Source organism: Chiloscyllium punctatum, chromosome 20, assembly GCF_047496795.1.
Source record: "Chiloscyllium punctatum isolate Juve2018m chromosome 20, sChiPun1.3, whole genome shotgun sequence".
In the NCBI taxonomy this organism is placed as follows: Eukaryota; Metazoa; Chordata; class Chondrichthyes; order Orectolobiformes; family Hemiscylliidae; genus Chiloscyllium; species Chiloscyllium punctatum.
The window spans coordinates 8159922-8298868 of NC_092758.1; the positions used below are offsets into that span (position 1 = coordinate 8159922).

The following is a 138947-nucleotide window of genomic DNA, read 5'->3' on the forward strand; positions in this document are numbered from 1 at the left end:
AAAATTAGCCTTTCTCCAATTTAGAACTTCAACTTTTAGATCTGGTCTATCCTTTTCCATCGCTATTTTAAACTAATAAAATTATGGTCGCTGCCCCCAAAGTACTCGCCCACTGCCACCTCAGTCACCTGCCCTGCCTTATTTCCCAAGAGTAGTTCGAGTTTTGCACCTTCTCCAGGAAGTACATCCACATATTGAATTCGACACTTTTCTTGTATATACTTAATAAATTCTTCTCCATCTAAGCCCTTAACACTATGGCAGTAGCAATTTATGTTTGGAAAGTTAAAATCCCCTACTATAACCACACTATTATTCGTACAGATAATTGCAATATCCTTACACATCTGTTTTTCAACTTCCCTCTGACTATTAGGGGTTTTATAATACAATTCCAAAAAGGTGATCATCCCTTTCTTATTTCTCAGTTCAACCCAAATAAGTTCCCTAGATGCATTTCCGCGAATATCTTCTCTCAGTACAGCTGTAATGCTATCCCTTATCACAAATGTCACAACCCTTCCTCACTTGCCTCGCTTTATGTCCGTCCTGTAGCATTTGTATGTTGGAACATTAAGCTGACAGTACTTTCCAATCCTGAACCATATTTCTGTAATTGCTATGATATCCCAGTCTCAAGTTCTTAACCATGCCATGAGTGCATCTGCCTTCCCTGTTAGGCCTCTTGCATTAAAATAAATGCAATTTAATTATCAATTTTACCTTGTTCTCTGTTTTGTCCCTGCCAGCCCTGACTGTTTGACTCGCTTCTTTTCTCAACTGTACCAGTTTCAGATTGATCTCTTTCCTCACCTTAATATTTTAAATCCTCCTGAGCAGCTATGGCAAATCTTCCTGCCAGTATATTTGTCCCCTTTCAATTCAGGTGCATTCCATTCTTCTCGTACAGGTCGCTTCTACCCCAGACGTTTTTCGAATAATCCAAAAATGTGTCTTTCTCCCATGCACCAGCTCCTCAGCAATCCATTCATCTGCTCTATTCTCCTATTCCTACCCTCAGTAGCTCGCAACACCAGGAGAAATCCAGTGTTACTACTCTTGCGGATCTCCTTTTTTAAAAAATTCCTGCCTAACTCTCTACGTTCTCCGGTCAGAATCTCTTCCTTTTGCCTTCCCATGTCATCGGTTCCAATTGTACAATGACCTCCCCGTTGAGAACATTCTGCACCCTATCTGAGACATTCTTGATCCTGACATTAGGGAGGCAATCGACCAATCTGTTTTTTCACTGCTGGCCACAGAAACGTCTAACTGTGCCTCAAACGAGAGAGTCCCCTAATCCAGTTGATCTTTTTGAACCTCAACGACTCCTCATTGCAATAGAGCCAGTCTCGATACCAGAAACTTGACTGTTCGTGCTCCATTCCCCTGAGAATCCATCACCCCCTACATTTTCCAAAACAGCATACTCGTTTGAAATGGTGACAGCCACAGAATACTCCTGCACGACCTGACTGCCTCTCTTACCTTTCCTTAAACAATCTGTGTGACTGTATCTGCAACATTTCTCCCTTCCGAAAGCTGCCATTCATCACATCCCCCGCTCTTGTAAATTCCTCTTTCCTTCTAACTGTCTCTCCAACTAATCATTCGATCTTACAAGATACGCAAAAACGTCATTTATTGCAGATATAATCTTCAGTCACACGTAAACTCTTCCTAAACTCCCACATCTGACAAGAAGAGCATATCACTCTACTAAAGGCTATTTTTGCTTCTTCTCGTCTACAGACCCAGAAAATAGCACAGTCTTATTCCTCGACAACATACTGCTCCAGGTTAACTTAATACTTGTCGCATATATTTTAAGTTTAATCCAGAGACTTATCTCAAATAAACATACAATCAAGAAAAAAAACGAATCAACTCACAGCCGCCGATGTTCTGTAGGCCACAATGAAAAATATTCACTTGTCTGTTTCTGTGCTGTGACCTCTCCCAAACAGGTTCCTCCAAGATGAGTTGTGAATTTCGCTATTTTTTATTTTTCCCAGATGCGCTCCGATGTCCAGCGAAACATGAATTCAAGCAGCAAAGGCAGTAACTGCGCAGGTTCACTGCTGTGTCAGTTGGCAGTGTTGGCTTCTTTTCTCTCTCTCTCTCCTGCACTGACCTCAGCATGTCCTGCCTTTGTCTGTCCTTCTCCCTTTTAAAAGTGCCGTTGCTTTGACGTATTTTTTTCCGCAAAGTTCCAAAGCAACGCAACAGCACATAAAACAGCAATTCCTGCTCCTGCAATTTGAGGGAATCACCTCTAACAACTAAAATACCTCAAAAAAGGAGCAGCCTGTTACAGCCAGAATTTTTTTCCGCCCTCCATCTTGGATTACCATCCTATTGAACTTGACTCAATTAACCAGTGAAAATTGGATGGAGTGCATGGTACAGTGGATCATTTGAGCTGTTTGCCTTCCTATCTGAACAAAGGTCGATGAATTAAAGTATGAGCACTAATTTGGTAATGTGGGACAACAGCAGTAAATATTTAAAACAGCACAATATGTTGCTTCACAATCTGTAGGCCTTTTAAATTACTCACGTCCATACATTACCATTAATTCAGATTAGAAAACCTGAATTAATATGCTCTCTGTGTAAATCCACCAGTTGCATTAGCAGACTTCGAACGAGCTATAAGCACGGTGAAGCTAAAACTTGAAGCTTTTGCGATTTGGCAAGAAAGTTTCGATCTTCAGCCAAATTGCGCCCCCACGCCCCCCGCACTGAAATAAATCGTGCCAAATGCAACCCTAGATAGTGGTGGTCAATTAATCCAACAGCACCACATGCACTCATCACTCTGCCCATTATCGTTATGGGTGATTTTGGGGCCTGAGTCGACACAGATCGACTACAGTGATTCTTGTTTGCAACTTCAATTACTCATCAGAAATTCGTCTTAGATCCCTATACAGCTTCTTCCAAGCCCACTTCAACCTCCATCATATAGGACAGGACATCAGATATTTGGGGACACCACGGCCTGCATCTTTTTCTCCAAGGCTCTCATCTTCCTGATTTGGAAATACGTCGCCAATCGCAGTCGCTGGGTCAAAATCATGAAATTCTGTTCTTGATGATATTGTGGGCCTACCTACAGTGCATAGACTGCAGCAGTTCAAGAAGGTAGTTCACCACCGCCTTCTCAAGGGCAACTAGGGACGAGCAATAAGTGTCTCCCAAATGAGCAAAACTCGTGTTTGGCTCTAACGATATTGAGAAACTTTGAAAAATGAAGGTGCGATATTTAAGTAAAATATTTCTTTTCCTTTCGTTTATTTTTCATTCTCCATGATGAGCAGCGTGAAAGCCATTCAGTAAGTAATTAAAGTTTGCTCATTTATCTTGCTGAAATCACTACTACTGCCCAGGGCAATATTTTACACATTGCATTCTCTCTTTGTGACACTACGTAATAAAACTGCACACTGGACACGCGACCGATTTTGCACCAGACAAAACTCTCAGCCTGCGTGGAAGACATCTATATTTCGTTTAAATAATAAGCACACTGGCCTGAATTTCCTTAGATCGTCTACACTGCTAACATCTATGTAAAAAATTGTCTCGATGGGCTCTGTTCAAACAAGCAGCACAACCCAGCCAACTCCCACACTGTTGGTCTACCTATAATTGAGGATCAGGGTAATGGAATCTGTCATCAGTCGTAGTACTAACCAACAGTTGCTCATTAGCAAATCTATGCGTGATACTCAGTGAGGATTCTGCAAGCATCACTCGCTCTGCAAATCTTTACAAATGATGTTTAAATCTGACGTAGCATCGTCATTCAAAATGTGAGATAAATAAACTGCCCTGATTGATAGCAATGCTGCATTTTCCGAATATAAAACTATGAAGCTCAATGGAAATTGAAAACAGTCGCGATTAGGCAAAAGAGATCCTCAAGTGAAATTCATTGAAAGCTGGAACAAAGTTAAATGAAATGCGTTAAATATTTTCACCCCGGAAAAAACCGGCAAGAGGCCATCAGTATAATCGTCAATACTGGCCTTCAGCTACTTCATCAATGGCCCTACCTCCGTGGTGAAGTAAATCGTGGAAACGTTTTTTTTTCAAATTCCTCGGTGCACAGCTTTATTCCTGAGATGTCGACGACAGAAGCAACACAGAACATGTGTAAGGACAATTGGGTAGCATCGAGACTTTCGTCTAACAAGCTTAAGGTTGTGTACCGTGAAATTTGAAAATAAAAGTTCCACGATTTATCTCAAATTAGGCTTTTGAAGTGCAGTGTACTTCAGTTCCTGACTGTCTAAATGTGTGTGCCACCAAGCAGTCAAAATCATGAGCTGAAAGTCTGAATTCATTATTATTGACTATTAGATGAAAACAGTCTGTACTGTGTTAAATATCCGAGTCTTATTATAAAGTGTCGCTATGTTTTTTCAGACTCTCTGTGAGCAATGAAACAGTTCTTCCATTTTCAATTCGTTTAACAGAAGAGCAAAATAGTTGCCTGCTGAAAAAATCAATAAGCCGGCAGGAAGACATTGGTAGATACAATTAACATTTCTCCAAAACGGTGGTTGGTCTGCATTACAGATAAGGGACACTGTGGTTGTAAACTCTAAAATAATGCTTCTTGTGGTGCGGACATGAACCATTCACCTTCTCAAAATTAATTTCCAAACTATTTTACTAATAATTGTACATTAGCCGGAAAATACTAACAACGTCCAAAGCACTTCATAACATTAAACATTAATTAAAGCAGAGAAGAAGAAATTGTGATTTCATAATACATTCTTCTGATTCAGGGTCCCTAAAAGAGTTTTTCGGCTGACACCGAATCCTTCAAATGAAAATAACATTTTGTCAAATTTTGACATCAATTGCTTGCGAAGTTAACTTTCGACGGTAATCTCACAACATTTAAAACAGTACTTGGATGAACATTTGAAGTATCATAACATTCAAAGTTCAGGGTCTATTGCTGGAAAGTGGACCGAGTGTAGATTTAGCATATTTTTTGGCGGGATAGATTCGATGGCTGAATGGCCTCTTCTGTATATCCGGTTCTATGATTCTACCATCCTACAAACAGCTACGGGGCAAGAGAAAGTTAATCAGCGTTTTACTGAGGTCGGGATGAATAGTAACAAGGACACTCAATTAATCTTTGAAACAGTGTCATAGGAAAGGTTTGATATATATGAGATCATAAATATGATTTCCTTTTGAACGAATGCCAAGTATTTTTGTGACCCAGAGCTGCGCATCACGAACAGTATAGCTCGCAATTTCAATTAAACGCGACATACAGCTTGCATTTTATGTTTAGAATCTTTGGATTGTGATTTGAATCTTCTAAATTAGAGGCTAGCGCAAATATTCCTCCAAGATATGAAAGTGGGTAATTGTGAACTATCGCTGGATATGCTGTGTGGGGGAGCAAAGGCCAACACGTGAGTCCATCAAAGGATAACCAGCCATGCAGTGCATTGAGCGTGTTGCGCACAACGGACAGACGTTGGAGGGATAATCTGGTAAGAATCCTGTGAAATTAACCACAGTTGACACTTTAACATATCGTTCTCTGATCACTGTTTCACAGAGCACTCTCAAGTCCAAAATTAATGCCTTCTTTCCTGCAATTCGTTGAAATGAAGGTGCCCTCCGGTCTTCAAAGAGAAGAGAAATACAAGCTGTTCAAAGTAAATGGTTTTCGATACCGTTAGAACATTGGCCTTCTGAAACTTTTAAACAGCAGTTATCAAAACAGAAACATTAAAAGGATGGGTGGGGGAAGGGAACAAAAATTTAAATAACTTTCAGGTAAAGAAATACTTTCAAAGCAGAAAAAAATTAGATTATTCAACAAGGATAACTATTATAGAACCTCAGGCATGATGGCAACAGGAATGAGAAACTTGTGCAACAAGCTTTCCAATATTAATATGAAAATCCTGTCTGTATACCAGTGACTCTGACTCTATACTTGAAAACATAATACGTAACTATTCATCAAGAATTACCTGCCACAGAAAGAATAGTTTGTTGTCGTAGTTAGTTTCTTGCGTTGCTGTCACGAACACTCCGATCGTTGAAAGGCAACGTAGAATGACAAGGTTTTAAAAACAGAAAGTCACTCTTCGATGATTCCGGTGACAAGCACACACTGTAATGATAACTTCCGGTCTGAACTGCCCCGCTATAATTCAAAGGATCCCTTCCTGTTGGTGTCCGATTAATGCCATCATTCGAATTTCTCCCATTACAACAGACTGCAGAGCTAAAAGGTTCAGCAGTATTTCTATCTTGTCTGCACTTCAGGGTGAGCAAAAATAATATCATTATGAGAAACAAAAATGACGTAGATCCGAAAATTATGATTAGATAACTATTTATACCTGAAAAAAATTCCGAGTGTCTGGGTTCATCGCGTTGTTCAAATGATTTCTCAGTAACATTGGACATTACGTTAAAGGATATTGTGGCGCTGCTGGAAAGGCTCGGCTGTCCATTGTCCTTCACGCAGAGGACTACGCGCACGGCAAAGATATCTTGATCACTGAATGCTCGCGTTGCTCTAATTTCTCCCGAGAGATGTCCAACAGTAATGAGACTAGGATCAGTTGTTTCCAAAAACTCGTAGGAAAGCCTTGCGTTCTGGCCAGAGTCTTCATCCGTGGCAATTACCTTGGTGACCAGATATCCAGGATGTGTTGAATGGGGTATTACCTCCACTGTTGCTGAGTTGTTCCATGTTAGAGGTGAAACAATAATGGGTGCATTGTCATTTTGATCCAAAATAATAACGTTCACGAAGGCAGTGCTGCTCAATGGAGGCGACCCAGCATCCTGAGCTTGAACTTTCACCTGGAAACGTTTCTGTTGCTCGTAGTCGAAGGAACGCAGAGCGTAAATGTTCCCATCTTTGGAGTTTATCGTAAAGTACGCAGAGGAGGCTATTTCCTCTTGCTGTCGATTGTCGACAAAGGAATAAGAAATTTCCGCATTCTGATTCAAATCAGCATCATTTGCACTAACAGTAAATATAGAAGCACCGGGTACGTTATTCTCCATCAGATACACGTTATATGTCGACTGTGTAAATCTTGGTGAATTATCATTGACATCAATTACTGAAACCACAATGAATGTACTTGCTGAAAGAGGAGGAAATCCACCGTCCCAGGCTGAAATGGAGATGTTGTACAGTGGGGTAATCTCATGATCCAGAAAGCCATTGGTAATCAACTTGTAGTTGCCCTTCAAAGATTTTTCAATCTTGAAGGGAATATTCTCTGGGATCTGGCAATGAACTTCCCCATATTCGCCAGAATCGCGATCCGTGACGCTGATCAGTGCTATACTAATTCCCGAAGAAGCATCTTCCCGCACAGCACCGGACACCATCGTAACTTGCAAAACAGGACGATTATCGTTCGTGTCAACTACATCGATGACAACGTTTGCAAGAGTTGACAATCCAGGTGGAGCGGAGTTCATTGCTTGGACGTCAAATTCATAAACATTTGTTTCTTCAAAATCTAGTACACCTCGAACTCTGATTGCTCCAGACACAGGATCCAATTTGAACAAATCACGAATATTCTGGGAAACGTCATTGGTGAAATAATATGCTACCTCCGCGTTTGTCCCTTCATCAATATCAGTAGCATGAACTCTTAGCACCAAAGAGCTACTCGCGATGTTTTCTAGCGCTGACGTCCTGTAGGTTTCATGATCGAAGACGGGTGCGTTATCATTTGTGTCAATGACGTTAATGATGATCCGCGCTGTGCCAGATCTCTGCGGAATCCCACCATCGATGGCTGTCAATACTAGAGTAAACATTGACTGTTGTTCACGGTCCAAATACCTCTTTAATACCAGTTCGGCATGTTTACTGCCTCCTCTTCTTGTCTGCACTTTAATAATGAAGTGCTCGTTCGGATTGATCTGGTACGTGTTGATTGTGTTTGTACCCACGTCCAGATCACGCGCGCTCTCGAGAGGGAAGCGAGCGCCCGGCGCAATTAACTCATTGATTTGCAAATCGAATTCCTTCCTCGAAAAGACGGGTGAATTATCATTTACGTCTAGTATCTCCACTTCAACGGGATACACTTCCAAAGGATTATCGAGCGTGATTTGGAAAGAGAGAGAACATACAGCGATTTTGCTACAAAGCTGTTCTCTGTCGATTCCTTCATTAACAAACAGGAAACCATTTTCTACATTTACCTCCATGTATTTCTTCGAGTAATCAGAAATCAGAATAAAGTTGCGACTCGCTATTTCCCAAACCTTTAATCCTAGATCTTCAGCGACGTTGCCAACATATGTTCCACGTTCCACTTCCTCGGGAATCGAGTAGCGAAGTTGTTCGGACACCAGGTCAGAAATGCATAGCAAAAAAATGGTGGACACTCGGCTCATCAGAATAGTGGCCATTGTCATACTGATGCGTCAATTCTAACAGAAAAAAAAACTAGCTCTGTATCAACATCCTAGTTTTGAATTGAGCAACAATAAGGATATCACTTGGAGAGCTTTTCTGACCGTGACCGCACACGATCAACGCAGACACCAACTGCTCGTAAGGTTCTGTTTGTCTCGGAGGAGGCGGTCGATCTCTTCCAACGTCTCGAAAGCTTATTGGTCGACAGCGACACGAAGAGTTTCGCCCAATAACTACAACTATTCTTAAAGCTAGACCTTCAGAGATCTTGTCAAATTATGGGTGTACAATTAAAAATATCCAGACAAATAGCATTTCACAAATGGCATTTTCAATGTGCTGTATCGGATTCCCAAGTCATTTGATAATCACATCATTCTCGTCATCAACGGTTGTTCATGTTTAGTTGTTATATTGTCATTCCACGGTTTAATTTTAATAAATCGTAGATTACGAAATTTACAAGTATTTCTTGGTTTTAAATACGAGTTAATGATTCTAAAAGTGTTTAGATATCGCTAGTACTTGAAAAATCTAACAATATTTCCGAGACGCTAATTTTCTTTTGTTAAATAGCACTGACAGTCATCGCTACGTTGGTAACAGGTTTTCTTCTCTCCCTCAGGAGGCGTCACAAATCAGTTTATTTGGTTCTTTTCACCTACGCTACCTCATTTTGAATGTTACTGGAATACACTTCTGGTGAACCTTTTACCACTCGTCCAGAATCAAACAGCGGCACCCTGACCGTTTCTAAGAAAGTATATGCCCAATAATTAGGTGCGCATCTCCAAAATTTAAATATTCTGCTTGCATTCTGTTGAAACCAAGAAAATGCCTGTATGTCTATATTACGAGAAACTAATTAACCCATACGGTTACATGGTAGGAATGAGATAGACAAATATGTGCCCTTTCATGTTCTTTGATAAACATGACAAACTGAACATCATCACATCGACCAAAATCGTTGGTGTTTGCAGCCTTTTGGTGAGTTACTTTTTGAAGCATCTCAAATCTCACTGTTCAGTCATTAGACACTGCAAAAATTGCCCCGATATCTAGATCGACACCAAACTGAATAGCTCAAAGATTGAAGTATCGCCGAATTCGATTGTTCTATACCTCAATCTGCTTTTGAAAATAATTTACTTGATTAAGGAAAATTATGCTTTAACATCGCAGAAGTAAATGCGATTTATGAAACATGCTCATGAAGCCGCAGATGTTGAAGTGCGGCGTGGGTACTATTTATATTCGTGAGGTTAAGAATGAAAAGATGAGTTGGACGGAAACAGAGAAAAAGAGTTAGAATGTGAGGATCTCGGGCCATCATCATAAAAACGCACAAGGGGAAGTAATAGCTTTTGAAACGAAAACAAATCTGTTAAAATGAGTGACGAATCCTAAATGGTTTAAATGTTAGGTTTTGTCTAAGAGTTCGAAGGAAGAAAGTAGACCGACATATGGATGTAACATCGCAACGATCGGCCTCGATGATGGACAACGTGGACACCAAAGATGAGGCCACTGGTAGCAGATTACAATAGAAGATTTTCCAAAAGAGAACGCAGTCCATGGAACTCACAGCAGGCGCAATGCTACATTTTCAGTGATCGGACCTAGAAACATGGAAGCAGGAGTAGGTCATTCAGCCTGCCAGGCTGTCATGTTATTTAACGCGATTATTACTAATCTAACACTTTAATGTCTTTCATCATTTATCCTCACAAATCTCTACCCCGTTGGTAGCTAGAAAACTATCAAAGTATGTTTTAAGCATAGTTAAACCATCCTTTAAGATTGTGCTTCTACAGCACTTTGTATTGGGATTTCCAAGGGTGTGCAACTATTTAATCAAAAAAATCTCGTCCTCGTCCAACGTGGGCATTCCTTATATTAATTGTCCCTGGTAGCACTAGGATCCCCAACCAAGGGAATCATCCCTTCTGCATCTGAAATGTATTGACTTTAATATTTAACTTTTAACTTTGTTCCATATTTCTTTTGACCTTATTCTTAACTTTTTGTATCAAAATACTAGTACTAAGACGGACCATTGCGTGTGGCAACAATGAAAACATTTCAGTATACTCGGATGCATTTGTTTTTGTGTGCACGTGACAATAAAATCCAAACAAAATCTAAATCTGTTTTGTCCTTCCCTTTAATTATGCTGCAAGTTTCAATGAGATCACTTCTTCTAAACCCTAGAAAATACACCTTCAGTTTGCCCAATGTTCTTCACAGGACAGTCAGGCCATCAGAGGAACAAGTCTGATGAACCTGTGCTGGACTCCCTCTGTTTCAATAATAACGTTCTTCAGGTACTGTGTAAAATACTCCCTCTGCCGTGGAAGCTATCTTCTACAAAATTGACCCAGTACTCGATTATCTATAAACACTAATCCTCTTGAATTGAAGATTAATATTCGTTTAGCCTTCGTAGCAGCTTGCTGCACCTGTATATTAGACTTCAGTGACACATTGATGAGGATACCCACATCTCTTTATACATTGACACGTTGCAACTTCATGCCATTGCAGTAATAATATCACAGACTTTAAATTACATCCCCATTCAACTAGTTATGGAGATAAGATGTTTATTGAATTAAAATACCACCCACAGTCGCAATGGGACTCCAAGCCATCTCTTAAGAAAGATCTAGGAAGCATTGATTGTGTTAGGACCGGCATCTTGCGATCTTTCAACAAGTAAATTGAATGACTAGACTACAACTGAAATCTTCATTTGGAAATCGTCTACATATAATATTCGCACTGCAGCAAGGAATTTTTTCTAATAATTATCCACTTGTATTTGCAAAGAAAGAGAACGGATACAGCGCTGCATAACTCTGTCCTCTGGTCGCCCTGTCTGAATGCAAGAGCAAGGTAACTATGTTTGAGCTGATTGCAACGTGAGTTTGATCACGGCAGATGCATTGTGCAATTCTGGTTGCAACGTACGAAGGATATGATTAAATAAGGGAGCGTGTTGTCTTGACTGCAGCAATTCAGCTACGAAAAGCGAAGAAGTAAACTGTGATTGATTCACTTACCGCAGAGAAGGATGAGGGGTATTGAGATTGAGGCGTACCATGTTCCGAGGGACAATAAAAGCCAAGGTAGAGAGAAACATTTCCCCTATTTAGAGGGGTCCTTAATCAAAACGACGTAATATTAACATAAGGATCAGGATATTTAGAACTGATTTAAGGACTTTTCTTCTTCAACGAGGGAGTTGTGGACATCTTGACTTCACTGTCTTAAACGGTGGTGAAAACAGGAAACCTCAAAATACAACTATTTAGATAAACACGTGGACATCGTTACATGCAAGGCTGTGGGCGAGATTTTGGTGAATTTGAATGTCTGATGCCCGAAACAGACACTCTGCCTCTCTTTCCTACTGCAGCAACTTTAGGACTCTAGGATCAATCTTTTTTTTGTTGCTTTGCTGGACGAGGACTTCATCAGCTTGGTCAGCAGTTATGGCCCATCCATACATGCAGCAGATGTGATCAGTAGTTTGCCACCCCTGTAAGGAATGGGTTTGTACATCAACCTACCATCAGGCCAGCTCTCGACTTCACGTCAACTTTAAATTCAAAACTCACCTCCCGCTGTGGGATTCGAACCCACGTGCCCAGAGCATTAGATTTCTGACTGCTATGACCTCCACACAAATGTCTTCCCATTGCGACTCTCAGCGGTTAATTAACAAATATAACTCAAATTTCCAAATTAACCTCAATGTACTAACGTCTTTCATCAAACACCAGCCGAGATGTCTGCGTGGATAATTCCCACATACTTGGCCTCAAATACTCAGCGATATTCTCAACAAAGGGCTTGTGTTCCTTCTGTTCGGGAACCGATCAAAGGGCAAGCCCCGTAAAGAGGTCCGACACGGGCCGCTCATTATTGCCATTGTTCTCACTTAGATGTTGCTGTAAAATAGATCGGCAAACCGATGACCTTATCTTGTCTCTTACAGGATAATGGTACGGATGCATGTCATTACTTTAATATGGAAGAGAGGAAGTAAACGAAACAGAGACCAGAGGAAATTGGCAGTTCATGGCTGCACGGCACATACACAGGCCCTGTTGGTCTTGTCGCTTTTTCGCTGTGGTCCTTTAGCTGGAGAATGAGGCATTGCAGATGCAGGGCAGCGTTTCAGCTTCTTATTGGTAGACAGCGACACGAACAGCCTCAAACAATAATTGCAGCAATTGTCCTGAATGAAATATTGTTTCAGGATTTATTGCAACTGCATGAAATGAAAGAACGGTGCATGTGCAAATCCGGAAACCTTTAGAAACACAAGTCAAAGCATTGTATTTTTTCGTATTCTATATAACATAGGTATAACGTTCCCTAGTAGCAGAAAGGCTGATTCTCCTTGAAATTGTAATTCCAATTAATAAGCAAAGCAAAACAAAGAACTGTGCATGCTAGAGGACTGAAACAAAAAAAAATCATAAAGTTTAGCAGACCTGGTAACATTTTTGAAGACAAAACAATTAATGGGGCATGTTCAGAAGAATGTTGAGTGTTTTCTCTCACGAGGCTGCCAGACCTACTGCGTTTCTCTAACATTTGCTGTTTTATTCCAACTAATCCATGATCGTCCAGGACATAAATGCCTACTGTAATCATGACAATATTCCCAGTAATATACAGCATATTGTGATTCAGTTTCTCTTAGTCATAGAGCCATAGAGATGTACAGCATGGAAACAGACCTTTTGGTCCAACTTGTCCATGCCGACCAGATATCCCAACCCAATCTAGGCCCACCTGCCAGTACCTGACCCATATCCCGCCAAACGTTTCCTGTTCATATAGCCATACAGATGTCTTTTAAATGTTGCAATCGTGCTAGCAGCCACAACTTCCTCTGGCAGCTCATTCCATACAGGTACCACCCTCTGCATGAAAACGTTACCCCTTAGGTCTCTTTTATATCTTTCCCCTTTCACCCTAAACCTATGTCCTCTAGTTCTAGAATTCCCCCACCCCAGGGAAAAGACTTTGTTTTATTATCCTATCCATGCCCCTCATGATTTTGTAAACCACCATGAGGTCACCACTCAGCCTCCAACACTCCAGGGAAAACAGCCCCAGCCTATTCAACCTCTCCATGTAGCTCAAATCCTCCAACCCTGCCAACATTCTTGCAAATATTTTCTGAATTCTTTCAAGTTTCACAACACTTTTCCAATAGGAAGGAGACCGGAATTGCACACAATAATCCAACAGTAACCTAACCAAAGTCCTGTACAGGCGCAACATGACCTCCCAACTACTGTACTCAATACTCTGACCAATAAAGGAAAGCATATCGAATGCCTTCTTCATTATCCTATCTGCCTGTGACTCCACTTTCAAGACGCAATGAGCCAGCACTCCAAGGTCTCTTTGCTCAGCAACACTCCCTAGGACCTTACCATTAAGTGTATAAGTCCTGCTAAGATTTGATTTCCCAAAACGCAGCACCTCACATTTATCTAAATTAAGCTTAATCTGCCATTTCTCAGCCCATTAGGTCATCTGATCAAGATCCCGTTGTAACCTGAGGTAGCCTTCTTTGCTGTCTACTACATCTCCAATTTTTCTGTCATCAACAAACTTACTAACTGTACCTCTGATGGTCACATCCAAATCATTTATATGTGATGAAAATTAATGGACCCAACAACAATCCTTGAGGCACTGCACTGGTCACAGACCTTCAGTCTGGAAAACAACTACCTTTTAGCCAGTTCTGTATCCAAATGGCTACTTCTCCCTGTATTCCATGAGATTTAACCTTGTACTCCACTCTCCCATGGAGAACTTTGTTGAACGTCTTACTGAAATCTATATAGATCACATCTCCTACTCTGCCCCCGTCAATCCTCCTTGTAACTTCGTCAAAAAAACCTCAATCATGTTTGTGAGATATGATTTCCAACGCACAAAGCCATGTTGACTATCCCTAATCGGTCCTTGCCTTTCCAAATACATGTACAGCCTATCCCTCAGGATTGCACCCAACACCTTGCCCACTACCAACATCAGCTCAATGGTCTATAGTTCCCTGACTTGTCCTTACCACCTTTCTTAAACAGTTGCACCACGTTTGCCAACCTCCAGTCTTTTGGCACCTAAACTGTGACTATTGATTATACAAATATCTCAGTAAGAGGCCCAGCAATCACTTCCCTAGCTTCCCACAGAGCTCTAGGTTACACCTCATCAGGTCCTGGGATTTATCCACTTTTATGCATTTCAAGAAATTCAGCATCTCCTCCTCTGTAATATGGATATGTTCCAAGATATCACCATCTATTTCCTTGCATTCTATACTTTTCACGTCCTTTTCCACAGTAAACACTGATGCAAAATATTCATTCACTATCACCCCCATCTCCTGTGGTTCCACACAAAGGCTGCCTTGCTGATCTTTGAGGGGCCCCATTCGCTCAGTTGTTGCCCTTTTGTCCTTAATATATTTGTTAAACTGTTTGGTTTCTCTTTAAAACTACTACCAAAGCTATCTCATATCCCCTTTTTGCACTGCTGATTTCCCTCTTCAGTATACTCCAACTGCCTTTATACTCTTCTAAGTATTCATTTGATCTGTCTTGCCTATACCTGAAATATGCTCCCTTCTTTTTCTTAACCAAACCATCAATTTCTTTTGTCATCCACCATTCCTTACACCTACCAGCCTTTCCTTTCACCCTGATAGGAATATACTGTCACTGGACTCTAATTATCTCATTTCTGAAGGCTTCCCATTTCACAGCCGGCCGTTTACCTCGATCATCTGCCTGTAATCATCTTTTGAAAGTTCTTGCCAAATATTGTCAAAATTAGCCTTTCTCCAATTTAGAACTTCAACTTTTAGATCTGGTCTATCCTTTTCCATCGCTATTTTAAACTAATAAAATTATGGTCGCTGCCCCCAAAGTACTCGCCCACTGCCACCTCAGTCACCTGCACTGCCTTATTTCCCAAGAGTAGTTCGAGTTTTGCACCTTCTCCAGGAAGTACATCCACATATTGAATTCGACACTTTTCTTGTATATACTTAATAAATTCTTCTCCATCTAAGCCCTTAACACTATGACAGGAGCAATTTATGTTTGGAAAGTTAAAATCCCCTACTATAACCACACTATTATTCGTACAGATAATTGCAATATCCTTACACATCTGTTTTTCAATTTCCCTCTGACTATTAGGGGTTTTATAATACAATTCCAAAAAGGTGATCATCACTTTCTTATTTCTCAGTTCAACCCAAATAAGTTCCCTAGATGCATTTCCGCGAATATCTTCCCTCAGTACAGCTGTAATGCTATCCCTTATCACAAATGCCACAACCCTTCCTCACTTGCCTCGCTTTATGTCCGTCCTGTAGCATTTGTATCCTGGAACATTAAGCTGACAGTACTTTCCATCCCTGAACCATATTTCTGTAATTGCTATGATATCCCAGTCCCAAGTTCTTAACCATGCCATGAGTGCATCTGCCTTCCCTGTTAGGCCTCTTGCATTAAAATAAATGCAATTTAATGATCAATTTTACCTTGTTCTCTGTTTTGTCCCTGCCAGCCCTGACTGTTTGACTCGCTTCTTTTCTCAACTGTACCAGTTTCAGATTGATCTCTTTCCTCACTATCTCCCTTGGCCCCACTCCCCACCTTAATATTTTAAATCCTCCTGAGCAGCTATGGCAAATCTCCCTGCCAGTATATTTGTCCCCTTTCAATTCAGGTGCATTCCATTCTTCTCGTACAGGTCGCTTCTACCCCAGAAGTTTTTCCAATGACCAAAAAATGTGTCTTTCTCCCATGCACCAGCTCCTCAGCAATCCATTCATCTGCTCTATTCTCCTATTCCTACCCTCAGTAGCTCGCAACACCAGGAGAAATCCAGTGTTACTACTCTTGCGGATCTCCTTTTTAAAAAAATTCCTGCCTAACTCTCTACGTTCTCCGGTCAGAATCTCTTCCTTTTGCCTTCCCATGTCATCGGTTCCAATTGTACAATGACCTCCCCGTTGAGAACATTCTGCACCCTATCTGAGACATTCTTGATCCTGACATTAGGGAGGCAATCGACCAATCTGTTTTTTCACTGCTGGCCACAGAAACGTCGAACTGTGCCTCAAACGAGAGAGTCCCCTAATCCAGTTGATCTTTTTGAACCTCAACGACTCCTCATTGCAATAGAGCCAGTCTCGATACCAGAAACTTGGCTGTTCGTGCTCCATTCCCCTGAGAATCCATCACCCCCTACATTTTCCAAAACAGCATACTCGTTTGAAATGGTGACAGCCACAGAATACTCCTGCACGACCTGACTGCCTCTCTTACCTTTCCTTAAACAATCTGTGTGACTGTATCTGCAACGTTTCTCCCTTCCGAAAACTGCCATTCATCACATCCCCCTGCTCTTGAAAATTCCTCATTCCTTCTAACTGTCTCTCCAACTAATCATTCGATCTTACAAGATACGCAAAAACGTCATTTATTGCAGATATAATCTTCAGTCACACGTAAACTCTTCCTAAACTCCCACATCTGACAAGAAGAGCTTATCACTCTACTAAAGGCTATTTTTGCTTCTTCTAGTCTACAGACCCAGAAAATAGCATAGTCTTATTCCTCGACAACATACTGCTCCAGGTTAACTTAATACTTGTCGCATATATTTTAAGTTTAATCCAGAGACTTATCTCAAAAAAACATACAATCAAGAAAAAAAACGAATCAACTCACAGCCGCCGATGTTCTGTAGGCCACAGTGAAAAATATTCACTTGTCTGTTTCTGTGCTGTGACCTCTCCCAAACAGGTTCCTCCAAGATGAGTTGTGAATTTCGCTATTTTTTATTTTTCCCAGATGCGCTCCGATGTCCAGCGAAACATGAATTCAAGCAGCAAAGGCAGTAACTGCGCAGGTTCACTGCTGTGTCAGTTGGCAGTGTTGGCTTCTTTTCTCTCTCTCTCTCCTGCACTGACCTCACCATGTCCTGCCTTTGTCTGTCCTTCTCCCTTTTAAAAGTGCCGTTGCTTTGACGTATTTTTTTCCGCAAAGTTCCAAAGCAACGCAACAGCACATAAAACAGCAATTCCTGCTCCTGCAATTTGAGGGAATCACCTCTAACAACTAAAATACCTCAAAAAAGGAGCAGCCTGTTACAGCCTGAATTTTTTTCCGCCCTCCATCTTGGATTACCATCCTATTGAACTTGACTTAATTAACCAGTGAAAATTGGATGGAGTGCATGGTACAGTGGATCATTTGAGCTGTTTGCCTTCCTATCTGAACAAAGGTCGATGAATTAAAGTATGAGTACTAATTTGGTAATGTGGGACAACAGCAGTAAATATTTAAAACAGCACAATATGTTGCTTCACAGTCTGTAGGCCTTTTAAATTACTCACGTCCATACATTACCATTAATTCAGATTAGAAAACCTGAATTAATATGCTCTCTGTGTAAATCCACCAGTTGCATTAGCAGACTTCGAACGAGCTATAAGCACGGTGAAGCTAAAACTTGAAGCTTTTGCGATTTGGCAAGAAAGTTTAGATCTTCAGCCAAATTGCGCCCCCACGCCCCCCGCACTGAAATAAATCGTGCCAAATGCAACCCTAGATAGTGGTGGTCAATTAATCCAACAGCACCACATGCACTCATCACTCTGCCCATTATCGTTATGGGTGATTTTGGGGCCTGAGTCGACACAGATCGACTACAGTGCTTCTTGTTTGCAACTTCAATCACTCATCAGAAATTCGTCTTAGATCCCTATACAGCTTCTTCCAAGCCCACTTCAACCTCCATCATATAGGACAGGACATCAGATATGTGGGGACACCACGGCCTGCATCTTTTTCTCCAAGGCTCTCATCTTCCTGATTTGGAAATAAGTCGCCAATCGCAGTCGCTGGGTCAAAATCATGAAATTCTGTTCTTGATGATATTGTGGGCCTACCTACAGTGCATAGACTGCAGCAGTTCAAGAAGGTAGTTCACCACCGCCTTCTCAAGGGCAACTGGGGACGAGCAATAAGTGTCTCCCAAATGAGCAAAACTCGTGTTTGGCTCTAACGATATTGAGAAACTTTGAAAAATGAAGGTGCGATATTTAAGTAAAATATTTATTTTCCTTTCGTTTATTTTTCATTCTCCATGATGAGCAGCGTGAAAGCCATTCAGTAAGTAATTAAAGTTTGCTCATTTATCTTGCTGAAATCACTACTACTGCCCAGGGCAATATTTTACACATTGCATTCTCTCTTTGTGACACTACGTAATAAAACTGCACACTGGACACGCGACCGGTTTTGCACCAGACAAAACTCTCAGCCTGCGTGGAAGACATCTATATTTTGTTTAAATAATAAGCACACTGGCCTGAATTTCCTTAGATCGTCTACACTGCTAACATCTATGTAAAAAATTGTCTCGATGGGCTCTGTTCAAACAAGCAGCACAACCCAGCCAACTCCCACACTGTTGGTCTACCTATAACTGAGGATCAGGGTAATGGAAACTGTCATCAGTCGTAGTACTAACCAACAGTTGCTCATTAGCAAATCTATGCGTGGTACTCAGTGAGGATTCTGCAAGCATCACTCCCTCTGCAAATCTTTACAAATGATGTTTAAATCTGACGTAGCATCGTCATTCAAAATGTGAGATAAATAAACTGCCCTGATTGATAGCAATGCTGCATTTTCCGAATATAAAACTATGAAGCTCAATGGAAATTGAAAACAGTCGCGATTAGGCAAAAGAGATCCTCAAGTGAAATTCATTGAAAGCTGGAACAAAGTTAAATGAAATGCGTTAAACATTTTCACCCCGGAAAAAACCGGCAAGAGGCCATCAGTATAATCGTCAATACTGGCCTTCAGCTACTTCATCAATGGCCCTACCTCCGTGGTGAAGTAAATCGTGGAAACGTTTTTTTTTCAAATTCCTCGGTGCACAGCTTTATTCCTGAGATGTCGACGACAGAAGCAACACAGCACATGTGTAAGGACAATTGGGTAGCAACGAGACTTTCGTCTAACAAGCTTAAGGTTGTGTACCGTGAAATTTGAAAACAAAAGTTCCACGATTTATCTCAAATTAGGCTTTTGAAGTGCAGTGTACTTCAGTTCCTGACTGTCTAAATGTGTGTGCCACCAAGCAGTCAAAATCATGAGCTGAAAGTCTGAATTCATTATTATTGACTATTAGATGAAAACAGTCTGTACTGTGTTAAATATCCGAGTCTTATTACAAAGTGTCGCTATGTTTTTTCAGACTCTCTGTGAGCAATGAAACAGTTCTTCCATTTTCAGTTCGTTTAACAGAAGAGCAAAATAGTTGCCTGCTGAAAAAATCAATAAGCCGGCAGGAAGACATTGGTAGATACAATTAACATCTCTCCAAAACGGTGGTTGGTCTGCATTACAGATAAGGGACACTGTGGTTGTAAACTCTAAAATAATGCTTCTTGTGGTGCGGACATGAACCATTCACCTTCTCAAAATTAATTTCCAAACTATTTTACTAATAATTGAACATTAGCCGGAAAATACTAACAACGTCCAAAGCACTTCATAACATTGAACATTAATTAAAGCAGAGAAGAAGAAATTGTGATTTCACAATACATTCCTCTGATTCAGGGTCCCTAAAAGAGTTTTTCGGCTCACGCCGAATCTTTCAAATGAAAATAACATTTTGTCAAATTTTGACATCAATTGCTTGCGAGGTTAACTTTCGACGGTAATCTCACAACATTTAAAACAGTACTTGGATGAACATTTGAAGTATCATAACATTCAAAGTTCAGGGTCTATTGCTGGAAAGTGGACCGAGTGTAGATTTAGCATATTTTTTGGCGGGATAGATTCGATGGCTGAATGGCCTCTTCTGTATATCCGGTTCTATGATTCTACCATCCTACAAACAGCTACGGGGCAAGAGAAAGTTAATCAGCGTTTTACTGAGGTCGGGATGAATAGTGACAAGGACACTCAACTAATCTTTGAAACAGTGTCATAGGAAAGGTTTGATATATATGAGATCATAAATATGATTTCCTTTTGAATGAATGCCAAGTATTTTTGTGACCCAGAGCTGCGCATCACGAACAGTATAGCTCGCAATTTCAATTAAACGCGACATACAGCTTGCATTTTATGTTTAGAATCTTTGGATTGTGATTTGAATCTTCTAAATTAGAGGCTATTCAAATATTCCTCCAAGATACGAAAGTGGCTAATTGTGAACTATCGCCGAATATGCTGTGTGGGGGAGCATGAGTCCATCAAAGGATAACCAGCCATGCAGTGCATTGAGCGTGTTGCGCACAACGGACAGACGTTGGAGGGATAATCTGGTAAGAATCCTGTGAAATTAACCACAGTTGACACTTTAACATATCGTTCTCTGATCATTGTTTCACAGAGCACTCTCAAGTCCAAAATTAATGCCTTCTTTCCTGCAATTCGTTGAAATGAAGGTGCCCTCCGGTCTTCAAAGAGAAGAGAAATACAAGCTGTTCAAAGTAAATGGTTTTCGATACCGTTAGAACATTGGCCTTCTGAAACTTTTAAACATCAGTTATCAAAACAGAAACATTAAAAGGATGGTTGGGGGAAGGGAACAAAAATTTAAATAACTTTCAGGTAAAGAAATATTTTCAAAGCAGAAAAAAATTAGATTATTCAACAAGGATAACTATTATAGAACCTCAGGCATGATGGCAACAGGAATGAGAAACTTGTGCAATAAGCTTTCCAATATTAATATGAAAATCCTGTCTGTATACCAGTGACTCTGACTCTATACTTGAAAACATAATACGTAACTATTCATCAAGAATTACCTGCCACAGAAAGAATAGTTTGTTGTCGTAGTTAGTTTCTTGCGTTGCTGTCACGAACACTCCGATCGTTGAAAGGCAACGTAGAATGACAAGGTTTTAAAAACAGAAAGTCACTCTTCGATGATTCCGGTGACAAGCACACACTGTAATGATAACTTCCGGTCTGAACTGCCCCGCTATAATTCAAAGGATCCCTTCCTGTTGGTGTCCGATTGATGCCATCATTCGAATTTCTCCCATTACAACAACAGACTGCAGAGCTATAAAGTTCAGCAGTATTTCTATCTTGTCTGCACTTCAGGGTGAGCAAAAATAATATCATTATGAGAAACAAAAATGTCGTTGATCCGAAAATTATGATTAGATAACTATTTATACCTGAAAAAAATTCCGAGTGTCTGGGTTCATCACGTTGTTCAAATGATTTCTCAGTAACATTGGACATTACGATAAAGGATATTGTGGCGCTGCTGGAAAGGCTCGGCTGTCCATTGTCCTTCACGCAGAGGACCACGCGCACGGCAAAGACATCTCGATCACTAAATGCTCGCGTTGCTCTAATTTCTCCGGAGAGATGTCCAACAGTAAGGAGACTAGGATCAGTGGTTTCCAATAACTCGTAGGAAAGCCTTGCGTTCTGACCAGAGTCTTCATCCGTGGCAATTACCTTGGTGACCAGATATCCTGGATGTGTTGAATGGGGTATTACCTCCACTGTTGCTGAGTTGTTCCATGTTAGAGGTGAAACAATAATGGGTATATTGTCATTTTGATCCAAAACAATAACATTCACAAAGGCAGTGCTGCTCAATGGAGGCGACCCGGCATCCTGAGCTTGAACTTTCACCTGGAAACGTTTCTGTTGCTCGTAGTCGAAGGAGCGAAGCGCGTATATGTTCCCATTTTTGGAGTTAATCGTAAAGTACGCAGAGGAAGGTATTTCGTCTTTCTGTCGATTGTCGACAATGGAATAAGAGACTTCCGCATTCTGATTCAAATCAGCATCATTTGCACTAACAGTAAATATAGAAGCACCGGGTACGTTATTCTCCATCAGATACACGTTATATGTCGACTGTGTAAATCTTGGTGAATTATCATTGACATCAATTACTGAAACCACAATGAATGTACTTGCTGAAAGAGGAGGAAATCCACCGTCCCAGGCTGAAATGGAGATGTTGTACAGTGGGGTAATCTCATGATCCAGAAAGCCATTGGTAATCAACTTGTAGAGGCCCTTCAAAGATTTTTCAATCTTGAAGGGAATATTCTCTGGGATCTGACAATGAACTTCCCCATATTCGCCAGAATCGCGATCCGTGACGCTGATCAGTGCTATACTAATTCCCGAAGAAGCATCTTCCCGCACAGCACTGGACACCATCGTTACTTGCAACACAGGTCTATTATCATTAGTGTCAATGACATCAATGACAACATTTGCAAGAGTTGACAATCCAGGTGGAGCGGAGTTCATTGCTTGGACGTCAAATTCATAAACATTTGTTTCTTCAAAATCTAGTACACCTCGAACTCTGATTTCTCCAGACACAGGATCCAATTTGAACGAATCACGAAGATTCTGGGAAACGTGATGAGTGAAAGAATATGTTATCTCCGCGTTTGTCCCTTCATCAATATCAGCAGCATGAACTCTTAGCACTAAAGTGCCATTCGCAATGTTTTCTACCGCTGACGCCCTGTAGGTTTCATGATCGAATACGGGAGTGTTGTCATTTGCGTCAATGACATTAATGATGATCCGCGCTGTACCGGATCTCTGCGGAATCCCACCATCGATGGCTGTCAATACCAGGGTAAACATTGACTGTTGTTCACGGTCCAAAGACTTCTTTAGTACCAGCTCGACATTTTTATTCCCCCCTCTTCTTGTCTGCATTTTAATACCAAAGTGCTCGTTCGGACTGATCTGGTAAGTGTTGATTGTATTTGTACCCACGTCCAGATCACGCGCGCTCTCGAGAGGGAAGCGAGCGCCCGGCGCATTTAACTCATTGATTTGCAAATCGAATTCCTTCCTCGAAAAGATGGGTGAATTATCATTTACGTCTAGTATCTCCACTTCAACGGGATACATTTCCAAAGGATCATGGAGCGTGATTTGGAAAGAGAGAGAACATGCAGCGGTTTTGCTACAAAGCTGTTCTCTGTCGATTCTTTCATTAACAAACAGGAAACCATCTTCTACATTTACCTCCATGTATTTCTTCGAGTAATCAGAAATCAGCAGCAATTTGCGAGTCGGTAACTCCCAAACCTTTAATCCTAGATCTTCAGCGGCGTTGCCAACAAAGGTTCCACGTTCCACTTCCTCGGGAATCGAGTAGCGAAGTTGTTCGGAAACCAGGTCAGAAATGCATAGCAAAAAAATGGTGGACACTCGGCTCATCAGAATAGCCGCCATTGTCATATTGTTGTGTCAATTCTGACAGAAAAAAATAACTAGCTCTATATCAATATCCTATTTTTGAACTGAGCAACGTTAAGGATATCACCTGGAGAGCTTTTCTGACCGTGTCCGTACACGAGAAACGCAGACACCGACTGCGCGTCAGGTTCTGTTTGTCTCGGAGGAGGCGGTCGATCTCTTCCAACGTCTCGATTTCTTATTGGTCGACAGCGACACGAGGAGTTTCGCCCAATAACTGCAACTATTCTTAAAGCTAGACCTTCCAGCGATCTTGTCAATTTTTGGGTGTGCAATTAAAAATATCCAGAACATCCTTTGATATTCTTTGATAAAGATAACAAACTGAACATCATCACATCGGCCCAAATCCTTGGTGTTTGCAGGCTTTTAGTGAGTGACTTTCTGAAGCATCTCAAATCGGACTATACAGCTATTAAACACTGCGAAAATGGCCCGATATCTAGACCAACACCATCTGAATAGCTCCAAGATTGAAGCACCACTGAACTCGAATGTTCTATACCGCAATCTACTATTGGAAATAATTTACTTGATTAAGGAAAATCATGTTTTAACATCGCATAAGTAAACGCAAATTATGAATCATGCTCATGAAGCCGCAGATGTTGAAGTGCGGCTTGGGTGAAGTTTATATTCGTAAGGTTAAGAATGAACAGATGAGTTGAACGGAAACAGGAAAAGAGTAAGAATGCGAGAATCTCGGCCCGTCATCATAAAAACGCACAAGGGGAAGTAATAGCTTTTGAAACGAAAACGAATCCGATAAAGTGAGTGACGAATCCTCAATGGTTTAAATGTTAGGTTTTGTCTAAGAATTCGAAGGAAGAGACGTAGATCGACATATCGATGTAAAATCGCAACGATCGGCATCGATGGTGGACAAACGTGGACAGCAAAGATGAGGCCACTGGTAGCAGATTACAGTAGAAGATTTCCCAAAAGAGAACGCAGTCCATGGAACGCACAGCACGCGCAATGTTGTATTTTCAGTGATCGGACTGAGAAACATGGGAGCAGCAGTAGGCCATTCAGCCTTTCATATTATTTAACGCGATCATTACTAATCTAATACTTTAATGTCTTTCATTATCTATCCCCACTAATCTCTACCCCGTTGTTGCTAGAAAAGTTTCAACAGATGTTTTCAACATAGTTAAACCATACTTGAATATTGAGTTTCTACAGCACTCTGTGTTGGGATTTCCAAGGGTTTACAAATATTTAATCAAAAAATCTCCTCACCGTAGTACAACGTGGGCATTCCTTATTTTTAAGTGTCCCTGGTGGGACTAGGATCCCCACCCAAGGGAATCATTTCTCCTCCATCTGTGATGTAGTGACTTTAATATTTAACTTTTAACTTTGTTCGTTATATCTTTCTACATTGTATTTAACTTTTTGTATCGAGATACTTCTACCTAAGATGGACCATTGTGTGTGGCGACATTGAAAACTTTTCAATATATTCGGTTATATTTGTATTTATGTGCACGTGACAATAAAATCTAAACAAAACCTAAATCTATTTTGTCCTTCCCCTTAATTATGCTGCAGGTTTCAATGAGATCACTTCTTCTAAACCCTAGAGAATACACCTTCAATTTGCCCAATGTTCTTCATAGGACAGTCACTCCATCAGAGGATCAAGTCTGGTGAACCTGTTCTGGGCTCCCTCTGTGTCAACGATAACGTTCTTCAGGAACTATGTAAAATACTGCCTCTACCGTGGAAGCTATCTTCTACAAAATTGAACCAGCACTCGATTATCTATAAACACAAATCCTCTTGAATTCAAGATTAATATACGGTTAGCCTTCCTAGCAGCTTCTGCACCTGTATGTTAGATTTCAGTGACACAATGATGAGGATACCCAGATCTCTTTATACATCGACACTTTGTAACTTCATGCCATTGAAGTAATAATATCGCAGAATTAATTACATCCCCATTCGACTAGTTGTTGAGATCAGATTTTTATCGAATTTTAATACCACCACAGTCGCAATGGGACTCCAAACCATCTCTTAGGAAAGACCTAAGAAGTATTGATTATGTTAGGACTGGCATCTGGTCTTGCGCTCTTTCAATAGCTTAATTGAATGGCTCGGCTGCAACTGAAGTCTTCATTTGGAAATTGTCTACATATAATATTAGCCCTGCAGCAAGGGGTATTTTGAAATAATTACCCAATTGTATTAGCAAACACAGAGAACGGTTCCAACGGCGCGTAACTCTTTCCCCTGGTCACTCTGCCTGAATGCAAGAGCAACGTAACTATGTTTGAGCTGGCTGCAACGTAAGTTTGGTCACGGCAGGAGCACTGTGTGCAATTCTGGTCGGCAACACATAAGAAAGATTTGATTATACAAGGTGGAGTGAAAAAAAAACATTCGCCAGAATGTTGGCTTGACAGAAGAGATTCAGCTACGAAAAAAAGACGAGATAAACTGTGATTGATTCCGGGTACAACGTTCTGAGGGACAATAAAAGCCAAGGTAGAGAGAAACGTTTCCCCTACTTAGAGGGTTCAATAATCAAAACGACGTAATATTAACATAAGGATCAGGACATTTAGAACTGATATAAGGATTTTTCTTCTTCAACGAGGGAGTTGTGGACATCTTGACTTCACTGTCTTAAACGGTGGTGAAAACAGGAAACCTCAAAAGACAACTATTTAGATGAACACGTGGACGTCGTAACATCCAAGGCTATGGGCGAAATATTGGAGAATTTGAATGTCTGATGCCCGAAACAGACACTTTGTCTCTCTTGGAGAAAGTGAGGACTGCAGATGCTGGAGATCAGAGTTGAAAATGTGTTGCTGGAAAAGCACAGCATGTCAGGCAGCATCCAAGGATCAGGAGAATCGACGTTTCGGGCATGAGCCCTTCTTCAGGAATCATCTCTGTCACTCTTTCCTACCGCAGCAACTTTAGGACTCTAGCCTCAATCCGTTTTATTTGTTTTTGTTGCTTTGCTGGACGAGGACTTCATCAGCTTGGTCAGCATTTATGGTCCATCCACATAAATTGCTAACCATATTGCTAACCACATTGCTGTACATCTGGAGTCACATGCAGCAGCCATGATCAGTAGTTTGCCTCCCCTCTAAGGAATGGGTTTGTACACCAACCTAACATCAGGCAGCTCTCGACTTCACGTCAACTTTAAATTCAAAACTCACCTCCCGCTGTGGGATTCGAACCCACGTCCCCAGAGCATTGGGTTTGCGGACTGCGATTACCTCCACACAAATGTCTCCCCATTACGACTCTCAGCGGTTAATTAGCAAACACAACTCAGATTTCCAAAATTAACCTCAATGTATTGACTTATTTCATCAAAGGCCAGCCGAGATGTCCGCGTGGATAATTCCCACATATTTGGTCTCAAATACTCGGCGATATTCTCAACAAAGGGCTTGTATTCCTGCTGCTCGGGAACCGATCAAAGACCTCGTAAAGAGGTCCGACACAAGCCCACTCATTATTGCCATTGCTCCCAGGTGGATGTTGCTGTAAAATAGATCGACAAGTCGATTACCTTATCTTGTCTCTTACAGGACAATGTTACGGATGCATGTCAATACTTTAGTATGTAAAAGAGGAAGTAAACGAAACACAGCCCGGAGGAGATTGGCAGTTCATGGTTGCACGACACATAGGCGGACACTGTTGGTCTTGTCGCTTCTTCGCCGTGATCCTTTAGCTGGAGAAAAAGGCACTGTAGACGCAGGGCAGCGTTTCAGTTTCTTATTGGTAGACAGCGACACGAACAGCCTCAAACAATAACTGCAGCATTTGTCCTGAACGGTATGTTGTTTCAGGATTTATTGCAATTGCACAAAATGAAAGGACGGTGCATGTGCAATTCAAAAATCTTTTACAAACACAAGTAATGGCCCTTTTATTTAGTATTCTTTGTAAAATCGGAATAACGTTCTTTAGCAGCAGAAAGGCTGATTCTCCTTAGAATCGTATATCCAATTAATACGCAAAGCAGAACAAAGAACTGTGGATGCTGGAGACCTGAAACAAAAAAAAAACCTTAAAAATTCCGCAGACCTGGTAGCATTTGTGGAGAGAAAACAATTAATGCTTCGAGTTCAGAAAAAGTGTTGAGTGTTTTTTTCTGCACAGAGGCTGCCAGACCTGCTGCATTTCTCCAACATTTGCTGTTTTGTTCCAAATAATTCATGATAGCCCAGGACTCAAATGCCTACTGTAACCTGACGCTATTCCCAGTAACATACAGCATATTGTGATTCGGTTTCAATTGTTGGTCACTGATACAATTTGCAGATCACCCGAACGATCATGCTGACGGGCTGAATAATTATTTTGCTGTTGGGTTACGTCAGGAATGCATTTGCCAATATATTTAAAGAATTAACATATTTGCATAAAAATTAACGTGAGGGTAGACACCAAGTGTAAAATGTTATCTGCAACTCTGCTCTCTAAATACTCCTAGGCAATAGATCCATGCCATATCACTGAGTCAAAATTAAAATTCGAGATCTGGAGCTCCTGATATGAAATAAAACAGAACATGATGAAAACACACAACAGCCCTAACAACGGTTGTGGGGAAGGGGTCGGGGATATCCATCGGGTTAATATTTCGTGTCGTGAACTTGCATGGGAACCTGTTGTGTTCAGAAACACAATTCGAAACATCAACTTTCTTACTCTCATTTCAAATACCGCCATTCCTTTTGAGTGAATCCAACGCATTATTTTTCATTCTGCATAACTTACTGGCGTGCTGATGGAACTGACTATGGAGCATTCTTTAGTTTAATAAGCACAGGTGAGCAGCACAATATCAAAATTTAACATGCAATTTTATAAAACCAGCAATTTGCATTTACTTTTTCCTAGTTACGGTAGACAATCATGGCATGCATCTCACAAGGACAATTATCAAAAGCAAGCATAAAAACAAACCACCAACTAATCACGTCAGTACATAATATACCAAATTGCCAAAAGCGTGCAAAAAAGTCAAGTTTTAAGATTTACCCCAAATGATTCTGAAATATTAAGCAAGCGAGGTCCAAGGCACGTGCAATAAGTCATCCACTGATGGAGCAATTAAAATCCAGGATGAATAACTCACCGTAATTGGAGCAGTGTAGACACTGCGAAAGGCTATGGTCCTAGAAGTGTTTATGAATATAGAGGGATACAAGGCTTTTGAAACATTTGAAGAAGCATAGAAAATTTTTACATCGACGTACTGGTCCACTGAGTGCCATTTATATTAGCAAGCACAGGTCTGATGAGTGAACAAATCTTGATATTCGTTTGAGATATGCATGGCTGTAAGCATATCGAAAACGAGATTTGCGACAATGGCAGGAATGTATTGAAATAGACATTTCCAGACAGGGGGGTGGGGGGGGGGAGCGGGGGGCGGGGGACGGGGGCAGTGGACGGGATAAAAACATTGACTTTGCACTCTTTTATGAGATGTTGGCATCTCAGGCAAGGCCAACACTTTTGCTCACTTTTCGTACTCTTGAGAAGCTGATGCTAAATTGCATTTTTGAAAAGTGGCAGTCCATCATTTTTAGTAGACCCGCAGTGCTTTTAGCAATGGATTTCCGGGATATTAACATAGGAACTGTGAAGAACTAGCACTCAAATTCCAAATCAGGATTGTGTGTGGCTTAGTGAATAAATTGCAGATGGTGGTTTAACCATTTATTTGCTGCCCTTATTTTCTGACTCGTTGAGGTCACATGTTTGGAAGATTTTGGTAAGGAAATCCTAACAAAGAGTTACATTACGTCTTGTAGGTACTACAACAGCTAAATTCGAAGGGGCGAGATATAGACATATCTGGTACACATAAAAGATTTAACAAGGAACTTTTTTTCTCTAACCGATAGATATCTGTTCAGTGATGTCTAAGAGGAACAATCTCAGCTTCTGCATACTCATTGTATGGCTGAAGACCCTCTGGTATCACTAAAACACTAGGTCTAAAAACCTGGTGTTATCAGGTCTAAAAACATGATAATAAGCGACGTTAAATCCTAGTTTGATAGATTATATTATCAGTCAAAATTCTAGTGAATATTAGAGGCAGACTTGTGAGCTACTCTCCCATGTTATAAAATGCTTTCATATGGGAAGCTATCGATGAAACCATATGTTGAAGCAAAACTGACAACAGATTGAACTGTATAGTTTTGGCGACGCTTACAGTTATGGAACCATTGCCCTAAATAATATGAACGTAATTTATTAGATTCTGGATTGTGGAAAATGGTTGAAGTTCTTCGATCTTAAAAGTCAATGTTGGAGAAATTGGAAAATTAACGTGTAAACCTTTTACTGCTATCATAGCTTTCGGTTCAATGTGCATACTGCCCAGTCAACCTTTAAGGTTGGGGATCAATCCAGTTTCAATGCAAAATGTAGGACATACCATGAATAGCAGCAAACATACCCAAAAGTGAAGTGTCAACATCGAACATAGAACATAGAACAATACAGCGTAGTACAGGCCCTTCGGTTCTTGATGTTGCGTCAACCTGAGGAATCAATCAGAAGCCCATCTAACTTACACTATTCCATTATCATCCATATGTTTATCCAATAACGATGTAAATGCCCTGAAAGTTGGTGAGTTGCAGGCAGGACATTCCATGCCCTTACTACTCTCTGAGTAAAGAACTTGCCTCTGACATCTGACACCCCTCAATTTACACCTATGTCCCCTCGTGCTTGCCATCACCATTCGAGGAAAAGGGCTCTCATTGTTTACTCTATCTAATCCTACAAACTTGGTGAGGCAACAAAATGATGAAGCAACAACGCTTGTTACCAAACAGCAAGCTGCAGCAGTTCAGGTTAAGAAAGTCCAGAAGATCTGAATCAGAACGAAACCGTCTGTGGTCTTCCCACTTGAAATTCTGAATGGAGGTATACGATGACGAACCGTTTCAAGGCAGAGGAGGTTCCACAAATATCATTATGTCAATGCTCATTGATAATAGGAGACGCAGGATATCACTGCAAAAGAGGAGTCTGAAGCTTTACAACAATTTTCCTCCAGAAGTGCCGAATGTATGATTCAGCTCAACCACCTGCAGATATCCAAACAGTCACAGATGTCAGGCTACAGCCATTTCAATTCACTTCACGTAGTACTAAGAAACTTATGGAGGCACTGAACATTGCGAAGGCATTGTACCCTGACAACATTCCAGCAAAAATACTGATGAATTCTGCTCCAGAACATGCTGCTGCTTACCAAGCTGCTGCAGGACAGCTGCAACAGTGACAATTGCAAGACCATGTGTAAAATGATCTGAATGTGTCCTGTGCGCATATAGCAATCATTGCCAAATCAATCGACTCGCAATCATTTCACTTGTAACTATTTCAGCGCATCTTTATTGCATCTGGGTCAAAATCTTGGAACTTCCTCCCTAAACGCATTGTTGGTGAAACAATGTCCAATGATTGCTGCGATTCAAGCAGGCATCTCGCCATCATCTTCTCAAGAACAACTAGGATTGGCAACACAACCTGTGAAGTTCACGTCTCTTGAATGATTTCATCGTGGAGATTCAACATCCTGGGTTTTAACGTAGACCTGGTGATGTTTTGTTCGCTCATGTCCAAAGGAATTCAGCTGGAAAATGTTCTCGTTGCTGCACGTAGACCCAGACCACGTGCACTTGCATCTGATTATCACTTCACCTTTCTTCTGATGATCAGAATTTAAAGCGTTAACATCATCGATGAAAAAAAGGCTCGTCTGTTCCCAATAATAGTATAGAAGAGTTGTGTGAAGCACGGTGTGATGTCATTTTTATTCGTTAAAAAAATTAACTGGCGTTGAACTTTGACAACAGGGCTGACCCGCTGTCTGGTAAGATATTTTGCACGTCTTGTCAAACAAAGTTGTCTACTTCTGCACACGAAGTTAATAGATTTCGATTTCACCACATGTTGACCGCATGATAATTAATTTAAGAATCTAGCTAGAAGACTACAGATACTTGTTGAGGCGCTGGTCACTAAGAAAGCAGGCATTCTGAGAGAGAACGACCCTTCACAGGTAAACAACATACCTGAAGAATTTCGGCTGTCCACGAGATTCAGAAGGTGTGCCCATATTGAATATTTACGTTTCTCGTTTTAATATAAATTAATAAAATAATTGTTGAAAAACTGTGGTCAATGTAGTCGACTTCAGAATGTTCGACCGATCTAAGAGAAACATGAAAGTACACCTTGATCACTGGCAACATCCGAAATGAATTTGATCAATTCGTGATTTCCTTCAATAACACAGCTCTCAATATAGTGATCTGCTGACTTCCCTCTCCTGGGTTGCATGATCTTTGTTATGACGGAAATGTGGAGGAACATGATAGCTATTCGCGTGAAAGCTGGAGGTGTAGCTGTTGAATGCAGAAGACGCGGGTTTTATCTTCATGTTGTCATACGCTCTAAATCACCAATGGCCTATGCAAACCGGTTCAAAATAATACGAGAGCGATTTGCGCGGATTAGAAGCTCTAATTGGTCACTTAGGTCTCGAGCGTGCAGTTATATTAGATTAAATTCAAAATACTGCATGTTGGAATTGTGAAATAAGAGCAGAAAGTAATGGGGAAATTCGCAAAACCCAGCAGCAGTTGCAGAGAGAGAAACAGAGTTAACGTTTCGTGTTTCATATGATTCTTCATCAGAACTATCTATCAGTAATAGCTGATCTCAATGTAATCTCAAATCCAGATTTCTGCTTACACCTGTTACGTTTCAGTTCCGGAATTAACAATAATTCATGCTGTCTGAAACAGATTCAAGCTCTCTGATTCCACGATCTTTTGAGAGAGTTCGAAAGGTTTACAGTACCCACAGAAAAAGCATTTTGCTTCATTTCTATTTTAAATAAACGATCCCCAATATTAAAATTGTGACCACCCCCCCCCCCACCCTGCCTCAATCTAGAGTCTCCCATAAAATGAATCTGCTCTCCATATTTACCAAGCCAAGATCACCTATGATCTTACGTGTTTGAAGCAAATCACGACTTACACTTCCAGATCAAAAGGGGACAGCTCTAGTTGTCGAAACGTGCCTCACAAGACAAAACCACACACATTAAAGGTATTAATTTCGCTAACTTTTTTATGAACCTCCTCCAACATATTTAAATTATTCCTTATATAAAGTGACCAGTACTGTGTAAGGCATTCTAGATGCAGTTCCAGAACGCTGTATACATGAAGCATACCTTCCTTACTTTTGTGTTTAACCCACAACTGCACGATAATTTTCAATTTCCTGTTTGTTTTCCATGACTTGCTGCAAATGAATATTTGCATGTGAAACATTTTGCACTCCATTCGCAGGGACACGCAGAACTTTCTCCACCTACACAAGATACAAAGACATGCATTCATTAAGGGAGTCGAAGGTTAAGGGGATAACGCAGGAAAATGTAGTTAAGGATTATGAAAAAACCCATGATCTCATCAAATCATGGCGTTTACTCATTGGCCTAAATGGTCTAATTCTGACGCTACTTCTTGCGCTCTTATCTTAGAACTCTTCAATCTCTCACGAGAAGCTTGGGAAGTGATTGCTGGGCCCCTTGCTTGGATATTTGTATCATCGATAGTCACAGGTGAGGTGCCAGAAGACTGAAGGCTGGCTGACGTCGTACCATTACTTAAGAAAGGTGGTAAGGTCAAGCCAGGGAACTATACATGAGTGAACCTGACGTCAGTGGCGGGCAAGTTGTTGGAGGGAATCCCAGATTTGGAAAGGCAAGGACTGATTACGGATAGTCAACATGGCTTTGTGCATGGGAAATCATGTGTCACTGACTTGAAAAAGTAACAAAGTAAAAAAGAGTAACAGGGAGAACGAGCTATTTCGATACAGAACTGGCTAAAAGGTAGAAGACAGAGGGTGGTGGTGGAGGGTTGTTTTTCAGACTCGAGGCCTCTGATTAGTCGAGTGCCACAAGGATCAGTGCTGGGTCCACTACCTTTCGTCATTTATATAAATAAATTAAATATGAACATAGGAGGTATTGTTAGTAAGTTTGCTGATGACACCAAATTTGAAGGAGTAGTGGACAGCAAAGAAGGTTACCTCAGATCATAACGGGCTGTTGATCAGATGGGCTAATGGGCTGAGGAATGGCAGATGGAGTTTAATTTAGATAAATGCGAGGTGCTGCATTTTGGGAAAGCAAATCTTAGCAAGACTTATACACTTAATGGTAAGGTTCTAGGAAGTGTTGCTGAACAGAGAGACCTTGGAGTGCAGGTTCATAGCTCCTTGAAAGTAGAGTCGCATGTCGATAGGATAGTGAAAAAGGCGTTTGGTATGCTTTCCTTTATTGATCAGAGCATTGAGTATAGGAGTTGGGAGGCCATGTTGCGGCTGTACAGGAAGTGGGAATATTGCGTGCAACTCTGGTCTCCTTGCTATCGGAAAGATGTTGTGAAACTTGAAAGGATTCAGACAAGATTTACATGATGTTGCCAGGATTGGAGGATTTGAGCTACAAGGAGAGGGTGAATAGGTTGGGGCTGTTTTCCCTGGAAGGCTAAGGGGTGACCTCATATAGGTTTATAAAATCATGAGGGGCATGGGTTGAATAAATAGGCAAAGTCTTTTCCCTGGGATGGGGGCATCCAGAACTAGATGGCATAAGTTTAGATTGAGAGGGGAAAGATAACAAGGGACCTAAGGGGCATTTTTCTTTCAGGCAGAGGGTGGTGTGTGTATGGAATGAGCTGCCAGAGGAAGTGGTGGAGACTGGTACAATTACCAACATTTCGAAGGCATCTGGATGGGTATATGAATAGGAAGCGTTTAGAGGAATTGATGGCAAATGGGACTAGATTAGGATACCTGGTCAGCATGGACGATGGGGACTGAAGAGTCTGTTTCTGTGCTGTCCATCTTTATGACTCCGTGACTCTATTTGCCTACTTCTTCTATATTCTTCATGTTAAAATAGACAATTTTACACTTCCCTCATTATATCAACTTATTGTCCCTTTGTTACATCTTTGCCTACTCGTTAACATATTTTTATAATGTCGTTGTGTCTTCCATAAATTATTTTCAGAGTTACCATTGACAATTTCTATCTAAAAATGTCAGTCCACTCAACTTTCCAGTTCTTGCAGGTGTTACGGATGGTCTGGCACAGGTGCTCTACTGAACCATTCCTCTTGGTGATACCTACAAAGTGTTGCTAGGTACTCACGTTGCATGCTTTTCAAGGGGATGCTATCTCGTATTCCTCCCATGCATCCTCACATACGAGGTGGGGTTTTCTGCCTCACAGGATCCTCACTTCAGTTGCTCATGAAAATGATTATAATTATCATCCAAAATAATCTGCTCCCCAATGTTGAACCTCTGTCTAGAAAAGTTAAAATCAACGTAATTTATAGGAGTGTATGACAATTGGGCTATTAGTAGATTATCAGACAATTCAAAATGTATGGATGAGTAATATATTTTATAAGTTGTGGCGCATTTCTTTTTCTTACGCACCTTAAGATAACATTTATGCCTCAACATATCTATCATGTATTTGTGCATGCCTCCGTTATTCAAACATTTATCAGTTTCTATGTCTTCTTTTGAGTTACAACTTTAAAATGTTACAATTTTCTTCTCACTATCGTGCCCAAATTTCTGTCTTAAGTGCTGTATGAATGTGCATTACAAAGTTGTAAAGACCTCAATAAAATATTCTTTTCCATTGTTCCATTGCTTCTCTTCTATCTAAATTAGCAGTAGGAACATAATTCATGCTAATAGCCAGATTTACTGACAATGAGAAAAAAAATCCAAAACATGAATGTCAATAGCTGTATCTCCAAAATAGCAAGCACAATGACCTAAGACACAATAAATTTGATTGCAAACAGGACTGAGCGTTACAAATTTTATAGTTGAGTTGTCAATGTTCAGAATAATTATAGACTCGGGTTGGAGCCTGTGATGAAACAGATTTATTTGGGTATGTTTATCATTGGAAATATATAATTTTGAATTAGCTTTTGCTGCATTAATTTCTAATCTATTGCTGACCTCGAATGGATTTTCTACATTAATGTTTATGATTGATCACAACCTGCTAATCCAATATTGTAAAGGCCATGGCACTTTTTTTCTTAAGCTGATGTGTTATTGGAGTATTTTAAAATGCTTTATTTCACAATGTCTGCAAAAAGCATTTTACACTTAAGAGTTTTGGATGAAAACAAAACACTCATTATAGATTAAAAATATCCTCATGTTCTATGGTGGCCTGCCCGGGAAATGCCTTGTTTTAAACGTTGACTTAACAAAATGACTAGATCTTTACAGAATAGTCGAAGTGCGAAATGAAATTACGTCCATTTGATCTTTGTTTTATGTTCACTTTATGATTTTCAAAATCTACGTACGTCATCAAGGATTAAAATCTGAGAATATTACGCAAAAATGCTTATTTTAAAATGTCTAAGTACTTCACATATTCTTATCTAAAATCTATGACTTTAAGGGATCAAAATGACCAGAAATATTTTAGACCCATCATTGCCGATATTTCTAGTTACTGGAAGAATATTGATTCCAAATATTTAGTAACTTTGACAAGATAAAAATTGCAACAGTTTGGCAGAGAGTTACTTGCTCTAGCATTTATACAACATGCTCTACTGAAGCCATTCAAAGCATCTGTATCAAACAAATAGATATGTTGATTAATATTTGTACATTTATGAATGTTGTTTATGTGCATAGGTGCATTTACAACTAATAGACAATAGGTAAATTCCACTCAACAGTAAAATTTTGTCAATCATTTCCAAGGAGAAAATTATTATTTTCCTACACTGCTTCCATGAACATTGATATCATTAAGAGGTAACGTTACTTCGCAAGGCTTCAAGAATAAGAAATCACTTTTGGATGATTTTGAAGATAAACAGAGAGTGTACTGATTTCCTTCAGGAATGGGGAGCGTCAGAGGACCACGAGGATAACTATTCATTTCTTTCGGAAAAGCTCTTCGATTAAAAGCAGCATTCGACTCCCTCTGGCTGCAGCAACAATAATTTGTGGACTCGTAGTAATCTGAACTTCTGGCTTGTTTACACTTCAGTGCCACCAGGAAAATTATGATTACAAGGAACATAAAGGATGTGGAACCAAATATGATGATCAAATAAACATTCAGATCCGAAAATTGTTCTGGATTTCTGGGTTGGTGACTATGCACAGAGAGTTTATCTGTACCATTGGGCATGATTGAAAAGTAGACTGTCGCCGTGCTGGAGAGACTGGGCTGTCCATTATCCTTCACCAGGATCACTACTCTTTGCATGGTGGAGTCGTATTGCTTATAACCTCGAACTGCCTTTATTTCTCCAGTGAACAGGCCGATACTGAGGAGACTGGGATCAGTGGCTTCAATAATTTTGAAGGAAAGCCGCATGTTCTGTCCTGAATCCGCGTCGGTAGCGATTACCTTGGTGAGCAAATTCCCCGGATATAACGATTGGCTCAGAATCTTCACAGCCGATGAAATATTCCACGCTGAAGGCGAAACAATAATAGGAGCATTGTCATTTTGGTCCAGAATAATAACATTCACAATGGCAGTACTGCTCAATGGGGGATTTCCAGCGTCGCGAGCTTGAACTTTGAACTCAAAGTTCTTCAACTTTTCATAGTCGAATGACAGTAGAGCATTAATATTTCCACTCTTTGAGTTAATTGTAATATAAGGAGCGGGAGATCCACCTTTCATTTGCTTTTTCAAGATAAGATAAGACACTTCCCCATTTTGATCCAAATCTGCATCCGAAGCAGTGACGGCAAATATAGAAGCACCAGGATTATTGTTTTCCATTACGAACACGTTATATGAAGATTGTGTAAATCTTGGAGCGTTGTCGTTTACATCAGAAACTGACACAATTAGAAGTTTCTTTGTAGCTAGAGGCGGAGATCCTCTGTCACGAGCCAAAATTGATATATTGTACATTGGTGTTGTTTCCCGATCCAAAGTACGACTAGTGACCAATTTATAATTGTTGCTCATAGTCGTCTGCAATTGAAATGGTACATCCATGTCAACATCACATTGAGTTTGTCCATTTTCACTGGAGTCAGCATCCCTTACACTGATTGTAGCTATCCTGGTCCCAGGTAGAGCATCTTCTGATACTGTACTGGATAATGACGTCACCTCAATCTCGGGGGCATTGTCATTCGTATCAATTAATTTGACGATAACTTTGGCACGTCCGAGCATTGGATAGGAACCTTTATCCACAGTTTCTACATCAAGTTCATAAATAGCCAATTCTTCAAAATCTAGTGCTCCTTCAACTCTGATTTCTCCAGTTATCGGGTCTAATTTGAAAACCTCACGAGCCTTTTGCGAAGCGTGACTTGTGAAAGAATATGTTAGCTCAGCATTTGTGCCTTCATCTGAATCAACAGCATTGAGTTCCACAACTAAAGTACCTTTAGGAGTGTTTTCTTCAACATTGACTCTGTATGTTTCGTGATCAAACACAGGTGCGTTGTCATTGATGTCCATAACATAAATTCGAATCCGAGTAGTACCGGATCTCTGGGGCACCCCACCGTCAATGGCAGTAAGCACAAGATCAAAGGTTGACTGTTCTTCACGATCCAAAGGCTTTTCTAGCAGCAATTCGGCACTTGTACTCGCATCATTTCTGGTCTGAAATTTGAGGCTGAAATGCTCGTTTACGCTGATCTGGTAAATGCTGACTGCATTTCTGCCTACGTCCGCGTCGTGAGCGCTCTCAAGAGGGAATCGCATTCCTGGCGCAATCGCCTCAATAATCTGTAAAACATATTCATCCTTTGGAAAACGCGGTGCGTTATCATTTATATCTAGTATTTCCACTGAAACGCGATGCATATCCGAAGGATTTTCCAGCACTATTTGGAAGGATAGGAAGCAGGTAGAGCTTTTTTTGCAGAGCTGTTCTCTGTCTATTCTTGCATTAACAAACAAAATTCCATTTTTCAGATTTACCTCCATGTATTGCTTTCTGCTGTCAGAGACGATACGAAATTTGCGGGCCGACAATTCCCGAACGTTTAGACTCAAATCCTCAGCGATATTCCCAACAAAGGCCCCATATTCCAATTCCTCGGGAATCGAGTAGCGAATTTGCCCCAAAACCAGTTCCAGCACGGTTTGCAGAAAAATGAAAGACGCTCCGATGCCGAATATGTTCGCCATTGCTCTTTCTGATTTTTAAATCACTAATCGTTACCTCTGACGCCTCTGACAAAAAGGGCAATCTCGACTAATTTCTAACACCAACGCCCAAGATAGAAATTCAAGCTCTTCGTAACACGTCCTTTCAGCATTAATGGAGCGACAGTCTGTTTCGAACATTACCAATCTTCTTCTTCAATCCCTGCGAGAGGAGGTGGGTAGATCTCGACCGCTGTTTCAGCTCCTTATTGGCGGACAGCGACACAAAGTGTCGCAACCAATAACTGCAACAAACGACCTTAAAGCTGTACTCCTTCCAAAAACTATATACATTTAGAAGTGTGCAATCAAAATCTAACAAGCAGGTACAATAACTTGTGTGTATTGTGAAATCACACGTTCGTCTAACTTAAGGTATGACATGCATTAAAATATATTACATTTCCTGGAATACGTTCGTGATATCACTAATTGCCAGTTTTACGTTGCCACATTTTCACGTGTTAAATTTTGCTGATCGAGCATTTTCATTTTTATTTTGACATAAATAAGTTTATATAGTTTTCTTTTGTGCAATGAACGTTTAATACACAGTTTATTTGGTTAATGTAAGATAAATAAGTGGAGGTAGATCCTGCCCATTGACAAATAATTAAAGATTCAATCATCAAACTTCATGTTCAGACTTTGAACTTTGCTTATCTTTAGGGTGTGTGCTTAGTAATTGGCATTTAGGTTGAGGCCATTAAATCAATCCTTTATATACTGTTTTTAATTAGCTAATCTATTTTTTCTAAGCAACCTGCAGACAGATGATAGTCCATCCCTTTGCAGCATGTTGGGCTTGAACCTGTGCATCCCGGTTCACAGGTAGGGATTCTACAACTGTACTACAAGAGGTCCTCACAAATAGTTGTGTTTGTTTTTTAAATTTAGGCTTTTTCTTCCCTAACCAAACAGTTTCACATATTATTGCAGACCTCTCGAGCAAGTGGGACTTGAAGCCGGATGTCTTGGTCTAGGTGTAGGGATACCATCAATGCGCCACAAAATGGACCAAATCAGTGGTTATTTAGAATGTCTTACTGTGACATATTCAGCTGCACTTGGACTTAAATTGCATATCAATTAATTCTGCAACGTATAAGCTGATATATTTCGAACAATGTCCAGTTTTGTTTCAACTTATTACTCAATGTCAGCGTGTTGACCTGAAATGTTCACTCTGACTCTGCAGCCACAGATACTGAGCATTTTCAGTATTTTCTGGACTTATCATTAAATTGTCTTGTCGCACCAATATAATGAGGCTTCCCGTAATGTTTCCTAGAAAAAGAATACTTGACAATATTTGGACTGGTGAAACAGCTATGATTATGGCAAAATACGTTGTAGACTATATACCTGCCAAACATCGACGTGTTTCAAAAACGTGGAATGTAAATCTTATCATCGTTAATGACTTACACAATGCAAATATTGAAATAGTGCTGTAGTGCTGGAGACACCAGGTTGATTCTTGCCAGGGTAACAACAGAATGATTCCAGAATAACGAGGTAACGCTTTAACTATTGAGTACCTAATTAAAGCGAAAACATATAAAGCAAGCATTACACTGCTAATCTGTCGACAACTTGCAAAGTAACATTGTAGCATGCACACATTAACACTCCATAGTATCTTGTACTGTATTTATGAATAAGAATATTTCCTCTCAAGCCATTGAAATCTATGTTTGTGTCAGAAGATTTCTGCTGGATAGGAGAAGCCCATGACATGAAAATGCTTGCTGTCTAGTAATCATAATCGGATAATGTAAATTGAGTTGTGTTTTTCAGATCCTCTCGTTAGCCTCATATCTTTATGCTGCACAACCTACTCATCATTTCGGTGAAATACTTGACTCATGTTGTTTCTTAATTAAGTGAAATGTACAAACTGACTGTCAATAAATTTATCTTCTGACAATACTTTTTGTGCCAAAACAAATTTTATCAATTGGGATAATATGCAGTTTCGATAATTTAATATTCTAAACCTTCATTATGATTTTTGTTTTCAGTACAAATATATTGGCAGGAATCCATTGAACTTCCAAGCCAGAATAAGAATAGCTGAAAATGAAATGAGCACTTCTTTTAACGGATAAGAGTTGTGAATATGTCGTTATTTTATTAGTTTTTACAAAGTAAAAATATACATAGTGATCATCCGTTCTCACTTGCATGATGATACCAATTAATATGATGTCTTCTGTACATTGAAAGCTTCGTATCGGGCTAGATGATATAGCATTTCTAGCTGCTGGCAAATGTAATCATTTGTAATTGGTCTTCAAATGTCTCTTCTGCTAATTTCTAACATGTTCATGCCAATAACCGAAAAATTGCCTGCTGCCTGCTTAGGTCTATCGTCGTTTCTCTTAGAAAGGTGTCTGAAGAACTCTGGAACACAGAGCATAGAACATTGCAGCGTAGAAATGACCCATCGTCCCTCGATCTTGCGTGGGCCTGGGAACTGTCGGCGCAACTCTACTAACTGATTACCAAGGCAAATTAATCAGCTTAGCTACTGTTGCTAAGCTGATTAATCGAATCTGTAAGTAAAACAAAACCCTTCCATGTTAATTGGCCTGCTTCACTCGCAAGTCCCTATTAAATGTTACAGAGTTACAGAGTTGTTAATGCTACGGGGTCTATGAACCAGTGCAAAATGTTACATATAACCTTTCTTATTTCTCATTTCCAGAAAAAATAATTTGACATCTTAATTTCAAGTACTGAGATAATCACGCTGCTGTGTATTGGTGACATTCCAACTAATAGAAATACACTTCAGTCCTTACCTATCTGTCTGTACTTCTTAAATGTATTGTAACCTTGAATACCCAGGTCCTAATGTTTCTATCTCGCAGCTCTATCTGTCTGATGGTTCTAAGATCACACTTACTTATTTCCTGTTGCACTGTCAATGTATCGGTTTTGTTAAAAGTTTATCATTATTATCATTATTATTAACTCACTTATTCATTCACAATGGTTCACAATCATGGGTTAGCCCATCATTTATTGCTCTTTTTGAATTTCCTCGCAGACAGTTAAGAGTCTGGCGTCATATGGAGGCCAGAGCAGATGAAATGAGTATGGCAAGTTTCCTTCCATGCAGTGTATAAATGAACCGAAAGAGATTTAAAACAAGTAAGAGTGGCGAAATGATCACCATTACAACAGCTTTGTATCCCAGATGTGCACTTTTATTGAATTTGCATTTCCACATCTGCCATGGTGGATTTCAAACTCACATCTGAAATAATGGAACAAAACAAAGAACTGCAAATGCTGGAAATCCAACATAAGAGCAGAAAATGCAGGAGAAACTCAACAGGTCTGGCAGGGTCTGTTAAGAGAAAACAGACTTAAAATTTCGGATCCAGTACCCTCCTTGAGAAATGCAAGATGGCGACAAGATGACAAAATTTGTATTTGTGTATTAAAAACAAACAAAACATTTAAGAAGCGCAGAAAGCCAGGACGAAATACAAGTGCAACTTTGTTAATTAGACTGACATCAATATATGAAGACACAATGACCTCGGTATTAGAAATCAGGAAGAAGAATTAGTTTATCTAGAAATGAGAACGTTCTAAAGATGTATCAGTGGACCCCAAAGTGTTAACTTTGCTTTCTTTTCACAGATGTTGCAGTCTTGCTGAGATTTTCCAGTAATTCCTATTGTTGTTCCAAAAAATATTAGCCTGGGCTGCTTGAATTATTTGAGTCCAGTAATATTAATACTGAGCTTCCGACTCTCCAGGAATATGCCAAATCCATTCAAATACTGGGACCTTGATTTGTTACTTTAAACGTTCCTAATCTCCATTAGTTTTGTGTCCCATTTTCTGCCTATCACTCCTTTTGATCAACTTCACTCTCATTGCTACTTTGCTTTTTTGCCTTATCTTCTTGATTTTGTCTACGAAATATTCTCACAGCTCAAGCCATCTTCCATCCTAGTTATGCAGCTCACTAGAAAATTAACCCAAGCACTGTTCAGGCGAATATTAGCCTGAAGATATTGAACTCACTTTTCAGTATTGTGAGAGTGATCCATGTTCAAAAACTATTTCACCAACACAAATACTTGGGCCAACTTTCCTCAGGTTTTGGGTCATGTTTTCCCGATGTCACTATGCTTGCAGCTCACGTAATAATGCAGAAATGATTACCTTTGATGTTCATTTATTTCGTTAACGACTATCTGTTCATATAGACCCAGCAAAGGCTTTTGAATTGAACAAAAGTGGTATTGATTTAGCTGATTAGGATTTATCAGAAGCAATTACTATGTTTATTCATTTGTTTTCAACAACAGATTTTTCTTTCGATTCTGTCCAGGTCTGGACAGCTCGTGGTAGGCTGCTAAAAGTTTAAAGAATTATAACTCACATGTCTGAAAAAGAAATAGAAGAAACACTTGGTCTGTCTCAAAAATATTTGCGAAGACAGTGGTGCAGCCTGCCAACTTTATAGAACATAGAACATAGAACAATACAGCACAGAACAGGCCCTTCAGCCCACGATGTTGTGCCGAACTTCTAACCTAGATTAAGCACCCATCCATGTACCTATCCAAATGCCGCTTAAAGGTCGCCAATGATTCTGACTCCACCACTCCCACGGGCAGCGCATTCCATACCCCCACTACTCTCTGGGTAAAGAACCCACCCTTGACATCTCCCCTATACCTTCCATCCTTCACCTTAAATTTATGTCCCCTTGTAACACTCTGTTGTACCCGGGGGAAAAGTTTCTGACTGTCTACTCTATCTATTCCTCTGATCATCTTATAAACCTCTATCAAGTCACCCCCTCATCCTTCGCCGTTCCAACGAGAAAAGGCCGAGAACTCTCAACCTATCCTCGTACGACCTACTCTCCATTCCAGGCAACATCCTGGTAAATCTTCTCTGCACCCTCTCCAAAGCTTCCACATCTTTCCTAAAGTGAGGCGACCAGAACTGCACATAGTACTCCAACTGTGGCCTAACCAAAGTCCTGTACAGCTGCAACATCACTTCACGACTCTTGAATTCAATCCCTCTGCTAATGAACGATAATATTCCATAGGCCTTCTTACAAACTCTATCCACCTGAGTGGCAACCTTCAATGATCTATGTACATAGACCCCAAGATCCCTCTGTTCCTCCACCTGACTAAGAACCCTACCATTAACCTTGTATTCCGCATTCTTATTTGTTCTTCCAAAATGGACAACCTCACACTTGGCAGGGTTGAACTCCATCTGCCACTCCTCAGCCCAGCTCTGCATCATATCTCAGTCCCTCTGCAGCCGACAACAGCCCTCCTCACTGTCCACAACTCCACCTATCTTCGTATCATCTGCAAATTTACTGACCCACCCTTCGACTCCCTCATCTAAGTCATTAATAAAAATTACAAACAGCAGAGGACCCAGAACTGAACCCTGCGGAACTCCACTTGTAACTGGGCTCCAGGCTGAATATTTACCATCTACCACCACTCTCTGCCTTCGACCGGTTAGCCAGTTTTCTATCCAATTGGCCAAATTTCCCTCTATCCCATGCCTCCTGACTTTCCGCATAAGCCTACCATGGGGAACCTTATCAAATGCCTTACTAAAATCCATGTACACTACATCCACTGCTCTACCCTCATCCACATGCTTGGTCACCTCCTCGAAGAATTCAATAAGACTTGTAAGGCAAGACCTACCCTTCACAAATCCGTGCTGGCTGTCCCGAATCAAGCAGTGTCTTTCCAGATACTCGTAAATCCTATCCCTCAGTACCCTTTCCATTACTTTGCCTACCACAGAAGTAAGACTAACTGGCCTGTAATTCCCGGGGTTATCCCTATTCCCTTTTTTGAACAGGGGCACAACATTCGCTACTCTCCAGTCCCCTGGTACCACCCCCGTTGCCAGTGAAGACGAGAAGATCATTGCCAACGGTACTGCAATTTCCTCTCTTGCTTCCCACATAATCCTAGGATATATCCCGTCAGGCCCGGGGGACTTGTCTATCCTCAAGTTGTTCAAAATGTCCAACACATCTTCCTTCCTAACAGGTATCTCTTCTAGCTTAACAGTCCGTTTCACACTCTCCTCTTCAACAACACGGTCCCTCTCGTTCGTAAATACTAAAGAGAAGTACTTGAAATGAAATGCCTTGGCATGTAGGCATGAATTACTTCATTCCATCAATAGCAAGCACCAAAATATAAAAATTAGAAATGTTATGTGGAAGGTATTTCATTTTTATAAAAACTGGGATTTCAGGGAACCAGCCGCTATTACAACAGAAGAATTAGAAGTCTACAGTCTATTTCATGGCCCTGTGGTCCCTAAATCAGCTTTAAAGTGAGCAATCTGCTATTGAAGTCAAGGTAGGAATACAATTTTACTAAATGTGGTAATTAAGGAACAGAATGAGGTTAAGACCGAGTTAATCTATGTTGTTTTAATTACATATATATTGAGGGATGAAAGGTAATGCAGATATTCTATTTTCTTTGAAAGAATGTTGAGGGAATATTTTGGAACACCTGACAGGGTAGGCAGGAATTCAGTTTAAAACATCATTCCTAAAACTACACTTCCAACAGTTTTGCATTCTTTCTGCACTGAACGGTCATGCCAGCCAAGATGTTATGCTCAGGTTTATGAATGCAATATGAATCGACATCAGGTTTCTTAGCTGAGGCAGCAATGCAGAGACTTAGACAAACAGCTCTGCCAACTATCCAACCCAAACATTAGGTCCGCAACGTGGATGACATCTTTATCATCACTAAATGAAACAAATTAGATGAAACTTTCAAGACCATCAATAATACCCTTACTGACATAAAATTTACTACAGAGGATGAAAACAACAACAAACTGCCATTCCTAGACGTTACAGTAGATCAAACAGCTAATGGGGAAGTTCAAACCAGTGTCTTCTGGGAAACAACGCATACAGCCTAAATATGGAACTACTGAATCAATCATCCCAACATCTGCAAACAAAGCTGCATTAGAAAAGTATTTCAACGAGCCACCACACACTGCAGCACAGAAGAACTATGCAGAGCAGAGAGAAAAAAAAATCACCTACACAGTGTATTCAAAAAGAACGGGTAACCAATGAACACAGTCCGCCGACCTCCCACCAAAAAACTCAAACAAGCAGGCAAAACACGTCCAGAAACCCTAGCCAATCTCCTCTACATCAAAGACATCTCACAAATGAATACCAGACAACTCAGACCCCTTGACATCATGGTAGCTTACAAACCACCAAAACAGCAGCCAATGATCTTGAAAGACCCCATACAGACGACAAGCAAAACTCATGTCATTTAAAAAATACCTTGCAAGAACTGTAAAACACTACATTGGACAAACAGGCAGAAAACCTGCCACCAGGATGGCACGAACATCAACTCGTCACAAAATGACATGACCCACTCTAACTAGTATCCTTACATATGGATGAGGAAGGAAATCACTTTGACTGGGACAACACATCCATCCCAGCACAAGGCAAACAGAGATAGGCACGAAAATTACTATGAAGCATGGCATTCCAACTGGAACGCAGAAGCTCACTGAAGATGTTACCTAATATTGTGACAAAACATCTGGAAACGAACCTTCCAGCTCAGCGAGCAAACCTACACCCATGAATCAACAATTTTCAAACTTTTCCGCTAAGATTTCACTGCGTGGTTTTGAAGAATTTCGGAACGTACTGCATATGGAGCACAGACGCATCAAACTCCATTGCATTGACCTTTTTTGACTTCATTTATTAATTCACGGAATGTGGCTGTTAATGGTTAAGTCACGATTTACTACCCCACACAATCGCTGAGAAAGTAGTGTACAGATCCATCGTTGAACTGTTGCAGTTGATGAAGTAGATGTAGAATCGAATCGAATAACAATTTATCGTCATGGGAATTTTTCAAAAAGGACTACAGTGAAAAGTTTTATAAGTTGCCATATCACCAACCGAAATTAATGTCAGAAGTCATAAACAAGTATAAAAGAAAAGTTCATCACTGTTCAATAAACGGTTCGTGGCTAGGCTGGAAAGCCAAGCCAAAGCTGTCACACTTGGCTGGGCCAAGAACGCCACGCTTGGACGACGCAGCCTTGCCATTCCGAGACAAGACTTCAATGCTTGGACCAGACCTCCACGCTGGGACTTCTTGCCAGCTGCTGGAATACCTGGAAGCCACGGAAAAAGATATCTATGTCGGGACAAGACCGTCATGCAAGGCTGAGACTATCCCTCTTGTTTACCACCACCTCACGTGGTGACCACGAAACCAGAAGACAGGTCTGCCAAGTGCCTTATCTTTGCCACGTGTTTGCTGGGCCTGTGTCAAGTCATTAAAAGAAGATAAGGTACCATAATAAATGGAAGCATTAAATAAATAAGTAATTTTATGGAGTAGAGCATCTCTGGGCTCCTGGACTGAGGAGACAGTACGTCGCGCTGCTACTCTGCTGTCATTGGAGATGTACATCCACAGTGTTGTGAATAAGGGAATTTCAGGTGTTGTGGCACAGAGACAATGAAGAACTGGATATGAGGTTCATGTTAGGATGTTATCTGGCTTCGAGTTAATCCTTTTCATGATGCTTGCCCTATGGATCTGCCCTCCTTCCATTTCTGAGTCGTAGGAATGATGCGGTGGAATGTGTTGTCGAAGAAGGCATTTTTCATCAGTGCGCTGCATTCTGTAGATGTAAACACTGAATTTCAGAGCTGAACGGGGAATTATGCCATTTTACACCCAGGCTGCACTTGAACAATTGTGACAACAAGTTGTTATCATAGTATTAAAACTATTGAGGAGCAACGAGAAACTGCACGATGATTTTAGTCATACCTGGAACAAATAAACAAGCTTGTAGTTGTTGCACGGTTGTGGTAGCTCACTTCTAGCACAACAATTCAGTAACTCTTCACTGTGCTGTCCTGGAACCAACCATCTTCAGCTTCTTCATCAATCACCTTCCCTCCATCTTAAGATCAGAATTGTGAATGCTCTTTGATGATTACACAATCATTAGTGCCTTCGCAATGTCTCAGATAGTGAAGTAGTCCATGCCCAAATACAATAAGAGGTGGAGAATTTGGGGACTGACATGTCGGCTGACACTGTACTAACAATGACACCAGAGTTGGAAACGAGGAGTAGGAATAACTTACTAGAAATTTTATCCTGATTTTTCTGCCATTAATTATGATAATGACTGATCATGCAACACAATACTCTGTTCCTGTTTTTTTCACCTATATGCTTGGATCCTTAAGCCCCAAGTGTTAAATCCAAATCCTTCTTGACAACCTTCAGCAAGACCGAACCTCGTAATCAGCTTTACAGTCCACTAGGCCCCGAATGCCAACTTACTGGCCGTATCATTGACCAGAATCAAAACAAAACAAGTCACATAAATATGGTGGCTACAAGGGTCCTCTCTAATTCATCGCAGGGCAAATACATCAAAATTACTGCAGCAATTGACAAATGTAGCTTAGAACCTCCTTCTCAAGTGTAATCAGATGTGAGCAATCAATGTTGACTTTCCAGTGACGGCCGTGTTGCATGAAAGTATGAAAAGCCTGCTGGCAGAATACTCTCAACGGGGAGTGAAGGTGGAAACTAGGGTGGGAATCAATTATGCTGCTTTAGGAATATTGTTGGAGCTGCACCTATGCACCAGTGTAGACAGTACTTCATCATGTTCCTGACTTGTGCATTGTGGATGTCGGATGGGCTCTGGGGAGAGGATGAAGAGAATTGCTTGCTGCAGTATTCAGAGGTCCTGATGTGTTCTTGAAACCAGTCTTTTTATGGCTTGATCAATTCCGTTTCAAATCAATACTAAGATGCAGGTTATTGATTGTGGAGTTATTCAGTGATGCAATGCCACTCAAGTTTATATGGTTAAGTATTCTCTTGTTGGAAAAGTTGTTGACCGGAGTATGTGTTGTGTAATCATGCTTGCTTCTTATCAGGTTAAGACTTGATGTTGTCCAAATCCTTCTGCGGATGGGCATGGACCACTTCGGTGCCAGGTATACTTCAGAAATGTGCTGAAATTTGCACAAACATTAGCAAACGTACCCACTTCTGGCTTTATCAAAGGGGGAGATATGTTCATGAAGCAAATGAAGATCTCTGAGCCGAGGACATTATTTTGAGGAACCACCACGGCGATTGTCTGGGACTGATATTACGAAAATAATGAATTATTGGGTTCTGGCTGTATAAGTAGCATGTTTAAGCACTACTTACGACCCCTGATGTTGGAGAAAAGAATAGATTTTTCCTTCTTCGTAGGTTTACAATATAATGGTGAAATGTTTCATAATGCCAGCTAAAGGCTCGACGTTATAACAATTGAACATCTTCGGTGAGGGTGCAGCTATTTGTGGCTAAGCAAATCTATCAGACGTTCGAAGAACGAATGGATGAAAAGACAGCAAAATGCACAACAGCTGACAATTTTACGCAAATTGCATGAAAATAAAAAACAATATTTCCAACTAGTAACCATCACTGTTTCACAGACTTGAACCCAGGCTTCGACACAAAACTTATATATTAATCGTTTAATGTGAAATTTTAGTTTTTTGAGATAAATAGGGACTGTTCAAATAAATGAGTTTAGACTACTGAAATACTCCAGGGCGGAATTCAGAACATCTCACAATTACTTGATTTCATTACATTATTTAACTGCATGTACGTGAATATATAGATATTCTTTGTTTCAAACCATAAATAATAAAAGTTCAAATTCAAAATTGAATTTTAACATTCATGTTAAGAATATGGCTCTAAATTTTGAACTTTTACACAAGCATAAATGTAATTGAATACATCTGGAGCGGCCAAATGGTACGGGTAATAGGAGTAGATTAATGTTTGCAGTACCAACTAAATAATGTGTGAGCAGGACGTTTAACTTACAAGTGAGCACAGAGTAAGTAATTGTGCGCCAGCAAATATTACCTGTCACGCAGAGCATCTAATTGTCTGCAAAGATTAGTTCGTTGCATTGTTGTCATGAACACCCATTTCATTGAAAGGCAACGTAGGATGACAGGGTTTCAAAAAGAGAAAGTCACTCTTCGATGATTCTGGTGACAAACACACACTGTAATGATAAGTTTCAGTCTGAACTGCCCCGCTGTAACTCAAAGGATGGCGTCCTGTTGGTCGATTCAAGCCATCATCTGAATTACCCTGACCATAACAACACACTGTGGGGCTGTAATCTTCAGCAATATTTCTATCTTGTCTACACTTCAGGATGAGCAAACAAACAATGAGCATGAGAAATAAAAAGGAAATTGATCCTAATATAATGATTAGGTAGCTGTTTACATCAGAAAAATATTCCAGGCGTCTGGGCTTATCAATTTGTTCAAACGATTTCTCAGTTACGTTGGTAATTACGGTAAAGTAGATTGCAACTGTAGTGGAAAGACTTGGCTGTCCATTATCCTTCACACGGAGGACCAATCTTTCTGTACTGATATCTTGATCACTAAATGCTCGTGTTGTTCTGATTTCTCCAGAGAGATGTCCCACAGTAAAAAGGCCAGGTAGGAAAGCCTTGCATTCTGGCCAGAATCTTCGTCAGACGCAAGTACCTTGGTGACCAGGTACCCTGGATATGTTGCTTTGGGCAGGATCTCCACTGTTGCTGATGTGTTCCAAGTTAAAGGTGAAACAATAATGGGTGCATTGTCATTTTGATCCAGGATAATAACGTTTACAAGGGCAGTGCTGCTCAATGGAGGTGATCCAGCATCCTGAGCTTGAATTGCCACATGGAAATGTTTCTGTTGCTCATAGTCGAAGGAGCGCAGTGCGTAAATGTTCCCGGTTTTGGAGTTAATCGTGATGTACACGGAAGAAGGTATTTCGTGCTTTTGATCGTCTAGAATGGAATAAGATATTTCCGCATTCTGATTCAAATCAGCATCATTTGCACTAACAGCAAATATAGAAGCACCGGGAGTATTATTTTCCATCAGATACACGTTATATGACGATTGTGTAAATATTGGTGCATTGTCATTTACATCAGTAACTGAAACCACAATGGATTTACTAATTGAAAGAGGAGGAAATCCACCATCCCAGGCTGAAACGGAGATATTGTACAGTGGGGTAATCTCATGATCCAGAAAGCCATTGGTAATCAATTTGTAGCTGCCCTTCAGATATTTTTCGATCTTGAACGGAATACTGTCAGGAATCTGACACTGAACTTCCCCATATTCTCCAGAATCGCGATCCGTTACGCTGATCAGAGCTATACTAACCCCCGAAGCAGCATCTTCCTGCACAGCACTGGATAGTACTGTTACTTGCAAGTTAGGGCAATTATCGTTAGTGTCAATGACATCGATAGTAACAGTTGCATGGGCTGACAATTCAGGTGGAGCGGAATTCACCGCCAGGATGTCAAATTCATAAACATTTGTTTCTTCAAAATCTATTACTCCTTGAACTCTAATCTCTCCAGTCACAGGGTCCAATTTGAACAAGTCGCGAATATTTTGGTTAACGTGATGTGTGAAAGAATATGTTACCTCCGCGTTTGTTCCTTCATCTATATCAGTAGCATGAACCCTTAGCACCAAAGAGCCATTCGCGATGTTTTCTAGCGCTGACGCCCTGTAGGTTTCATGATCGAATACGGGGGCGTTATCATTTGCGTCAATGACATTAATGTTGATCCGCGCTGTGCCAGATCTCTGCGGAATCCCACCATCGATAGCCGTCAATACCAGAGTAAATATTGATTGTTGTTCACGGTCCAAAGACCTCTTTAATACCAGTTCGGCATTTTTACTGCCACCTCTTCTTGTCTGCATTTTAATACCGAAGTGCTCGTTCGGACTGATCTGGTATATGTTGATTGTATTTGTACCCACATCCAGATCACGCGCGCTCTCGAGAAGGAAACGTGCCCCCAGTGCGTTTAATTCACTGATTTGCAAATTGAATTCCTTTTTGGAAAAGACGGGTGAATTATCATTTACGTCTAGTATCTCCACTTCAACGGGATACACTTCCAAAGCATCAGCGAGCGTGATTTGGAAAAAGAGAGAACATGCAGCGGTTTTGCTACAAAGCTGTTCTCTGTCGATTCTTTCATTAACAAACAAGAAACCATTTTCTACATTTATCTCTATGAATTGCTTCGGGTAATCAGAAATCAGCAGCAATTTGCGACTCGATAATTCCCAAACCTTTAATCCTAGATCTTCAGCGACGTTGCCAACAAAGGTTCCACGTTCCATTTCCTCGGGAATTGAGTAGCGAAGCTTTTCGGAAACCAGGTCAGAAATGCAGAGCGAAAAAATGATGGAAACCTGGCTAATCAGTGGAGTCGCCATTGTAATATTGATACGTCGCTTCTGACAGAAATAAAAGCTAGCTGCGTATTAAAATCTTATTTTATGAAGTTAGTAACTGCAGGGATATCACCGGGGAAGCTTTATTGCCGTGACTGCAGACGAGAAACGCACCAACCGACTGTCCCTTTCGTTCTGTTTGTCCAACGGAGGAGGCGGTCGATCTCTCACAACGTCTCGAATTCTTATTGGTAGACAGCGACACGAAGAGTTTCCCCCAATAACTGCAACCATTCTTAAAGCTAAACCGTTGGGAGATCTTGTCAAATTACAAGTGTACAATTAAAAATGTCCGGACAAAAACGATTTTACGATTCGGTTTTATTTACACTGTGGTGCATTGGAATCATGAGCTGTCTCATAGTTACATCATTCTAGCCACTAATCATTGGCCATGTTTAGTCCATATAATGTCATTCCACGATTTAATTTAAATTGGTAATTTATAAAACTGCCAGGCCTTAAATACAATATAGTGATTCTAAAAGGTTCCAGATAACCCTAGGACTTGAAAAGGCCAACATTATTTCCGAAATGCTGTTCCTGTCATTTATTTTTCAATGACAATAACAGTCTCTCAACTGGTAACATTTTTTCTCTCTCTCGCTTAACAGTCGAAGTCAGTTTTGTTTAAGCATGCACACCTACTTTTTGAATGCCCATTTGAATATATTTCTGGTAAACATATCACCCCTCTTCCAGGAGCAAACAACACCATCCTGACCATCTCCAAGAAACTGTATACCCAATACATAAGTGTGCTGCACTTAACATTTGAAATTTCTACTGCCATTTTGTGAAGACCAAAACATTAACTTCACGTCTGTATTCTGAGAAAGTAAGGAAGTCCAGTGGTAAAATATAAAGAATATGGTCGACAGATTCGACAATTATTGCGAACTGAAACTCATCATATCTGCCAAAATCATTGGTGTTTAGGGTGTAGGTTTGCTCGCTGAGCTGTAGGTTTGATATCCAGACGTTTCATTACCTGGCTAGGTAACATCAGTAGTGGCGACCTCCAAGTGAAGCGAAGCTGTTGTCTCCTGCTTTCTATTTATATGTTTGTCTTGGATGGGATTCCTGGAGTTTGTGGTGATGTCATTTCCTGTTCGTTGTCTGAGGGGTTGATAGATGGTGTCTAGATTAATGTGTGTGCTTATGGCGTTGTGGTTGGAGTGCCACACAAACCCACCAACACTCTCAAACAAAAACTAACAAACTTAGAAGACCCAGTACAACCCATGGACAAAACCAACGTCATCTACAAAATTCCATGCAAGGACTGCCACAAACACTACGTAGAACAAACAGGAAGAAAGTTAGCCACCAGGATACACGAACACCAGCTAGCCACAAAAGGACACGACCCTCTCTCCCTCGTAGCCCTACACACGGATGAGAAAAAACACCACTTCGACTGGGACAACACATCTATCCTGGGACGGGCTAAGCAAAGATATGCCAGAGAATTCCTAGAGGCCTGGCACTCCAACCACAACGCCGTAAACAAATACATATACCTAGGTACCATCTATCAACCCCTCAGAAAACGAAAAGGAAATGACATCATCACAAACCCCAGGAACCCCATCCAGGACAAACATATAAATAGAAAACAGGAGACAACAGCTTCGCTTCACTTGGAGGTCGCCATTGATGATGTTACCTAGCCAGGTAATGAAACGTCTGGATATCAAACCTACAGCGCAGCGAGCAAACCAACACCCGAAACCTCAGCCTGAGCTACAAACCTTGCATCATTGGTGTTTGCAGCCTTTTTAGTGAGTTACCTTTTGAATGCATCTGAAATCGGACTGAACAATCATTGAACACTGCCATTGTGGCCCCGATATTTAGCCCGATACCAAACTGAATAGCTGCAAGACTGAACCACGACTGCACTCGAATGCTGTGCACCTCAAACTGTTTTTGTAAATAATTCACGTGATTAAGAATAATCAAACTTAAACATTGCAGAGATAAATGCGAGCTATGAATCATGCTCATGAAGAGAGTGAAAGAAAAATCACAGATGTTGAAGTGCGGCACGATTGACTGTTAATATTCGCGAGGTTACGGATGGGCAGATGAATGGAAAGATATAAAAAGAGTTACATGCGAGAAGTTTGTGGCGTAGTCGTCATAAAAATGCTTGTAGCAGAATAATAACTGTTGGAACGAAAGCAAAATCTTATTAAAATGGATGAAGAATCATAAGTGTTCAGATTTTATCTGAGAATTGGAAGGACGAGAGGTAAATCGATATATCGAGGAAAAATCGCAACGTTCCACCTTGATGGTAGACAACGTGGACAACAATGATGAGATCACTGCGAGCAGATAGCAACAGGCAGCCCCTCAAAAGAGAACGCAGTCGGGAACGCACAGCACTCGCAATGTTGTATTTGGAATGCTTGGAGCGTAGAAACATAGGAGCAAGCGTCCGCCATTCAGCCTGCCATGCCTGTCATGTTATTTAACGCGTTCATTACTAAATAACGTCTTTCGTTCATTTATCCCCATAAACCTCTATCCCTTTGGTAAATAGAATTCTTTTCGAAATATAGTTTAAACGTAGTTGAAACATATTTAAAGATTTAGCTTCCACAGCGCTCTGTGTAGGAAATTGCAACGGTTCACTGTTTAATGAAAAAAGCTCCTCATCTTCGTCCTACATAAGCTATCCTTCTTTTTCCAATTGTGCGTAATGGTACGAGGATCCTCATGCAGGCGAATCATCTCTGCTACATCAATGATGTAGTGACTGTAATATTTTACTTCGAACTTAGCGCTTTATTTCTTTCAACCTCGTTCTTAAGTTTTTGTACCTAAGTACTTGTACTTAAGATGGCGCCACTGTGTGTGACCACATTGAAAACTTTTCACAGCACTGGGGCACTTTAGTACTTGAGTACTCGTGACAGTAAAGTTTAAATGTAAATCTATCTTATCCATACTTTTAATTGTATTGTGAGTTTCAATAAAATCACTTCTTTGAAACACCAGAAAATACAATCCCAACTTGACGAATGTTCTTAATAGGACAGTCCCACCACCACAACAAGAAGTCTGGTGAACCTTTCTTATACTCTCCCTGTCTTAATAATAACAAATAATCTTGCATTAAAGATTAATATTCTTGGCAATTTGCTAGACCTGCATGTTAGACTTCCAAGACAAATTGATGAGGATACCCATATGACTTTATGCATTGACACTTTGCAACTTATTGATATTTAAGAAACAGCATCACAAATTTTAAATTACATTCTTAATCGACTAGTTCTTGAGACCAGATTTTTATTGCATTTAAATGCCACCAATAGTCGCAATGGTACTCTAACCCATCTCTTAAGAAAGATCCAAGAAGTGTCGATTGCGTTTGGACTGACATCTGATCTTGCATTCTTTCAATAGGGAAATGCGCTTCTGTGAAAATGAATGACTGAAAGCAGCCGAAATTCTCTATTTGGAAATCGTATACGTGTAATATTCCCAGTGCAGCAAAGTGTATTTTCAAATATTTATCCATTTGTATTAGCCAAGAAAGAGAATGGATACAGTACCTCTCTGTCTAACTGTAGTCCTCTGATTGCTCTGCCTGACCACAAGGACAAGCTGCTATGTCTGAGCAGATTGTTACGTGAGTTAGGTCACAGCGGGAGCACTGCCTGCAGTTCTGTTCGCCACAACGTAGAAAGATGTCTTGCACAAGAGAGAGTGAAGAAATGATTCACAGGATGTTGGATTGGCTGAAGTGACTCAACTACGAAAAGAGATGAGATAAGCTGAGATGGTTTTCCCAAGAGGAGAAAGATGAGGGGCAATGTGATGAAAGGGCACAAAGTTCTAAGGAACAATGATAGGAGAGGTAGGAGAAAATCGTTCTCTTGATTAGGTGGGTCAATAATCAGGCTGAGCACAATATTAAGGAAAGAAGCAGGAGATTAAAATGGATATAAAGACTTTTGTTCTTCACCTACGTGTTGTAGACATCTCGAATTCACTGCCTGAAAGGTTTGTAAAAGCAGGAAATCTCAAGATGTAACTACTGTTTTCGAATGAACACATGGAACGTCATAACATGCAAGTCTGCAGGCTGACTGGTGGAAATTTGAATGTCTGATGCCCGACACAGACACGTTGAGTCTCTTTCCTGCTGCAAAAACTCTAGGCAGTTATTCACTGCCAATCAGGTTTTCTTTTCCTGTTGCTGCACGAGGACGTCTTCGGCATAGCTAGCATTTATGGTTCATCCTGTTCATTCGCTAACCACATTGTTGGAAGAATGGAGTCACATGCAGCAGCTGTGACCACCGGTTTACCTCCCCTAAATGAGTTTGTACATCAACATGCAATTAGGCCAGCTATCGTCCTTACATAACTTTTACGTTTAATTTCATATCTCATCACCCATCGTGCGTTTCGAACACAGTTCGACAGAACATTGATTTTGGTACTGCGAGGCCAATAGCGTTATCAGTACACAAACATCTCCCCGTTGTGACTCTCAGAGGCTTATTAATAGATCCAAGGGGTTACCATCAACTAGAAGAGTGGTATGGTGGCTCGGTGCTTAGCACTGCTGTCTTAGAACAGCAGGTCTTTGGGTTCAATCCCAGTTTCCGGTGATTGTCTGTGTGGAGGTTGCACATTCTCCCCGTGTCTGTGTTGATTTCTTCTCGAAATTAAACACCATCCATTAACTTGCTTTGTCAATGACCCGCCGATATTTCCGCTTGAATAATTCGCATGCATTTACTCTCAAATACTCAAGGATATTCTCAACAAAGGCCTTGTGTTCCTGCTGCTTGGGAACCGGATAGAGAGTTTGCCTCGAAACAGGTTTGACACATAAGGCAGGTGAATAAAGAACGCTCGCTCTTTATTGCTGTCGTTCTCAGATTGATGTTGCTGTAAAACGGCAAATCGGTTAGCTGATCTTGCTCTTTCGGGACAACCGTACTTTTATATATCATTGCACTAACACCGAAAGGAGGAAGGCAGAGAAAGTAAAAACACAGACCTGAGGAATTTTGTTGATTATGGCTGCACAGCAAACAGGTATATAGTTGTTCTCTTCGCTCCTGCTCTGTGATTCTTTGGCTGGAGTGTGAGGCACTGCAGATCCAAGGCAGCAGTTCTGCTTCTTATTGGTAGACAGCGACACGAGCAGCCTCAAACAATAACTGCAGCAACTGTCGTTGATGTTGAACGATCTCAAGATTTATTGCAACAGCATGAAACGAAAGGATAGTGCGTGCATAATTTTAAAAACTCTTTACAAACACAATTAATCGTACATTTGTAATATTATTTGCAAAATTGGTTTAACGTACTTTAGCAGCAGAAAGATTCATTCTCCTTGCAATAACATTTCCAATTACTCAGCAAAACTAAACACAGAACTGTCGATGCTGGAGCTCTGAAACAAGAAAAGAATAGAAATTACTGCAGAACTTCAGCAGGTCTGTAGCATCCGTGGAGAGAAAACAGTTAATGCTTGGAGTTCAGTGACACTTCTTCATAAAATCGTTTACTCTTTCCTTTGCACAGCTGCTGCCAGACTTGCTGGCTTTCTCGATCGATCATACATTCAGGAATTTTAATTGACAATTAACAATGTTCAGCAGATCAACTCTTGAGATACTCAACATATTCATGTTCAAATACATTACCATCACTTAATCCCCGCAATCAACATCCAAGGGTTTACCATCAACTAGAAGAGTGATATGGTGGCTCGGTGCTTAGCACTGCTGTCTCAGAACAGCAGGGATTTGGGTTCAATCCCAGTTTCCGGTGATTGTCTGTGTGGAGGTTGCACATTCTCCCCGTGTCTGTGTTGATTTCTTCTGGATGCTCTGGTTTCCTTCTACAGCCCAAAGATGTGAAGCTAGGTGGATTGGGCATGCTGAATTGACCATAGTGTCCAGAAATGTGCAGGCTAGGTGGAGTAGCAATTGGAAATGCAGGGTGACGGAGATGGGACGATGTTTCGAGGGTCAGTGCGGACTTAATCGCCAGAGGGCCTGCTTCCAAACTATGGGGAATCCATTCTATGCTCCAAGCTGAATTGTCCACATAAATATGGTGTCTATAACAACAATTCAAGGATAAACAATCTTGCATCAAGTAATTCAACTCCTGATTCCCCTGCTCATCTCAGTTTCTACAAGACACACTTCAGGGCGCTGTCTTGTCTAGATGAATGCAGTTGCAGCAAAAATCAAGCATCTTCAGAATATTTCAATCAAAAGAGCCTGCGTGATTGGTATCACATTCAAAAACATTTACTCCTCCACAAGACGATCTATAACAGCAATTTAAACCATTTAGAAAGCACACTGTAGAAATACATCAACATACCATTTAGCAGCCCCTTCCAAACACAGGAAAATTACAACCTGAGCAAAGAAAAGCACAGCCGATACATCAGAACACCAGTAATTGCAAGTTCCCCTCCAAGACTTGCAGCATCCTTACTTGTAATTATATCAGCGCATCTTTACTGCACCTGGATCAAACTCCTAGAATGTACTCTATAAACGCATTGTAGGTGTGCCTATGCCAAATGACTGCAGCGATTCAAGCAGGCATCTCGCTATCATCCTCTCATGAACAATTAGGAATGGACAATAAATTCCAGCCCAGCCTGCCAAGTTCACATCTCTTAAATGGTTTTAAGAGATTGCCACTGTAGTACTGCTCATCATGGGCATCCAACATCCTGGGTTTTAACGTTGATCTTGAGGTATTATATTGGTTGATGTCCAAAGGATTTCAGATGGAAAGTGTTTTCGTTGTTATGCATAACTATACCGTTTAAAGGCCCAGATTGCCTTGCATCTGATTATCACTTCATCGGTCTTGTGCAAATCAGAATCTAAAGCGCTGCCACAAAAGATTAAAACTAAACGAGGATTGTTCTCAACAATAGTATGTATTAGTTGTGTGAATCACGGTGCGATGTCATTTATATGCAATAGAGAAACACAGCTAGTGTTGAGTTTTGACAACAGAGAAGACTCATCGGTTTGTGATATGTGTTGCGCACCTTCTCAGTCCGGGTTGTCCACTGTTTATACATCAAATTCAGGAATGCTGGAATCGTAGAAATGTTGTATGTGGTACAACTAATTAAAAACGTCCAGCTGTAGTTTGAGGCACTTCGCCTTTTTTGTTGGTCAATAACAAGCAGAGATTCCACCAGAGGATGGTGCTTTCATTCACAGGAAAACAATAGATGCAGGGTTGTTTCTGCTGTCCATCATAGTCAAAACCATGCCCATATTGCATCTTTGCATACCTTGTTTTAATGTTAGTTATTAAAATAATTATCGAAAAACCGTGTGACATACATGAAAGTCAATACAACCAATTTCAGTACATTTGGTCAACCTAAGAGAAACATAAAGATACACTATGATCACCAGCAACATCCGAAATGAGTGTGATAAATTTCGTGATTTCCATCTTTAGAACTCCTCTCAATATAGTGGTGTGATGATTTGCCTCTCCTGGATTGCGCACTGCTGTATGTGACGGAAAAGTTGTGGGCCATGGTACCTAGTAACACGAAGGCTGGAGAGCAGCTGTTGAAAGGGGAAGAAACGGGTTTTTTTCGCCATGTTGTTATGTATTCCTACTTACAATTGGGCTACACAAACAGGGTCAAAATGATTTGAGAACGATTTTAAAATACACACATGTGCACGAGTTAGAAGGTGAAGTAGGTTACTCAGCCCCTCCAGCATGCCGTGTCACTTAGTTACAATCAAAATACTACAATTGCTGGTGTTTTGAAATAAGAGTAGGAAATACTGGAGAAATTCACAAAGCCCGGTAACATCTAAAGAGTGAGCAAAAGACAGTCAACATTTCAAGTCTCATATGATTCTCTGTCGGAACTGTTTCAGTCATGGCTAATCTGAATGTCATCTCAAATCCATATTTCTTCTTAAGTTTGATAACTTTACAGGCAGTCGATCAACAATATTTGATGTATTTGCGCCTGAAACATATTCAAACATTCTGCTTTCGAGACCATTTCGAGGAGAGAGATCCAAAGGTTTGCTACACTCCAAGGAAAGTACTTGCTTCTTCTCTGTTTCAAATCAGTGATCCGTGATTTTAATACTGTGACACTTCAAACTGAAGTCTCCCATAAGATTAAACATGCTCTCCATATTTACCTTGCCACAATCCCTCAGGATGTGAAATGTTTGAAGCAAATCACCTGTCACACTTCCAGATCCAGATGGTACAATTCTAGCCCATCTAAACTTTACATGTAAGGCACCCCACACCATTCAGGTTTTAAATTTTTTAATGCACCTTTTCCAACATATTTAAATCCTTCCTTACATAAAGTAACCTTTACTGTGCAATGCATTTCAGAGACCACCATACAACCCTGTATAATTGAAACGTAACTTCCCTACTTTTCTGTTCAACGTACCACTCCACGATAATTTCTAATATCTTATTTGCTTCCTGATGACAAACTGTAAGTAATTTACAATCCATTCACAGGGACATCCAGATCTCTCCACATTTGCATGAAATAGAAAAAATCCCAATCATTAAGCGAATCAAGGGCTAAGGGGTTAAGCAGGAAAGTGGAGTTGGGGATTATTAAATCAGCCATGATCTCTTAAAATGGTGGAGTTTATTCGATCCGTCAAATGACATAATTATGATTCTACTTTTTGCTCTCTTGTTGAGAGATTATGGACTTCTAGGATTTGCCTATTTCTTTTATAGTCTTTCTGCAAAAATGGACAATTTCACATTTCACTCATTATATCTACTTATTGTCGCTTTGGTACATATTTCCATACTTATTTTACCCATCTATAGGTTTTTGTAATCTCCCTATGTCTTCCACAGCGATTTCCTAATTATTTTTGTGTTGTTCGTAAACTTGACAACTATACATTCTATCTCTCAATTCGTGTAATTTACGTAAATTGTTAACAACTAAGGCCCAGCACCAGTACCTGTGGAGCAGTATTTGTTCAGGCATTCCTGTCGGGAAAAACAAACACATTTCTAACTATTTTCTGTTTCCTTTTATACTTTGAACTTTCCTTTCTTGTCAATATGATACGTTGTACACAATGAGTTATTATTGTATTCAGTAACCTTTAATATGTCGCCTTTTCAAATGTTATCTGGAAATCTGCGTCCTGTGTATTTGATGGCTCTTCTTTATCCATAGAACATGTTTCCTCCTAAAAGAACTGCAAAGCGTTGGTTAAACATAATTTCTCATTAAGAAAGCCACGTTGTCTCTACCAGATGAACTTGGACTATTCCAATTACTAAGTTATACATTCTTTAGTCATTATTTGTAACAATTTGGACATGAAAGGCCTGTAGTTTGTGCTTGTCTGTCTGTGTCATTTTTTAATGAAGAAACCACATTCCTTGTTTTGAAATGTAACAGGAACGTCTGATAATCAAGACAATTTTGGAAAATTGAATGAAATGTGTGAAATTAGTTTTGGAAAATGCATCACCATCTTTTAAGAACTTAGAGTAATGTTTATCAGGATGGGGATACTTTTCTATTCATAGCTGAATGTTTTCGGGAGATCATGTTTTTTTCAGAATTCCTCCTTCCCTTCCATTTCCGGAGTTATCATCACTCATGGAATGTTACCTGTGTCCTCTATTTTGAAAACTAATGCAAAATACTCAGTGAATTTGCCTATCATTTCTTAACTTTCCTTTATTAATCCTTCAAACTCACTTTCTACAAGATTAACGCACACTTTGCCACGTATTCCTAAACGATTAATAGGAATTATTACTATTTCTGTATAGTTGTCTCTCACACTCTGATTTCCCCTAAATTAGGTTTTTGGTGGTTATTTTCCGCGTTAAGATCCATCCAGCATTCTAGCCTGCTTCCAGTGCTTATACAATTGTATGCTGCTTCATTTAGTGTGAGATTACCTCTTCTAGTAAATCAATCCATAATTTTTTTATACTTGTTGGAGTGTGTCTATTGTGCGTGTTGCAAAAAAGTAACATTAAATGTCTGCTGCTGCATCTGTATCCACATGTCCTTTAACAACTTGTTAATACATATTATCGAGTTCTGCTTTCATGACCCTCTTATTGCCCAAAATAAAATTTTAAGAAATAGTTTCAAATCCATTCCTCGTTTCCTCAAACTGAATTTAACTTCCAGTCACTCTATTATTGCTACGTTTTAAGGCATCTTCACATTAAAATCATTATTTAATTATTCCTTATTCCCTAGAATAAACCTAGATCTAATATGTTTTTTTTTTAGATTAGATTAGATTACTTACAGTGTGGAAACAGGCCCTTCTGCCCAACAAGTCCACACCGCCCCACCGAAGCGCAACCCACCCATACCCCTACATCTACATTTACCCCTTACCTAACACTATGGGCAATTTAGCATGGCCAATTCACCTGGCCTGCACATCTTTGGACTGTGGGAGGAAACCGGAGCACCCGGAGGAAACCCACGCAGACACGGGGAGAACGTGCAAACTCCACACAGTCAGTCGCCTGAGGCGGGAATTGAACCCGGGTCTCAGGCGCTGTGAGGCAGCAGTGCTAACCACTGTGCCACCGTGCCGCCCACCAATGTTGTCCACAATGGCACAGAATGTACTGAAAATGTGTGCCAAATATATTTTTGATCTCCTCATCTAGGCTACCTTTGCCCAGCTGACTTTTCCATTCAATATGAAAATTAAAGTATCCATTGATTTTTGCACTTCCGTTCTGACAAGCTAACACTCTTTCTTCCTTTATGCTCCACCAAGCAGTTTGTTTCCTTCTGGGAGTCTCTATACCACTTCCAAAATAACTTTGACTTTATCATTCCTTGTTTCAATACAAATTGTTAATGCATCTCAGTTTTCTGAACTTATGTCACCGCTGTATCTTATGCTGTATCTTTGTTTTAACCGACAAAGTCACCCCTTCACATTCTCCTTACGCGTTTAAATGATCTTTACCAAAGCGACTCGGGTCTCAAGTCTTATCAGTTGCCTTCAATGGTACCAAATGGCACTTTTTTTTACATTATTTTTATTGTTTGAAGCATTGCATGTAATGAGATGCTGAGAAGTTAGTTATATCCTTTTGCCCCTTTTGTAAATTCGAGTTTTATCTATTGGTTGATCCTTACATTCATTTTCTCTGTCTGTCTGTCTGTCTGTCTGTCTCTCTCTCTGTCTCTCTCCCTGCCTTTCACAATCTGTATCTGACTTCCTGTCCTTCCATTTGACCTTGACTTTGTTTTTGATTTACAACATCATTTCATATTTGATCCTTTGACGTCATTTATTTCAATGTTTAATTTAAAATCCCATCCACCTTTCTAGTCATATGGACAGCACAGGAAATGTACAGGAGAGTACAGATCCCAAATTTCCACAGCATTTACAAATGAAAGCTCCTTCCAAGCAACAAGTAGATATCTTAAACGGCCGCACTAGAGTGACAACACAACGCCTGGAATTGCACACTTTAGCTCTGCACTAAGCGGAAATGTTCACATTCTGCAATTCTGTAACACATTAACTTCCCTTCCACTTCTATTTTTTTTTAAATTGCATAATTATTCACTAATTTACTCACAAAATAGCTCGGTACCGACTTTGCAGCAGACCAAGGCCAATTCCCATCATTTACAATGCATCTTCGTCTATCGAAACGTCTCAGGGTTCTCAACTTGACAGTTGCTTCGGATGCTGCCGACTTCGTCACAAATTCTCTCCTCGCCCACTCCTCTTTGTGATATGTACCCCCCATTGCTAGGAGCTTACTTTGAATGTTCCTCAAGCGGATGCTAACTTCCTATCTTGTGTTCCTCACATGCTTGCTACACGGGGTGAAGCTTTCTAGGTGAGGACAGCAGATGCTAGGGTTCAGAGTCGAGAGTATAGTGCTGGAAGAGCACAGCAGGTCACGCAGCATCGGAGGAACAGGAGAATCGAAGTTTCGGGCACAAACGCTTCACCAGAAAAGCAGGAGAATTGACGGTTCGGGCATAAGCCCTTCATCAGGATGCCTTTCTGAAAGTAGTTCTCCTCCTATCTCTACATGATTCCTGATGAAGGGCTTATGCCCGAAACTTCGATTCTCCTGCTCCTCCGATAGGTGAAGCTGTCTGCCTATCGCAAAATCTTCGCCTCAGTTGCTCATGAGCGTGAGGGTAATTTTCTATCTCGGTGTCCTCCACCAACCTGCTCTTCTTGCCAATGGCGAAGCATTGTGCATAAAGTTCAAATCAACATAATTTAAATGAGTGCATTGTCATCCTGCTATTAGACGATTATTATACAATTATTAAAAATTAAAAATGTATGGAAGAGTAATATATTTGGTTAGTTACAGCGCATTTTATTTTGCTCACCTTAAGATTACATTCATTTTTCAATGTACGCATCAAATATGTGTACTTGCCTCCAATATGCCTCACCAGTTTCTATGTCTTCTTTTGAGTTATAACACTCAATGGTTACAATTTGCCTGCACTCCATGGCATCCATATTTCTATCTAAGGTATTGTATGAGTGCGCATTGTAAAATTTTTGAAGCCCACAATGAAATATTCTTTTCCATGGTACATTTCCTGTTTTTCTATCTAAATTAACAGTAATAACACAATTCATGCTACGAGTCAGATTTATTGATTAATGGGACAAAATTTCAAAAAACACCTTTGAACAGTTACATCTCCAAGATGCCAGGCTCAGCGACCTAAATGACAACAATTTTGACTGCAAACAGGACTGAGTACATTCAAGTTTGTCAGTTGGATTGTCAATGTTCAGAATAGTTAGAAAATCAATTTGGAGACTATGACGAGACAGACTCATTTGGTTATGTTTCCTAATGGAAATGAAAAGTTTTGAATTAGTTTGTACTGCAATAATTTCTAATCGATTACTGTTCACGGATGCACTTCTACGTTAATGTGGATGACTTATTGGAACCTGCCGATGCAAAGGTGTGTAGGTCAAGGCACCTTTCCTAAGCTGACGTACCTCAGAAATAGTATACAATGCTTTCCTTCACAATGCCTTCGGAAAAGGACCTTATGCATATTCAACACGAAGTGTTTAATGAAAAATCAGTTTAAAAAAACACATGTTCCGTTTTGAACTGATCTGAAAATGCCTTATTTTAAAAATGGATTTAACAAGATGACCAGAACATTTAGTAACTGAATTATGTCCATTTGATTTTTACTTTTTGTTCAAATTATCCCTTTCAAAATCAATCTAACAAATCGCGGAATAAAATCTGTGAATACTATGCAGGAGAAAGTTATATTAAAACATCTAACTGCTTCACGTGTTCTTAACGAAATCTATAATTTTAATGGAATATAACAAGGAGAAATTTGTAGACTCGTCACGGGCTATATCTCTAGTTACCAGAGGAATGTTGATTCTTAATATTTAGGAGCTTTGAAATCAGGGAAATTACAAACATTAGTTCGTGAGCTATTTACTCTAACGTTTATAAAATTTGCTCTGCTGAAGCCATTCAAAACATTCGTATCAACCAAGCAGGCATAATGTTTAATACTTGTGTATGTCTGAGTGTTGTTCTAATATATAGGTGTTTTTTTTAAAATGTCGTCGACAATAAATAACTCCACTCAACAATAAAATATTACCAATTACATCCAGGAGAAAATTATTATTTTCCTACACTGTAATTACTATTTTCCGACATCAACACTGAAATCATTAAGAGGTAAAGTTACTTCGCAAGGCTTGAAGAAAACTAAATCAGTTTTGGACGGTACTGGCAAAAAAACAGAATAATGATTCTCTTCAGAAATGGGGAGCGACTGGGAACCCCAAGGATAACCGATCAATTCTTTGGCAACAGCTCTCAATTACAAGCAGTATTCGACTCCCTCCGCTTGCAGCAACAGGAATTTGTGACTTTATGCCTACAATGCATTGACTTGTTACAAAAACGTGGGATGTAAATCTTACCTATTTTAACGACTCCCACAATGCAAATATTAAATGTTGTTTCAGTGCTGGAGACGCCAGATTGATTGCCAAGGTAACAACGAATTACAGTCATAGAAACAGACCCTCCGGTCCAACCCGTCCATGCCGATCAGATGTCCCAACGCAATCTAGTCGCACCTGCCAGCAGCCGGTCCATATCCCTCCAAACCCTTCCTATTCATATACCCATTCAAATACTTTTTAAATGTTGCAATTGTACCAGCTTTCCCCACTTCCTCTGGCAGCTCATTCCATACACGTATCACCCTCTGTGTGAAAACGTTGCCCCTTAGGTTTCTTTTAAATCTTACCCCTCTCAGCCTAAACCTTTGCCCTGGAGTTCTGGACTCGCCGACCCCCAGGTAAAAAGACTTTGTCTATTTATCCTATCCATGCTGATTCCAGAAAAGTTAGGAAACGCTTTAACTATTGAGTACCTATTTATGTAAAGAGAAAATATGAAAAGCAAGAATAACAATGCTAATTTGTCGCTATTTTGCAAAGTAACACCATAGCATGCACACATTAAAACTTCTTAGTACCTTTGTGTAGTATTTGTAAATACGAATAGTTCCTTTGAGCGCCATGGAAATCTACGTTTGGGCGAATGCTAAAAGATTTCCGGTGGAGAACAACACCCCCATGACTTGAAAACACATGCTGTCTCTTGATTATATTTGCATAATGCTAATTCAATTGTGTTTTTCAGATGTCTCTCATTAATATCTGATCTTAATACTGCACAACCTTACTCCTGTCTGTTTACTACTTTTTAAATCTCAAGACCTACCAGCTATTGCACATTTAGTTTTGTTTTCCCATTCCCTTTCTATTAGCCATATTGCTCACCATTACTCTTGTTGCTACCTTGGTCCTTTGCCTTATCTGCTCGATTTAGTGTACAAAGCATTCCCACACCTCCCCCGCCTGATTTAGTGCAAAACCCTCTCCCAAAATAGTTATACATCCCCCGGCAGTGTTCAGATAAATATTAGCCCAAAGAAACTGAACTCAGTTTCCCATGAGATCCATGTTCAAAACCCACTTCACCAACATAATGCTTGAGCCATTTTTCACAAGATTTTGGATCACGTTTACTCGATGACACTTTGCTTGTAGCTCAGGTAATAATGCAGATATAATTACCTTTGATGTTTATTTACATCTTTAATCACTATCTGTTTATATAGCCTCAGCAAAGGCGTTTGAGTTGAACAGAAATCGTACTGATTTAATTGATTAAGATTTATCATAAACAATGGCCATGTTTATTCCGTTGTCTTCAAGAAGCATAACAGCTTTTTTAAATTTATTCTGCACTGCTCTTACTGCTGTGTAATTGACAGCCTGCTCCAATGTTAAAGAATTATAACTCAGATGCGTGTGAACGAAACTAAAGGAAGCATTTATACTCTCTCAAAATGATGGATGAGTCAGTGATGCAGGCTGTCAACTTTATGAAATTAAACTCTTTGGTATGTAGTGTAATGAAGTTGAAGGAATGTATTGTCACTTTAAGAGACAGTGAATGTTGTTCCTTGCTCACAGCTTACAACAGCAGTCTCGGCCTGTACTAGGAAACTGAAAATATGTAAAATTTGGCTGTCAAATTGATACCTGAGTTGGTTGTTGTTTTAACAACAATTCAAATTTAACTAATCAGTTTATATTATGCCCGAGGATACTCAAGCTCAATCGCGTTTGAATTTATTGTTTTGCCAACATTGAACCAATGAGACAATCCAGTATTGGGGACATAAAAAAAGGCAGGCATTTTAAAAATCAGACAGAGTAACTTCCATCAAGACAGGCGCAAGTAATTACGACACTCTCTACTAAAGTTGCCTTTTCATATGAAACATCACCACAGTAATAAGAAAGAAGATGACCCAGAGAGATCTTCAGAAGGAAGAAGACAGAGACAGATGATGACAGCTGCTGCGTGTTGTAAAAATTAAATTGATGTATTTTAATAAGTGTTTTTATTGAACAGTTTATTGTTATAGAGTTGTAGGTGGGTCATAAGCAGTTAAGAGAAAGGGAACCTTATAATTTTTAAAAGCTGTTGTTTAATATTCACTTTTAGAATTAACGATTAAACTGGTATTATTTTCTTTAAGTAGTGGAATTTGGGAGTCCTATGTCACTCATATTTTAACCGATGACTAGACTAGGTGAACTTTTCTGGGTGTTTGGTTTAATTGACAGAGGGATTCACCACGGTCTTGTAACAGTAGACATGAATCACTTCATTCCAAGAATAGTAAACACCAATATAGTATAAGATTGACAAATATGAGGGAAGTATTTCTTTAAAAAAGCATTGCGCTGGACTTACAGAGAGGTAGCCACTATCACAACAGAAGAATTGGAATGCTATAGTCTATTTCATGGCCTCACAGTCCATAAACCAGCATTTAGGTGAGAGCTGTCCTATTGAAATCAAGCTACTAATATAGTTTGATAAAATGTGGTAGTCAAGGTAATTCTCAGAAACAGAATCAGGGTAGGGCAGAGTTAAACTGTTGTGTTTTAACTATATAAATTCATGGATTAACGTTAACCAGGGTAATCCCCATTTTTTTAAAGTTCTGGGGGAACGTTTTTGGACCAACTGATAGGATAGGCAGGAATTTAGTCTAAAATATTGCTCCTAAAACTATCCTTCCAACAGCACAGCATTCCTTCCACACTAAACTGTGGTGCCAGCCGAGATTTTATCCTCGGTTTTACAGAACTCCATTTGAATCTACAGTTTCCCACTAGGGATTCAAGAAGATTTCTGAACCTACTGATCATGGAGCTGAGAGCTATGAAACTCTGCATTATGGTGCACGCATACAATTGCAAAGCAGTCAGTCACTGCAACAAACACGTTTTTACTCAGAGTATTCATTCACGGGATGAGGGCATTAACGATTACGCCACCATTCATTGCCTCACATAAATGGTTGAGAAAGTGTTTGTGAGCTACCTCCTTTAATTGTTGCATTACAGGGAGGAGATATAGAATGAAATCTATTGTCAATTTATTGTCACGTGTATTTTATTAAAATAAAAAGTGAAACGTGTTACATAGAAGTTACCATAGCACGGGACTGAATTAATAACAGAAATAATAAATAAGAAGGAAAAAAAAAACAAACGTTCAGCAAAGTTCAATTAACGGCTCCTGGGTTCAGGGCACATTCGGAAATCAGGAGAAGTGCCATGCGGGGCTGGGGCCAGACCAACACACCATCGAGAGAGACTTCCACACTGGGACTGGACATCCAACCTGGCCAGCAGGAAGGCTCAGAATTCGCCTCTGAAGGAAGTACAAAACCTCCACGCTCAGGCCTCCATGCTGGGACTTCAAGCTGGTCTGCTAGAATACCCAAAAGACACCATAAAAGATCGTAATACTGGGAGAACATCACCATGATATGCTGAAATTGCCCTCCAAAAAAAAGGCACCCACACTGCAGACTGCCACACCCAGAGACCACCCTACTAGGCACCAGGCCAATACCACCATTCTGGGTTGCTGGAAGACACCTCATCGCTGGGCCTGGTAGCTTCCACCGAAGCTATTAAACGATAAGATACTATAATATATAAAAGAGTTTTTAAAAAGCATAGAAAGATCAAAATAGGAAAGGAGATGGAGTGGACGAGCTCCAAGCCCCTTGGTTGAGGAGCCCGCATTTTGCGCTGCTACTCCACTGCCATCTTGGAGATATACACCCACAGCGCTGTGAATAAGGTGTTCCAGACGTTTTGGCACAGTGATAGTGAAGGAACAGATATAAAGTCTCAAGCTAGGATGTTGTCTGGCTTCATGTGGATACTTTAAACCATGCTTAACCATGAATCTGTTGCCCTTGTTTTCCAGGTTGTGGAGGTGATGTGGAGGAATATGCTGTAAAATAAGCCATATTTAGTTCGTGTCCTGCATCTTGTAGGTGGCAAACACTGAATTTCAAAGAAGTCGTGAGAATTACCGCTTTTGACATACAGGCCGCTGTTGAACAGGTGTGGCAACAAGGAATGCTAGCAGAACTATAACTAATGGGACACAATGAGAAACTGACCGCTGGTTTGAATTACACTTGGCACAAATAAAGATTGCTGTAGCTGTTGGACAATTGTGGTAGCTCAGCTCGAGCACATCAGTACTGTAAGTCTTGAGTGTGATGACCTTGAACGAACCATCTTCAGCTGCTCCATCACTGACCTTGCATCCACCATAAGGTCAGAAGTACGAATGCTCAATGATGATTGTATAATCATGATTGCCTTTGCTTTGTCTCAGATAGTGAAATAGTCCATTCTCAGGAGCAACAGGACATGGACAATTTCCAGGTTAGGGCTCACATGGGGGTTGATGGCACACAATTACCGGACAATAAAAGCAGAAACATAGAAAAGAGGAGCATGAATAGGCTGTTCACAAATTTTAGCCTGCTCTGCCATTCATCCTGAGAATAGCTGGTCTGATAATAGCTGGTCATACAGCTGGTTTTCCCCCAATATTCTTTGACATTTAAGCCCGAAGTGTCATATCCAAATCCTTCTTGACCACTTTCAGCAAGAGGCAATCTAATCATATCCCGTTCATGTAAACTAGCTTTCCAATCTATAAATCCCTCATTGTCAATATACTAGTATTACCATTGACTAAAGTCTAAACAGAACCAACCATGCAAACATTTTGTGAACAAGAATAGATCACAGAATAAGGATCTGAAAGTGAGTAACTCACTCCAGACACCCTAAAACCTGTTTAATATCTAAAAAAACATGCCAACAATGAAATGTAATATTCTGCAATCGCCTGCGTGAACACAACTTCAACAACATGAAAGAAGATGAAGCCATCCAAGATAAAACACTCGTCTAACTGGCATCACTTTCACAGACATTGAGTTCATTTATCACTGATGTTTAGTGGCAGCAGAATGCACCATCGAAGAGATGAACTGTAAAAACTTGCCAAGCGTCCTTAGATTGCTCCTTCTAAACATGAGACCACTCTCATCTGTAAGTATAATGGTAACAGTTTCATGGGAAAGCCAAAAACTGCAAGTTTGCCTCTAAGTCGGTCAACATCCAGACTTGAAAACGGATCATTGCAACTTCAGTTACAAAGGATTCAAATAATGTAGGTTCCTGTCTAATCATTTGCAGACCCGGCAACATCCAAGTGACTTCAACAATTCACAAACATAGATCAAAATGTCCTTCTGAAGTGTAATTGAAGATACGTAATAAATGCTGACATACATTTCTCATAAAAGTATTAAAAACCTTCTGGCATTATACTGCCGACGTGGAGTGAACATTGAAGGTATAAAATAGGATACTATTCAAGGACTTTTTTTTCTGTGATGGAGTGCAAAGTTTTAGGAATGCTATTGGAGCTTCACTTATCCATTCCGGTTGAAAATATTTCACTGCATTCCTGATTTGTGCATTGTGGATGCTGGTTGGACTCTGGAGAGAATTTGGAGAGAACTGCTTGCTGCAGTACTCATAGACCCTGATCTGCTGTCAAAAACAGTCTCTTTATGGTTTGAGCAATTCAGTTTCTGGTTAATACTAAAAACAGGTTATTGATTATGGAGTTATTCAGTGATGGAATGCCATTCAAGGTTATATGGTTGGATAATCTTTTGTTGGAAATGGTTGCTGCCTGGAGTTTGTGCTCTAAAATCCTGTTTTTTTTCTTACCAGCACAAGTCTAGATGTTGTTCAGTTCTTTCTGCAAATGGGCAAAGGCTACTTCAGTGCCAGACGTATTTCCAAATTATTCTTAATTTCACACAAACATAAACAAACATTCTGACTTCTGACTTTATGATGGAGGCAGGTATATAAATGAAGCAAATAAAGAGATCTAAGCTTGGGATTCTACGCATAGGAATCCCCATAATCATTGCCTGGGATTGAAATGACGGAGATAATGCCCAACAATGACAAGGATCTTCGTTGTCTATGTCTAACTTCATCTGTCGAAAAGAATACACCTTGATTCCCATTGAATCAGTTTTTGCTCTGGGGTTTTGAACTTACATCAGACAAGTGTGTGTTGATGGCATAGGAAGTCAGACCCAATCACCGTACCTTTGGAGTTAAGTACTATTTGCAGAGACTTGCCTCAATTCAATCACAACCTTGACCTTGCATTGATCTTGCAGAACTCAGACTGACTGCCAGTAAGTTTTGTTTTTGCTGAATCATTGAGATCTAAGGGAGAAAGTGCGATATAATGCACTGCCAATGACCTCTAATGGAGCAAAGGTTGACTAAGTATTAACTTGTCTAATTACATTTTCTTTCTTCGTAGTCGATTACGTAATAGGGAAACGTTCTATGCTGACAGATAAAGGCGAGTATTATTTTAACAATTGACTATCTTGGCTGAGGGTGAACCTGTTTATGGATAAGCACATCAAACAGAGTTTTGAGGAACGAACTGATGACAAGACAGCAAAATGCGCAACAGCTGACACTTTAGTTCAAACTGTATGAATTAAGAAACAAAATCATCACTGTTTTATAGACTTGTAACCAGACTTCGATACAAATCGTACACATTAATCATTTAACGAGAAAGTTTCCTCTTTTTTTCGGAGAAATAGACTGTTAGAAGTAAATGGGTTAAACTGTCCTCCAATAGTTAAGGTTAGGAATTCAGAATACCTCATAGTAACTTGATTTCATCAGCTTATTTAACTGCATGCGAGTGAATATACAGATATTCTTTGAGTCAAAACATACATAGTAAAAGGTCAAACTCCAATTTGCATAATAAACGTTCAAGTAAATAATATTGCTGTAAAATGTTGGACTTACACAAAAGTATAATTGTAACTGACCACGTCTGGATACAACAAGGGATACAGGTTATTTGAGTGCATTAATATTTCACCTATAAAGTGATTAATGTTTGAGCAGGAAATTTAACCGAGAAATGAACATGCAGTAGATAATTGTTCGCCAACAAGTACTACCTGTCATACAGATAATCTAACTCGCTGCGAAGATTAGTTACTTGCGTTGCTGTCATGCACACTCGTTTCATTGAAAGGCAATGTAGGATGACAGGGTTTCAAAAAGAGAAAGTCACTCTTCGATGATTCTGGTGACAAACACACACTGTACTGATAAGTTTCAGTCTGAAAGGCCTCGTTGTAACTCAAAGGATCAGGTCCTGTTGGTCTTCGGTTCAAGCCACTATCCAAATTCTTACAACTACAGCATCAAACTGTGGGTCTGTAGTATGCAGCAATATATCTATCTTGTCTATGCCTCAGGATAAGCAAACAACTGATGAGTATGAGAAATAAAAAGGAAATCGATCCTAATGTGATGACTTGATAGCTGTTTATATTGGAAAAATATTCCAAGCGACTAGGCTTATCAATTCGTTCAAAAGATTTCTCAGTAATATTGATAATTACGGTAATGGAGATCATAACTGTAGTGGATTGACTTGGCTGTCTATTATCCTTCGCACAGAGGATCAATCTTTCTGTACTGATATCTTGATCACTAAATGCTCGTGTTGTTCTCATTTCTCCAGAGAGATGTCCCACAGTAAAAAGGCCACGATCAGTGGCTTCCAATAACTGATAGGAAAGCCTTGCGTTCTGGCCAGAATCTTCGTCAGATGCAAGTACCTTGGTGACCAGGTATCCTGGATATGTTGCTTTGGGCAGGATCTCCACTGTTGCTGATGTGTTCCAAGTTAAAGGTGAAACAATAATGGGTGCATTGTCATTTTGATCCAGGATAATAACATTTACAAGGGAAGTGCTGCTCAGTGGAGGTGATCCAGCATTCTGAGCTTGAATTGTCACATGGAAATGTTTCTGTTGCTCATAGTCGAAGGAGCGCAGTGCGTAAATGTTCCCGGTTTTGGAGTTAATCGTGATGTACGCGGAAGAAGGTATTTCTTGCTTTTGGTTTTGGAGAATAGAATTAGAGATTTCCGCATTCTGATTCAAATCAGCATAATTTGCACTCACAGCAAATATGGAAGCGCCGGTGCGTTACTCTCCATTAGATAAACGTTATATGACGATTTTGTAAAACGTGGTGCGTTGTCATTGACATCAGTTACCGAAATCAAGATGAATTTACTTACTGAAAGTGGAGGGGCCCCTCCGCCCCAGGCTTAAACGGAGATGTTATACAGTGGCGTATTTTCATGATATAAAAAGCCATTGGTAGCCAATTTATAGTTGGTCTTTAAAGATTTTTCGATCTTGAACGGTATATTCTCTGGAATTTGGCTCTGCACTTCTCCGTATTTGTCAGAATCGCTATCCGTTACGCTGATCAGAGCTACCGCAGTCCATGCAGAAGCATCTTCCTGCACAACACTGGACAAAATTGTTACTTGCAACACAGGGTAATTATCGTTAGTAACAATGATATCGACCACAACATTCACACGAGCTAACAATCCAGTGGAGCGTAGATCTCAGCTTGGACATCAAGTTCGTAAGCAGTTGTTTCCTCAAAATCCAGTACTCCTTGAATTCTGATCTCTCCAGTCACCGAGTCCAATTTGAACAACTCGCGAACATTTTGGGAAACATAATTGGTGAAAGAATACACTACCTCAGCGTTTGCTCCTTCATCTTTATCAGCAGCATGAACCTTTAGCACCAAAGAGCCGTTCGCGTTGTTTTCCATCACCGTCGCCCTGTAAGTTTCATGATCGAAGACGGGTGCGTTATCATTTGCGTCCATGACATTAATGATGATCCGAGCTGTGCCAGATCTCTGCGGAATCCCACCGTCGATGGCCGTCAATATCACAGTAAACATTGACTGTTGTTCACGGTCCAAAGACCTCTTTAATACCAGCTCCGCACTTTTACTCCCATCTCTTCTTGTCTGCACTGTAATACCAAAATGCTAGTTTGGACTGATCTGGTATGTGTTAATTGTATTTGTACTTACATCCGGATCACGCGCGGTCTCGAGTGGGAAGCGCGCGCCGTGCGCATTTAACTCATTGATTTGCAGGTAGCATTCCTTGTTCGAAAAATGGGTGAATTATCATTTACATCTAGTATTTCCACTGCAACGCGATACGTTTCCAAAGGATGGTCGAGCGCAATTTGGAAAGAAAGGGAACACTCTGCAGCTTTACTAGAAAGTTGTCCTCTGTCCATTCTTTCATTAACACATAAGAAACCATTTTCCACATTGATAACCATGTATTCTTTTGGGTCATTAGAAATCAGCCGAAACTTGCGATTCTTTAAATCCCAAACCTTTAATCTTAAATCTTCCCAACAAAGGCCCCACGCTCCTGTTCTTCCCGGATGGAGTAGAGAAGCTGCTCCGACGTCAGGTCCGATGCACAGAAAAAGAATATAAAAAACACTTCTCTTAACACTGCTTCCGCCATTGCTCTCAGTTGGATTTTGTTGCACAATATCGTATATTGACTTGCTTCGTATATCACAGCAATTATTCAACAGCATACTCATATACTGTTATCGCAACGAGAAATGTAAGGATATAATCTGGGGAGCTCGATAGAGCATGCCCACCGACTGTTAGCGCACGCACTGCCTGCCTCTCGGATTCTGTTGTTTGCTTGACGGGGAGGTGGTCGATCTATCTCGGCATTTCGAGTTTTTATTGGTAGACAGCGACACGAAGAGTGTCAACCAATAACTGCAAGAACACTGTTTATAGCTGGACCAATGTGCAAACCGTTATAATTTTGGGTGCACAATTAAAAAGTAAAGGTATACGCGCTTAGAAATTACACGCCATGCATAGATTTACTCAAAAGTGTGGCACTTCAGAATCTCTGGCTTTTGGCAATTACATAGTTCGTTTTAAATCGTCATGATGACATCCTCCAATTTAATTTCAGTAAGTAGTTTGCTGCCTGCGTAAAGATGGCTTTTCTGTTTTTAAAAAATTCTTTAAGGGGATTAGAGCTACCTTGAGACCTTCAGTCCTTGTCTTACACATAGGTGGGTGGGAGGATGACACGCAAGTGTGATGCAGAGATGCTGCAGTGTCACGTGGATAAATTGAGTGAGTGGACCAATGCATGACACATGCAGCATTACGTGGAAAAATCTGAGGTTTTTCATTTTAGTGGCAAAAGCAGGAATTCAGGTTTAAATTATCTAAATGTCTATAAAATACTGGTCTAAGTTATTTAAATGTCTGTAAAATGATAGATGAAGAATGCAAGGAGTTATGTGTATCTGCAGACACCAGTTGCTGATGTAATCATTCAGATGCTGAAGTTGTTAAATAAGGCAAATGGTGCACTGACCTTTGTCACAAAAGTATTTGAATTCAGAAGCAGAGATAGCTCACTGCAATCATGCCTTGGTGAGGCAGGATGATCTTGCTTTAGAACAAGAGTGGCAAAGGTTTACCAGAATGACTCCTGGAATGGCAGAATGGATATTGGAGGAGAGGTTGAATCAGATAGGATTATTTTCGCTGGAGTGTATTTGAATGAGGGGTGACTCACTTAAAACACCTAAAATTCTATTAGTACTAGACAGGGTAGATGCAGTCAGATGTAGCCGGTGACTCGTGAAAACAGAACCTGAGGTCATAGTCTGTGGCTATGTGGTAAATCATTTAGGAATGAGGTGATGAGAAACGTCTTGCTCCAGAGATTGGAAAGCCTGTTGAACGCTTATCAGAAAAAGCAGTTGAAGCCAGAACAATATATAGCTTCACGAAGGAGGTGAATATAGCTCTTGTGTTTAAAAGTGTCTCGGAATATGGAGTAGAGAGGTGGGGGAAGTAGGAATAGGTTATTGAGTTGGCTGATTAACCATGATCATAACGATTGACACATTCTGATTATTCCTGTTCTTACTGTCTAAATTTCTAATTAACATATATTTCACCTGATAAAATATGCAGCAAAGTGTTATAAAATTTATATAAGAATAAACTTTTTAAAGAGACCATCTGAAGTATATTTTACGGTTATATTGATACCATTTTTCCAAATATCCTTTCTGTTTATTTAAAATTTAGAAATTGTGTTAACTATGCTCAATGGTAGTGCATGATTAGTTGTTTCTGCTCTTGCTCTCTAATACCGCTCTGCACAGTGTCAGAATATGAAAGGAAAAAGAAAGAAAGACATGGGAAAGGAGAGAGAGAGAAGCATGCAGCCGGCCAGGAGCATATGGGGACAGAACATCCATACAGTGGCAGCTCCACCATTTGGAAAAGTTTTATTAACGTTCCTTGAACTTAACAGTATACAATTCAGGTATGTGTCATTTCTGCAGGACTGTTCGGATCATGTCTTAGTTTGAGATCATATCAAAGATCTGATTTCAATTTTAATGACATGGAGTATACTGCCATTAAAATCAACGTTCATAGAAGTCATTACAGAATATTGCAAATTGTTGCAAATATTACTCATATTTTTCAGTACAAAATACTGGCATTGTATAATATATTCTATTATATTATGTACATTCTATCATATTGTATCTGACTGCACAAAAATTGTGTACAATTTTAAGCAAAATCTTACGTCCATTGGAAAGGAATTAATGTCTGAATTCCTTCAAATTCTAATCAGAAGTGAAGTGATTTGCAGTGCCGCATCGTCCACAAAGTTTGCTCTTTCTTCCAATGATAACTGACGATTACCAAACTGAGGTTGATGCAAGATGACTGGGAGAATTTTAATGGTTTCTAATTCTATGGTCGTCTCCACGTTCACAGTTTGTGTTCTTCCCCCTACACACACCCCCACCACCACCCCCACCCCCAACCCTAAGTTTTCTTCTGTTCTAAATGGTCGATGGTTGAAGATCACCATATTTAATAATATTTGAACTCTGTACCTTTCTGAGAGTTGATAATGAAATTTATCTATTATCTTTGTCATAAATCCATTCTTCAAAATCACATGCAATGAATCCTCTCTTTGGGGACATTTTGCAACATGTGTGCTGACAAAAAAGGCATGACGTTATAATAAATGTCATCAAAGCAAACTGAGTTGTAATTAGAATGTAATGCAACAGTGTCATGTAACACAACAAAACATATTGAATTTAATTAATAAGGATGTTCATTTATGCACAACACTGAGATATTAGAAGCATTTACTTACAAATCACAAATGTAGTACAACATGACAAAATGAAATAATAAGAATTGCTGAAAAATTACCTTACATGATCCAAGGAATGCCCAGTACACACATAATCAAAATGTTGCACCGTTCCCAGGGCATCCTGATAGTTATTAAAAGTTTGAATTTCTGTCTGACAGGCTCTGTTTTGTCAAAACAAAACAAATTTACCTAATCAGTTTGTCTGAAAATATGGATGAATGTGATATTCCGGCGCAACTATTGGCTTATTTCTAATAAACAGAAATTTGAGCATTTCAGAAAGCATGCACGCATTTTGCTCGTTTGGCTTCTACCTGGTTTCATTTAAAATTTATAAGTGGAAATGTTGACTCTCAATGGTCCAAGATTTCACTGAGAAAGGAACCAGAGAAGTAATGGTTATCACAGGCTTAGTGCTTGCATGCATTCTTACAGCCAGTCAAGCAAAAGTCCCTGGTGTATGTATGTGTGTGCGTATGTGTGAGCACACACGTATGTATATAGTGCTTTGATTTCCTATGTATTATTTTTAGTGATAATTATTCAATGTGCTTCCACAACACTCACTGCCAGTGCATTTCAGGCAGTAACAATTTACTGCACATAATCAACGTTTTCTCATATCACTTCAGATTATTTTTCCACTCATTTAACAATGTTTTCTCTTATGACCAATGCTTCTGCCATTTTGAAGTATTTCCACTCTCTTGCTATATTGAAGACCTTTGCCCATGATCACAGCATTGTACCAAAATACTGATAGTGTTTCTTCATGTGCTAAGAACCAATATCTGCCTTTACTGCATTAGTAACAGTGTTATTCACCCATAGTTCTCACAATTTTTTTTCACGCAACAATCTCCTTATTTTAAATGTTCTTAACACACATTGCTGGGCAGCCTGAGCACTGTCTGCTCAGAACCAAAAAGCTCTGCTTCCTGACAATTTTCAAGAGCATCCATACAGGATAGATCAACATGGTTGACCTGCTGTTGCATAATTACAAAGTAATTCTGTCAGAACTAAAGATTTATGCTTTTGTACATTGTTCACCATTAGTATGCAGACCATGACCATCTCCACCAAAATGTTTTACATTAAATGATTTCATAATGCTACCTCCTCAAATTCCACATCTGGGGCACAAAGTTATTGTGCGTTGTTACATTCGTAATGGCAACTAGATTGCCACAAAAAGTGGTGTTGCCATGGGGAACTTTAGTAATACCTGAACGCGAATGTTGTGCACTTTTGTCAGGGATCTTTTGTAATTGAGTTAAGTAGGAAAAGTAATTTTTAATACCTTTTTTCAGCAGTTTTCTATATTTTACGTTGTGGACTGAAATGGGAACAGAATTGTGGGAAGGATTAAATACACCTTTTACAAACAAGCTCCCTGACACTCGTTATAAGTACGTTATGTATTGCTATTAGTCATAGAACATAGAACATAGAACAATACAGCGCAGAAAAAGCCCTTGCGCCGACCTGTGAACCAGCCTCAGCTCGCCCCCTTACACTACCCCAAAATCAGCCATGTGCTTACATAAGGATTGTTTTAATCTCCCTAATGTGGCTGAGTGGACGACATTAGCAGGTCGGGCATTCCACGCCCTTACAACTCACTGCGTAAAGAACCTGCCTCTGACATTTGTCATAAATCGATCACCCCTCAATTTACAGTTATGCCCCTTCGTACAAGCTGATGTCATCATCCTAGGAAAAGATTTTCACTGTCTACCCTATCTAGTCCTCTGATCATCTTGTGTGTCTCTATCTAATCCCCTCTTAGACTTCTTCTTTCCAATGAAAACAGACCCAAGTCTCTCAGCCTTTCCTCATAAGACCTTCCCTCCAGACCAGGCAACATCCTGTTAAATCTCCTCTGTACCTTTTCCAATGCTTCCACATCCTTCACGAAATATGGGAACCAGAACTCTACACAATATTTCAAGTGTGGCCGCACCAGCGTTTTGTTTAGTTGCAGCATGATATTGTGGCTCTGGAATTCAATCCCACTTTGATTGAAGCATAACACATTGTATGCCTTCTTAACAGCATTATCGACCTGGGTGGCAACTTTCAGGGATCTATGTACATGGACTCCAAGATCCCATCCACACTACCAAGATTCTTTCCATTGACCCAGTAGTCTGCCTTCCTGTTATTCTTCCCAAAGTGCATCATCTCACATTTAGCTGAATTGAACTCCATTTGCCACCTCTCAGCCCAATTCTGCAGTTTATCCAAGACCCCCAGCAACCTGTACATTCTTCCAAACTGTCCACCACTCCACCGACTTTAGTGTCGTCTGCGGATTTGCTAATCTATCCACCTATGCCTGCATCAAAGTCATTTATGCAGTGGTGTGTTTATTAAAGTTCAGCTGGAGCCATGGCATGTGAACAAAGGAAGATTTAGCTGACAATTGGTTTATAGGTTTGTTGAGTAGTGATGAGTTGTTGATGATGCCAAGATCTACATGATTGGCTCCTAAGTCACTGAACACCTTGTGAATGTGAATGTGAATGTGAATGTTTTGTCAGAAGCCATCGGAAATGTCACAATAAAGATGCTATCATTTCATTTGCAGTGAAAAGAAAATCCTCAAGCCCGAAGAAAGTTGGTTTATTTCGTCATCTGTTGCTGCAAGAAGTGGCGTTAAGCAACAAGTTGAAGACTTTGCAGCTATGGCCAGTCCCTCTGTGCTTTTTACAAAAATGCATAAGTAACTGGATAAGTGTCGATAAACTGCAAGTCCTGACAAGCTAAAAGGATGAAGCTTACCGAATCCTGTGGATGGCGACCATTCAATTGTATGTCCAATCATTTCTGTGTGTTTGTGTGTGTGTGTGTGTGTGTGTGTGTGTGTGTGTGTGTGTGTGTGTGTGTGTGTGTGTGTGTGTGTGTGTGTGTGTGTGTGTGTGTGTGTGTGTGTTCTGTACGTTTTTCAAACGGTTTTATAAATGACTTAGAGTATTATTTAGTAAATCTCTTTTTCAATGTTTCACCATGTTTACCTGTGGGTAGCATCAATTTATTTGAAATAAATTATAATTCTTCTAAGCACAGAAATTCGTTTCCTCATGTTGTGTCAACTAGGTATGTAAAGCAGGTTATTTGGGTGAAATCGTTACATTTTGTGATGACTTCATGAACTGAGGAGCTTAAATTCCAGTGAACTACCTCTGTGAGATGGAAGAAACTTTGTGGGATATTGTAGGATTCATTTCAAATAGTGGCTATGAGGATTTTGGGCGCATTGTTACTAACTAATGCATGCAAAGGAAAACGTCTTTTTCTGCATTACATTTAAGACATAAGACAGGAAATGGCAAAACATTTCCTGCAGGTGGCAGAGTTGTCCATGATAGTCTGAAGGCAACTTGCAAAGATTCAAGTTGGTTGACTTGGTATTAACCTAGTGACAGCATTACCTGACAGACATAAGAAGGCATACAAATTAAAGGATGTTCGGCACTTGAGAATGCTGGAAATACGAAGCAGACCAGGCAGTCTAGCTAATGGAGCATTGGAACCAAGTCACATTTAGTTGCAGTTGAAGCAGTTTGAGCATGCAGAGAGAATGAAGGAACAAGGAATAGTGGAAACAGACGAAGAAATTGAGGTAACATTGGAAATGAAACGGGACGAAATAGCAATTATAAGCAGGTGAATACATAAATGAGAATTAGAATCGCAAAGGGGGAGAATATAGAGAACATGAGTATAAGGTAAAATATTGCTGTCAAAACAGGAGACTTCAATTGCTAATTTTGGCTCTAGTGAGAGAATGCACAGTTTCTACCAAAACGTGAAGGAAAAGATACAGAGGAATTTCGCATGGTATTTGAGAAAATGGCTAGGCAAATGAATTTGGGTCAAACGAAGTCAGAGCTGCTCATTCAGAGTAGACAGGTAATGCACAGGAAATTTACACTTCACTGTCTGAGGTTTTAACAGATTGTGACGTTATAAACAAAACTATCTATATTGATATTGTATGAGACTGTGCGCGGCATATAAGCAAAGATTCTGGAGTTTAAGGAAAAAGCCTGAGCGCACCGAATTTGAAATAGTTAAGCAAAGTAATTGTTGCATACAGATGCCAGAATTAGAACCATCTGAGAGGGATTTTAAAAAATCACTACTTTCTAAAATAAGAAGGCATGTTGAGGACCAAAAGTTTACATTTGCTAGACGGACAGCGATAATGGCTATAAATATGAACTAACCCACAAAATTAAGCCATTTTCTTTCACTGGTAACTTCCGTGGACATTGGGTATGTGAAAGGAAGTAGAACATCCTGGATAAAGAATGAATGGATGGCAATGCTCTATGGTGTCTTCCTCAGATCAGAAGGAAAAGTAATAAGGATGGAGATGAAGATCGGAACCTGAAGTGTTTCCATCGTAATTCATTTGGACACATTTATTGAAAATGGTGAAAATTGCGAGGGAAATCCATGGGAATTATTCCAGTATGTACGAATGATTCCGAAAGTGAAATAAATGGAAAAGGCTACAGATCAAATTGCAATTTAACTGCAATTAATAGCAAGAAAGTAACATTGCTGTGATTGTAGAAGAAATGCATAAGGAAGAGGCGACACGAGAAACATTTTTGACTAAAGGAGACTTTTTTTTCTTCAAAGGAAAGCTGTGACAATACAATGCTTAAAATCTCTTGCGATTCAAGGATTTAGTTTTCCCAAAGGAGAGTTACATAAAGGGGACAGTGTTCGCAAATGGTTTGGGTGGAGAGTACATTCAGGTTCCGATATCCAACGTCCAATTGTAGCATGATCTGTTGTATGGATTGGTGCTAGTCAGGGTAGTTGTAAAATTACTTGTGCACAAGGTTGATCTACTCCTGTGAACAATTTAGCAAAAGTGAATATCACAGCTTTGCTTACGTTCGTGGAAATCGGGTTCACATTAAAGAATTGAATGGATGCAAAAACAGTTTCCAGGTATTCTCCATTGTGTGCAGTTAAAGGATAAATGGCTGAAATTGTGTAGTTCTACGGGTTGTGGTAATGCTGCAAAAATGCTAGAGTTGCTGAAACTGTATTTCAGGTGGAGGATAAGTTAAAGATGTGCTTGACATGTCCTCGTTAATTGAGGTAAAAACAATGACTGCAGATGCTGGAAACCAGATTCTGGATTAGCGTGGTGCTGGAAAAGCACAGCAGTTCAGGCAGCATGCGAGGAGCAGTGAAATCGACGTTTTGGGCAAAAGCCCTTCATTAGGAAAGAGGCAGAGTGCCTGAAGGGTGGAGAGATTAATGAGAGGAGGGTTCGGGATGGGGAGAGAGTAGCATAGAGTACAATAGGTGAGTGGGGGTGGGGATGAAGGTCATAGATCAGGGAGGAAGGTGGGGGAAGGTAGCAAAGAGTACAATGGGTGAATAGGGGTGGGATGAAGGTGATAGGTCAGAGAGGTGGGTGGAGTGGATAGATGGAAAGGAAGGTATGCAGGTACGACAAGTCATGGGGACAGAGTTGAGCTGGAAGTTTGGAACTGGGGTGAGGTGGGGGAAGGGGAAATGAGGAAATTGGTGAAGTCCACATTGATGCCCTGGGGTTGAAGTGTTCCGAGGCGGAAGATGGGGCGTTCTTCCTCCAGGCGTTGGGTGGTGAGGGAGCGGTGGTGAAGGAAGCTCAGGACTTCCATGTCCTTGGCTGAGTGGGAGGGGGAGTTGAAATGTTGGGCTATAGGGCAGTGTGGTTGATTGGTGCGGGTGTCCCAGAGTTGTTCATTAAAGTGATCTGCTAGGAGGTGCCAGTCTCCCCAATGTGGAGGAGACCACATTGGGAGCAACGGATACAATAAATGATATTGGTGAATGTGCAAGTAAAACTTTGATGGATGTGGAAGGAGGCGAAGGAGAAGGTGTGGGCACAGGTTTTGCAATTCCTGTGGTGGCAGGGTAAGGTGAGCTCAGGAAGCAGAGCCAACGTATCCATGGACAGACCACAACCAAAACTGGGGATGAAGGGGTCTCAATATGTTAATATATTGAAAACAGAGTACCAATGAGGAACAGAAACTCGCAAACTTGCAGGCAAGGAATGGATGACTACTCTTCAAACAAACATACAATCCACATATTATGAAGAAATATTGTGAATAGCACACAAATTTCCTATGGCAGAGAATATAGGAATATGGAAAACATAGGCATAAATAAACAGATATTTTACATGGCCAAGACTTAATAGAGATGCTGTTCAGTTCCATACAGCACGTCATAAGTCCCAAATCACCAGTTCATTATCCAGGAAGTTATAGAAGTGTTCCAAAAGCTTGTAATTTTAAATAAACCTGTTGGACTTCTCACTGTCTCCAGTCCAACACCGGCATCACCACATCATAAAACATGTCTGTGTGAGGTGGTAGGAAAGCATCGGTAGATAATCAAACTCACACTATTGATACCCATAACAGCTTTGAAGAACCATACAATCGAGTGCTATTTCTGGAAGACCATTACTAAAAACTAAAACAGGATATCGGTGTATCCTTACAATCATGTATTTGAAAACCCAATTCCCAAGAGATGTTCCTTTAAAGACAATTACAACTCATTGTTGACTCCATTCATCACGATTTCTATATAACGTCTAAAATTTGCAAAATTTTCAAGCAAGTTGAAGGATATTAAGGTAGACAAATCCCCAGGACCGGATGAGATCTATCCCAGGTTGCTGAGGGAGGCGAGAGACGAAATAGCTGGGACCCTGGTAGATATCTTTGTAGCATCATTAAACACAGGTGAGGTTCCAGAGGACTGGAGGGTGCAAGAAGGGTGCTAGGGATATTCCAGGTAACTATAGGCCAATGAGCCTGACGCCAGTGGTGGGAAAGTTGCTGGAGAAGGTACTGAGGGATAAAGTTTATTTATGTTTGGAAATGAATGAACTTATTGGTGATAGGCAATATGGTTTTGTGCGGGGTATATCGTGCCTTACCAACTTAATAGACTTCTTTGAGGAAGTGACCAAAGTCAATAGATGAAGGAAGAGCTGTAGATGTCATATACGTGGACTTTTGTAAGGCACTGATAAGGTTCCCCATGGTAAACTAATGGAGAAAGTGAAGTCACATGGTATGCAGGGTGTTCTAGCTAGTTGGAAAAAGAACTGGTTAAGCAACAGGAGACAGAGAGTACTAGTTGAAGGGAGCTTCTTGAAATGGAGAAAGGTAACCAGTGGTGTTCCACAGGGATCAGTGCTGGGGCCACTGTTGCTTGTAATATCCATCAATAATCTGGAACAGGGCATTGTTGGTCATATCAGGAGGTTTGCAGATGACATGAAGATTGGTGGAGTAGCAGAAAGCATAGGGGACTGACAATGAATACAAGAGAATATTGATAGACTGGAGAGCTGGATGGAGAACTGGCAGATGGAGTTCAATCCAGGCAAATGTGAGGTGATGCATTTTGGGAAGTCTAATACTAGAGCAAAATATACTGTAAACGGAAGAGCCTTGGGAAAAGTTGATGAGCAGAGAGATCTGGGAGTTCAGGTCCATTATACACGGAAGCTGGCTGTACAGATGAATAGAATGGTCAAGAAGACATATGGCATGCTTGCTTTCATCGGATGGGGTATTGAGTATAAGAACTGGCAGGTCATGTTAAGATTTTTCAAGACTTTGGGGTTATACATGGCAGGTACTTTACACAGAGGCTGGTAGGTGACAGGAATGCGTGGCCAGCAGAGGTAGTAGAGGCAGGCACGATAGATTCATTTAAGGTGCATCTGGACAGATGCATGAGTAGGTAGAGAACAGAAGGATACAGATGCTTTGGAATTGGGTGATAGGTGTAGACTGTGGATTTGGATCTCCTCAGGCTTGGAGGGCTGAAGGGTTCAGCGGCATTTACAATACAGTACACAGTTCTGGCTGTCACATTACCAAAAGGATGTGGATGCTTTGGAGAGGGTGCAGAGAAGGTTTAAAATGATATCGCCTGGTATGAAAAGTGCAACCTATGAAGAGAGCATGAATAAGTTAAGATTGTTTTCATTAAAAAAACAGGAGATTGAGGGGTGTGGGGTGGGGGATGGACCTGATTGAGGTATGCAAAATCATGAAGGATTTAGACAGGGTAGATAGAAATAAGCTTTTTCCCAGAGTGAGGGATTCAATAACGAGAAATCATGCGTCCAAGGTGAGAGGTGAATAGTTTAAGGTGGATATACATGGCAAGTATTTTACACAGAAGGAGCTAGGTGCCTGGAATGCGTTGTCAGCAGAGGTAGTAAAGGCAGGCATGGTCGATTCATTTAAAGTGCACCTGGACAGATGCATGAGTAAGTGGGGAGCAGAGGGATACAGATGCATCGGAATTGGGCGATAGGTTTGGACAGTGGGTTTGGATCGGCCCAGGATTGTAGGGCTGAAGGGCCTGTTCCTGGGCTGTAAATTTTCTTTGTTTTTTGTTCTTCCTTGAAGTATATAACAGTTTGGGTACAAGACAGCTGAATTCGACTGTGTATCGACTGAAAGAACAGTAAACTTTAGAGTGTTACTGCAAAATTTGTTGAAGCTATTCTATCAGATTTACCTACAGTTTGGAAGAAAAAGAGTAGATTTATCGTTATTTGTTAGTAGACAGCCCCCCCCCCCCCCCAAAAAATGAATGTATTCGCTTCAGTCCATTGAAATTTATTAACACAGCGTTAGAAGTCAATTTAAAATGCTTAAGGGCGTTTTTCGTCAGAAAAAGACAACTATGAGTTCATGGTTCTAGAAAGACTCACAATAGCATTTGGGGGCAAAACAAGTGTTTGGAAATGCACAAAGGAGAATGAACAACTGGTCAGGTAAACTTTGAGTAACCTGAATGTTGAAATCAGGAAATGAAGTATCAGAATAGTTGGCTGTGTCACGAGAAGCTTTGAAACTGAATTTGGTGATCCATAAAACATACTTAGCAGGGTCAGTAAAGTGACGTACCTGACCACGACTTCTAATTCTGAGGAGAAGAATTAATTTGGGCACATAAATATCTTGGGAATGTTTCATCATGCATAAAACGATAAGAAGAAATGGATGCGTCTGCTAATGCGATTAGTAGAAGATAATAGAGTCAATATGAATGACTTGAAAAAGAAGTTGACAATTCGCAAAGCAATGTTTCTTTGATTTCAGCTAAGTAACATCGAATTATTGGGATAGTTAGACATATGTTCTTATTTTTGGAGAAAGGATAACTGGCGGATTGTGAAAGACAATCGAGTAAGCAAAACGTAGTCTGTCGAGATGCACCTAAATGTAGTACATTAAATAGATCTGATGGTGACATAGGAGAGTTAGGACTGATGAACCAACGTCCTTTTCAGTTGAACTGAGAAAGGTAAACACAAATGGAATCAAACATTCGTTATATGCTGAAAATGGGTTGCTGGAAAAGCGCAGCAGGTCAGGCAGCATCCAAGGAGCAGGAGAATCGACGTTTTGGGCATGAGCCCTTCTTCAGGAAACATTATTTGCTGCAAAACTACTCAACATAACCTAAAGAAGGAAAAACTGGATATGGTTAGTAGAGTTGGTTCCTAAACTACATGGAGCAAGCAGACTCTGCAGGTAACAGAAAAGTCACAAATACAAAAACGTCCCAAACTGATTTGATGCAGTTGACAGTGTTTTATTCATTCATGTATAAAATTGATCTATTGAAGGAGTACTAGCAAGTAAAATTAACACCAATGGCTGATGAAATAGCCGCCTTTCTTGCAATAGATGGTTTTTACCACTGTCAAGTGATTCCATCTGGGATACAGAACAGCCCTGCTACATTTCTGAGGTTTAAGGATGTAGCTGTCTAGTGTGTGTGTTTCCATGATGTGGCCATACACGGTAAGACTGCAAAGAGAGTGGGAGAGAAGTAGATAACTTGTTTAAGCAATTTTCATTGATAGATTAGGATAAAATTAGGCAAAAATGCATTTGCAAAGCTAGGATAACCTTATTGAGAAACGATATGGGATAAGGGCAATGTTGTCAACTTTAGGAACGTGAAGGTTCTAATGTAATTACCTGTTCCCAAAACTAAACAAAGATTCATGTGATTAATAGGAATATGGAGTTTTGACTGGAAATTTGTGAGAAATTTCCACACAATCTCAGTACCCTTTATGATTTTATTAAAGAAACAAGCTGAAAGTGGCATGGTCAGCAAAATGTTTTTGAGAGGCCGAAGGCAACCCTAAATAAATTGTTCATGTCTGAGATTTCGTTACAGACCTCTCAAAACGTCGATTGATGCTGGTGCATTTTGGGTAGCCATAGTCGTTTTGCAGACTTTTGAGTCAGAAATGAAGAAGCCAGTGGGCTATATCTCCATTCAAAACACAGTATCATATGAAGTACTGTGTCTTATAAAAAGCGATTTTGGGATTTTTGTTGGCTCTTCAATACTTTTCAATTTAGGTCTAACACAAAAAGAAGGACATTAAATTACATTGGAGAAAGACATAAATACTTGGGAATGTGGGGAAGTTAGTGGTCGTATCTTGGAGAGCGTTCATATCATTGTAGAGGAGGTGTTGGACGTATTAGAATGTATGAAGGTGGATAAGTCTTCTGGTCGTGATCACATATATCCAAGAACATTGCAAGAGTTGAGAGATGAAAATGCGAGAGCCTTGTCTTTTATTTTTACATCATCACTAGCTATGAGTGAGATTTGCAAGACAGGAGGGTAGCAACTGTTGCGTCCTTATTGAAGAAAAGAAAAAGTTGGGAACTATAGATCAGTAAGCCTAAAATCTGTGGTAAGTAAGAAATTTGCGAAGATTCTGAGAGACGAGATATACATGCATTTGGAAAGACAGGATTTGATTAGGAGTTGTCAGCATCGCTTTGTGCATGGGAGATCTTACCTCACAAATTTGTTAGCGTTTTTTGCTGACGTGACCAGGAAGGATGATGAGGGCAAAGTGGTAGATGCATTCTTTTTGGATTTCAGTAAGGCCTTTGATAACATTCCACATGTCAGACTGATCTGGAAGGTTAGATCATATGGAATTGAAGGGGAGCTGGCAAATTAGATGTACAATTGGCGTGATGCTACGAAGCAGATGGTAATAGTGGAAGGATGCTTACCAGACTGGAGGCCTCTGACTAGTGGAGTGCCTTGGGGGTCGTGCTGGGCCCATTGCTGTTTGTTACCTGTATCAATAATTTGGATTAAAATGTATAAGGCATAATTAGTAAGATTGCAGAAAATATTAAAATAGGTGGTATCAGAAAGGTGAGGAAGGTTATCAGAAAAAGCACTCGCCATTGACAACTGGGGAAGATGGCAGAATAATGGCAAATGGAGTTTAATATAAAGAAGCCTGAGGTGTTGCATTATGGAAAATCAAATCAAGGTAGATGTTTCATGGTAAATGGTAGAGCCTTAACGAGTGTAGTGTAACAGAATGACCTTGGAGTTCAGGTGCACTGTTCTCTGCAAGTGTGGTCACTGGGAGACAGGGCAGTGAAGAAGGCTTTTGGCACACTGGCCTTCATGAGTAAGGGCATTGAGTATAAAAGTTAAGTTGCAGCTCTTCAGGACTTTGTTGGAGTATTATGTTCAGTTTTGGTCACCCGGCTATAGGAAGGATGTTTTAGAACGTGAAAGAATGCAGAAGAAATGTAAAGAAATGTTACCAAGACTCGAGAGTCTGAGTTACAGGGATAGGTTGGTCAAGCTAAGTTTTTTGTTTAGAGCGTTGACTCGGGAGGGGGTGGGGATGGAGGGGTTGGATCTTATAGAAGTCTATAAAATTATGACAGGCATGTGAATGCACTTAATCTTTTTCGCAGGATTTGGGAATCCAGGACTAGAGGGCATCATGTTAAGGTTAGAAGGGAAGAAATGAAAGGGATCTTGAGGGGTAACGTTTTCACACAGAGAGTGATAGGCATACAGAATAAGCTGCTAGTGGAAATGGTTGAGGTTGGTACACTAACAACATTTAAAACGAATTTAGACAAATACATATATAGGCAAGTTTTAGAAAGATATGGGCCGAGTACAGGGAAGTAGGGTTCGATTGGATGAATATTTTGGTCGTCATAGATCAGTTTGGGCCAAAAGGCCTGTCTCGGAGCTGAAGGACTAAATGAAAATAATAATCGATTGGCCTCAATGAAAAGCTGAAAACACAGAATGTGAGACTCTTCACGTGGAGTAGATTCCTGCAAGCTTTTAATGTAATGATTACTCAGTTTGCTGGAAAAGATATTTTAACTGCCTATGTATTGTCCCAACTATAAAAAGCTGGAATGTAAAGGTTTAGGAAATGGGAAGATTGTATGAGGCTTGGTGAGGGTGAGACTGATGGTATTACATTATACCAGTCTTGTGCTTTGCTGGTTATCACATGTGGAGTGATGACATGCATTTTCGAAATTTTATTTCGTTTTTTTGAAGGGGTGAAGTGTGTACAGACAGCATGTTTTTATTGTGGACTGAAATGTGGATGGGCTGTTTTAAAAACTGCACTTTGCGGAAAGCATCACTTCACTTTTTAAAACCAAGTTCTCCAACACTCATTGTCGTTCCTGTTTGCGTGCTGTTTCATCACGGAGTGGAATTGTTATTAGGGACAAGTGGAATCAGGTGTATGAGAAGAAGAAGATCCAGTCGGCATAAGCAGCTGATTGGTCTATGAATGTGGCCAGTTATCGACAAGAAAGGTCTTCTGCCTGATGACAACTACTGATGGGCTAACAGGGAGCTAAACACCTTCTGGGTAAGAATGAAAAATCAAGCAGCAGCAATCATATGTCAGGTATAGACAAGATAGTTCCAGGAAATTCTCAGAAGAGTATAATGGCAGGAGGACTATTCTTAAGAGAGAACTAATGAGGGCTAAAAGGGAACATGAGATAGCTTTGGCAAATACAGTTAAGGAGAATCCAAAGGGTTTTACAAATGCATTACGGACAAAAGGGTAATGAGGGAAAGAATAGTGCCCCTCAAAGATCAGCAAGGCAGCCTTTGTGTGGAGCTGCAGGAGATGGGGGAGATACTAAACGAGTATTTTGAATCAGTATTTACTTTGGAAAAAGACATGGGAGATATAGAATGGAGGGAAATAGATGGTGATATCTTGAAAAAACCCCATATTACAGAGAAGGAAGTGCTGGATGTCTTGAAACGCATAAAAGTGGATAAAAATCCAGGAGCGGACTAGGTGTACCCTAGAACTCTGTGGGATCTAGGCCAATTCATTGCTGGGCCTCTTACTGAGATATTTGGATCATTGATAGTCACAGGTGAGGTGCTGGAAGACGAGAGGTTTGCTAACGTGGTGCCACTACTTAAGAAAGGTGGTAAGGACAAGCCAAGGAACTATAGACCAGTGAGCCTGATGTTAGTGGTAGGCAAGTTGTTGGAGGGAACCCTGAGGGGCAGGAGGTACACGTATGTGGAAAGGCAAGGACTGATTAGTGATAGTCTCATGGCTTTGTGCGTGTCAAATCATGTCTCACAAACTTGATTGAGTTTTTTGAGGACGTAACAAAGAGGATTGATGAGTGCAGAGCGGTGGACGTGATCTATATGGACTTCAGTTAAGCAACCGACAAGGTTCCCCATGGGAGACAGGTTAGCAAGGTTAGATCTCAAGGACTATAGGAAGAATTAACCATTTGGAAACAGTACTGGTTCAAAGGTAAAAGACAGAGGGTGGTGGAGGAGGGTTGTTTTTCAGATTGGAGGCCTGTGACCAGTAGAGTACCACAAGGATGGTGCTGGTTCCACTACTTTTCATCATTTATATAATTGATTTGGATGTGAGCATAAGAGGTATGGTTAGTAAGTTTGCTGATGACACCAAAATCGGAGCTGTAGTGGACAGTGAAGAAGGTTACCTCAGATTACAACGAGATCTTGATCAGATGGGCCAGTGCGCTGAGAACTGGCAGATGGAGTTTAATTCAGATTAATTTTAGGTGGTGCACTTTGGGAAAGCAAATCTTAGCAATGTTTTTACACTTATTGGTAAGGTCCTAAGGAATGTTGCTGAACAAAGAGACCTTGGAGTGCAGATTTAAAGCTCCTTGAAAGTGGAGTCACAGGTAGATAGGATAGTGAAGAAGGCGTTTTGTATGCTTTTCTTTATTGGTCAGAGTATTGAGTACAGGCGTTGGGAGGTCATGTGACAGTTGTACACGACATTGGTTAGATTGCTGTTAGAATACTGCGTGCAATTCTGGTCTCCTTCCTATCGGAAAGATGTAATGGAACTTGAAAGGGTTCAGCAAAGATTTACAAGGATGTTGCCAGGGTTTGAGTATTTGATCTATCAGTACAGGTTGAATAGGCTAGGGCTGTTTTCCCTGGAGCGTTGGAGGCTGATGGGTGATCTTATACATGATTACAAAATCATGAGGGACATGGATATGGTAAATAGACAAAGTTCTTTTTCCCCCCTCTAATGGGTGAGTCCAGAACTCGAGGGCTTAGGATTAGGGTGAGAGGGGAAAGATATAAAAGAGACCTAAGGGGCAATTTGTTCAACTCAGAGGGTGTTACGTGTATGGAATGAGCTGCCAGCAGAAGTGGTGGAGGCTAGTACAATTGCAGCATTTAAAAGGCATCTGGATGTGCATATGAATAGGAAGCATTTGGAGGGATTTGGGCCATGTGCTGACAGGCGGGTCTCGATTTTATTGGGATATCTGTTCGACATGGGCGAATTGGACCAAAGTGTCTGTTTCCACGCTGTACATCTCTATGACTCTATGACTCTATAAATCCTGCCAAACCATAAGCATAATCTCTGTGAGCCTTGAGGACAGAGACCATTGAACTGCTTTCCCAATCTTACCCTCCGCCCATAACACCGATATTTGTGTGACTGTTTATATGTATCTGGACAGCCATGAAAAGGGGTTAGAATTTTACCTAGTATAGTTATATATCGACTATTCAACTTGTTGTCATGTGACTTTGACGTATTAATTTGTAATTAAATGTAATTCTTGTTAAGGGCAGATATGTGATGCATGCTTTATCTCAAATCAGGTCGAAAAGACAGGAAAATTGTGAAATTCTATCCTTTCATATAATCTTTATATTTCATGACGAGTCAAGGAAAAGCGAGGCTTGATTTCTAGTGACCTATTTCAGTGTAGTAAGCACAAGTTATGCTACCTTTGAGTAGTACTAAATCACAAGAAGAATTCTTGAAGATTAAAAAGTTGGCGTTTTTGCTTATAATTCATTAAGTTAATTGCAGAGAGATATTGTGATCAGAAACGTGCTTAGACCACTGAACATGTCAGACTTTTAAATTAACAGAGTAAGGAAACTCGTTGGACGAAACAAAAAATAAGGTTTGATCAAGTCTTAGACTAAAAGTTAGATGTTGCCTAAACTATTGGTGGAGCTGAGATGCGTGAATTGAGTAAAGGATTTTCACAAGATTTGACTTCGATAGTGGATGGCATGACTACCAACAGTTGGTGCCGGTGGCAACAGAAAGCCTCTGAAGTAGAGGTCAAGACCCGGAGTGTGCATTGTCTGGACTAGGGGGCTCTATATCTCGGAAAGTTGCAACGATTAGAGAAATCAATATTTTTTAAATACGAAATTAACAGATGTAAAGCTGAGACCTCAGGAGATCCGCAATAACTACAAATCGTTTGTAGTATTGGAATACAACATGAATTGAAATGTATTGAAATTACTGCAATTTATGGGCCATGTAAAAAAAAGTACTCTCAGTCGAATATTCGAATATTACAGTATGAAATTTTTTTTAGTTCGTGAAGAAACTGTTCTAAATAAACGGAAATGAGATAAGAGCCATAGTATATGAAGTTTCAGAAATGCATTTAGGCCCTAAAGCTGTAGTAGTCCGATGAACTGTTCTCATTATAAACAGACAACATGTGGTTGTTTGTCATGGGAGTTTACCCACTCCTGAAACTATCAAAAAGGCTCAGAAAGAGACCCCTTCATGGTAACCTTAGGCGTTGTAGGAAGTGAATACATACTGCTGGTATTACAAAACGGGCGTCCAGCCAACTGAGCTAACGTAAAGGTCAAGTCACCATCGTCTAATGGACTATAGGCTTGCTTTTTCATTGGCGAGGTGTGACTGATGATGGTTTAACCCGAGGCTCACCAAGAAGGGAGACCAGTTCAATTGTAACTAAGTGCTCTATAGCCTCTAAGACTCAACATTGAATTCAATAACTTCAGCGGATGGCCATTGGTTTCCACCCTGTTTGGAACGCCCTGCAGCATGCCACAAGTCTGACTTGTTTGTGTCTTATTGGCTTTGTTCACAGAACAACAGATTCATTTTCTCATCTATCACTTGCACGATATCACTGTACATGCCAATGTTTCCTTTATGAGTATTAGAATACCCTTTGTCTTTTGCTCTGGCACCTTCAGGATTATCTGCTCCATTCGCTCCATGATAGTATCCTTCTCAGCGTTAAAACAGTCATTTCAAGCTTTATAGTTCTGATCAGTGTCATGACAAACGTTAAGGTTTTTTTTCGCTCCACAAAAGTTGCAGATATTCCATTTCTCGAATACTTGCTGCTTTGAACTCAGATTTACATTATCTGCTTTTTTTAGCTTGATTGAAAAATACAATGTCAGTTGCCGCATAAAAGTGAGAAAGGACGATTGTTTTTACTATTCACTCTTAGCACATTGGTATTGGCAATAAATCACAATTGTTTGGCTGCTGCAAGTTGTCTTTGAGAAACTGGTGGTGATCTGCATTCTTGAATCGCTGCAGTCCATCTGCAATAGGTAGGCCCGCAGTTCCGTCGAGATTAGAGTGGTGCTGGAAAAGCACAGCAGGTCAGGCAACATCCGAGGAGCAGGAAAATTAAACTTTCATGCAAATGTAATTGCAGAGAGGTAATGCGACCAAAAACATGTATAGACCACTGAACGCGCGAGACTGTGAAATTAACAGAGTAAGGATATTCGTTGGATGATAAAAAAAAAAGGTTTCATCAAGTCTTAGACTAAAGGTTAGATTTTGACTAAGATATTGGAGGAGTTGAGATGGAAGGCTTTTGCCCGAAGCGTCGATTTTCCTGCTTCTTGGATTCTGCTTGACTTGCTGTGCTTTTCCAGCAACACTCTAATCATGACTCTAGTCTCTTGCATCTACAATACCTACCTCCGTCCACAATTCTATCAGTCGGGAGTACGGGGTGTGGGTGCAATTCCAAGGTTTTGAGCCAATTGCACTGAAGGAAAACTCATATATTACCCGTTTGGTTTGTGAGTCCTGCGGAGGGGAACTTGCGTGAGGTGGTGTCCCCATATATCTGATGGCCTTGGCCTTGTAGATGGAAGTGTCATACATTTGGAAGGTATTCTTTAAAATTGTAATCGCACTGAGTTTGCCCCAAGGGATGTTAGATATTCGCATTGATTAAACAAAGGCAATTGAGACCCTTACACACACAAAAAAAAACCTCAGGAACTGGAACAATGGTGAAGCAATGCGTTGTTGGGAATGAATGACAATAAGGATTACCTTGCTTGTTTGCAGTATTATAAATGGAATTTGGCGAACTTCGGGGTGTGAAGTCATCAAGATAGAAATGCTCGAGGTTCAAAAAGTTCAGAAAAAGCACAGATGTTTGGCGTTGAATTAGATAATGCTGTGGAGCAAACATTGAATAAATATATCCGATACTTGAGCTATCATGTAGCTCAGTTTCTGAACAAGTTATGGTCATGCAGAGTACGAGAGACGAAACAGGTTGAAAGATCACGTCATAACAAAGGTTTCAAAGATGTCATGAAGGTCAAAAAGAGTTACGGCACCAAGGTCACAAAGTCGCAAAGGATGTCATTTGAATCTTATTTAGAATAGTATAAATCGATAGAAGATTTTTTAAAAACAGATTGATTGGAGTTACTCAAACAATTTACACCATTACTGTACTTCACAGATGCATCTTGAAATTATAGCGCACCGGAACTTCTTAATTTTTCTGTTTGTGTCATACAGTCAATCACATCAGCATCACTATTCTATATTGTATAAATATATTAAGCATGATAAATGGTTTCTGTATTTCTTACAGAATAAAGCTTACATTATAGAACTTAAGTAATTGAACAGAAAAATTAAAATTAAACTGAGTCAATAAGAATGTCAGACACGTGCACAATTTTAATCACTTTCATTTTAAATCTGATAATATATATTGCAAAATGACATGCAACAACGAAATATGTTCTTCTTGATTTATATATCCAATCTTGACCAGAGCATTTCGGTAACTTTGTCAAAAATGTGGTGCTGTAAATGCACAGCCGGTCAGGCAGCATCAAGGAGCAGGAGAGTATAAGTGCTTCATCAGGAATTTGGGTCGGGGGGGGGGTGGTCAAGAGGGCTGAGAGGTAAATGGGAGGGGTGGGGCTGGGGGAAGGTAGCTTGGAATGCGATAGGTGGATGAAGGAAATGGTGATAGGTCAGAGTGGAGGTTGAAGCAGATAAATGGGAAGGAAGATGGACAGGTAATACAGTACAAGAGGGTGATGCCAAGTTGGAGGGTTGGATCTGGGATAAGGTGGGTGTAGGAGAGATGAGGAAACTGGTGAAATTTACATTGATTCCGTGTGGTTGGAGGATCCCAAGGCGGAAGGTAAGGTGATCTTCCTCCAGTCGTCGGATGGCTAGGATTTGGAGGTGGAGGCCCAGGACTTGCATGTCCTTGATAGAGTGGGGCGGGGGGTGGGGGAGGGGGGGCTAGTTGAAGTGAACTTTGTACATTCTGTAAATTTGACTCTGATCTCCAGCATCTGCAGCCCGCACTTCCTCCCATTTCAGTAACTTTGTAAATCTCTTGCAGAAGGTAAAGAAATCCAAGAATGGTAATCTTACATTAATGCCATAGTGTGGCAAATTTTGGGAAAAGATTTAAGAGATCTAGCCAAAATGTTGATGGGTTTTGGGACAATATGAGAGAAAACAAAATTGGCTTATCAGAAAAAAAGGAGATTAACCAAATTTAAAATAACGAACATAATTCAGAAGAAAATTTAGGGGAGGGGGGGACAACTCTTTTGTGCAATGCTGCCATAAAATAGAATTCATTGACTGAAAGGTTGTTGCAAAGAAATGTGACAGTAGCATTCAAATGGAAACTGATCACTTCTGTGAATACGAGATCAATGCTATGGTAAGTTATATATTATGTTTGTTAATGTTTTATGAAACAAGCTAACCACTAACCTTCAGCCTCCTACCACCCCATCCCAGCCCGCAAAAAAAAATTGCTTTAAATCAAAACTGTATAAAATGATTTATCCTTAATATATCATGTCCAATTCTTGGATAGTTCTTCTAGGTCAAATAGATACAATTTTCCAGCAGAACATTTACTGAACACTGTCGAATTCTGAGTGGATACAATGATAGACCTGAAAATTGTTATTCAAATTTTCATCTGCAATATAGTTCATAGTTATACAACAAGTTACAGATGCAACCAAAGTTCAGAGATTATTGTTATCGTATTGACCAGTTCAGTTCACTTGTAATTCATGCTTAACAGGAAACTGCGGACTGGAATTCACAGATAATATTTTGTATATTTCAACAATGTCAAACAATGAATAATTGCAAAGCTGATTTCATGCTCACATGCATGTTTCAGAGCTGTCATCTAGTGCTCGGTATAATTTGCATAATTGAAAATTAGGAACAACAAGAAACAATTTAATTAATTTTGCAAACAGCTATGCGCTGAAATAAAACTTACCCATGAATGCAGTCCTTATCACACAGCTATTTAACAAAGTTTGTTACTGCTATACCAATAATGGAACTTCTTGTAAATTATTTTGTAAATTATCCGGTGCTTATGTCTGGTACATCCAAATCACTGAAACGCAATGGAGGATTACAGGGCTTTAAAAAGAGAAAATCACTTTTTGATGACTCCGGAGACAAACTTATAGCAAAGCGATAACCTTTAGTTTGAGCAGACTGGGTATAATTAAATGCTTCGTTTGGTGCAGGCGTACGATTAAAGGTATCATTCAAAGTCCGATTTGAGCAACAACAAACTGTGCGACCGTTGTCTACAGCAGTATTTTTATCTTGGTTAAACTTCAGGATAACCAGAACAATTATGGTTACAAAAAGCAAAAGGGAAGTTGATCCTAATATAATAATTAAGTAACCATTAAGATTGGAAAAAAACTTCTTCGACTGTCCATATTCCTCAGTTCTTTGTGTCGAATTTTCTGTAAAATTTGATAAAATATTAAATGAGATCGTTACGGTAGTGGATAGACTTGGTTCTCCATTATCCTTCACGAAGACTATCAGCTTTGCTGCGCTAATTTCTTCCTCACTTAAACGCCGTGTTGCTCTAATTTCCCCAGACCGAAGCCCCACAGTAAAAAGCCTGGGATAATTAGCCCCCAGCAAGTGATAAGAAAGCCGTGAATTCTGACCAGAATCGTTGTCAGTCGCGATTAATTTGGTGACCAAATAATCGGGATATACTGATTGTGGCAGAATTTCTACTGATGCTGAGCTGTTCCACGTTAAAGGTGAAACAATAACAGGAGCGTTGTCATTCTGATCCAAGATAATGACATTTATGAAGGCAGTGCTGCTCAATTTGACAGACCCATTATCCTGAGCTTGAACTTTGATCTGGAAATGTTTCAACTTTTCATAATCAAAGGCATGCAGGGCATTAATGCTCCCATGTTTAGAACTGATGGTAACATACGACGTTCTCTGTACGCTTCCAGTGCGAGTGTTCAGAATAGAATAGATTATCTCTCCATTCTGGTCTGAATCTGGATCCCAAGCAGTGACCGCAAATATAGAAGCACCTGGAGTGTTGTTTTCCATCAAATAGACGTTATATGAGGATTGTGTGAATCTCGGCGCATTATCATTAATGTCGGAAATGGACACTAAGAGTGTTTTATTTGTTGACAGAGAGGGAGATCCTCCGTCCCAGGCTGAAATGTGAATGCTATACGTCTGGACAGTTTCACGATCCAATTTATCACTTGTAACCAACCTGTAGCCATTTCTCGATGTTCTTTGAAGTTTGAACGGAATATCTACTGGAATGTGACATTCTACGTGTCCATATTCTCCAGAATCTGAATCTATAGCAGTGATCAGTGCTACAACTGTACCTGGAGGGGCATCTTCCTGCACCGTGCTGGACACCAATGTCACGTCCAATACTGGGGCATTGTCATTTATGTCTATTAGTTCAACCATAACTTTTGTACGTCCCGCCATACCTGCATCAGCGTTGTCCACAGCTTCTACATCAAGTTCATAAACATTTGATTCCTCAAAGTCCAGTACTCCTTGAACTGTAATCTCTCCAGTTTCCGGGTCCAAGTTGAACAAATCTCGAATATTTTGGGAAACGTGGCTGGTGAAGTAATATTTCAGTTCACCATTCTTGCCGTCATCAATGTCAGTAGCATGTACGGTTATCACCAAGGTCCCTTTCGGGGAGTTTTCCGCTACACTGCATTTGTATGTTTCATGATCGAATACAGGTGCATTATCATTGACGTCAAGGACAGTAATCAGTATCCTGCTTGTTCCAGATCTCAGCGGTATCCCACCGTCAACAGCGGAGAGTATAAGGTGAAAGGACGACTGTTGTTCACGGTCCAAGGGCTTCTCCAATATCAACTCGGCACTTTTTGACCCGTCAGTCCGTGTCTGAACTCTGAGGCCAAACTGGTCATTCGGACTGACCTGGTAAGTGTTAATTGTATTCGTGCTGACGTCCGGGTCAAACGCGCTCTCGACAGGGAAGCGCGCTCCTACTGAAATTGACTCACTGATCTGCAGAAGAAATTCAGGGTTCGGAAATCTGGGAGAATTATCATTTATATCTAGTATTTCCACTGCAACCGGATGTATTTCCAGAGGATTATCAAGCACTAATTGAAACGAAAGGGAACAGATAGAGCTCTGCTTACAAATCTGCTCTCGATCGATCCGTTCATTCACAAACAACACCCCATCTTCCATATTTACCTTCATGTACTGCCTTCTTTCATCAGAGACGAGCCGAAATTTACGAGACAATAATTCCCAAAGAGTTAATTTTAAATCCTCAGCGATATTGCCAACAAAAGCCCCGTGCTCCTTCTCTTCGGGAATCGAGTAGCGAATTTCTCCCAAAACCAGGTTTGATGTCCAAAGCAGCAAAACAAAAGATGTCCTGCGTAGTATTGTCATTGTTCTCGGGCGAATGTTGATGTAAAAATGTCGATATGTCGTCCAGTCTTGCTTTTTACACCGTCTTACCACGGGAATATATGCTAACACCGAACCTGGGAAGATTTCACGAACATGGCCGCACAGTATATAAACACGCAACGTCTGTCTCTTCGTTTCTGGTCTGTCTTTCAGCGGCTCGGATGAGAGGTTCTGTAGATCCCTGTCTTCTGATGTGCTTCTTATTGGTAGACAGCGACACGAACAGCCTCAACCAATAACTGCAGCAACTGTTCTTAAAGCTGGACTGTTCCGTATTCATTGTAATAGAAGGCAACGGATGATTTCGGAGTGCGCAATTTAAAATCCTCTTAGAAACCACAGGTGCAACATAACAACTGATAATATGATGCTACTTTTAATATTGCTCATATTTATTGATGCAGCATTACATTTACATTCCCATAATTACATTTTCCGTTTCATCATTGGATGCCTAGGACACAAAGCTTTACTGAGATCCTGATAACCCTAATTATGTACTTTGTGACTCAGTATCATTGATGCAAAGTGCAGATCGCCCTCTGGACCAACCCCAATTAGATAACGGGCGATTTTGTTGCTGGGTCGTGACAGGAAAGTCTGAATAATTCAATTCCCGTTCAATGATAGAATAACATTGTAAACATACTGAAAGAATGTACTTAATTGAATAAAAGTAAATGGCAGTGAATTCTTCGGTGGGGCTAATCTTAGCTGTCATCGCAGTTTGTGAATACTTCTAGTCAGTGGACTGAGGCTACAAAACTGAGTCAAAATAACATAATTTGGACGCTGAAAATCAGAGACAAAAGCAGAAAATTCCGGAAAAAGCAATAGACCTGGCACCATTTGTACAAAAAAGTAAATTCTTCAGAAAAAGATCTTGCATCAGAGTCATTTCTGATTAAAGACCACGAAGAAAAATGCTAACTCCGTGACTTTTGTTCCACATGCAGCCACACTTGCTGAGCATTTCCAGTATTTACACATTCATATTAGACAATGTGTGTCTTATAGCAACAACAGTTTGCCTTTTATCTCACGCTGTTAAGTTATCCTTATGTGACAAACTGGTTCTGCAGTGAGAATAACAAATATAAAACTGTGATCTACCTGAATGAGCAGGTGATACGGTAGATTGGCAACTGTTTGCAAAAACACAGTTTTTGGTTTTTAAAGGATTCTGAGATATTTCAGAAACACTACTTAGGCCGTCTCACAAGGCACCCATTGGCTAATGATTAAAATCGAAGGTGCATAACAGGCTAGAATTGGAGGATTACATATTTCTTCCAGAGCTTTAAGTCTGGAAATGTTCACAGAGATAGTAATAACATGATGCTCTTCAAGATTTTGTAAACAAAAACACGATAAGATTTTTTTCTAAAATTTAAGGTGCTGCTTAATCATGTGTTATTAACGTCAGAATAGGGGTGATGTGTGAATGGATTTTATTGTAGTTTCAAAGAGGTTTACCTGCATTTATGTACGTGAATGATGGAAATGGGTAGGATTGCATTCACGCAACCAACTCAAGGAAGTGCAAATAACTGTGAAGTCAAAATACTGTGGATCCTGGGAATCTGATATAAAAACACAATAAGATAAAGTCGCCATCATCTCAGAGAACCATGGAACTGTTCTGTCATTAAAAGAAGACAGTTGGTGGTGGTTTAACCTGAAGGTCACTACACCTCATGCAAGATATAGGAAACTAAAGGGAAGTCCGTCATGGTTACTTCAGCTGGTGTAAGAATTGCACCTGTACTGTTGGTGTCACTGCAATAAAAACCAGCTGGCGAACCAAATCATTTAACAAACCCCAAGACTGTGAAATGCATCGTCTGTAGAAGAGAGTCATTGGGCTCAGAAAAGTAAATGTGCTCCTCTCCACCGATGCTGTCAGGCACGCTTAGTTCCTACAGCACTTTTATGTTCAGTAAAAACGGCAATTGTGTTGCAGCCTTTCATGGAATGTTGTTGTCATTTTAAAGGCCAGCATGTTTTTTTTCTCTTCAATGTTTTTCGGGGAAAGCTGATGGTGAGCAGGATTTTTGAACATGTGCCACCTTACTAGAACAGACGGTCACCGGAATTCCACAATATTCCCTCAAGCACAATGAAACAATTAAGATGCAATTCCAATTCAAAATGATGCGTGGCTTGGATTTGAAATTACAAATCACGATTTTACTATTTACCTACTGCACAAGATGGTGGAGATCAGAAGTATGGAAGTAGAGTGAAAGGAGCATTACTAAATTGCTGCAGGTCTTCTTGTGGATTGTGAACAAGCTCAACTCTTACTCTATGGGAATAGAAACATAGTTCTTTGGAGGGGAGCAATAAGAAGAGTACAAGATCTTTCATGGAACTCCACATAAATGAACACATATAAGAAGCTATATTTCTTTGAAACCATGAGGTCGAATGAATTTGCGGATTTATGTTAAAATTGCAATTTGTGCACCTGCAGACAAATGTCAACATTTTAACAGGACTGATATGAAGAGGTGCATTTGGCAGATGTTCCTTCGAGATGAAGCATCTGAGGTACTGTGAATATTAGAGCTGCAAATGGACTCTTAAGGAGGAAATGAATGAATGTTTATGAATGTGCATAGGGTTCCAATCACAACAGCTGCTGTTATGAAGGAGTAGGTTTTTAATGTACCTTTAAGAGAGACTGGAAGCTGACCTCATCTTCCGCCTAGGAACCCTCCAAGCACAAGGGATGAACTCAGATTTCTCCAGTTTCCTCATTTCCCCTCCCCCCACCTTGTCTCAGTCCCAACCCCCAAACTCAGCACCACCTTCCTAACGTGCAATCATCTTCCAGACCTCTCCACCCCCACCCCCACTCCGGCCTATCACCCTCACCTTATCACCCTCACCTTAACCTCCTTCCACCTATCGCATTTCCAATGCCCCTCCCCCAAGTCCCTTCTCCCTACCTTTTATCTTAGCCTGCTTGGCACACTTACCTCATTCCTGAAGAAGGGCTCATGACCTAAACGTTGATTCTCCTGCTCCTTGGATGCTGCCTGACCTGCAGCACTTTTCCAGCAAGACATTTTCAGCTCTGATGTCCAGCATCTGCAGTCCTCACTTTCTCCTGGAAGCTGGTGTGGCTTTAAAGACGCACAGAGGCTGCCGAAAGAATTTAAAATGTAACATTTGACTGTGAAACCACCAGTGCAGCTGAGTTGCTACGATACAAATACAAACTTAAATTCGACCAATCAGTTTAAATTATGCCCCAGACAACAAACTCCAATCAAATTTGAATTTAGTATTTTGACAACATCAAACTAATGAAATGATCGGATGTTTTACGGTATGAAATCGGACATATTGAACAGTTAGGGGGAGTACTGCTAAGAACACAACAAGTATAAACTGATAGCCGAAGAGCTCACTGAAAGGTACCTGTCCATGAGAAATTATGCAGCACAGCATCGAAGCTGACCTATAAAAACATCTACAGAGGAAAACGTACAAATGAGAATGTAAAAAGCTGATTGGTTTTGAAAAATGATTTTATTTTTCTGTTAACCTTAATCGGAGTTTTTTCATCAGATCAGAATTATGAAGTGGAAGGTAAAAGCTTGGTTTAAGAGAAAGGAGTTGTAAATACTTGTCTAATGTTCTCTTTTGGATTAAAGAATAAGAATGTTAATTCTTACTTTAAATGGTGACCTCTGGGATAGTTCTTTGCTTCACAAAATTTATCAGATTACTGTGCTACGTGAGCTTCTCTCTGTAATGGGTTTAAATTAGCAAACTACCCCGTGTCACAACAGTTTAGGGGCTTTTGTCCGCGATTTGAATAGGTTTAGCCAGATCCAATCTGAGATTTGAATAGAGCTGAATAGATTTGGAGTATGAAAAGGTCCAGTGGATTTCGACACTTGCAGGTTAGTGTCCTCGATCTTTAAATAAAATGTAAGTGAGGCAATTTGTTTAATTTTGGTGACTTGTGGTTGTTTAAATGAAAAGTGAGAGAATTGGCTTTTAAAGTTGCTAAAGTTGTTCTGGTGTTTGAAGATGATTCTCAAATTTGCCAGGAAAGTTTAGAAGGAAAGTAAACAACCATAATTTTAGAATTAGCAAAGAAGTTAGATTTGGGTTTAATCAAGGACAAAAGTAAAGCAGAAATTGTAAGGGAATTACTCAAACATTTAGGTGAGTTTGAGAAACAGGCACGTGCAGTAGAGTTAGAAAAAGTTAAATTACAGTTCAAGAAAATTGAGTTGGAAGATAAACAAGAAGAGAGAGAGGGAGAGAGTTAGAGAAGGACAAAGAAGAACAAGAGAGAGCAAGAGAGTGAAAGAGAGGAAAACAAAAGAGAAAGAATGTTCTTACCTGCCCAAAGAGAGTGAGAAGAAAGGGAGAGATAAAGAGAGACAGAAGAGAGAGAGAGAGAGAGAGAGAGAGAGAGAGGAAAAAGAAAGAGAGAGAAGGTTCTTAGCTGAGCAAAAAGAGAGAGAATTTGAACTTGAGAAGTTGTGATGTGGATAGCACAGTTAAGTGAACAGTTTGGAGATTAAAAGAGAAGGTGGTGAGGTATACAAATATGTCAAAACTCTGCCACATTTTGATGAGAAAGCTGTAGAGATCTTCTTTATTTCGTTTGAACAATTGACTCGGCAGATGGAGTGGTCCGAGGATTTATGGCTAATGCTAGTTCAGACTAAACTTGTAGACAGAGCTAGTGAGGTATTTACTGAGATGTCAGATGAGGGAGTAAGAGATTATGCAGAGGTCAAACAAGCTATTTTACGTGCTTATGATTTGGTACAGAAACATACACACAGCAGTTCAGAAATATAAAGATGGAACCAGGTCAGACTTATGTTGAGTTTGAAAGAATTAAACATACTCATTTTGATAGATGGGTGGGAACCTGGAAGATAAATATGACCTTTGAGGCTCTAAGAGAGATTATTCGGCTGAAGGAGTTTAAAAGCTCATTTCCAGAGATTATAAGAATTCACGTAAAGGAACAGTAATTTCAGGAAGTGAGAACGGTAGCAGATTTAGCTGATGAATACGTGTTGGTTCATAACACAAGCTTCTGGCCAGAATTTCATCCTTTGAGGGATAGTAGTTGGGAGGAGGGGAAATCCTACACTACAAAACAAAGAGTAGAGAACACCGCAGGTTAAAGCAGCCCAAGAGGGTGGAAAGGAGGTGAAAGGCCTCAGGTGGTTGCATTGTAATGGTGTGAGACTCAGAACATTACAGTACTGGTGGTTTCAGAAGGGCACTGGGAAAAGGTATTTTCACTGCCAGAAGGCGGGCATGTAAGGTCATAGTGCTGGTCGTTAAAAAAAGAGCTCTGAGGGAAATGATGTGGGAAAAGGAACAAAGCTAGTGGCATTGGTAAAAGTAGTAAAGGAAACCCAAGAAGAGCCAAGGAACTGCAGGAGAGTCACAGCCTAGGCTGCGGCTGGAGATGGATTTATACCTGATCTCGATAAAAGATTTGTCCCTGTGGGTAAAATTTACTCAGAATGAACAGGGAAAGAAGGGCAAGACGTTATAATTTTCAAAGGTACAGGATCGAACCAGTCTTCAATAGCAAGAGATGAGTTAATCCGCACTCTTTCTGATCTGTTTCCCGACATTGTGGTAACTTGTGGGATCGATGGACAGTAATTTAATGTTCCCCGATGTAAAATCAGGTTGGAATGCCAACTCAAGACTGGGCAAGTAACAATGGGAGTGATTGACAGTGTGTCAGTTCCAGGAATCCAGTTTGCTCTTGAGAATGATTCAGCAGGGTACAAGGTGGGAGTGACTCCCGATACTGTGGAGAAGCCCAAGGAAGATCAAGAAACTGGAGAGTTAAAAGAAAAATATCCTCGTATTTTCCCAGACTGTGTAGCAACAAGATCCTTGTATCTCAATTCACAGCGTGAAACAAAAACTAAAGAGAATGACGAAGGAGTGAAGGTTCAGTTATTGGAAACCCTGTTTGATGTCATGGCGCAGGAAAAACCTGAACAGGCAGAGGGTCAGGCAGAAGTCTTTAGTTCTGAAAGGCTAAGGGACTTCCAACAGAAACAAAAGATGGTAAAAGATATATTGTGGATGTATACTCCGAAAAGGAGGCAGAGAATATTCCTCAGGGCTATTATCTGAAAGCTAGAATCCTAAGATGGAAATGAAGACTACGGCAGGTTAGTGCAGAGGAGAAATTGGCTGAAGTGCAGCAGATTATGTTTCTGGTAGCATACAGAGAGGAATTGTTAAGAATAGCACATGAACTACCTGTCGGAGGTGACCCAGGTGTACGAACGACTCAGGCTAAGGTGCAAAATTATGATAATTGGCCTGGAATGCACACGGATGTGGTTAACTTTTGCCATACGTGTCATATGTGCAAAATGGTAGGTAAGCCACAGGCAGTAATAAAACCAGCACCGTTGTTGCCAAATCCTGCATTTGAAGAATCTTTCACGCTTTTAATTGATTGTGTAGGACCATCCCGAGAACTAAAAGTGGGAACCAGTAATTGTTAACAATAATGAATCTGTCTACCAGATTTCCAGATGCAATTCCATTATGGGTTATCGATGTAAAAAGGGGGGAGAGAGGAGTTGGTAGCTTTCTTCACGTGCTATGGGCTACCCAGAGAGATTAGTCAGAGCAAGGTTCTAATTTTACTGCTAGGCTGTTTAAAAAACTCATGGGTAGCCTACGTATACAATTTTTTTTTAAAAAGGGCATATCATCCTGAATCCCAGGGAGCTTTAGAAAGGTGACATCTGACCTTGACGGCCATGTTAAGAGCATACTGTCAGGATTATCCGAATGATTGGGATAAACATTTGTATTGTTTGCCATTAGAGATGCCCCAAACAAATCTTCTCACCTTACTCCCTTTTAGTTAATATTCGGTCATGAAGTGAGAGGCCCTTTGCAATTAATGAAAGAAAAATTGGCACAACCAGAATCGGAGATCTCACACTCAGAGTATGTATTAGAGGTGAAGGAGAGATTAAATCGAGTAGGTGAGTTAGCTAAACAGCACCTAAAGAGGGCACAGAATAGAATGAAGCGGGTGGCAGATAAAAATGCTGAGACTCGGACGTTTTCCCGAGAGGATGACGTGTTAGTACTTTTACCAGTGATAAGAAATCCCTTCAAAACCAGATTTGCTAGTCCCTATCAGATTGAAAAAGAAACGTTTAATCAGGTGAACCATCTAGTAAAGCTGCCAGATAGAAAAAAAAACTGTATCGGGTGTCTCATGTGATCATGTTGAAATTTTATTATAGAGAAAGAAAGAAACTGGAGAAACAGGTGTTAGTTACCACCCCGCAGAGTGAGGACTCAAATCCAGATGTTGTGGAATTTGATGTGCCTCAAAATATGTCAAACAATGAAGATGTCCTTGAGGAGTGGAATAGGTTCGTAAACTATCTGGTTCAGGAGCATAGAACGCAGTTGAAAAGTTTGTTACTGCAGTATGAGGACATATGCAGGAATCAGATAGGGAGGATTAAAGCTATTGTGCGTGAAGTAGGCATAGGGAATGCTGTACAGATAAAAAACAACAGCCTTATCAGCTTACTCCTTACAAAGCCAGACAGATACAGAAGGAGGGGGAGGCCATGCTCAATGAGGATATCATCAAAACGAGACAGAGTGAGTGGAATTCGCCAATCGTCTTAGTTACCAAACCAGAAGGGACACAACAATTTTGTATGCATTATCATACAGTCAATACCGTTGCACAATCAGACTCATACCAAATACCAAGATTGGAGGACTGTATAGAGAAAGTTGGACAAGCCAGTTACATCACCAAGTTGGTCTTACTGCGTTATAACTGACAGGTACCTTTATCAGACATAGCGAAAGACATCTTTGTATTTGTAACCTCAAATGAGCTATCTCAATTCAAACTGATGCCCTTTGGAATGAAGAACACACCTGCCACATTCCAAAAACTCATGAACAGAGTTGTGGCTGGGTTAACAAACTGTGCAGTCTATTTGGACAATGTAGTAATCTTTAGTAAATCCTGGAAAGATCGCATGCTACAGTTGGCAGTATTCTTCGAATGAACCCAAGAAGAAAGACTGTTAATAAACTTAACAAAACTGAACTCACGAAAGCAGAGGTGACATTCTCGAACATAACAGCGGTCATGGAATGTTGACACCATAAAATACAAAGACGAAGGTCATCGAGGAATTTCCACAATCAACCTCGACAAAAGCATTGCTTCGATTTTTGTGATGAAGCAGGTTCTATTGGAAGTTTGTCCCAAACTTCAGCAGTGTAGTGGGATCATTAAACAATTTGCTGAAGAAGAACACAAAGTTTCGGTGGACAGAACAATGCCAGGAGGTACTCGACCATTTAAAAGCAATATTAACCACTGCCCCAGTTTTAGCTACAGCAAAACTGTTCAAAAGTTCAAAGTTGTCATCGATGTTCGTGACATAAGAGTTGGAGCTGCACTGCTGCAGGAAGATGATAATGAGATTTAACTGTCTTTTGGTTACTTTTTGAAGAAGTTCAACCTCCACCAGAAGAAATACTCCACGATAGAAAAAGAACCATTGAGTTTGTTACTAGCATTACAACATTTTGATGCGTATGTCATGAACAATGTATCAGAGACAGTTGTGCACACAGATCACAATCCTCTTACATACGTAGAACGATTTAAATACAAGAACATGGGACTATTTTGTTAGAGTCATACGTTACACACTTTTAATTTATAAATTGTGCATGTTGCAGGTCGTAAGAATGTAATTGCAGATGTGTTATCGCGGATCTAACTGGTAAAGTTTAGATGAGATTGGTATTTATCGAATGTTACATCTATATTAAGGTTATCTGCATATTGTGATAATGTGGTGAAATAATTTTTAAAAATGAAGCCATCTTTTGATTATGATGGTTCATTTTTCGTAAGGTGTTATGAAGGTGTAGGTATCCACTGCAGGTTTAAGAGACTGGAAGTTGGCACGGACTTAGAGAGACACAGAATGTGCTGAAAGAATTTAAAATGTAACATTTGACTGTGAAACCAATAGTTCCTATTGGTTGCTATTAAGCGTTGCTATTATAGCAGAACAAACTCAAATTCGGCCAATCAGTTTAAATTATGCCTCAGATAATAAAATCCAGTCAAATTTGAATTTAGTATTTAGACAACATCAAACTAATGAAATGATCCGATGTTTTGATGTGTTAAAGTGGACATTTTGAACTTTTCAGGGGATAACAGCCAAGAACATCAACAAGTATAGACTGCTAGCCAAAGAACTCTCTGAAAGGTACCTGTCCATGAGAAATTTGTGCAACAGGACATTGAAAACGACTTAGAGAAAAACCTCTAGAAGAAGGCCTACAAAAGAGAATCGACAAAACTGACTGGTTTTGAAACGTGAGGTTTTTTTTTGGAAATCTTACTCATTTTTAGTATAAGTCCAGTATTTCAGAGTGGGAGGTAAAAGATAAGTTTCAGGGAAGGGAGTTGTAAATAGCTTCTAATATTCTCCTTTGGACTTAAAGAATAAAATTGCTAATTTTTATTTTAAATATGGATCTCTGGGATAGTTCTTTGCCCCTCGAAATTTAACAGGTTACAGCATGAGGTGAGCTTCTCTGTGTTTCAGGTTTAAAATAGCAGAGGGGTTTACCCCACGTCCGAACACTGCTTTGTCCCAAGTTATGTCAAACGTCCTGACTGCATTTGGAGTTGCAGCTATGTTGTATGAAACTGTAACTATGCCCTTTACTTGGTGAGCGAGTTTTGGCAAATCAATAATTGACATACAGATTGCAAAATTTCCAGGCACACTATTGATCTGGCTTTTTGAGTTCAGAATGCAGCCCATGATAAACAATATTAATGTTGGTGGTAGAGAATTTAGCGATCGTAACACCATTGAGGAGAAAAGGGAAGTAGTCTTACCTGTCTTTTTATATTGTGCAGATCTTACTGAGAATGCTTGAAGACAGTTTCTGCATCCACAGAATTGCAAGTGTTTCTGTAAATTGTGCAATGTTCAGTGAGCATTCCAGTGCTGATCTTGAGATAGAGAATGGTTATTGATTCCACAGTTGAAACTGATTCAGCATTGACAAGACCTTAAAAAATTGCTGCAGAGACTTCCTGAAACTGAGATGGTTGTCTTCCTACAGTTCCAACCTCCTCTTTTGTGCTAGACAGGTAACTAATCCTTAGAGATTGTTTCACCTGGTTTCTATAAATTCTTGATGGCACACCTCGAACAACTTCTGCATTGATGTCAAAAGTAATCAGTCTCACTTCAAATCTGGACATCAGTTTTTTTGTCTCTTAATTAGGCAACTATTGAAATGCAAACTGTTCACCTGTGTCAATTCTAACCTTCAAAGTATCTGTTCTATGTGGCTAGTATGTTGAAGTTTAAGACTTTGTCACTATCTCAAAGAAATCTATGCCTCCTTGTTAGAAATTCATAACAGAATATCACTACAATTTGTAGGAGTGACATTTGAGCAAACTTTAGAATGGGGTAAAAACAATGACTGCAGATGCTGGAAACCAGATTCTGGATGAGTGATCTGGAAGAGCACAGCAGTTCAGGCAGCATCCAAGAATGGGGCAGGAATCGTGCCTGCAACTGCAGCTCTCCATGGGATGCCTATACATGTCGAGGTATCGAATTCAAACACTAATGCCAATGGAGTGTAAAATAGATTGAGATAATAATTCGTGGGACATCCCCTCTTGATTAATTTTGTACGTGTGGCAAAGTTAATTTTAAATTCATATATAGACAATGCGCATCTTTGGCCATGCCAAGTTTATTTCTCACCTCTAATAGCCCTTACGGATAAAATGGTGAGCTTCATTTTGGAACCACTGCAGTCCTTGCAGGGTCAGTTCACCACGCCCTCGTTCAGAATGCAATTTTGCAACATTTTCCCGGAAATACGGAAGCCATGGGGCAATGGCTCCATATCATAATTGTGTACAGAATAAGGAGGAGCAGGCAGATAATTGCCCTTGTCCAACTTTGTGGGAGAGATAGGGAATTTGGTGCGTGTTGTCTAAGGAGTCTTGATAAATTGTGCAAAATATGTTCACGGTGGTATGCAATACTGTCACTGTGAGTCAGAGTAAACGAAGTGGATTGATTGGCTGCCAATCAAGCAGCAGCTTCTTCCTGAATTTGTCGAGATTCACGTGTGTCGTTTGAGCTAGGTATGTTGAGGATATTCTGGCACATTCTTAATTTGTATCTCACCAGTGGTAGACAGCATTTAAGAAGTCAGGAGAAGCATTAATAGCTGTATAATTCCCTTCTATTGACCGTCTTTGAAGTTGCAGCTTTTGTGTCACTCGTCCAATTCAATTTCTGGTCAATGGCAACACTCGATATTTTAAACAGGGGATTCATTTATGATAACGTTGTTGTCTGCAAAGGGGGATAGACAGATTCTCTCGTGTTTGATATTAATATTGACGAACAAAAATGCAACTCCAGCCGTACTTGTCACTTCTCAGCCTAGGCCAAAACGTTGTCGAGGTCTTGATACTTTGCCACGTCGACTTCAGCACTACCTGAGAAGTTGAATTGAACGTTGCATAATCGTCAGAAAACATCCCGAACTTGGAACTTATGACAGAGGGAATGTCATTGATGATGACACTAGTCAAGCCCTAGCAAAGAACTTACGAGACAACAACATTCCGGTCGTGTGGATGGGGTGACTGCCTTTGTCCTAAATGCTTGGTATAATTGCTGTCAGACGAGAGAGATTCCTTTGCTACGTTTTTGCTAGAGCTCCTTGATCTAGCATTGAATCAAATGCAACTTTGTTAAAAGCCAGTCATCTTTATTTCCTCCTTGGATCTCAGCTCTTCCTTCCATATATGGATGGTCTGCAATATATCCAAGGGCATGATTCGGCTGGCCACCCCTCCCATTTATCTCTCCATTTCGGAGGTTCCCTGCTTTCATTTCTGATGAAGGGCTTTTGCCCGAAACTTCGATTTTCCTGCTCCTTGGATGCTGCCTGACCTGCTGCACGTTTCCAGCACTACTTTAATCTAAATTCTGATTTCCAGCATCTGCAGTCCTCACTTTTGCCACCACAAACTGAGCGTCAGTGAACACATTATTTTGGTGTAAATGGCTCTTGTCAGCATTCTCAATGGCACATTTCATTACTTGGATAGTGATTTTGGGCATTTGAATAGAGTGCTAATTGGCTTGTTAGGATTTATCCTGCTTTTTATGGCCGTGACAATATATGGAAAACTTTCCGTATTGCTGTATAGATTGCAACTGCATTGGAGCAGTGCTTGAGGAGTGGCTCCTTTGGGATCATAGATTTTCAGCGCTATTCCCCGATTTTAATCAGAACACATAGTCATTGCGCTGTCCAATTCTTTCAATCGTTGCTTGATATCACGTGGGGTGAATGGAACTTGCTGCAGCCTGACATCGACAACAGATATAGCGCTAGCTGTCTGGTTAATATTTACTCTCTTTATGTGGCCGTCTCACGTCTGTAATACTGGGGACCTTAGAATTGAATTGAAGTCTCCAGTCGTCAATTTTGTTTGCACTTGAAAATGCTTCGGTTATGTATTTTACAACGAAGTTCTGGGGTCTCCCATCATTGCTGATAGGGATATTTATGAAGCCTCATCCTCAGACTAGTTATTTAATTATCCACCACCATTAATAACTGGATGTGGTAGGATTCGTGAGCTTAGGTGTCATACTGTGCCTTCTCTTAGCCTTATCTGTCACGAGCTGCTTAATGTGCAAATAGTGCTAAGACTTTGATCAATTCGACATGTTATTTTCAGTCATGTTTGGTGCTGTTGTTCACATACTGCCTTCCTACTATCTTCTTTGAATCTGTGTTGGTCATGTGTCTCCATAGTAATGGTAGAATGGGGAAGGTATCAGGGTCTGATTCTGTTTGAAAACAACTCTGTTGCTACTGGTAACTCATAAAGACTGCTCATGAGTGCTCAGTATTGACTTGATAGTTTTTTTTGAAATGCATCATATTCAGCATTGTCATCATGCATTCTCAATTCAGCATTGTCATCATGCATTCTCAGAGCATATCCTCAAAGTAAAGGCGGGACTTCATCTTCATATGAGTTGTGTCATTGTCACAATATTGTCATGGTGCTGTCAGAGACATTGATATCTGCTGCAGGTAGATTTACAACAAGTTTAAGTAAGTTTAATTTTTATCCTGTTGGTTGCTCACCTACTGCCACAAATCCAGTTTAGGAATTGGATGGGCCATGATAGTGGGTGTGCTGCAGAACAATTGCTGTTGATGAAAATTAATATATTCCAGCCAGAGTGTATTCCTTGCGTTTCATACCCTCTGGATGACCTCAAAGTGATGGTAAATGTTATGTGGTGTGCGGATTAGGTAGGTGGTGATTAGCACGAAGTTTCTATGTCCATATTTCGTCTGATGTCTTTAGTCTTCACGTTGTGCAGAATTAATGCTGATTCTCACATGACAATACTCTGTTGACTATACACCACTATGCTGTCACCTTGTGGATGATGATGATGATAATGCCCAGGACCTCCAATGTAATACATGATTTTGTGAGACTCCTGGTGTCAATATATTGCTTCACTAATCTGGGGGACACCTCTTTCAATTTTGATGTTATTAAGGTGCACTTTGGTGACTTAGCAGGATTGATTGTGTCATTGTCTTGGTCAATGATCCAACAGTCAGACTATGTGGCAGCTGGATATTACTATTTTTCTAGGCTAGTTCAGGTTCACCAAGATTATTGTTACTCTGGAGAAGATTGGGAGGGGTATATATTTCATCCTTGCACGTCATCAGGGAACAAAATAAGTTCTGGCTGTAGGTGTGCTCGCTGAGCTGAAAGGTTTATTTTCAGACGTTTCGTCACCATACTAGGTAACATCCTCAGCGAGCCTCCAGATGAAGTACTGCTGATCATTCCTGCTTTCTATTTATATGTCTGGGATTTTTTTGGGGGGGTTGATGATGTCATTTCCTGTGGTGATGTCATTTCCTGTTCTTTTGCTCAAGGGGTGGAAAATGGGGACCAAGTCAATATGGTTGTTGATAGAGTACCGGTTGGGATTTCATGCTTCTACAATTCTCATGCGTGTCTGTGTTTGGCTTGTCCTAGGGTGAATGTGTTGTCCCAGTCAAAGTGGTGTCCTTTCTTAGCTGTATGTAAGGAATCAAGTGAGAGATGGTCATGTCGTTTTGTGGCTAGTTGATGTTCATTTATCCTGGTGGCTGGTATAGTGACTATTGCAGTTCTCGCATGGTATTTTGTAAATGACATTAGTTTGTTTGTTGTCTGTATAAAGTCATTCAAGTTTATTAGCTGCTGTTTTCGTTTCTTGGTGAGTTTGTGGGATGCCATGATGCCAAGGGGTCTGAGTAGTCTGGCAGTCATTTCTGAGATGTCTTTGAAATAGCGGAGAGTGGCTAGGGTTTCCCAACGTGTTCTGGCTGCTTGTTTGGGCTTGTTGTTGAGAAATCAGCATCTTAAGTCAAACAGATTACATTGAAAAAGTGAACGCACTACGTGCAGATACAAACACTTACCAAAAAGTGGCGATAGACCCGACCCCACAACTAGAGAACAGAATCATAGCCCTACTCAAAACAACTTCGGAAATCTGGAGAAATAAATAAGACAGACTTTCAAAAAAATGAAACCAGACAGATCCAACACACCACGCTTCTATGGATTACCCAAAATTCACAAATTTTGTGGATATTTTCATGGAATGCGAGAGTTCATGAAAAGTTTGGATTTAACATTGATGTTGTAAAACATTCTTATGCTTCATAAAAAGAAATGTGTTTTGATATCTGTGATTTCTCAACACTGTTTATTGTCTCTATCTCTGCTGCTGTCTCCCAGTCTTCATTGCACATTCGTTCTCTTGCATATAGTTCAATAAGTATAGAATTGAACTAGAGTAAAAGTTTAGATGACAATTAGAACCTAAAGCATAATTTCAAATTACGTTCATTCCATTTTTAAATTAATGCATTAAATATAAGGTGTGTGCTTGCTTTCCTTGGTTTACTTTACAGTTTGTAGAAAGTAGATTTAAATATTATAAGTATCACCAAAAGCATAAATAAACAAAACACGAAATTAAAAGCAAATTACTTGATATTTAACATAGGTGCAAGAGCCAAAACAATTCATTCTAAATGTATACATATATTTAATTCTTAAGCAGTTAATAAAAAGTCTGAAATACGTTTAAGAATAGATTATTCGCCTTTCTTTAATGTTAAAGCTCATACTGTGATTCAAATTACGTCATAAAATGTTGGGTGAATAAAGAACTTGAAATTTATACCTTAAAATTTCACTAGTAAATGAAAACAGCTTGACAGAAGTTGCCAGGGAATTCGAGCACCATTAACTATTATATCGTCAGAAATTAATTCAGTTGAAAAAGCAAACATTATAAAATCTAAATTGCATTTAATGAATTATGTGATGTGTAAATTTCCAAGCAAGAATTGTAGTTTTCAATGTGAAATCGCAATTAATTCATAGAAAATACAGTTTGTTTGTGAAATGCTGTCATATTATTGTCAATGCTTTGATCGTATTGTTTTGTAGTGCAGAATTATTAGTTATTGAGAGAAAATCTCACATACAAAAGGTTCAAAAGCCTTCTTGGATTGAATGTCAGACACCACTGGCTGGAATGCACAATCACATCACATATCCTCATGAAACAGAAACTTCCATGTGTGTCACATGTTGTGGGAGGAAACATACCCCTTAAAGGCTGAGAATAACTATCACAACATTGCCTGCCCTAACAGATACTGCATGCATTTAAGTATGCATCTTGTGAATTGTGGGTACTAAATGTAATCTAGAAAACATTATTTCACGTCAGTGCATTTTTCAAAGACAGAAGCCAATTTTACTCCCTCAAATTCAATTCAATTACTACACATATTCTCTGCGTATATATTTTGAAAACGTTAGCACTGTCAGTATATGCATGAATTAAGTCAAAGTTCTTAATTAGCTTTTGTTTTCCAAGAACAGATGTTCATTGTTTGAAGTAGAACAGTTACTTGTGAAATTACACTGACCCCTAAAATCATATACGTTTAGAAGCATATAAACCTCTGATTGCATGCTAAGGTTAATGTAGTGTGCACTGCATAGAATGGCAGAACAAGAAAACAGCAGTCAAAGTTCACATGAAGCCAATGGTTATTATTAAAATTGTTACTATTGTTTCTCTATTAAAATATTGCAGTCAAGTTAAATATACGTTTTGCCTACCACACAAATGGATAATAGAATGTTGACTATCAGTCCCTCCATAATGCCAGCTATGTAGGCCACTCGTACCAAACATTGACAGAATATAGCAAAGAATAGGCCCAGTGGCCATTCACTGTGGACAATATGTTCATCGTACAGAACCAGACAGCGCTTAGAAGCTTCAGAAAAGTATGCCCATGATTTGATGTGATTCTACTTCTGGAAATAATTTGTTTAGCAATGCTAGGAATTCCATCACGAACCAATTCAAAATGATTTCTAGGGGCTCCCAGAGTGATGCACTTTGTATGTACTCGAAGCTTCATTTGTTAATAGATCGGGCTATTTTTCAATAACTTTTTTTTTCTAAGTTGCATCGTTTTTATTTAAAAAATGGTCGTGAAGACCGCCAATCTCTGGTGCATCTCCATGGCAATCCTTTGATCAATAAGCATTTGCCTGCCAGGCCTGAAAACTAAGATTGATGGTAAACTCTTCTTGCTGCATGGCCATGCCCACGATAGCCAAACAAATTAGAATTGTCTTCTCATGCAGAATAAGTTGGTCTTCCTGTTTTCCAGGTTGATTCTTGCGTCACAGTCCTGATGAGTGGAAGATGAAAAACTTTGAATTGCTGTCGCTTTTTAATAATGATTATTTTCTGTACACCAAGCATGCATGCATTCAGTGATTTCAATACCAGAAATACACTAACTTCGGAAGAAAACAAGCAAAAAAAAATTGAGAGTATCTTTTAACGAAGCATTGAGCTAAACATTCAAAACTTATGGGCATCCCAAACATACGACTTTATCAAAACAAACTTCCTGCTAGCATCAAAACTGCTGTTTAAATGAATTCTACACGTTGGTATCCACGGCATTCATTTCCCTGTAAGACAAAGTAGGGTGGATGGGCTTTAAAAAGAGAAAATTGTTTTTCGATTATTCTGGTGATAAACAGATAGTGTAACCAAAACCTTCAGTTTGATCAGGCCCGCTATTATTCAGTGGTCGCCTTGGTCCAGGTTTCTGATCAAAACCATTGCTTGAAGTATTAATCTGTAAGAAGAAACTGCCGAGTTGTGATTTCTGCACAGTTTCTGACTTGTTTAAACTTCAAAACGATCAGTAAAATGATGGTTAAGAGAAGCAAAAGTGAAGTCGATCCATAAGGAAGATGAAATAATGGTTTAAATCCGAGATATATACAGAATGGTGGGGCACGTTTCTTCGTTGAGAAGACTTTTCAGTATTATTGGAGACGGTTAAAAATGAAACTATGATCGTACTGGAGAGGCTCGGTTGACCATTGTCCTTCACAGAGTGGATAAAACGTTCAGTAATGATATCTTGAGCTTGTAGTCGTCGAGTTTCTCTTACGTCTCCAGTCAGAAAGCCTACGGTAAATAAATGGTGATCAGCCGCATCCAACAGTTCATAGGAAAGCCGTACATTCTGACCTGAATCAGAATCAGTCGCGATTAATTTGATCACCAAATAACCTGGATACACTGACTGAGGCGGAATCTCCACCGATACAGAACTATTCAAAGTGAAAGGTGAAACAACAATCGGAGCGTTGTCATTTTGGTCCAACGTAATACTATATATTGACGATTACAGTGCTGTTTAATGGAGTTGAACCACTGTTCTGAGATTGAACCTTGACATGGAATAATTTCAGATTTTCATAGTCAAAGGAATGAATCGCAAAAATGTTTCCATTTTTTGAGTTAATTGTAACGCAAGCAGACATCGGGCCTTCGTCGATCTTGTTGTCTAAAATCGAATAGGTGGCTTCCCCATTCTGATCCAAATCTCTGAGTCCAAAGCGGTAACAGCAAGTGTGGAACCACTAGGACCGTTGTTCTCCGTCAGACACAGGTTATAAGAGGGTTGCATAAAGTGCCATTTGTATCAGAGACTGAAACTAAAATTGCTTTATTTGCATGAAGTGAGTGCATACCCTCATCCCAGGCTGAAATTGATATATTGTAGATTAGGACTGTTCGCAATCCAGATTATCGTGCGTTATCAATTTATAACTATTCATCAAAAACATTTGCAATTTACATGGAATATCTTCAGGAACCTGGCACTTTACCTGACTATTCTTTTCAGAATCTCGATCTGTGACACTGATTGTGGCTATAACCGATCCTACTGCAGCATCTTCAGGGATAATGCTGGATATTGAGCTTATCTCTATATCAGCAAAGTTATCATTCACATCAATTAGATCGACCATGTCCTATCAAAAAGAGTAGAGCGTTGTCCACTGCCTGTACATCAAACTCGAAAATATTTGATTCTTCAAAATCTAGTTCTGTTTGAACAGTGATCTCGACAGTTATCGAGTCCAATTTGAACAGGTCACGAATTCTTCCAGACACATAGCTAGTGAAGGAATATATTAACTCAGCGTTCACTCCTTGATCTAAGCAACAGCATTGATTTTTGCAACGATACTGCTTTGATGCGTGTTTTCTCGCACAGTCGCTCTATAGACTTGCTGTTGGAATACAGGCGCATTGTCATTTCCGTCCCTTACAGTAATGATAATCGGTTTTGTTCCAGATCTGTGGGGGAGCCCACCATCAATAGCAGTCAATACAATATGGAAACTAGCCTGCTGCTCACGATCCAAGGATTTCTGTAATAACAACTCAGCACTTCCATCTGTTCTTATCAGCAGTCTAATGTTGAAGATCTCGTTTGGACTGGTTTTGTATGTGTAGATTGTATTTATCGTGCGCGCTCTCAACCAGGAAGCGCGCTCCAGGCGCAATTAATTCACCGATCTGCAGGAAAATTTCATCCTTTCAAAAACGAAGTGAATTATCATTTACATCTATTATTTCCACTGAGGCATGATGCATTTCCAAAGGGTTATCAAGAGCTACTTGAAAGAAAAGGGAACACGGCGTGCTTTGTCTACAGATGTTTTCTCGGTCTATTCGTTCATTAACAAATAAACACCATTGTCTTCATTTACCTTTCACAATTGTTTTCTGTCATCTGAGAGCAACCGAAATTCGCATGCCGATAATTCTCTGAATTTGAGAATTAAATCCTCACCGATATTACTCACAAATGTCTCGTCCTGCAATTCCTTGGGAATGGAATACCGAAGTTGTCCAGAAACCGTGTCTGTCACATAATGGAGGAAGATGAAAAACGTCCCGCGACTGGATGTATTCATTACTCTGGACTGCCATGTCTGATGAATTTATAAACAATCAGCTTACATTAAATTCCTTTTTTGTAAAAAACGAACGAATTTGTATTTTAATGCTAATGTGCATTTGCGTTATTAAAAAAAAGGACAGCTTCTCTGAATATGTCCGTCTAGCATAAGGGAAAGCACGGACTGTTTCTTCGCTGCTTTTCTGTTTCACTGGTGGAGGAGACGGTTACATCACACACGTGATTGAAGACAGTGACACGAAAATGCTTAACCAATAACTGCAGCAATTGTTCTTAAAACTAGCCCGTTCTGAAACCTTAGTATTTTTGAGTGTGCAAATAAAAACTCAACAGGATGTCTTGTGACACAGTCCGCAGCACCCTTGCTTCTGAAACTGAAGCTCGGTATTCCAAATACATTTAATGTCTTAATTGTTAGGGAAGATGCGATCATAATGCAGACAAAAACATTACTTATCAATAAAAAAAAACTATCTCACGGACAGCACATGCAAGATCAGAATTTATCTGTGTCAGTCATACTCAATGCAGAACGAAAGCCATTCAATATTTTACCTCTGGATTCAGCTGACGTTGTGTTCCAGAAAATAAAACAAGCTTACTAAAATTAAGTGAAAGTAAAATTAAGAATGGTTTGTTTCATGTGCCGCATGTCACCACCAGTCTAAAGAAAATAAACCTCTGGAGAAGTAAGTTTTTTTTTAAAAAAGTCCAGTCTTGTCTTTTAAAATGACTTGCAAGTCGCCAACTACTCCTGATGGCACATCAGTGTTGCCATAATGAACATTGTGTCTGCAACCACCTACATCTTACTTGTCAGTATCACCCATAGTTTATTTGACACAATCCGTAGATTGTTCATATTACATCACGTCAGACATGAACAAACTTATTTATGGTTGTGCAGCACTAGTAAGAAGTCTGAATACGTTTGCTATTTTAATGAAAGTGTTATGTCTTTGAGAGATTCTTTAATTTTATTTTACATTTGTTACCATTTTCTTCACTTTCCATAGAATAAGCCTGTATAATTTTTTTAAAAATCTTTCACAGAATGTGGGCATCACGAGCTAAGCCAGCACTCATTCCCTTCCTAACAGTTGAGAGTCAACTACATTGCTGTGGGTCTGGAATCACATGTAGGCCAGACCAGGTAAGGATGGCCATTTCCTTCTAGAGAGTACGTTAGTTAACCAGTTACTCTTTTTTGTCGTGCCAATCGAAGACTGTTTCATGGTCTTCATTCGAGTTTTAATTCTAGATTTTTTTTTGAAAAAGGTTACATTCACATTCTACCTTTCGCCATGATAGGATTCAAACCCAGGTCGCCAGAATGCGACCCAGACCTCTGGATGCATAGTCGATCCTTACGCCATTAGGCCACAGCTTTGTGATTATGGAAAGTGCATGCTGGCAAATAATAATATAATAGTGAAATATTGCATGACTGAATTATTAAGGTGCAGAACTTGGTAGTATTGTGTTCTGTTGGGCAGAATGCCCTTCGCCAATTCAAGCAACAGCAAGTTGCAAACTGAGGCATCATGCATCTTCAGGAAGTGGAGATTTAGTTTATGATCAGACTAAGCTGTACAAATCAGTCTAGTCCAGCAACTAGTGGCGAGCCCGAAGGATCAATTCTCTGGCCACAGTATAGCTATGTACATAATGTTCATATGTCGGATAGAGTGGTATATATTTATTCGGAACGTGTATGTTGGAGTAATTCTCACCTCAAATGTACTGAGGCAAGTGTCTTAGCAAGTCATCTAACTGTAATGGTAGTGGGGGCTAAAAAAAAAGGTAGTGTGTGAGGGGTCAATTAACATGGAGTTTTTGGCCGGGGGTGTCATGTTCTAGACACATCTAAAGAGCAGATTATTGCAGGTGTAGCAAAGTTCATAAGGAACATATTAATTAATGTTTGAAACGTAAATACGGGCTAAGATAAAGGTGTGAAGACAAAGCTGAATTATCACAAGCAGACGTTTAAACCAATAAATCATAACGTCACCAAAGGTGAATTTCAAACAGAACCAAAGATTCTACCAAAAGGATGCATCATATTTTCAATAAAGTAGGAAGTATTACAAGGGATAGGCTCACCATTCGTTGATATCTAAAACGTTAAAGGTAGTACTAAACTGAAGGAAAACATATACTTGTGCAAAGGCGGCTGGTAGTTTGGGCCCTTAGAAGGATCTCTAAAACAAAGCTAAAGCTTTAAGAAGGAAAAATAGAGTGTGACATAAAGGTCGACATAAGTATACAGGTAAAGTCGCCATAGTTCAAGGAGACTGTGACTGGATGAGAGATGACTGACAGTGGCTTAAAATGTCGGTCAACACACCTCAGGGAAAAGAGGGATCTTTGTGGAGACCGCACCAGTGTAGACATTTAATGCACGCAGTTTGCGTCAGTCCGCCATTTGTCATAAGCCATTTGTCCAAACAGCTAACAAACTCGCAGGAACAATGGCACCCAATAAAAGAGAGTTAAGGGTTTCCATAAATATTTTAAAAGGAAAGCTAACAAAGTGAGTATTGGTCCCATAGACTATCAGCCAACAGAATCATTAATAAAAATGCAGAGATGACAGGTGAAGACAGGTGCATTGAACAGTCATTGTGCATCATTTTTTTATTTCAAAGGATACGAGCAACATTTCAGAAGCAGTGATGAATTGGGAAATAGCATGCGGGAAAATTCACTAAAATCACAATCAACAGAGAAGTGATGTTAAGTAAATGTTTGGCAGTGCCGACAGAGAATTGACGAAATCGTAACGGACTCCATCTGAGCATTTTAGAAAAAAATGGTCATGGGAGATAATATATTGTGGTTAATTTTCGAATACTTCCTTCATTCTGGGAAGATCGATTTAAATTGTAAAATGGTACATATTACTGTTTTATTCGAAAGGGGTGTAGATGGAAAGCAGGAAAATACACGTCTGTTAGCTTAATGTCAGTCGTAGAGAAACAGTTCGAAGTCATTAATTGTGAAGATGCAGCAGAATTCTTGTGGTACACTGCCTGTGAGGAAGGAGAACTAGCTGAAGTTGCACCTGTTACAGAGGTTGCTTCCAGAAAATATTTCGACAATGGAATAACTATTAGGTATATTCTGGAAAACATTAGCAAACTAATTTGAAGGTTATTGTCCAATGAAGACAACAATATCTGAACTTGTAGATGAGTTCAAGGTGGTCAGGTACAGACATTGAGATTTCCTGAAATGGACATCATGTTTGACCAATTCACCGGAATTCTTTTACGAGTTACTGCAGATAATGGAAAAGCAGACAATATATTTTACTCAAATCTGCAGAAGGCATTTCACAATATGCCATCAAATATTTTTGTAGAAAAAAAAGAGGTTCATGGTGTCAGGACTGACATATTCGAATAGGTCAACGACTGGCTGACTAAAAGGATGCAGAGAGTATCAAAAATAGCACTTTTTCCACGTTTCCAAAGAGAAAAGCGTGGTTAGCCAAAGAGTTGATATCAAAACCTAAGCTGCTAATGAATGTAAATAACTTGCAAAAAGGAGTGGAATGTATAGCTGCCAAACATATTGCTGACAAAAGGATAGTTCGGAAATTAAGCTCTGATGGGGACTGAAGTATGAGAGTGTGTTAGGAATAAGTTTGTTGTGTGGGTGAAATTTAGCAAATGGAGTACAATGTGTGAGAATCGAAATTGCTAATTTTGGCAGATAGAATTTAAAAATAAGCTAAGTATCTCAATGTTGAGTGACTGAAGAACTCTGAGATAAAAAGGAATATGAGTCCCCTAGAGTACTATTCAGAAATGGACAGTATGCTCGTCCAGCATGTAATTGGAAAGCCAAAACAATACTTTCATTTATTGGGGAATGGAAGCATAAAGACTTCATGTTTCAAACACACAGAATGCTGGTGAGACCTCAGCTAAAGTTCTGTGCATTTGTTTAGTTACCTTATTTCAGGAATTATGTAAATTAATTGAAAACATTTCAACGAAGTCTCATCAGACGATTGACAGGAATCGGCTGGTTGTCGTAGTTTAGAGAAATATTCGCTTAACAGCATCTTTAGAAATAGCAGACACCATAGTCATATTGCAAATACGCGCTACAAGGTAATATAACATAAAATAACATAAATAAATAACAAACACACCAGTGGTTTTGTATGACATTTGAATTAAAGCAGATAAAATATGCTTCCCTGAACATGCCAAATATAATTACTGTATAATATATTTTAGAAAATATGAACAGTTTCAGACGGAAACATTTATATACCAACGTTCCTCTGTATACACTGACCAAACAAAAGCTTCACTTTCCTGATGCCAACTGAAAAAAACGTATTTTCCGCCATGCACTGAAATGATGCTCCATGTTATGATGCTAAATGTTATGAAATGATGCTAAAAGGTATCATAGACCTTAATGCTTCTTATATTTAAAGCAGATGTGTAGTTGGTGCTCTAGGTGTTATGCAACTAGACAAATCAGTCGGCTTTAAGAAAAACATAATTTATTTAAACACTGCAGTTAAAACACAAGAAAAAGAAAGTGGAATTTAGAAGTACTTAACTATTGGAAAATTTAACTGAACCGATGCAGTGACTATTACTTACTAACTATTCCAATAAACACATCCCTTGGTTAAAAGGTAAATTCAAACACAGATTCCTACAGGCTGGATGGAATAACATCTAGAGAGAGAGATTTCAGAGAAAGTCAGGAAACCTTTACTGAAGTTTGCAACTCTTTTGGACTGAAAACATCTTATGATGACTACAGCTAAACAAAAGTAGAAACAAAACCTGAACTGGGAGAACTGGACACTCCCTTTCTACTGTTAAATAGTTAATCCCTAGATTCTTCGGTCCCTCTGCTTTTATCTTTGCGAGCAATCCATATCTAGTCAAAAATTTTAGTAACTCTTCTGCAATCCTTTTAGCTGTGATTTGCGTAACGGAATCGTTTCTGGAAGTCTAATGGTCATGTCCATTATTGTTAACAAATTCTAATTCCCACTTCTTGTTTTAGGTAGGAGTCCCACTCAATCCTTGTAAATGGTTCCTCTAATGCCAGAATTGGTATTAAATGTGTTCGTTTTATTACATCTCGAGGGGTTTCAATTATCTGTCTGACAAAATACAATTATATTCTTATACTTTTCAGGCCAGTATAAATGTTTTTTTATATTTTGGCTTGAATTTTTCTTAACCATAAATAACCTCCTACTGGTAATTAATGTGCTCCCCGCAGTATGTCCTTTTTTATAGCCAACTGGTAATACAGTTTGATGAACGCCTGACCATTTTTCGTTTGCCTAAATATATGATGGTTTCCCGTTCATCATCAAAGCATCATTTTCAAAATGGTAACATGTGGTAATTCTCCTTCTATGTTCGCTTTTCAATACAATACTTCAGTTTTTCATCTTTCTATTGTAGCTCAGTTACTTTCTCTGAGCTAAAACTACCCACGTTGTCATCCATCTGTTCTTGTTTAGTCTCAGCCATATGAACAAATATGGTCTCTGACAATTCGACTTCAGCTTCCTTATCTGCATTCTTCGATTTATCCTCTGGTTTCAACAGGTGGCTTTGTGAACTTGTTATCACACAGTCAGGAAAAATCCCAGAATATACTTCCTGTAATACCGCAGTTCCCTGATTTTCCACTGGCTTTTCAACCACAGAAGGCAGCACTCCGGCTCATGATCCAACGATATCTCCCATCAGCATTTCTCTACTTTTCATTGGACACTCCCACTTCATTCGACATAATGGAGCCTTTCTTCTGTCACCGTGAATTCCATGTACTACCACTTTTTTTCTGGCAATAGACCTTCTGAATTAAATGGCTCCTCATCTCTCAACATCAATGATTAACATGATCCAGTATCTCTTTATGTTGTGACATGTTCCTGCCTATGTGAGTAAATCTTACCTGCACAAGTAAATGGTTTAAGATCTGGTACTTTCTTCTCACCCAACCTCCAGCCAGATAGTACATTGTGGTGCAACTTTTTTTCGCCTCCAATGTGCTTATCATGTTTTCTACATCTGTCGTGCCAGTGCTTTTTCTAAACTACCAACACTTTGACTTCATGTGGCCCACTTTATTGCACTGAAAACACCTCAGCCTTTTAACTTTTCTTTCCTCAGCATAGGTTTCCTTTTACCTTCCAGTAAGCTATCTTTATTATCGTCAATGAGATCTACTTTTCCTTTATCATATGCATTAAAATGGCATTTTTCACCTTCTCATATTCCCTCCATACCTCCTCAGATAGTGATGCAAATACCACACCAGCTCTACTTAGCAACTTTGTTTGGATCGCCAAAACCCACATGGTCATTGTTCACTTCATTTGTTTATGCACTTTCTCAAATAAGATAAAGAAAAGGCTTCTACTACTTCTCTATTACTTCTACTTCTTTCTCATCAAATTTAAGCAATGTTTCGATATATTTAAACAAATAGGCAGAGGTAGGTACTGCAGATGCTGGAGATTTGAGTCAAGATTAGAGTTGTGTTGGAAAAGCACAGCAGGTTAGGCAACATCCAAGGAGCAGGAAAACCGATGTTTCTGGCAAAATCCCTTTTCCAGCACCAGTCTAATCTTGACTCTTTAAACAGATGCCTACCAGTCCTTTGGCTACGATGGGTATGCTCATCAATACTATCCTCCTAACTGTGCCTGCCTTCGCCTTCACCTCCATCCTTTTAAGTTAACTTTTCTGGCTAATTGCCAACTTCAAAAGTCCAAAATATCTATCTTTCTCCTTTCTGCTAGGGAATTCCTCCTTTTCTATTTATTCTGCCATGGCGATTATGTTCTTTTCTTTTATTTCTGCTTTTTCTTTCCTCTCCTTTTAACGGTAATTCAAACTGTTTCAGTTTCTTTTCACGTTCAAGCTGCTTCATCTGCAATTGTCTTCTAAACATTTTCATAGATTCCGATGGCTTTTCCAGCAAATTTCAGTGTCAAACTATTGCTGCAATTACCTCACCTAAAGGAAACCCCAACTCCAGCTTGTCTGCCAATTCAACAACTTTATCTTACTCATTGTTTGTAAAATGCCGATAATCACTTCCTCCAGCCCCAGAAAACTCTTAGTGACATAATGAGTCTTAGTTCCTGCACAAAGCACTGTTTAAACCAACCGAACTCAGCACTCGAAACAAAAGACACGAACACCAATCACTCACTATCAATCAGTCCAACAGCCCTAAACCCATATTGGAATTGTAGAATCATCCCGACAAAGCAGCCAATCTCTTATTGACCAGGCCAGACCCCTCAAAATATTTCAAGAAAGTAGCCTAGACTCTAACTTTATCTTTATTTAAGCGTAGATGTGAAGTTGGTGTTCCAGGTGTGATACAACTCGGCTTTAAGCAATACACAATTTATTTAAACACTACAGTTAAAACATACACAAAGAAAATTGGAACTTAGAATAACTTAACTATTGGAACCCTTAACTGACCCGATACAGTAACTATTACTAATTAACTGTTCCAATACAGTAACATCACATAGATATAACCCTTGACAGAAAGATAAATTCAAACATAGATTCTTACAGGAAGGAGGGAATTACATTCAGAGAGAGGTTTTAGTGAAAGTCTGTCAAGAACCCCTTGCTGAAGCTTGCAACTCTCTGCATTGAAAACGTCTTTTGACTGCAACAACTAAGCAAGAGGATTAAACCTGAACTGGGAGAACTGGCCACTCCCCTTCTAGTGTTAAACCATTAAACCCCGACTGTTCGGCACCTCTGCCTTTACAATATCTCTGCTGAAAAAAAGTCAAGGACGAAATCATCATTTTTACAGTGACAGCATCGTCATAGAAGGAATGAATATTTAGAGTTGGAAATTGCAGTTATATGGAAACAAAGAAATTAGCCAAAATTGTAAATGATTGGATTATTTATGTGCGTAAATGTTTAATTGTGTGAGCTACACGCAATAAATAATGCAACAGAGCAAAAATATTGGTATCACTTATCTTGCACAACATGCCAAACCTCTCAGAATGCAAACCTCTCAGAATGTCCGTGTTACATGAGAATTGATAGGATACATCGGTCATAGTCACAAAGTACGTTACTGATAACGCTGTCAGAAATTATGAAGAGTGACTGGATTCGAAAAGGTAACCCTGTTTTCTGTCCACGGATGCTGCCAGAAGTCTGCATTTCACAGGCAATTGCTGTTTTTGTTTCAGATCCCCAGCATCCGCTGTTGCTTATTGTATTTTTAATGCTCTTGAGAGCATATTTGTTAGATCTGTGGCGATTAGGAGGTGGCTACGATTAGGTACAGTAATTAAAAGTCATAACTGCATGTGGGAAATAGAATGCATATAGACAAGTATTGAAATAATATCTGGTGGGAATGGTATACTAACAGAAATGTTACATTTTACAGGTCAGGGCTCGAGCACCATTTCACAATACTGGGAGAAAGTGAGGACTGCAGATGCTGGCGATTCCAGTCAAAAAAGTGTGGCGCAGGAAAACCACATCCGGTCTGGCAGCATCCCAGAAGCAGGAGAGTCGACATTTCGGGCATAAGTCCTTCATCATGAATGTGAACGCAATAAATATACAATGTTTTTTTAACCCTTTATATTTTAAAGCTACCAAAATTTCTGTGTATGTTCACTATCAGTAAAAGACACAGTAGAAATTCGTCAACGCTCCTTAGGCACCAATTTTTGAACCCACAACCAGTGCCATCTGGAAGGGCTAGGGCAGCACATACATGGGCACACAGTCATCCGAAAATTCCCCTCCAAGCTATACACCATTCTGACTTGGAATTTTCCTTCGGTGTCTCGAGGTTAAAATCCTGGAAGATACTCCCTTCTGGAATTATGTGTCTAAAGACATGACTGGGCTGTATTATCTCAGGAAGACAACTCATCACCATCAAGAGTGCTGGGGAATAAGCTAGTGAATGTTGGCTAGTCAGCGACACTCATATCCCATGAATGAATAAGCAAACTCGAAGCTACGTCTATATTAATTCAGCTGGAGTACTGTTGCCAAAACTAGGCGTCGCTGTTTCGGAAGGTTGACAATGATTTTCATCCAAAGAAGATTTATTAGGTAGGTAACAGGTTGACGGATTTTAGTTGCATGGAGAAATCAGAAAAGACTGCTTCTCGCTATCCTTAGAGAAAAAAAAGTTTAAAGACGATTTGTAAATTCGTCCAACGTATTGAAAAGTTTTGCTAAAGTAAATAGCAGGGATCGTTTTGAGCTGACAGAAATGGAAATAATCAGCGGGCATCGACAGGCGAATTCAGGATATTTTTTGTGAGGGGTAAACTTCCAGAATTGAGTAACTTCCAATGCCTGGAAAGGGATTAGAGAGTAAATTTCACAAGGGCACCTGAAATATTTTCAAAAAGAACAGAAAACTAGGTTGGATGTGTAAGTCTCACTTAGCAACTAAATGTGAAATAATTGAAATATGTGATCAGTAAATCGGTGTTTCCAAAAAGTGTTCAGCACATCAGAGACAGGTTTTATATTTTCTCTGTGTAATATGAAATCTGATGGAAGTATAATTTATTTTCACAAATTGTTAATCATTTTTAGATCCACATATTTACTATTGGAAAAGCATGAATGGTCTCATGTATGCATCCAAACAATCATTATACTCACGAAACCTGGAGCCAGAAATATAGATTTTTGTGACATTAAACGTAAACGATTAATTTATTCAGGCTGCACAATTATATTTCCCATTCAAATCAGCTTTTTGTACATGTTATGCCACTCTCCAAAAGGGTAAACGGCAAGGAACTACAATGATGTGTGCGTTATCAATACAGAATTTGCAACAAACATTTTGAGAATTCATGCGAGCGTTGACAGGACACGTACGAAGATTGTTTTTTTTACTGAGCAAAACAAAAAATAGTCATTGGGACAAGAGAAAATGCTAAACTCTTACCGACTGTCTCACCAAATAGCAGTAAATTTTCATCGCTGCCATTTCTCCCTCATTTTCAGCGTGACATTTGCTTCTAAATTATTTTCTTGTCCCGGTTTGCTGACTACCCATGCTGTTCAAAGGCAAAGTAGGATGACAGGGTTTTAGAAATAAAAAATCACTTTTCGATGATTCAGGTGATAAACACACTGTGTAACGATACCCTTCAGTCTGACAAGGCATAGTATAGTTAATTGTCTCGTTTGTTGCGTATCCCCGATTACGGATATCTGCCGAATTCCTACGATTGTGACAACACGCAGTCGAGTTGTCGTTTTCATTAACACTTCGATCTTGCTTCAACTTGAAAATGACTAGAAGAATAATTGTTATAAGAAACAGAAAGGAAGTTGATCCTAAAATGATGATCAAATAACGATTTAGATAAGATAAGTACTCCGACGGCAAAGGTTTGTCAGTTCTATCCAAAGGTTTCTCTGTAATATTAGACAAAATTGAAAATACGATTGTGGCAGTACTGGAGAGGCTCGGCTGTCCATTGTCCTTCACACAGATGACCAGTTTTTCCGTTGTCATGTCTTTGCCGTTTACGTGCAATGTTGCTCTAATTTCGCCAGTAAGAAGGCCTACAGTAAACAAATTGTAATCAGTAGCCTCCAATAATTGGTAGGAAAGCCGTGCGTTTTGGCCGGAATCGGCATCTGTTGCCTGAACCTTGGTGACCAAGTAACCTGGAATTATTGACTGAGGCAAAATCTCCACTATGGCTGAATCGTTCCACGTCAAAGGAGAAGTAATAACCGGCGCATTATCATTTTGATCTAAAATTATCACAGTGACAGTGACGGTGCTGCTCAGTGGTGGTGATCCAGCATCTTGAGCTTGAATTTGGATCTTGAAGTGTTTCAGTTGCTCGTAGTCAAAGGAGCGCAGCGGACATATGTTCCCAGATTTGGAATTAATCGTGACGTAAACAGACGCCAAATGTTCTTGCTCTTTACTCTCCAGAATAGAATAGGATATTTCTCCATTTCTACCCAAATCAACGTCTAGCGCAGTTACAGCAAATATAGAAGTGCCTGGAGTGTTGTTCTCCATCAGATAGACATTATATGAGGATTGTGTAAACCTCGGTGCGTTGTCATTTATATCGGTTACCGAAACTGTAAAGGTTTTGCTTGTAGCTAGAGGAGGGGAGCCTCCGTCCCAGGCTAAAATTGTGATGTTATAGATTGGTACCGTTTCCCGATCGAGAACGTCACTTGTAATCAACGTGTAAGTGTTCGCCATAGGATTTTCGAGCTTAAACGGAATACTTTCTTGAATCTGGCATTGAACTTTGCCGTATTCGCTGGAATCGAGATCCGTTACACTTATCACTGCTATCACAGTCCCCGGAGGAGACTCTTCCCGTACGGCACTTAACACCAAAGTCACGTCTAATTCGGGCGCGTTATCATTAATGTCAATTATATCAACTACAACTTTGCAACGGCCAGACAATCCAGGCGGAGCATTATCGACAGCTTGTATGTCAAGATCATAACCAGGCGATTCTTCAAAATCCAATTTACCTTGAACGCTGATTTCTCCAGATTTCGGGTGCAAGTGGAACAACGCGCGATTCCTTTTATTAACATGATTAGTGAAAGAATATGTCAGTTCAGCGTTAGTGCCTTCGTCCAAATCAGCAGCTTCAAGTTTTATGACCAACGTACCTTTTTCGGCGTTTTCCGGTACTTTTGCCCTGTACATTTCTTGGTCGAATATTGGTGGGTTATCGTTAGCATCTACCACAGTGATGATAATCTGTACTGTGCCAGATCTGTGAGGAACCGCACCATCAATGGCCGTCAGTGTAAGGTGAAATGTCTGCTGCTGCTCACGATCTAATGGCTTTTCTAATAGCAGCTCTGCATTTTTACTCCCATCTCTCATCGACTGCACTTTGACAGCGAAATGCGCATTTGAACTGATCTGGTAAGTGCTGATTGTGTTTGTGCCCACATCTGGATCGTGCGCGCTCTCGAGGGGGAATCGCGCTCCTGCTGCAATTAACTCGCTGATCTGCAACGAGTATTCTGCCTTCTCAAAACTGGGCGAATTATCATTTTCGTCGATTATCTCCACTGTGACAGGATGCATTTCCATGGGGTCATTGAGCGCTATTTGAAAAGCAAGGGTGCAGGTGGGGTTTTGCCCACAAAGCTGTTCTCTGTCTATTCTTTTATTAATAAATAAATTGCCGTTTTCCAAATTTACCTCTATGTATTGCTTTATGTAATCGGAGACCAGCCGAAACCTGCGAGCCGATAATTGCCAAATGTTTAGCCTTAAATCCTCAGCGATATTCCCAACAAAGGCCCCGTGCTCCATCTCCTCCGGAATTGAATAACGGATTTGCCCCGAAACCAGATGGCAGGCACTGAACAAGAAAATAAAAAGCGTTTCGCTCGTCGGTGTATTCGCCATTTTTGTTATCCAGAGAGTATTAAAACCATGTGAAATATTTCTTAATTTGCTCCGATTCCAACAGATATTGAGAAATACAGCGATTGAAAGGGTGCAGCTTCTCTGAACATGGCTGCACAGTAGAGACGCAAGCACCGTCTGATTCTTCTTTCTTTTCCGAGTGGCGAGGGTGGGGAAGGAGGGGTCGATCTCTCGCAGCGTCCTGGCTCCTTATTGGTAGACAGCGACACGAACAGTCTCAACCAATAACTGCAGCAATTCTTATTAAAGCAAGACTGTTGCGAAATTATTTGCAATTTATCCAGTGTAATATATATGGGTGTGCAATCAAAATATTCTGACTAACTTCCGTAAAATATAGCACTTTATTTTGCGAGTTAATGTGAAGACAATATTTCTCACCACTTTCTGAAGGGTTATTTTCAATTACATCTTCACATCAGCAACATGTGTTAATATTTCAATTCCATGTTCTCATCCTCTGAGATAACTTTTAAAATGTTAGATATATGGGCATTTAATATTAAGTCTGATGAAGTACTAAATAAAACACATGTTATCAATATTGAAACCACCAAGATGAAAGCAGAATAATTACTTGATTACATAAAGTGATAAGGGACCGAAAATAAAGACTGACAAGCAGTTTTGTTTTAAAAAACAAAGTGAATTGAATGCTCTCAGAACTTTGTAGTATGCCAATTAATATTTTGTTATATTTCAATACCGTAGACGTGTGTACAATGGCTTAATTTTGAAGTTTTCAAACTTTGAAGTAAAACAGAAATGCAGAGGAGTGTAATAGATTTTGTAGGGACATAGAAACACTCTTAAAATGCACAGAAACATGGCAGGTGAAATATAATGCAGAACAACAATGACAAATCACAGTGAGATGAATAAGGAGAAACATTCGACTCCCAAAATTACCACACATCCCGAGTTACACCTTCATAACCATTGCATAACGTGCAATGCAAGCCCTTTTATTCGAACCACTCCACCAAGCAGGGCTTCAGACGTACCGTCCAGCGAGTTACCTGCACCTCACTCAATCTAGTCCACTGTATTCTCTGCTCACAATGTGGTGTATTCTATATTGGGAAAACAAAGTGCATATTGGGTGGGGATCATTTTACACAATGCATATGTTTTGTCTGCAAAATTACTTTGAGCTTCCCTTTCACCAATAGCAGGTAAAACTGCTTGCCATTTCACCACATCACCGAGTTCCCTGAACAACATTGGGCTTCTTATAGTGCTCCAATGAAGCTCAATGCAATCTGGATGAAAAATATCCCATTTTCTGCTTTGGAACCTTGCAACCTGCTGGGTTCTGTTTAGAGTTCAATATCTTTAGAGCTGGGCACCTTCTCCCATTTCCTTAATCCACCCTCCACATACCAGGCTTTGTCATCATATGGATTTCTACCACTAACAAGCCAATATCAACCCTTAATGGTCCCTATTAGCAGCTATTAATTCTCCTAAACTGACATATATCCATTGCTTTATCTGTCCAACTGTTCTTTTTTTCTCTCTCTCTGGGATCCACCTCCATTTAATATCTGCTTGCTGCCCCTCTCTGCACCTATCTTCTGCATATGTACCAACTTTTTCCAAGCTACAATCAGTTTTGAAGAAGGATCACTGAACCAAAAGCTTTAACTCTGCTTTCTCTCCAAAGATGCTGACAGACCTGCCGAGTTTTTCAGCAAATTTCATATTCTCAATATTTCGTCAACAGCAGCGTCCATCTTCACGACCTGGGTCACATGAAAAAACCATGGAAGTGCACACATGGGAACACTAATAGCTAAAAGTTCCACTGAAAGTCACTTCACATTCTAACTACTCATTCAGCATTTGTGAGTCAAAATCTGATATCCTTATTTTATAGTCCTACACAGACAGTAATGTTTCAACAAGACGGTTCAGAATCACATTTTCAAGGCTGTGAAGTGATGAGTACTATGTTCAGGGCCTGAAAACAATGCAAACATCACGTAAATGAATAAATGAATGTTAAGTGTGAAAAATAGGAATATTTTCTGTCTGTTATTCATTACATGGTAGTCTTTCAATCTGGCCACAACAGAATATCATCACATTTGAAGTACTGGATCAGTGGTTCCAGTAGAGCACAGCAGTTCACGCAGCATCCAACGAGCAGGATTTCGCTGCTCGTTGGATGCTGCCTGAACTGCTGTGCTCTACGAGCACCACTGATCCAGTATTTGGTTTCCAGCATCTGCAGTTATTGTTTTTACCTCATCACATTTGAAGTAGTCGAGAATTTGATTTGATTTGACCAATAAATCAAAACAAACTGAAATTCTGATCAGCTTCAAACATGTGTGTTATTAACAACTAAAGATGTTTAGTTTTATTTACAGGCAGTGAGATTTCCTTTAGCTCGTTCTTACAATTTGTCAGGATGGTTATGCACCAAATGTATTCAGAGACATTCCAATGACGTCAAGTCTAAGACACAAAGAGCAGAATCTCATCAGCCATGTGGAGGACACTTCGTAAAAAATGAGAATTCTACAGGAAAGCTCACGTTAGGATGGCTCCCCAACGCATTTTCACCTGTAAGCAATTTGTCAGAAGAGGTTTGCAATCAGGCACCATCAGTTATTCATCTAGCAGAATGGCAGCTTAATCAGAAGTAATTAACTGTGGCCTTGAGAAAAACTAGGTAATTTATAGAAAGATTCCTGTTAATGGGTTCCCTGCTCTGGCCAAAGCCAGTGAGAACATCCGTGATTTGGCAATGGTCCAAATTAGAAAGTAACAAACGCAACATTAGGTTTCGAGAAAAAATGTAAGCATCAAATATATGTTGTTGCCTATTTAGCCAAAACTTATATCGGAAAATGCTCGAATCCATTATTATTGAGAGGGAAGCAGGATATTTAGACTTGCCTTAACTCTACATTTCAAGGTGAATTAGCATCACTGGCTTGTGCATCTGGAATTGCCATTGATAAAGTGGCGAGCAATCGTCTTTTTTTTTAATGCTGCAGCCCATTGTATCACCATTGATTGTGGAGATTTCCAGCATTCACCAAGTGACAATGAAGGAACAGTAGTGTATTTTATGTCAGTCCGGAGTGTAACCTAGATTGGAATAGGCACGTGGTTCAATTACATTTGCTGCTCTTCTCTTTCTAAGTAGTAGAACTGACTGGTTTAGATTCTATTTTTGAAGTATTCTCGATGACTCTAGCAGGTTTTAGAGGAAACAGAGCACTTGGTAAAATGTGTCATCTTGAGGTTGGGTTACCAGGTGCTACACTGAACAATGCTTTGACATCAAGTACTCGTAATCTTTATAAAAGACTTGACTGAAGGATGGTATGAAATTAATATGCTAATTAAAATTGCATAAGTAACGATGAGACCTTGACATCAGTAGATCACAGTAGACCAGCGAGAAAGAAATGTGATGCAGTACTGTTTATGACATCAGAGTGAAATATATCGCAGTAACTAATTTGCAGGATTACTCAGAATAAAAGACACTAACTTAAGGACAAGCTACAGATTCAAGAGTTCAGAGCAGTAGGAGGCTAGCCAGACACAGAAGGCTTTAACGTGACAGGCACAACCTTAAAAAACTCAAAACAGCGTAGAATCTATGAAGGCAGAGCTGTGAATGCTTGATTCCATGGGAGAATCATAACTCACAGGTTTAGCTACAGAAATAATATGATTACTATAGACTTCTGTCAAAGTGTAGTAACAGCAAAGTATCACTCTGTGCTTTACAATGTTTACAAGAGTGATACTTAGACTTCAGGGGCTATGTCAAGAGGAGAGATTATACAAATTAAGCCTGATTTCTCTAGAACTTAGAAGGTTAAAGATGCTATTATCGATTCCGTTTTTTTGTTCCAAATAGTAATGGGAAAAACTGGTTAGATAAATATAAACTCTTTCCACTGGCTGGGCATTCTAGAACCAGTAGGCATAGTCTAACATTAAGACCAGAAAGAGAAATCATATGAACCATGTCTGGCACAAAGGGTAGAAAAAGTTTAGAGGGCTGTCTTCATTGAACGACAGTTGACTCCAGACCATTTGCTAATTTTAAAACTCAGAAATACATGTTTGTTAAACAGAGTTGTTAAGGGAAGTGGGGCAAAGGCAGGGAACGACGGTAGACCATAGGTTAGCCATGATCTTAATACAAATCTGCATAGGCACGAGGATCTGAAACGCCTCCACATATTCCCCTGCTTCCGATATCCCTAATGTTGGCAAAGTGAAGACAGTTCATGTTGTTTGAGGCTGAAGAAAAAAGAAATGAAATCATCAATTGTCAGAACAAAAAGTTAGAAAGTCAAAAAAGAGAAGCCATCAGAGAGCAGAACAAAATATCAGAAAACTTCGACAGCAAATTTCGACAACTCTGGTAACCAACACAATCAAAAGACTTCAATTAAACAAACAAAAACAAAGACAGCTCCGAAATAATTATGGTGTTATAGCCGATAAAGATAGCAGCTCAGCATCAAAATGTTGAGTTACAACAGCAAGGTTAAATCTCAGAACTGTTTAACTCAATTAATTCCAGGGATAAGGGCAGCTTCAGACTTGTATCTGAAAATGCAGCAGCAACAAGACTAAACAGTGTATGCAGCTGGGTCATCCGAAGATGGCATCCTCAATAGGGAGAGTGAATAAATAAGTACTGCTGACGACTGGAAAGGGTGGCATCGTGGCTCAGTGGTTAGCTAGGGACTGCACATGTTCACTTCCATCCTCCAGTGAATGTCTCTGTGGAGTTTGTGTTGGTTTCCCCGGGTGCTCCTGGTGTGTGGTCCTTTTCGGTCATAGTTGAACATGGGTTGCATCCTCGTTGTCTAGATTTCTACTTCTCTGAAGTTGCATGTGACTGAAGAGACCAATACTGGAGTGTCAGTTCCAGTCGCAGAAGTCGTATTTGTATGTGGTTGTTGATCTGCTAGAACCGCTGAACTCCTTCTTACATGCCCAATTTTCTGCTGCAGTGCTCATCAGTTTCTTTTCCCCTGTTTTGCTGTATTCGTTCAGGGTGCTTCTCCATCTTGTACGAACAGCTGCAAGCCTTTCCGTGGACCCTGTAATGATATCAAGCGCCTTCATGACCCTCGTGCAGACGTCCTTGTAGCGTGAAGCTGGGGATACCCAGTGGGTCTCTTCCCGAATGCAAGCTCTCCATACAGGATATCGTTTGGGATGCGGCTGTCCTCCATGCAGTGGACATGGCCCAGCCAGCACAGTCTCCACTGCCTGAGCAGAGTGCACATGCTGGGAAGGCCAGCACAAGGTAGGACTGTTGTGTTGGACACCCTTTCTTGCCAGGTTATGCCCAGGATACAGCAGATTCTCCTCAAGTGGAAGGTGTTCAGTTTTCTCTTCTGTCTGACATTTGTAGTCTATATTTCACAGCTGTACAGCAGTGTGCTTATGACGCAGGCATTGTAAACTGACACTTTGTCTTCACTGTCAGCTTGAGATTTGTTCATACTCGAGTCATGAGTTGAGCAAGAGATGAGGCTGCCTTCCTGATCCTCTTGTCGATCTCTGGAACGGTTGTCAGTGATGGTAGAACCAAGGTATGTAAACTGCTGGACGACATCGACTTCATAGTCATAGATGGTGATGACCACCAGTGCCTCTGTGTCCAGTCCCAGGACACGTCTTCTTCAGACTGATAATGCACAACTCCTGCAAGCATGGGAGAGGTGATCTCTCAATGACAGGAGTTCCTGCTGGGTGTGTGTTGCAACTGCAGCATCATCAGCAAACAGCATGCCCGTGATGAGTGTCAAGTGTACTTCTGTCTTGGGTTTGAGGCGGGCCAGCTTGAAGAGTCTGCCATCTCATCTAGTGCATAGGTAAATCCACTCCATTGTGTTACCAAAGGTTTGTTTCAGGTGCATTGCAAAAATAAAAACCCAAGGAGTGTGGGAGCAAGGACGCAGCCTTGTTTG

At 39.9% G+C, this 138947-nt stretch overlaps 3 protein-coding genes and 1 pseudogene across 3 annotated transcripts; all 4 read right to left on the reverse strand.

Moving 5' to 3' along the window:
* Positions 1-4725: 4725 nt before the first annotated feature.
* Positions 4726-23905, reverse strand: LOC140492299 (uncharacterized). The gene is made up of 4 exons (XM_072591251.1): positions 21385-23905; positions 8554-8719; positions 6021-8462; positions 4726-5690 (listed from the first exon to the last, which is right to left on the reverse strand). The coding sequence occupies exons 1-3, from the start codon at positions 23782-23784 to the stop codon at positions 6052-6054; spliced, it is 4977 nt and encodes a 1658-aa protein (XP_072447352.1). The 5' UTR covers positions 23785-23905; the 3' UTR covers positions 4726-5690; positions 6021-6051.
* Positions 23906-36112: 12207 nt separating this feature from the next.
* LOC140491853 (protocadherin-10-like) lies at positions 36113-39253 on the reverse strand. The gene has a single exon (XM_072590264.1). The coding sequence runs from the start codon at positions 39086-39088 to the stop codon at positions 36683-36685; it is 2406 nt and encodes an 801-aa protein (XP_072446365.1). The 5' UTR covers positions 39089-39253; the 3' UTR covers positions 36113-36682.
* Positions 39254-41635: 2382 nt separating this feature from the next.
* LOC140492300 (uncharacterized) lies at positions 41636-75989 on the reverse strand (annotated as a pseudogene).
* Positions 75990-96887: 20898 nt separating this feature from the next.
* LOC140492301 (uncharacterized) lies at positions 96888-133086 on the reverse strand. Its single transcript, XM_072591253.1, has 2 exons — positions 130577-133086; positions 96888-101179 (listed from the first exon to the last, which is right to left on the reverse strand). The coding sequence occupies exons 1-2, from the start codon at positions 132961-132963 to the stop codon at positions 98572-98574; spliced, it is 4995 nt and encodes a 1664-aa protein (XP_072447354.1). The 5' UTR covers positions 132964-133086; the 3' UTR covers positions 96888-98571.
* Positions 133087-138947: the final 5861 nt, after the last annotated feature.

What these genes read in the sequence shown, in the direction of transcription:
- LOC140492301 (XM_072591253.1), bottom strand. Translation starts at nt 132,963, where the DNA reads ATGGCGAATACACCGACGAGCGAAACGCTTTTTATTTTCTTGTTCAGT. An exon ending in AGTCAGCAAACCGGGACAAG is followed by an intron (nt 101,180 to 130,576) that starts AAAATAATTTAG and finishes TCTACCAATAAG; the next exon opens with AAGCACATCAGAAGACAGGG.
- LOC140491853 (XM_072590264.1), bottom strand. Translation starts at nt 39,088, where the DNA reads ATGGCGAACATATTCGGCATCGGAGCGTCTTTCATTTTTCTGCAAACC.
- LOC140492299 (XM_072591251.1), bottom strand. Translation starts at nt 23,784, where the DNA reads ATGACAATGGCGGCTATTCTGATGAGCCGAGTGTCCACCATTTTTTTG. An exon ending in GTGACAGCAACGCAAGAAAC is followed by an intron (nt 8,720 to 21,384) that starts TAACTACGACAA and finishes TAATTTGACAAG; the next exon opens with ATCTCTGAAGGTCTAGCTTT. An exon ending in GTTGATCGTGTGCGGTCACG is followed by an intron (nt 8,463 to 8,553) that starts GTCAGAAAAGCT and finishes TCTGTTAGAATT; the next exon opens with GACGCATCAGTATGACAATG.